At 37.8% G+C, this 144179-nt stretch overlaps 3 protein-coding genes, 2 non-coding genes and 2 pseudogenes across 10 annotated transcripts; 4 read left to right on the plus strand and 3 right to left on the minus strand.

Moving 5' to 3' along the window:
• Positions 1-792: 792 nt before the first annotated feature.
• On the minus strand, positions 793-72597 carry FZD3 (frizzled class receptor 3). Of its 3 annotated transcripts, XM_090288322.1 has the most exons (8): positions 72475-72597; positions 68948-69008; positions 64732-65274; positions 39776-39972; positions 33249-34266; positions 9068-9216; positions 6468-6701; positions 793-1271 (listed from the first exon to the last, which is right to left on the minus strand). In XM_090288322.1, the coding sequence occupies exons 3-8, from the start codon at positions 64918-64920 to the stop codon at positions 1058-1060; spliced, it is 2001 nt and encodes a 666-aa protein (XP_090144448.1). In that variant the 5' UTR covers positions 64921-65274; positions 68948-69008; positions 72475-72597; the 3' UTR covers positions 793-1057. The 3 variants fall into 3 exon arrangements, with proteins under 3 accessions (XP_090144448.1, XP_090144449.1, XP_090144450.1); XM_090288323.1 differs by lacking the exon at positions 68948-69008; XM_090288324.1 differs by lacking the exons at positions 64732-65274; positions 68948-69008; positions 72475-72597 and having other exon boundaries at positions 39780-39834.
• On the plus strand, positions 41919-42897 carry LOC149999490 (large ribosomal subunit protein uL18 pseudogene; annotated as a pseudogene).
• Positions 72598-75881: 3284 nt separating the features above from the next.
• Positions 75882-121545, plus strand: FBXO16 (F-box protein 16). 4 transcript variants are annotated; one of them, XM_090288329.1, is made up of 8 exons: positions 75882-75966; positions 79723-79858; positions 87611-87646; positions 96779-96985; positions 101144-101308; positions 106505-106734; positions 111405-111507; positions 121119-121545. In XM_090288329.1, the coding sequence occupies exons 2-8, from the start codon at positions 79760-79762 to the stop codon at positions 121296-121298; spliced, it is 1020 nt and encodes a 339-aa protein (XP_090144455.1). In that variant the 5' UTR covers positions 75882-75966; positions 79723-79759; the 3' UTR covers positions 121299-121545. The 4 variants fall into 4 exon arrangements, with proteins under 4 accessions (XP_090144455.1, XP_090144458.1, XP_090144457.1 ...); XM_090288332.1 differs by lacking the exon at positions 121119-121545 and adding an exon at positions 111619-111806; XM_090288331.1 differs by lacking the exon at positions 101144-101308.
• On the minus strand, positions 91879-92317 carry LOC149999492 (large ribosomal subunit protein eL39). The gene has a single exon (XM_090288360.1). It carries the CDS (start codon positions 92270-92272, stop codon positions 92117-92119), a length of 156 nt encoding a protein of 51 aa, XP_090144486.1. The 5' UTR covers positions 92273-92317; the 3' UTR covers positions 91879-92116.
• Positions 95903-96019, minus strand: LOC149999493 (thymosin beta-10 pseudogene; annotated as a pseudogene).
• Positions 103772-103940, plus strand: LOC149999494 (U1 spliceosomal RNA). Its single transcript, XR_016513802.1, has one exon. It is a non-coding gene; the product is annotated as a U1 spliceosomal RNA (small nuclear RNA).
• LOC149999495 (U6 spliceosomal RNA) lies at positions 104255-104359 on the plus strand. The gene has a single exon (XR_016513777.1). It is a non-coding gene; the product is annotated as a U6 spliceosomal RNA (small nuclear RNA).
• Positions 121546-144179: the final 22634 nt, after the last annotated feature.

Consider the following 144179-nt stretch of genomic DNA (forward strand, 5'->3'; position numbering starts at 1 on the left):
AGAATGATCCAGAATCTGAAAATAAGGCTAAGGGGCAAAAGCTGTAGCCTATTTTGCTACTGAGCAATGAAGTACAAACAATCAACTCAGGAGGGGCCTGGATGCCAAGACTTGGTGGCTTTGGCAAGATCACATCTCACTGTAGAAAAATACAACAATAAATAAAGAGAAAACATTTTGTCATCTTGTAATTGTGGTTGCTACAAAAAAATCTTATAATGTGTGATGCTTATCTTACTACATGCCTCCACAGAACAGGTCTGAACATAAAATTCTCTATGAATCAATACTACTACATGGAAAAAGATGGCTACAAATTATTTTTCCATCGTGCATATGGATAAGTTACAAAAACATGGCCAGTAAAAGTAATATTTACAAAAGTAATAAAAATAGCTCAATTATAGAGAAAAAATGCCCATTGATACTCCTAATCCTGTATTTCTCTGGATGAAATTTACTTTGATAGAATTTTGAACGAGCTTCAAAAGACTAATCAGATTCTTCTGTTGATCTTATATGTATTCTATTAGCTAAAATACCCTTGCTCATTTATCAGATTCTCCTACAGTTGAAACACAGTTGTTTTTCACTTAGTGGAAATAAATCTACACAAGTCCTACCATTCATCTGAGAAATAAACTTTGCATAGTAAATTCTTTAATTCTGAAATTTTGTTTTATTAACAGAATGACCAGAATGTTATCTAACAACTATGATATTATATGAAAGTTCACTACAAAGCAGTCATATCACACATTTAGGATTTTTTCTAAATATAAAATAGTGAGTTTATAAAAATGCTTACAAGACAAATAATTCTCTCTTAATAACCTAGAAATAAGAATTATTTATGTCACAATATAATTCTTAGCATTTTAGACACCTTGATGTTCCAAGTTTGATGCAATATAAAAAGCAAAAATTTACTTTTCCAATGGACACAATCTGTACCTGACTGAACGCATGATAACAGTGAGTTACAGCAATCAGTCATGCAAAGGCAAAGAATAAAATCTGCTTTTTAAATGGCACAAATTTTCCACTTTAGGACAGCTTAAGCACTGGTTCCATCTTCTTCAATAACTCGATTCATGCTGGTGCCATGTGTGATGTGAGTCATAGGATTATTACTGAGATCTCGGATGCTGCTGTGTCGTGACTGTTCATTGAGCCGATGAGAACTACTGTGCCTGGAGTGATCCGTTAGTCGTGACATGCTGCCATGAGGTAGTCTCTCTTCCATTCCTCTGTAACTGCAGGGAGTGTACCTAACATAGGAGAATTTATTTTGAAGCAGGTAACAGAACACACTAGAAAAATAACACTAACATTTTTAATGAAAATGTTGCATGAAGTGAAAAACTAGGAAACCAATAAGTGAAAAAGTAACAAATCCTTTGATGATTTACAGTAATTTCATTAATGCTGTAGAATTTATTCACATAGCTAACAAAAAATGGGATGAAAATCTCATTAGATTCAGAATTAAGGTCCTATTCTTTGCAAAACGACAGATGCTAATGTTAACTTTTCTCATTCAGATATATTTTGGGTACAGTGTGAGTTGAGGAAGAGGAGGAACAACAATAGAGGAAATATGGCATTGACCTAGGGAATCCAGAAAATTGGTTATAATCAGAAGTATAGCAAGACATAGCTTTTGAGTATGCCAACTGGGCTGCCTTGCTCATTGCAGGCAGCCTTCTTCCCCATCCTTGTACTTGAAAGGCAGCAGTGGGAGATGTTAAGTTTTCTTTTGTTGCAGTCCTGACTCACTGAGCCCCACCAGAGATAAGAAAACTCACACTCATACATACACCATTTTGTAAAAAGTATTTAACTTAGGATAACAAACCTCAAAGAAAACTTAATAAAATTTATAACTTTAATTAATATACTAAATTTTAAGTTACGTTTCTAAAAATAAAAAGAACATAGGCCATTTCTTTTTAAAATAGTCATCATCAAAAGAACTAATCATAAGCAGCTGAAGGCCTACTATCAAAGCATTCATTTATCATGCCTTCATATTTATAACAAATTTCATCACTCAATATAAATCATTTATAAAATTTAAAGATTTTAAAGACTGAGTCATACACTACTGAGAACTAGTTTTACAGCAGTGCTTGTTAATGTTTTCATTAGATCACGGATTTTAAAAACTGAAAAGTCCTTTTAAAATAATAAAAGAAAGCCTGTCTTTTGTTTTCAGTTTTAAATTTGATTTTCATGTTTTGGTAAAATAATTACAATGTTAAATGAAAATATTATTTTGCATAATAATTACTGCCCTAAACTGAGTGAAAGATTTTTCCAAATATGATTTGCCAGCTAGTTTGAAGAGCTTTCCCCTCTCAATGACTTAATAAGTATCTATTTCAAATAAATACAGCAAATGAATAAAAATAAAATCTGATGCAGTTCTAGGATTGATATGAAAGTAATTTTTTTTTAAATTGCTATTTAAAAAATGAACTGGGTATTTTCTAAAGTGAAACCTAAGTCTTTGAGTTACAATTATGACTCAAAGAATATTTTTCATTGAAAAAATTACTATATTGAGTTCTTACGTCTCATTATTTAAGTGAAATATAGGGCTAGCCACAAAATTCTAGAATATAAACAACATGCTCATGAATAATTAGGAATCAACTACACAGAAAAATAAATTTAATTATAGTATTTAATCTCAATCGTATATGTGAGAATTACCAAGTTTATTTATCTTTTGACAATCATTTAAACTGCTCTGACCATTTAATATACAGTATGAATATGTACATTAATCTTAATATAAGCTTAGGCAAAACAATTAGGGTGGTTAATTTGCTGAAAAGATAGTAAGGTGTATTCCAAAGTCAAAATGAGAGAAACTCGACAATGACATTCTCTTTTTGATTCTCTACACTATTTGCTACCATTAACATATACAATTCATTGTAACTTCACTACTATCTCATTATGCATTCCCTAGCTTTCCCTCATTGTCACCTACTTTACCATCCTAATCACTCATACCCAAACTTCTACCTACCTACTCATCCACATGCTTCCTACCCATCTTCTCATCTAACTACCAGTTACTTTTTCTTTGAAGTTGGCACACATGTGTAAGAGTATTTATCTAAGTGTATTTTGTTTTATGAAGCACTGAGATCAATAATTATCCAAGGAGTCTGGAGCATAGTAGTGAGAAGCAGAGAAAGAGAAAGAGAAAGAGAGAGAGAGAGAGAGAGAGAGAGAATGTGTGTGTATGTCTGTGTGCGAGAGAGAGATCTCATAACCAAGAACCCATGAGATGATGAGAGAAAGATGGCCAAAAGATAGTGTTAACAAGTACACCTAAAAACTGTATATATATATATATATGCCTAGACTGTGCTAGATAATGTGGGAGAAACAGAGAAATGGCTGTCACTTAGTTCTCATTCTCCACAAGCTGCAAACTCAGCTGAGGAAAGACAACTGTATTGAAAATAGGTCATACCAAAAGAATAATTAAAAAGCAATTAATTAACTGTCATGGATATGGGAATTAAGTAAGTCTTACAGGATGAGGATGATTTTGATTAAACAGAGAGGTAGAAAAGGCCGTTAGAGGAATTTATTATCTATTCTCTGGTTTCCATGACAGTATGTTTTTATGGGTTCCCTCATATGTCTATATGTCATATGTCTATAGGCACTTTCTCTGAATCACATGCTGGCTATTCTTCCTATATTATTATTACTGTATTCACCAAGGTCTTGTTCTTGGTCCATTCTTTTTTAATTATAACTTAAAGGATTCTATCTCACAATTTTAATTACCAACTCCTTATATTAATGATTATAAAATTTCTTACCTAAACTCCAGTTCCACTCAGATTACAGAGGCTGAAATTCCCTATATTTAATTATCTTCAGAAATTTTCTACTCAACATGAACTTATCTTTTGTTACCATTCACCCTATTTATTTGCTCTATTTTCACAGGCCAACCTGATCTTTCCCCTTTCTGAAGTTCCATAACATCAATCAACTCTAGCACTCACTGTTTTAATTATATGCTGGCTTCCACTATTATTTCATTGATTCTTATGTATATGTCTTATCTTCCCTATAAGGTTATATGCTCCTAGAATGCAGAAATAACACTTTACCTTTCTTCTATCTCCTTATATACAGAATGCCACAAGCATATGCATAGGTATTGTACTAGAAAATACTGTTCAATCCTTGAAAGGATGAGATTAATAGCATGAAATGTCAAATAATGCTGATAGTTATTTTGTGGAGGGTGGGGTTGACAAAACACACTCTAAAAGACTCGCTGATTCCCTCCTTCCCTCTGAATGTCTTAAGATAGGACCCCTAAATTACTGCAGGAACTTCCCAACTGGGCTACTTAAAATCTCTCTCTCTTCTATGCTGAAGCCAAAGTGATCATTCTCAAATACAAACCCGATTTTATCGTGATTGTCCAAATGTACATACTATAAAATCCTTCTGTCCTCCTTGCCTCTGCATATACTATTTCCTTGTTCTTTAATTTCCAACTGTCTCATCTGAATTCTTCTCCAAGTAGAAGTGCAATGTTGTGTGAAGTTTCCTCTGACTTTCCACAATGAGTTAGATGGTTTTCTACTCTGGGATCCTAAAGCACTTTGCATATAATTTTATTATATCCATTAGAGTGTATTGTAACCATTGTTTACTCTTCTGTCTTCCCTCTCTGGGTCCCTGGCATTTAGAAATGTTTCTTACATAGGAATGCTGAATGGAAGAAAGAAAAGAGAAAAGATTTTTTAATGTGGTTAAAAAAACATGGTACAGTTTAGGGGGATACAAAGGAGTAAAGAAATAGATACACAAGAAATGAAGAATGGAACAGGTAGAAAGAAAATAGTCAAAATTTCATTTCAAAATCTGGCAAGGAAAGGAAAAAGAATGGATAAAAGATGGAGAATATCTCACAGTCAAAGGAAGACTGCTGCTTTTTAAAACAGAGTAGCAGACCCAGTTAGAAGGCAAAAGATCTTCTGAGATGATCTAAAAAGAAAGCAAGTATAGGAATTATATCCTACACTAGGATAAAGAAGACTGAACTGAGAGAAACACTGGGATTAGATTGAAAAAATATCAGACTGTTGTAGAAACAGATGCTTTAAAGTTAACATAGAATGCTTCCCAATTTAGGCATAAGAATTTTCATTCTTTCAGTTTGCCAAATTAGAAATAATTTTAAAAAACTTTGACACAATCTTTTCTAGTTGCTATTAATCCATCACCAATTCCTATCTTTTCATTTCTTTCTAAATATTTTTCAGATCAGTTCTTTCTTCTCACTGCCACTACTTTCTCATTAACCTGCATCACCTCTCAACTGAATCATTGCAAAGCTCGTAAGAAGTTTCTAATCTAGTGTCCCCACTGTCAAATTTACAAGAAAATATATCCCCTTCTCTCATTTTCTCTGTGAAGCCTTTTCTCAACTCACACCCTTCTATTTTTGTAAGTAAAGTTTTATTGGAATATAGCCATTTCCATTTTGACTATATATTGCCTATGGCTGCTTTCATGCTACAACAGCATAAACAAATAGTTGCCACAAAGACCATCTGACCCACAAAGCCTAAAATATTTACTATGTGGCTCAATAAAATGTAAATACTATGTAAATAGTTGTTATACTGTACTGTTTAGGTAATAATGACAAAAGAAAAAGTCTGTACATCTATCTTTAGGGCAGACACACCACTGTAGGCCAATACTCATCAGCAACATAAGCAACAAAGTAACATTTTCCCCCCATTTTGGATCCACATTTGGTTGAATCCACGAGTGCAAAACCCACAGATAAGAAGGGCCAAGTGTACCATTATACTTACATTTTACTTTAATCGTTCACTTACAATAATAACAAAGTTAACATCAGGAATTTACTGAGACAGGCACTGTTCTTAGCAATTAGATAAATTATCTCATTTATTTTTTACAACATTCCTAAAGGGGCAGGTATTATTACTATTCCCATTTTACAGATGAGGAAACTGAAGCTTATTATTTCAGATCCCAAGTTTTTAACTACAACACTAATAGTGATACATTATCTTTCTTAATTGACTGTGAGCTTATTAAAAACAAAGATTATGCCTAAATCACCTTGTAGTTCCAAGAACACTGACTGATACAGTAGGTATTCCACAATTGTTTGCTAAATTAATCTCCTAAATAACCACTTCTCTGCCTTCTCCCTACTCAATACCCTTCAAAGTCTCCATATTGTTTACTGCATCAAGTCTAAATTCTAAACTCCTCTGACTGGCTTTAAGTTGGACCATAATCTAGGACAACTATTCCTAGCAAAGTTCAAAAAAATTAATAATGTTCAACTTCTATTTCAGAACTGGCAACTCTTCCTTAAGCTGTGTAACTCTAATTCAGCCTATGAGATAAACTAAGCTACCAGTGAAACTCACCTGCCATCTCGGGATCTGTGGAGGCTGCCATGGTAGCTGCTCACTTTGCTGTGGACACTCCCTGCTTTGCTTCTCTGATCATCCACCATAGCCAGCTGAGTTGAAGAAGCATGTGTGGATGTTCCTTGAGTGGAAGTTCCCCTTGATTTTCTTATAATAGGAGTATTTGGATCCCTCAGGAGGGACTGAGCAAAATCAGGTTCTTGGAGTACTTGTCGGCTCTCATTCACTATCCTAGGCAACAAAATACTAAGTTTAAGATACACATTAACATTCCTATAGACTAACAAACCGTGCTTTTGTGACACACTGATGTTATTCTTGAAATTTATTTTTAAATTAAATTAAAATAATTTATTTTAGAGAGTGGGAAAAGTAGGGAGAAAGAGAAGGATAGAAACATCAACTGGTTGCCTCCCGCATGTGCCCCAACTGGAAACAAGGTCCACAACTGCGGATGTGCTCTGACCAGGACTTGAACCAGCAACTTCTGGCTTTGTGGAACATGCTCAACCCACTGAACCACGTTGGCCAGGGCATTCTTGAAATTAATTGCTCTCCACATAATATGTTTAGGAGAGGCATAAGATAACATTGTTGTCCTGGTTGGTGTGGCTCAGTTGGTTGGAGCATGGTCCCATAAACCGAAAGGCCGTGGGTTTGATTCCTAGTCAGGGCACATGTCTAGGTTGTGGATTTAGTCCCAGGTCAGGGTGTGCATAAAGCACAACTGATTGATGCTTCTCTCCCTGTCTCCCTCCCTTCCTTCCCCTCTCTCTGAAATCAGTGAGCATGTCTTCAGGTGAGGATTAAATATATATATATATATATACATATATATGCACACACACACACACACACACACACACACACATATATATATATATATATATATTTTTTTTTAATTTCAATAAATACACAAATAAATCACAGTAAATTCTACAAGGAAGAAAACTCCATGAATGCAGGGACTTGGCCTGTTTCTTTGCAATTGAATCCCTAACATCCCAAAATAGTTCATGGCACAGAGTAAGCATTCAATAAAGACTTCTTAAAGGATGAATTAATGCCTAGAAAATATATTTTTGTAGTTGTTGAATGAATCTTTCCCTCACTGCTCTTTGAAACTGTATTTAAAGGATATATACATTTTCTGATATCACAAGTAGCAGTCTCAGATATGATAATAAGAAATATATTTTTTAATGTAATTATTTTATTTCAATCTAAACTGTTTAATAGAAACCACTAATTACTAATATTTTAGAAAATACAGATTTTTCTTACTGAAGCACTTACAGTTGTATAATAAAGATACATTAACCCATTCAAGGCACATTTTAAACATAATCTTAAGAGTTATAGGTTATCCCTCAAATTCCATATTCCATGGACCCTATATAGATTCAACTAACTTAAAATTTATATATAGTCTTCATATAAGATTTATACTGAGTAAAAAATTTGAAGTACTGAAGAGTGTTATTTTATGAATTAAGGTTTCAAAAAGTTGAAGATTCCTTAAATATGCCCTCAAAAGACTGCAGTATGGCCAATTATGAATTGAATTAAAATATTTTCTTAAACATATTTCATTATCTAATGATACCATTTTTTCTATTTTGGTTTTAATGTGTAATAACATGCTATCTCTTTAAATTATTTATGGTATACTTGGAAGAACAATGAATAACTGGAAATGGAAGCCTAATCTAATACCTATATGACTGGCCAAGGCACTTAACCTCTGTGTCTGTTTTCTCATCTGTAACAGAGATCATAAATACACACCAACCCTCATAGGAAAGTTAAGAGGATAAAATAAGAATATATAAAAGCATTAATTTATTTTTAATATTAAGAAAAATTATAATTGGATTTTCAAACTAAAGATTGGCCTCCCCTCAAATATTCTGAATTAGTAAGAGATCTGAAGCCCATTTCTACTAGGCTATCTTCTCAGAATAAGTTTTTAGTTTTTTTTAATTTTTAATTTTTAATTGATTTGAGAGAGAGAAAGGGAGAAGAGAGAAATTTCGATTTGCTGTCCCACTTTTTTATGCATTCATTGTTTGTTTCTTGTATGTGCCCTGACCACAGATCAAAACTCCAACAGTGGTGTATTGGGTTGACACTCTAACCAACTGAACTACCTGTCCAGGGCCAAGTTTTTAGCTTTTATTTTTATTATTATTTTATAATTTTTTAAAAAAATTATTTATTTTTAGAGAGAAGGGAAGGGAGGGAGAAAGAGAGGGAAAGAAACATCAATGTGAGAGAGAAACATCATTCAATTGTCTCTCATACACGCCCCAGCCCTGGAGACTGAATCTGCAACCCAGGCATGTGCCCTGACGGTGAATTGAACAAGAGACCTTTCACTTTGCAGGACAACGCCCAACCAACTGAGCCATACCAGTCAGGGCCCAAGTTTTTAGCTTTTAATTAAGACATGCTACTGTACCAATCTTAACTGATGGCAGCAGAAGTTACAATCTTGGAATACTTCCTCCAGATCCAAATTATTTTAATGTAAGCAACACAAAATATTTATATGAATATGAAGTTTGTGAACATTGTGATAATTTACTTCAACTTACTCTTTTTTCCTACGACCGTGAAAAAAACTGGCCCATTCAAAGCATGTCTTTTTGCTTCCAACCCAAAAAATGGAGGGAATTCCAACAATGAGAGCCATTAGGTATTTCATCAGAAAGAGAATCAGGTCTGGACGACTCATTTGAGTGACCTACAAGAAGGGAAAGAAAAATATCTTAAGCATATAAAAAGAACTATCTATTAAAGGCCATTATAAAATTTTTTAAATAAAAAACAATAGTAAAATAATTCTACAAATTTGATGTTTTCATTATATAATTCTATGGTTAATTTTCTGGTTATATGAAAAGATAAACTCCTGAAAATTTGACAATACATTTATTATCTGTATTTTGAGTCCTGCGTTTTTCTTATTAGCTCACATTGGCTATCTTCTAAAGAAAAACATTATTAACATCCAAATAAATCGTGAACAGGAATAGAGGCTCAAGTAATACCTATATTGGTCAATTCTGCTGGTCCTATCATTGGTCATCATAATATAAAAAAATTATCTTTAGTATGCTCTTTCTACCTACTTCATCTTTACTAGCTCTTTTCAAGCTTCCTGTTTAACCTATGAGTTATTTATAAGTGCATTTTCTAGTTTCTAGTGAGATAAATTTTTCAAAAATTTCTTTTTATTGCTGGTTTCAAGTTTAATTGTGGTCAGAGGATCTGGTCTATAGATTTTGGTTGCCTTAAATTTTGGAGACTTCTTTTGTGATTTAGGACACAATTTTTCTAAGTATTCCTTGTGTGCTCAAAATTCTCTATTTGTTGGGTACAAAATTTTCTATATGTATTAGATCAACTTCATTAGTTGTGTTGTTCAAATCTTTCCTATATTCTTGACTAATTTTCTGTTTACCTATCCATTTTAAGAGAGGTATGCTAAAATCTCTCACAGTTTTCTTTCTAATCCTGTCAGTTTTTAAACTTCTTTTTGTTTTTAAAGATTTTATTTATTTATTTTTAAAGAGAGAAGTAGGGAGGGAGAAAAAGGGAGCGAGAAACATCAATGTGTGGTTGCCTCTTGCACGCCCCCAGCTGGGGACCTGGCCTGCAACCCAGGCATGTGCCCTGACTGGGAATCAAACCTGCAACCCTTTGGTTTACAGGCCAGCGCTCAATCCACTGAACAGGCCAGTGCTCAATCCCCGGAACCACACCAGCCAGGGCTAATCATGTTGGTTTTTATTTTCAAGCCTATGTGAGGTGTTATATAAAGTCAGTAATGCTCTAGTTGCTTATTTTACTTTATTAATACTTCAATCGTATTTTACCTGACACTAATATTGTCACAACAACTTTTCTTCCATGTTCAAATAGCTCTAGCTGTTTTGCCCTTCTGTCCTAGTTCTGTCCTCTGGAGCCATAAAGAATACAGCTACCATTCTGGAAGTCCTAATTAATCCAATGAGACACCCTGCCAAAAGCAAAACTTAAAAACACAGCATAAGTACTGGGAACAAAGAGACAATAAAACTATCCAGAAAAATCTTAGAGAATCAGCTAAAAACAAAAACAAAACAAAACTAAACAGAAAGCATCAAAGAATTCAGTAACTAAGCTGGATAAGATTAATAAAAAAAATAATAATTTTTTTCTTATACATTATCATTATCAATAACCAGATAAGAAAAATGAAAAAAATTTAATTTATAATCTTAAAAACTATAAGATACCTAGGAATAAACCTAATAATGAAAAAGATGATAAAACCCTATTAAAGGACACAGAAAAACTGAAATAAATGAAAAAATTCCATATTTCTACATGTAAAGACTTTAATGTTTCAAAGACATCAATTAAATTATACTACAAAATAATCCTGTAAACTTGATATAATCCAAAAAGATCAATAGAGTTTTCCACAAAATGTGAAAAGTTAAGTATATAAGTATTTCAAATAAATGAGGAAAATATAGATTGTTTAATAAATGATGGTGGGATGCTAGGCAATCCACCAGGAAATAAAATAATTTAGACACCACCTCACAGAATAAGGAAAAATAAATTCTAGAAAGTTAAAGATAGATCATAAAATTATGTAAAGCATAAGGAACATTTTTATATGGGGGGTATAAAAGGCCTTTTTAGAAGATTAATATGAAACAAAGAAGCTCTAAAAAGAAAAAAAGACTTAAAACTTCTGCAGAACAAGAAACCATAAATCAAATTAAGGCTAACGACTAATTAGGAATATTAATTGTATTATCTATCAATAAAGCAAATCTAAGGAAAAGAGATTTAAGAAATTAATAAAGATAAAATTAATTAGAAGACAAAAATAACTAATTAAAAAATCCAAAGCTTGGTCATCTGAAAAATAATAAATAACTATTCTTTAGTCTGATCAAAACAACAAAGGGAAGAAAAGAGTCTGTCTGTGTGCATACACACGCAGAAACGATAAGTAAACTACAAAGACTCCAGAAGCAAGCATAAAATTGTGCGTAACTCAACACACGCAATAAAATAATAAAACTATATATGTCTCATTTATGAATTTTTATGTAAACAGAATACAACAGTAAATTCAAAGAATATGTAATAACCAAATATAGAAAAGGAAGGAGCTCAACCTCACTCAGTTTTTAAAAAGTTACAATTACATATTGATTTTATTTTTTAGCCTGGATCCAAAACACTGATAGCACATTGTATTATCAAATGTGTGAAGAAATATACTTGTACATTGCAGATAAAAAATTCGTACAACCTTTATGAAAGATAACATGGCAATATTTATCAGAAGTTTGCCCTTTGTAAAATTAATGCTACAGATATATTCAAATAAATGTGAAATGATGTATGTACAAAAGTTATTCACAACAGTAAGGTATTAGAAACAATGTGGTTTATCCAGTCAGTGGCATATTGTGTCATAAAAAATACTGAGGAAGCCTTTTCTCTTTAGATATTGATCACCAAGATATATTGTTAAATGACAAAAATGATGGGGAAGTGTGTATAGTAACTATCATTTAAGTAAAAAAGAGAGGGAAAAGGAATATACTTGCTTGTATGTATATGCACAAGCAATATTCTGGTTGTCTACTGCTGTGTAAGAAACCACACTTAATGGCTTAAAACAAGTATTTATAGCCTCTGACAACAGTAAGTTCCTATAAAAGTGGTGGGAAGAATGTGACTGTTGAAAAGTATGCTTCAAATACATCTGTTTATATTCAATGAAGAGTGAAAACAATGATTGAAGAAAATTATTTGTAAATGTAGACATGGCTTACATAAATTTATACAATGAGGCTTAATGAAGACGAAGAGGCCAAGAATGTAAAAGTTAAAACTAGTAAAACTGTAATCAAAGTAGTAGGAGATTTCATTAGAGTTGAGCAAAAAATTAGAAGTATTGTGTGATGTGAAAAGAGCACTGACCTACACAATGGGACCTTCGTAAAATCACTTACAAAAAGGAGGCCTGATTTTAATGACTTTGGGATTGCGTTCAACTGACTGACCATCTAGAGTCTAAAATACTCTTCTTCAGAGATATTATACAGTCTAATCCCTTTATTTACATATACAGAATAAAAAGTCTAAGATTGAATCAATTTGCTCAAGGTCATGTAGCTAATTAATTCAGTCACTTAAATACTTAGTGCCTACTATGTCCTGGTACAAGAGCTATAGTGGTAAATGAGTCAAAAAATTCCCTGCCCTTTTGAGCTTACATTCTAGGGAGGGGTAGGGAAAGGGTGAGTGTGGAGTGCTTCAATAAACAAGAAAATAAAGAAATCTAGTAATTTCAAGTAATAAACTCAGAACTAAAGCAGGTTAAGGAATAACATTTGGGATGTGGAGTATGGGGCATATATTTTAGATCAAAGTGATCAGAAAAGGCTTCTCCATAGTAACACAACATTTAAGCAGAAATTTGGAATATATTCTGCAGCAGAAGTATTTCAAGCAGAAGGAACAGCAACCACTGTTACCTCTGAAGAACAATAACAAGGAGACCAGCAAAGCTAGAGCTGAGCACAAAAGGAGAATTGTAGGAAATAAGTCAAAGACATAGACAGGGGCCAAATCATATATGGCCCCACAGGTGGTAAAAATGATGATTTTTATTCTAAGGATAATAGGGAGCCATTACAGGGTCTTCTTTAAAGGAGCAGCATAATCTCATTTTTTGAAAAGATCACCCTGGCTACTGTGTTAAAAATAAATTGTAAAGGAACACAAATAGAGGCAAGCAGATAAACTGGAAGGACACAATGGAAGTATCAGCTTGGACTAAGACAGAAATGGAGGTGGTGAGAAGTTGGTGGATTTCGTGTGATGAGCTACGTGAGAAACAGGGCTCAAAGGTGGCTCCAAATTTGGGTCTGAGAAATTTGTTAATGAAGATACTGTTTTCTGAATGAGGGAGAACTGGGAATAGGATATAAAAAAAGGTTTAAGGAGAAAAATGAAGAGTTCTATTTTAGATATGTTAAGTTGGACATGCCCTGTGGACTGCTAAATGAAAGTGTCATGTAAACAGATGTATGTCTGGAACTCGGAAACAAAGTTGGGCTATATAGTCTAAAACACAGAAATATATAAGATTATCCAGAAAAAGGGGAAGGGAAATAAAAGAGAGCTTAGGTGAGAAACCATATCTTGTCAATTCTAGAGTGTTTTAAACTCATTGCACTGTCTTTCATAAATTATAAATACCGTTTATATAACAGAAATGCTTGAATTAAAGAGAAGTACTCAAAATAAGATCAGCAATAACACCAACAACCAAAACCTTCAATTAGGCAAGAGAGTACAGAGAATTAGAGGACAGAGGGATGAACCATGTAACATTTTGTATGATAAAGTTCTGGTTAAAGCCAAAATTCCAGGGAAAACAAGTCAGCACCTGTCTATGATAGAGATACAGTGAGAAAGTAACACCAGCAACACAAGCAGTTGTGAACGTCCCATCAGGCAAGGAGTGTTGGAGCCAGAGGACCAAGAAACTGGGGAAGAATGGTCAAGCTATTGCTGTAAGGAAAGGAGGTTTCCCTTATAAAAGAGGAAAAGAAAGAGAAAGAAGAATGCATTATTATCTAATTGTAAGTCACTTAAGGAATCATCCCCAAATTCAGGCAGTTAGTATGTAGAACAGAATATGTACTAGCTAGAAAGGTAAAGCCCACTAAAGAAAAATATTTAAATAAAGGAATACAATGTTCAGTTTTTATTTTAAAATAACCTTACAATGAACTAAATGACTTTTTTGAGAAAAAACCCACTAAATACCTCAGTTCCTTGTATAATTAAAATGGATAAGTGAGAAACTTCAAAATATTCTCTATTATAATTGTCCTTTAAAAACACTATATTCCTATTAATGTTAAAATATATCACATTAACAACTGAAAAAACTCACCTGACATATTTCTTTGACCTATTTCCTGGAAACTATGGGGAACCCAGTCAGAGAAGGGAGCTATGAACAGCCTACATTCACTATCTTCTGAAAAACTGATCTCCATTCACATCACTCTCATTTTAATCAACAGAATTTTGCAATGACTTTATTCAACCACAACACAGAAAATATTTTTCCAGGTTTTGTTCTTCCAATTTAGATTCATAATACACCAAAGACCCTGGGGTTTAAATTCTTTTTAATTAAATTGAAAAAAATTATTCATGCCAAAGGGGAAAAACATTGCAAAAAAAGAAACCTACTAAGGGCATATTTATTGTTATCGTGTTGGCCTACACTTAATTATTGTTTCTGAAGCTTTGGCTTTAAATCAGGTTGGCAGAGTTCTTGGCTTCTTTCCCTAGTAAGTACAATCTATTCTTTACTAATGGAGACACATACTGCAGTAGGTTTACTTTCATTTAAAAAAAATAGATTCATTACAAAATGTTGGTTTATATTGAGCCTGTCATTATCAAAGCCCACATAAAAATAAATTAGTGATCAGGCTCATGCAGAGCCTGTCATGTCGATAAGTGACAGCAGTTCTAGAATGGAGGTCTTCTGAGTCCATCTTTCGTGCGCATATTACACTACATTGCTTTATCTGCCTTTACTTTTATTGTTTTGGAAGGTCCTACTTGCCCTATCAGATCTAAAGACCTATCATAATTCTGTAGTAATTAGGACAATGATAGGAGATAGACAACAGACCATGGAAAAGAACCGTAAAATAAGTTTCACATATGGAAACTTGAGATACGAGGCAACATTCCAAGGATGTACTAGTCATTAAATGATGCTAACCAGATAACTACATATTTAAAAAGCAGTTTTCTCCTCCTCACACCAGATATGTAAATAAATTCTATAGATTAAAAATCCACACCTGGCTCTGACCAGGTGGCTCGGTTGGTTAGAGCATCATCCCATACACCAAAGGTTGCAGGTTTGAGTCCCGGTCAGGGCATATTCCTAAATTTCGGGATCAGCCCAGGTCAGGTGTGTACTGGAGGCAACCAATCATGTTTCTCTCATTCTCCCTCCCTCCCACTCTCTGTAAAATCAATAAACATATTATCGGGCGAGTTTAAAAAAAATTTTTTTTAAATCCATACCTGAAAAGCAAACCTTTAAAACTGCAGAAGAAAAGAATATTTTTTATGACCTTGGGGTAGAGATTTCTTAAATAAAATACAACTTAGAAAAACACAAGAAAAAGATGGATAAGTAACATATATATTAAATTTTTAAACTTCTGCTCATCAAAGGACTTGATTTAAAATGTGAAAAGCCAAGCTAGATATCTCTAATGCATAAAATAGACCAAGAATCATAATAAAAAATATGTGTGTATATATCGGCAGCCGTCTGTCTCGAGAGACGATGGTGTAGCTTCTTAAGAGTCTATCTGCACCGCCGAGAATGGCTGTGCAGTCCGACTCGGGAGTGACACGGTACCTGTCTCCTCCCGTGTTGAATCGACATCTTGCGATGATGCTGGAGTGTCCTCTCCAGTGAAGCTGAAGCTACAGAGCCTGGGCAGGGTGATATGGAGGGTCTGCTGTTGCCCATGCAGCAGACCCCCCCTCTCTTTGCAGCTGAAGGATCCAAGGGAAAGACGGAGTCAATACAGCTTGGCTTCAGGTGCGCCGCAGGAGTTGCCGGTGTTGACTACAACGTCAAACCGCCTTAGGGACTCCGGCTCCGGATTTTCTGTTGGGGTTTACTCCCTTAGCCTTTCCCCTGAAGAGGTATGCCGCAAGGCAGCGGAGGTTTTTTGGAATCACAGTTTTCCTTCTCTGATGTACCCTGACTGGAAGATCGAACCAGCGACACTCAGCTCGCAGGCCGACGCTCAATCCACTGAGCCAAACCAGCAAACAAGCACTTTACAGAACTCTAAATAGCTAATAACCATAAGAAGTTCAATCTCACTAGTAATCGGAAAATACAAATTTAAATAGCAATGAGAATTGCCAATAAGACTGACAAAAAAGAAAAAGCCTGATGATACCAAGTAATGATGAGGATACAGAACAATGAGAACTCTGTACTTTCATATGGGTTCTAAATTGGTTCAACAACCTGCAATGTGGCAACACCTGGTAAAGCTGAAGATTCACACATTTTATGACCCAACATTTCCATTTTTAGATATATATTATAGAGAACATACGTGGACACACAAAAATATTCATAGCAGCATTATTTGTAATAGAGGAAAAACAAGGTACAACCTAAATATCCTTTAAGAGTAAAATGGATAAACAAATGTGATATATTCATACAATACAGTGCCGAACAGCAGAGAAAGCAAATAAACACATACATATTACCACAGACAAATCTCACAAACATAATGAATGACAAAAGCAAGCTGCAAAAAATATATACAGCTTTGACACTATAAAATTTTTAAATACTTAAACTAATACTATATCTTATTTAGGAAAAATATGTATCAACAAATAAATATATGATACAAAAATGCCAAATCCTGGGTGATAGTTTAGAAGGGAGATTAAAACACAAAGGGGAAACTGGTGTTTTGTCAGTGTTTTTTCTATTAAATAGACAGTAGATCTATTGGTGTTCAATGTACGGTATTATTCTTTATTCATATCTGTATGTCAGAAACATTTATAATGCCTTTCAAAAAAAGAAGGACAAAAAGTAAGTCAAAGATCCTACAATTACAATATAGTTTGTTCCTCTCAGGGAGGCAATTGTCTTGAAATTAAAGCAAAACTAGATAGGGTAAGTAACGTAATGAGCTACCAAGTAATTCACCTCTTTAACTAGGTATAATTCACTCCTAGTTCTATATCCGTTTATCTGCTCCCATTGTTGGCCCATCTATTTTTTTGCTATCCTATGAAAAACAAGTATAGTAAGTTGGGATTTCAATTCCCAAGCTTTCCTTTCATCATTAGAGGAAATCATAAAGTACAAACTCCACATTTCAAATACTTTGCAAATAATCTCATTTTCTTTTCCAAACACAGAGATTACCTTCTTAAAATAATTCTTTCTTCTAAATTCAAAAATGATGAGGAATTTAGATCTTAATTAACTTTACCAATGACTGCTGTAAAACCCTGGGTGATGTTAACTTTTAGGTATATATACATATAATCCCATTACATAAGGAACACACAACTTTCCAAGTGAGAGACTAGATAGGCGAAGAGATGAGAAAATGGCTTGATGAGTAAACTGACAGGAAACAAAGTAGAGTTTGCCTGGTTGAGAAGAAATTGACTGACACAGAGCATAAGGCTTATTCAAAGTAACCACAGACTATTATCACAAAGATTTATCATGACACCTGGATATATTTATTGTGCCTATTATTTAATTAACCTCACAGAAAACTCACAAATGAGGTAAGAAAAGGCTTAAAGCCAAAATTCACTCAAGAACTTAAAATGAAAACAAATAACACAATTATCCCAACTTTATTCTAATATTCCTTTGCTTTGATGGCATTATGAAATAGAAAATTTCACTTCTTCAGAAGTTACATTTGATTAAATAAAGAACAACACATTGAACTTTCATCCAAATTATACCTGAGGGAAAAATTATCATTACTCTGATATTACTTTAGTCTTATGAACTAGACATAATTAGGATATGGAACAGGATACTGAACACATATACTTTATAATAATAAATGCGACAATAATTGGGAAACAATTTTAAAATGTAGAATTTATGCTTAATCTTGATGCAGATGAACTCTAATCTTCTACCAATTTATCATGTGAAAAGCTTAATCCTCCTTTTTTTGGATTGAAAAAATAAATTATTGTTTTCTTTCCCCCAAAACAAATCAAATGAAATGTAGATCATTTTGAAAAGTTCCATTCTCTCTTCCAAATACAAACTGCAGAATAATCAGAAAAAATTTTTTAATTAGTTTATTAAGTGTAGAATAATGAAACAGAAAACATGCTTTAGACTTTGCCAAGCATTACTACAACAGATCAACTTCCTCAGCCCTTTAAAAACTATTTAGGGCACAAACCATGTTCAGAAAGTTCTTTCAAACTCCTCAAAATTGCTTTGCAAGCTCATGATTTATAACAAAAAATAAGACATTAATGAAGAAATGGAAGAAACAAATAAATGGAAAGACATTCCATGCTCATGAATTAGACTTTATATTGTTAAAATGTCCATACTACCCAAAGCAATCTTACAAATTCAATACAATCTTTATCAAAATTCCAATGGCATTTTTCACAGAAATAGAACAATTCTAAAATTTGTATGGAACCACAAAAAGACCTCATATAGCCAAAGCAATCTTGAGAAAGAACAAAGCTGGAGGTATCACACTCCCTGCTTTCAAACTATATTACAAATCTACAGTAATCAAAACAATACGTTATAGCATGAAAATAGACACATAAATCAATGGAACAGAACAGAAATTCCAGAAATAAACCCACACATATATGATCAATTAATTTAGGGGAAAAGGACAGTTCCTTCAATAAATGGCATTGTAATAACTGGGCAGCCACGTGCAAAAAAATAAAACTGGACTTCTTTCTTGTACTATAAACAAAAACTAACACAAAATGGATTAAAAATTTGAATGTAAGATCTGAATCCACCAAATTCCTATAAGGAAACATAGGCAATAAGCCCCTGGACATTGGTCTTGGAGACGATTTTTTTTTTTAATCTGATACCAAAAGCAAAGGCAACAAAAGCACTAATAAACAAGTGGGACTATCTCAAACTAAAAAGCTTCTGCACAGCACAGGAAACCATCAACAAAATGAAAAGACATCCCACTGAATGGGAGGAAATATTTGCAAATCATATATGTCATAAGGAGTTAATATCCAAAATAAATAACAAACTCATATAACACAATAACAAACAAAAAAACACAATCTGATTTAAAAAATGGGCAAAAGATCTAAATAGACATTTTCCCAAAGAAGAACAAGAGGTCTATGAGGGGCAAAAAAAAAATTAAAAAGGAGGGTGGGGAAGGGCATTTTGTCAGGATTTCTAGATAACCATTAATTGATATCTGAAGCAACTTCTTCATCCTAACATTAAACCAATTATGGTCTATGTTTACACTTTGCCCTTTTTTTCTACTGGATTTTCACTGTATTTTTTAAACCCACAAATTACACTGTTATTAGTATTTTATAGAAACAATATTTGTTTAGCTTTATATACGTTTAGAACTTTATTTCATTTCTTCTTCCATCTCCTACTTTCATCCAGAGATCATTTTCATTCCTCTTGAAATACAATCTTTAGAAGTTTCCTTAGTACAAGTCTCTTGGTGATAAACTGTTTTTTGTTTATATAGAAATGGATTTATTTCATCCATGTTCTATAAAACAGGCTGAGTCCTCCAGAAGGTACAGAGATGAAGTCTGGGGTGCAAGATGTTTATTGGGGGATAGTATCTGTGAAGGAAATGGAGTGGAAACAGGATTAGCAGAGGAGGAAGGTGACCTGCCCTGTCAGGCCACCTAATAATCACCCATTGCAGGCAGCCCCAGGAAGGACATGACCTCAGATAAGGCAGCTCTCTGTGGCTGCAGGGTGTCTGCTGACCGCGCCTGCCGCTGAGTAGGAAGTCTTTCTTTGAAGGAGAACTGGCAGTGCCTCTTCACGTCTACCACAAGTTTCACAAGGTACAAGTTTCACAAGGTACACATTTCTGGTTGAAAAGATTTTTTCTCTCTCATGATTTTAAAAATAATAATATACTGTCTCCTGGCTTCCATTGTTGTTGAGGACTCTGCTGTCATTTTAACTGTTGGTCTTCTTCAGATGATCTGTCCTTTCTTTGAGACCACTTTCAAGATTTCTGTCCTTGGCATTCTTCAGTCTCACCCAAGTGTGGGTTTTTCCAAATTTATCCTGCTAGGGGTATATAGTGCCTCCTTGATCTGCAGGTTCATGTGTTCAGCAGTTTTGGAAAATCTGCAGTGATTATCTCTTTAAATATTGTCTCTCCTACATTCTCTCAATTCTCTTCTCCTAAAACCCCATCCTGGGACTCTATACTCCTATTAGGGCTTCTCATTCTGGTCCCTATTATTCTTAACATCACCTTCTATTTTCTTAGTCTCTTTTGCTGCATTCTGGGTAACTATTTTCACCTACATATACTAATTCATTAAATTTCTCTTCGAACATCAGTCTAAACTGTTTTATATTTTAAAAGCCCATCAATTGAGTCTCTATTTCAAAAATTATGTTTCTGGATATGTAATTTTTAAAAAACCTTTTATTCCAAGTTATATCTTGTAGACTAGTAATCTTTGTAACTGTTACTTCCAAGTATTACATACTTATATATTATTCAGTAACTGAAAATTTCAGTGTCTGCAGTTCTGATCTAAGTTTGATGTTTTTATGTCCAATGACTCGCAGTCATAGTGGCTTGTTTTCTCATGTGTCTGGTGGCATTATGTTGTGGGTTCTTTGGTTAATCAATTAGTGGAAATCCTGCAGAAATAATTTGCTTCTGCTGATTGCCAAGAGCTCCAACTAACCTGTAAACACTTCAGCCTATGATCACGGCAATTCAGGCTCACAAGGGAGTTCCTGGCTCCCTTTCTCAACTTTCCAGCTGGCCCCAGTCTCAATTTCCACCAACAGCAACCCACTTGGGTGACCCTTCTCCTCCCATCTGCCTGACAGCCCCTCAGGACCAGCCCTAGATCCTTATTGCTGGCTCTAATTCATATTTATTTTTGAAATGGGGGCACTCTTTGGAGATCTCACCTAAGTCATGTAGGATCTGTGATGTCCCAAAGAGTGTTCTTTCCAGATTTATTGGTTCAGACTTTAATTGTTGATGCTGCTTTCAGACATTGTCAGAAGTCATATTGTCAGAATGGAAATAGAGTTTATTATTTTCCTAATATTCTACTTTGAGACAAACTTCTTAGCTCTTTCTCTGGAAAACTTACAAAATATTAGTGAACTAAGTGAGCTTAGCACAGTTTATGAAGTCACTGGTAGGATATTTGCATTCACCAAAAGAAATAAAATGGAAGGTTTCATATTTGACATGATCAGATAGGAGGTTAGCAGTAAAAAATAAATGGTCACTTAAAACAGGAAAATCACCAAAAAAAGTCTCCACATTTATTTTCACTTACAACAGTTAATCATCTATGTAAGGTCAAGACCTTTTTGATTGCTGGTATGCTGATTAATATTCCAATTTTTTCTTACATGCTACAATATTATTCATCATCCATGATTTCCAGTTTCTATTTATTTAAAGTGAACAGAGAATTCAAATGTTTATAAAGCAATCTAAGTACAAAATCTTAGATTTATATCTTTTCAACCAACTCTTTGACAATTCATCTTGTCCATACTAACTTCAATAAAAATTTATATATATATATAAAAAAAAGCTTGAGTCTTTCCAAAGTGATCAACTTAGTTTTGAGGATAACAATGCTCTATTTTCCAACCCATACTTCAGTGATTTATCTAAAATTTAATTCGACTCTATATTGAAGTAACACATACTACTAATATAAACAGGTTTTAGAATTAACATAATAAATTTAAAATAGACATAATAAACACCATTAACATAACTATTGGTAAAGAAGAGAACTATTCAGGTATTCCAGAAAAAGCCTTCTAACCCAAGTATTTAACATGTACTGGTCATCAGATTATTTATTTTATAGAGGTCCTGGGAAGTATCTTCTAACCTAGCAAGCCAGCTAATTTGAAAAGTCAGTTATTTTGAGCATAATTGTTACCTGTTTATGGCACTCTCCAACATCTGAAGGTGCTCAAGTCTTACCTCCTGGTTCTACCATTGACAGAAGGGTGTTCGAACTAGGCCCAAAATAAAATGAAGTCCTCAGAGAGGACAAATAAGTCACTGTACCAACAGAGGAGGAAAAGTACTATAAAGGATTGGGATAAACTCTAATAATCCTACTTCTCTTTTTTCTCTTGTCAATGTGTCCCTTCCATTGGAAGGACTACTAAATTAGGGAGGAGCTGGGGAGAAAGGGGCATGGAAAACGGTGGCTTGTGAAGGCTCAGCTTTAGGCCTTAGGGAGAAGTTATTTTCAGATCATCATGCATTTTCTCCAATTATGGCACACGTGGTAAGCCTCAGAAAGCCAAGACCAGAAGTAGACCTGGGACAAAAATTTATAGAGCAGGCAATCTGGCCTTTCTCTTGTTAAAAGGGGCAACAGCAACTCCTCTAGACAAACAGACACACACACACACACACACACACATCTTCTTTGAAATAAAAGCACTGTATGCAGCTAGTCAAGGATTTAGGGTTTCAAGATTGTAGCCATCATTCTCTTCCCATCACATATGCAAAACATACTATAACATTCACATAGGAACATCTATTTGCATGCAATGTTGTATTTGGTGGTAATTCTAAGACATTATTTATTTTTGTTTTCCATAGTTACCCTTTGGGATCAACGTGCTATATTTTATTTGACAGTAAAGATGGCAAAACATCTAAGAAATTGTGAAAGTGATTAATTATCTGGTCATTTTCAAACTTCAGGACCTCAGGGAAGTTTTTCTACCCAACTTATAAAAAGATATACTTTAACTTTGTTGGCTATGAAGAATACTTATTGAAAGTGCTGGAAAAATAAATGTACTCTCCTAAATTAATTTTTGTATACTTACTAAACAACTTTGTATTTTTAGCCATAATATAATCAATATCACATTCTTTAAGATATTTTCACTAGGGTTCTCCATATTTTTTAAAGAAAAAAGAGCAAAAACTCATAAAATAATTGCACTTTGGTCACACAATTATCTGATTATAAACTCCTTCATGATAGGAGCTATGTCTTATTTATTCACTCTTGCTTCATAAGCAACTGTCAATATGCCATAATGGTAGATATATAATAAACAGATGGTACATTAATGAGTTTTATAAAGGAAGGAAAAAACTGGTTTATGAGAGAAAAGTTTCTAGATTCATTTCATATTAGACCTGAGAAGAACCTTACAGATTATTTCATCCAATCCCCTAATTTTAGAGATAAAGAAATTATAGAATGACTAAAGACACAGAGCTAGTTAGAGATACAGTCAGGACTAGATTTTATCTCCCAAATACTCATCCTAGTGTGTTTTGTATAAGAGGAGGTGTAAAGGAATGGTAAGACTATAAGCTTTGGAATCAGAACGACATTCATATCCTAGCTATCACTTACTGTTTTAAGTTAGATAAGTTGTGTAATCATGAGACTCAGTTCCCTCATTTGTAAAATTGAGTACAATCTAATTTACTGGGCTACAGTGAAAATGAAATGAGGCGATGTATATAAATTTGCTGAGTACAGAACCTTGTGCATAGTAAATACTTAATAACTAGAAGCTTCTGCAATTCTTATATTATTTTGCTTCTGTTTTATATTCCCATAAATTACTGAAATTATTTCCTTAAGTTGGTGTGGTGATGACTTCAAAAATCAACGGAAAAAAATATTTATTGGCACTCCTTTTTTATAGTGATGCACTAGAATTTATTTTTATTTTACTTATTGTAGAACTATAATAGTACTAGACTGTACTGAATATTTTTAATACCATTATGCAAATAGCATAAAATGATAATTCTCAATAGTAATGAGAATGAAACTGACAATTTTCATGGGACAGAAAAATGGCATAGGCCACCAAGTGTTGTTATGAAAGAATTTTCCAAGGTGATATATTATAGAATAATGCTTGCTGTAGATCAGGGATTGGAAAACTATAGCCTGTAGACCAAATCTCCTGCAATTGTTTTTGTAATTAAGATTTACTGAAACAATTCCATTTGTTTACATACTGTCTATGGCTGTTTGTATTATACCAGCAGAGTTGAGTAGTTGCAACAAAAACCATATGGCAGGCAAAGCCTAAATTATTTACTATTTGACCATTTACACAAAGTGTTCTGTGCCCTGCTATAGATCGTGTCAGGTATATTGAATTGTTTCCTAAACTGTGCAAACCATTTGTATACCAGATATATCTGCAGTTAAGACTTAAATTGAACTTACAGCTTAGGCTATTCTGTTTAACAGAGTCCAGAATATTAGTAATTTGTATGCCTTAATATATCTATCCAAAAGTGCCATTTGACAGCATTTTATAACCTGTACATTATAACAGTATTAATAATTTTCTATAAATTTCTTCAATATTCTATATTTATATAACATAAATTTTTCCTATTAAGAAACTTCAAATATTTTTTCAGTGAATTCTTACTCCTTTCCTCTATTATGGACACTAAACAATTCTGAGGAAAAATTAATTTGGGACTAGGAAGTCACAGGCAGGATACTTAGCACTTTAAATATTAGTAGCAGGAAGAAAAAGATTAGTAGGACTATACATTTATACAGAAATATTCACTGTCCCTAATGTCTCATGATCCTTTCATAAACAATGATGATTTCTTTTGGAATTGCCTGGTAAAGAGAAGCACTCTTATCAGAAAATGAAGCTAAAATCATAAGTTAGATTTGACATTTTTCTGCTAGTTTTGTATTTTTCTGAATCAACTAGATAAACAACAGATGGGTTGCCTTATGCAGCTGAAAGAATACTAATAATATTTTGTTTTTGTATAAAAATAGTTTTTTTTTTTAGAATTCTACAAATGACTCTAATGCAAATTTGATACCGAAACACAGGTTCTAGTATCAAAATTCCTTGGGATATATATATATAGCATTGCATTAGATGGATGAAAGAGATGAGAAGAATGAACAGGCATTTTAGGAAAGAAAATGTGTTCTTTGGAAAATCAATGTTTAATAGAAAAAATTATGATTATGGTACAGAATATAGGAATAACCCTTTTTAAAGCCTCAAGAAGTATGTACCTGTAGCTACAGAATACTGAAATTTTCCTTTGGGAAAGGCACTCTAACAAGCAGTTTAAATTTATTATCTCCTTTAATCTTCATAGCCACCCATGAGGTAGATATTACTAAATGTAACATTATTTCCCACATTTTACATAGAAAAACCGAGGATCAGAATGTTAGACAGGACATAAACCCAGCCTGTCTACCTTTAAAGCCCATGTTTTTAACAATATGTTATATTGAAATGCTTTTTTAGAAATATCAACAACCTTTGAGACTTGTAACTCTTTAATAAAATGCTCTGAGCCTCCTAGAAGGCACTAAATAGAGGAAATTACTTTTAAAGAAAAAAAACCCAAGTACTTGGAAAATTACTAATTATGTTAAATAATACATCAGATGGAAATGCACTTTAGGAATAAACTTTACTGATTTGAAACTGTAAAACAGACATTATTCTGACAACTCAGACTATATATATTTCATAATTAATTCTGGATTCAGGCTTTAAATATTACTTTTTCAAGTATTATTTAATACACATTTTGAGAAAGTGTTCTTGCTAAAATCAGTTAGTAGAAAGTATTTTAAAATCTAGGCAGTAAATTTCCATTTACAGCAAGGCTATTATTTTAAATGTTCTTAAGTCCTTTATACAAGCCAATTTTTCTTCAAATTATGGACTTAAATATATGCCATTTGCATTAAATGCAACTGGTGTTTTAAAACAATGTGAGCAACTGCTTCACAAACTGACTTTTTCAAATATTTGAAGGGGGCCAAATATATGGTGACTGAAGATGGCCTATGTGATCTTATTAACCAATGTCACCCCAATAATTTAGTAAAAAAAAAATTTGAAAGCTTCAGTAATATAAGAAATGACTATAAAGCAACCTCACTGAGTTTTAAGCAAACATACTCAAATATTATTCTCTAAATCACCTAGCAGGCTACTCTAAGGATAACATTGTTGCTTGATACATTTAAAAAAACATCTCATTTAGAAATTATCATCAAATCCTGCTAAGTATTCTTTTGGGCAAGCTCAGGGATAGCAAATCTTCAATTATGTGTGGATATCACTTCAAACAGGAATTTAATATCTCTCATACTCAATTCACAAGTATGTATGAGTATTTTCTGAGTAAGACTGTGAATGAAAACTAATAGTAAAACATTAAAAAAATCAAAGTGGGACAAATATTGTATGATTCCACTTAAATGAGATGCCTAGAGAACGGGCATGCATACCTCATTTTATTGCGCTTTGCTTTATTCCACTGCACAGATAATGTGTAAGATCCTCCACCAGCCAAAGGATTATGACTATCTGAAGGCTCATATGATGGTTCACATTTTTAGCAATAAAATATTTTCTCATGAGACATAATGCTATTGCACATTTAATAGACTACAGTATAGTGTATGCATTAACTTTTACATGCACAGGGAAACAAAAAAATTCCTGTGATTTGCTTTACTGTGATACTTGCTTTAGTGCAGTGGTCTGTCTGGTCTGTAGATGAACCTGCAATATCTTTGAGGTATGCCTGTAATCAAATTCAGAGACATAAGGTAGAAAGAGATTGGAACACAGGTAGGAAAGGGGAGTTGTTGATTAATGGGTAATGTTTCAGTTTGGGAAGATGAAAATTTCCTGGAGAATGATGGTGCTGATAGTTGCACAAAAACAAATGTATGTAGTGCCACAGTACTGTACACTCAAAAATGGTTAAAATGGTAAATTTTATTACTATTTATTGGGGATATTTTACCACAGTTCAAAAAAAAGGCAAACACCCAGGTGACTAGCTCTATAGTTTGTCAGTGGGCTATACTTTGCTGATCCCGAGTTAATGTTACGCTGTGTGGGCCACATTATTTCTGCTTCAACTTCCTCCCTTTAGCGTGGAGGTAATGAAGGCACGCTATATCATAAGGTTGTTGTGGGTATCACATAAGATCACAGATTTTACCCACAGCGAAGTTTATATAAATAATGAATTCGTATTTATAACACTTTATCTTTTTTGAACAAGCCAATTTTAATTCAATATCTTTTACTTAAGATTGAAAAGCAGGAGTACAAGGGACTTCATGGCATTCACACAAAGAATAAAGCTTTAAGCGTATTTCCAACTAATCTTCCAGAACAGCCTCTGAAGCACTATGCTGAAGAAAAAAGTTAACACTAATTCCAGGAAAGAAAAATACTGCAGAGAATTAAAAAAATGCATGTATTTGAGTATTAACCTATGAGGTGTTAGTGTGAAAAACATCCCCTTACATGAGGATTAGGAAAACTTTTCTATGAAGGAAGAAAGGCGAGAAATTCCCAACCTGAATTAATAAAAAGGAAAGTTAGTTAGTTGTTCGGAGCCAGTATAGAAAAGTGAATGAGTGACAACACGGTTAATAACGGGGTTTTTTTTTGGTTAAACTTGAAATGAGTAATAAATGCATTTCAAAAATCAGGAAATATTCACAATGCATGAGATGAATTTTTAAGAATTCAGAAAAACAAAGTACAATTGACCACTGAACAACACAGGTTCGAACTGCATGAGTCCACTTATGTGCAGATTTTTTACAATAAATACAGTCAGTCTTCTGTATCCCCAGGTTTTGCAACTGTGGGATCGACCAGCTACTGACTGTATGTATGTATCGTTCTATGCCATTTTAAAAAAGGGACTTGAGTATCATGGATTTTGGTACCTATAGGCATCCTGCAAACAATTCCCTGTGGATGTCAAGAGACAACTATAATAAGTTTTGAGGAAGTCAAAAGTCATATGCAGATTTTCGACTGCATGGGGGTTGGCACTCCTAACATCCACATTGTTCAAGGGCCAACTGTAATTCTAAAGAAAAGCAGTAGAAATAAAAGTAAAAACAGAAATAACTGAATTAAAAAGATAATCCTATAGTAAGACTGATCAAGAGTGAAAAAGAAAAGAACATACATTAGGAACCAAAAAAGTGAATAGTAACAATTTTCAAAATTAAAAAAAATGTGAATAACTTTATACCAACTTATTTGAAAAGATGAAATCACTTTTTAGAAAAATATTAAGTCCCAAAAATGCCTCAAGAAGAAATAAAAGACCCAAATAAAACAATTACGATTAAAGAAACTGAAATGATAGTTTAAAAAACCTAGTGCTTTCTACAACTTTTCTCTCCTTACTTCAAAAATACTATGACACACAGTTTTTACAGGATATACCAACCTTTTCAAAGAGCAGAGAGCCCTATTTATTGTGAAAACTGTTTCAGAGAATGGGGGGAAAACTTTATGAAGCTATTATAACCTCAACACTCAAACTGGACAAGGACAGCACAGAAAAGTAACAATGATCACAATCTATCTCACTCATGACTACACAGTAGTCTCCCCTTACCCACAGTTTCACGTTTTGAGGTTTCGATTATCAGTGATCTGAAAATATTAAATAGAAAGTTCCAGAAATAAACAATTCATAAGTTTTAAATGGTACGCTGTTCTGAGTAGTGTGATAAAATCTTGCACTGCCCTGTCCCATCCTGCCCAGGACATGAATCATCCTTCTGTCCACCATCTCCACACTGTATACAATACCTGCCCATTAGTCACTTAGTAGCTATCTTGGTTATCAGATTGATTGTCTCAGTATCATAGTGCTGGTGTTCAAGTCACCCTTATTTTACTTAATAATGATCCCCAAAAGCAAGAGTAGTGATGCTGGCAATTTGGATATGCCAAAGAGAAGCTGTAAAGTGCTTCCTTTAAGTGAAAAGTTGAGTAATTGTTATAATTGCTCTGTTTCATTATTAGTTATTATCATTAATCTCTTCTGTTACCAACTCATAAATTAAACTTTATCATAGGTATGTATATTTTGAAAAAACAGTATACATAGGGTTCAGAACTATCTGTGGTTTCAAGCCTCCACTGGGAGTCTTGGAACGTTATCCCCTGAGGATAACTCTGGAATACTGTAGATGCAAAAATCTTAAGTAAAGCATAAGAACTGGAAAGCAAACAAGAGACAAAGCTGTCCTTATCTGCAGACAGCAGGATTTCTACAAAGAATATCTAAGAGAATCTAAACACAATTAGAACTCATAAAAGTTTAGCAGGGGTGCTCAATATAAGGTCAATACACAAAAATCAATCAATGGCATTCTTGTACACTAGCAATAACCAATTTAAAATATAATAGAGAAAAGATCTCACTTGCAATTGCAACAAAAACTTAAGGTACCTAGGAACAAATAAATGAATATAAAAATAAAAAGATATTAAAACTCAGTATTACAAAAATGACAATTTTCCCCAAATTCATTTAAAATAAAAAACAAGTTCAATGAAAGTCCCAATAGTGTTTTTCATGGATAAACTGATTCTAAAATTCATACAGAAAAGTGCCAAGAATGGTTAAAATAATTTTGAAGAACAAGAAGGTAAGGAAATGTGGAACTGACACAGGGTTATACAAATAGACCAATGAAATAAAAGAGAGCCTAAAAATGAAACTTATATGTATATAACAGAGGTTGCACAACAATTCAGAAGGACTATTTGATAAATGGTGTAGAAAGCATACTGCTTCTTCGTATGGAAAAATAAAATCATATTATTCATAACACAGACAATAATATATTTCAAGGGATTGGACAGAAATAAAAAATTCAAATTTTAAAAACTGCTAGAAAAAACATGGCAGGCTACATGTACAAGTTCAGAGACAGCGGAGGATTTTTTAAAGCACCGAAGGCAAAGAAAACACAAGTTAAAGAACAAGTTGCAGAGCAACAACAAAAGGCAGTAACTTAACAGAGCAACCCTAGTAACAAACAGTCAGATCCCAGAAGAAAAACTCAATAAACATATGAAAACATGTTCAATCTCACCAAAAACATACTCCATTGAGTGTGAAATTAAAATAATCACTAGAGTTGAAGATGTCTATTATCTTACAGTCCAACAATTGCACTTTTTGGTATATATCCCATGGAAATTCTTGGTCATGTGCAAAGAAGACAGGTATTATGAGAACACTCACTGCAAAATGGATTATAATAGCAAAAAACCTGGAAATTATATGCTCATCAACAGAATGAGTGAATAAGTTGCAATATATTTATACATTAGACTACTATACTAGAGTTAAAAACAATCAGTGGTACACATGTAAACATTTATATTCTTAAAAACATAAAAGTAAATGAAAAAAGCAAGCTACAGAATTACCTTATATGAATTTTAAAATATGCAAAACAGCAAGTTTTATAGATATTTAGCCACAGTATAAAGTATTAGGAAGAATGATAAATATCACATTTATGAGAAGGGTTACCTCTGGCAAGGGAGCAGGAAGAGGAATGGGAATATAAAAGAAAACAGAGGGGTTCATCAACTGCGATAGCCAGCCAGCCAGATAGATAAAATACAATGTTAAGATTTCACAATAGCTGGGTTGTGAGTACATGGGTGTTTGTTATTTTCTATACTTTTATGTATTTAAAATATTAATATAAACTTCCTTAAAAGGAAACATGTTAAGAAATGAACTACAGTATTGCTCTGGCCAGTGTGGCTCAGTTGGTTGAAGCACTGCCCCAGAACTTGAAAGGTAATGGTTCAATTCCCAATCAGGGAACATGCCTAGGTTGCAGGTTTGGTCCTCAGTTGGGAATATACAAAATACATCTGACTCTCAAATCAGTGTTTCTCTTCCTCCCTTCATCTCTCTCTATAAAATCAATAAGAATATCCTTGGGTGAATATTTTTTTTAAAAGGAACTACAGTATTAACATAAATACATCTCAAAAACTGAATATAAGTATATAGGTATGTGTGTGTAAATAGCAAGAGCAGCAACAACAAAAAAGAATAATAAAGCTAACATTTCAGCCTTATGTAGTAGGCACTCTTTTAAATGTCTGCATGTATGTTCCTAAAAACAACCCAAGGAGGTAGATTCTATTACTATTTATATCCAATACTATTCCTATTAAATTCTATTATTCATTTTACAGATGAGGAACTGAAGAGAGGGGTGAAGTTAGTTTTAGTTTACAAAGCCAGTAAATAATTAAAGTAACATAAGAAGCCAGGATTCCTGCTCCAGGCTTTACAGCTTAATAACTATGTATCTGTTATTATATCATTCTCTGTTCTTTTTAGTATTTTGGAAAAATACTTTTAACCCATGACTGTAACAGAATGCATGTGCACACACATGTACACATACACCCACTTCTGTGTAGCTTAAACTAGTTCTAAAGATACTAAAAGAATTCTAGGAATGTCTTGAAAATAGCAGCATCCCAACTACTTTAACTTACTAATTTACAGGTGTGAGGTTTGGTATCTTTCAGGTCATTATTTCATACTTAAACATCATTTCTTCGATAGCCCTGAGGTAATATATATTAGGAATCCTAGAAAATTTATATGGGGAAGCATATGATGTAATTCAAGCACCTCTTTCTCTTTCATTAAAGGCAAAATTTGATTACTTATCTTCAGTTTTGAAAGTTCATATTAAGAGTTTTTAATAAGTAATTCAGTTAAGAAATTTAATACAATTTCAATTATTCATTTTTTCAGGTCTCTTCGTTATCAGTTGGTTTATTTTTTAAAAGCCAGTACCTAATACTTATACAATAATAAAAATGTAATTTTGTATAGGACCATTTATACCACAAAGTAAAAGGGGAATTGGCATTTTTAGTAGTCAAATATTTATGAGCTTTGACTATGTGCTAATCAAACACTCCCTGTCCCCAGTACCACTGTTACCATTTCTTATGTCTCTTCTCAATCTATACACCAGCATTTTCAATGCTACCATCCACTAACCTACAGAATATGCATTCAAAGTATGGAAATATGAAAAAGAAGTTCTTGCTTTCAAAGAGTTCGTCATCTAGTAGGAGAAGTATACAAGTAAAAGTTACCTATAATACATAAGTACTCTAAGAAAGACATTTAAAAGGTATTAGAGAAACATAAGGGTTGGGGTGGATGAAAGGGTGGTTGGTGCATTTCTGAGAACAGGAAACCTGGAACATGATGAACAGGAGACAACTCTCTCAAGAACACTTGTCTTAAAAGGAAGAAGAGAGGGTAACAGCTAGTGGCATAGTTCCAGAGAAGGTTTTAAGATGAGAGAGGTACTTAGCATCAACTCCTCTGAATTACTTTCCTTGTTCCACTGCTTTCCTAGGACTAAATCCCAGATGAGTGTGAGCAGCCTCAAATGAGACAGATGTTTAAGAATTCTACAGAAGGAACCTAAACAAATGACCTCTAAAGTTCTTTATGGGTCTAAAATTCTACAATTCTATGATTATGATGATCTAATCTCTTTAAAACTAAAAGATAAACCATAAAATATTCAGTATGCAAAAAAGAAAAACCAAGAGCAATTAAGAGATGAACCAGTTTGTACAACTGCATCTATTACTTTGCAAAACTGTTAAAACTATTAATTCCTATTCTGAATATCAGTAAAGATTTCCACAAAAAGACAGTGCCTTTTTATTAGTTGGTAAAGTGCTCTTCCCCTCAAACCTGCAGACTTTTAAAGTGTCAACAAGCAACTGTTTTGTGATAACAGGAGTAAATTGCTTAAAAGCCCATAGCTACAACTTGTAAAAGTTGTATTTAAAAGGAAGATGTTTATAGAAACATACATATGACATTCTTACTCCAATATATTTTGTCCATTATCTTCACTTTAAAAATTTAATGTACAAGTTGCAGGTTGATGAAGAGTTTTTTAAAAACCCAGCCAAGATTAGCTCTTTATAGTAATATGCCCTCTTTTCACTATTACACATTCTGAAATTTAGAACAAGGTTTCCCTTACCTGATATGGGCATGGAATGTGATATTCTCTGCAGCGTTCTTGTATCCATGTTGTTTCCCAGATGCCACGGTAAGCTTGCTCATAAAAGTAGCATCCAATTACAACCAAGAGTGGTACGAGATAAAGAATGCTGAAAACACCAATCCGGATCATAAACTTCACCAATTTATCTTGGTTCTCCTTTTCTAATGGAATCTCAATTCGAACTCTGTTTAGTGATATAATGCCAGCTAAGAGGAGTGAAACCCCAACCACCACATACAGGCAGAGGGGTGCAAGAACAAAATATCTCAATGCATCAACATCGTAGAGGCCAACAAAACACACGCCACTGATATTGTCACCTTCAATTTTATTCATCGCTAAAAGGATGATAGTTAGAGTTCCAGGAATGCCCCATGCACTGGCGTGAAACAGCAATGCTTTCTTCTCAATAGCTTCACTACCCCACTTTGGTACCGCTGCCAAGAACCATGTGATGGTAAGAATTACCCACCAAACGCTGCCAGCCATAGTAAAAAAATAAAGTACCATAAAAAGCATGGTACAAGCTTTATTATGAGATCCTTGTGTTACTGTGGAAGCCTTATACTGTGCAGGGCTAGATGCATTGCAGGCTACTCGGTCCTCGAGCAAAAACCCAATGAAGAAAATTAATGATACCATCATGTAGCAGACTGCATAAAATATAATAGGTCTTTCAGGATAACGGAATCTTGTGACATCAATCAAAAAAGTTAAAAAAGTAAACAACGTGGCAGAGAGGCAAATGATTGAAATCAATCCTATGAAATATCGAGCAAATGAAAGTTCTTCTCTCCTAAAGTACATATTTGGACAAGGAGGTGAACAATCACGCACGTGCAAAAAAGAATAACCAAGGTCAGGATCAATTTTCAACTCTCGGGGACACCAAAAACCATAGTCCCTCTGCACTGCCACTGGGGCTCCTTCAGTAGGATCTCCAGCTAAATTCAGATCCACAAGTCGAGGGTATGGCTCGTCACAATCTGGGAACCTAAAAAATACAAAATGAGAACCATTTTACCTACTGGGAATCTACTGCCACCTAACAATTTGGATTTCCAAATTTAGCACCTGTGACTGTACTATTTATTCTTATGTCCTTACAGTATATTACAATAAGTAGAAATAAAGTATACGGTGATATCTTCTGTGTAGGTAATACAACTTGATTTTCCATAGTTGACCAAAAATGTTAACGTTTTATACTTGTTTGTTTTGGTTTTTAAAACAGTAATTTTTCTAAAACAGTCAAGCACAGCCATCAAAAAAGAATATATATAAACTATTTAGGACACACAATATAAATATATATATATATATGTTAAAGAAATAAATACAAATATATAGCTCCAACAGAAGCTAAAAGTTAGTTTTTTCTAACTATAGTACAATCTTCAATTTACTCTAGATCCAAATAGAACTTATTAAGCATGAGTTAAAAGTATTCCCTAAATGCATGGCCCAAGGTATTTTGAGTTAATTAGCATTAAAAATCCTTACAAATGGCTTAGTTTTTAGTTTTTTTCCTTCCCATTTTACAGTCACTCTCTGCTTATCATATTCGTTAATTAAAGGCCTTCTAAGGTCTCTAATGTCAACTAGTTCTTTCCTCCCATCCCTAATTTCTCTCCAATCCATTGCATTCTCTAATTCAGTTACTCTCAAACTTTAAAGTACATGAGAAAACTTAAGGTCCTTTTGAAGTGTAAATTCTTGGTCCCCACCATCACAAATCATATCTCAGTATACCTGTGTTAGGGCCCAAGAAATGTCCATTTTTAACAATTTTCCAGATCCACAGACTTGAGAAAGTATCAGAGCCTCATGACAAAGGAAACAGAGTTGTGTTGCAGACACACTTACATGACTAAGGGCACCATTCTCATAAATTTCCTACAGCTTCAAGTTTCTTTCCAGTAAGTTTCTAAGCCTTCAGATGCCCACTAGCTAAATGTTTACTAGTTTATGTGCATCAAATAGTTTCCAAGAAACTATCATTGATATTGTTTGCCACATGCATGCATAACCTTGTGTTATAGTGGATTAAACTTTTATTTTCCCATACAAACCATTTTCTTCACAGGGTTTGGAATTATAAAGCCAAAAGACAGAAACTTATTGCATTCAGGCATTTATTGGAATTCTGCAGTATGCCAGACGTTAAACATAGAGACAAACAAACAAACAAACCAGGATCTCTGTCCTTGAGTCTAAAAGGAGACACATACTTGTAAAGACAACATAAAATACAGCAGTGTGATACATGAAGCAATCAAAATGTATATAAAGTATAAACTGATATAGAGAAGGATTCATTATTTCAGGGGCAGAGGATATAAAAGACTTCATAGAGCAAGTCCCATAGAATTTTGAATCAGTATTTGCCAGTACTGAAGTACGCCAAACAGTACTCTTGCAAGAAATGCAAGCAAAGCATAGAGGTCTGAACAGGGTGCTTATTGCTGGAGCATGAGGTGTGCAAGACTTGTGACAAGAGATGAGGTTGAAGAAGTAAGCATGTTGCAGAAATATATGTTTATGTGTGTCTCTCTCTGTGTGTGCATGCATGTATATATAAATGACATAAGATTTTAAACCATGCAAAGGAATACTATATATTTTTACAGATGTATTTGTATATCCAAATGCCAATTCAACATACCCCTTCACTCTTGAACCCTTCCAAAACCAAACTCTTGATTTTCACTCCTTAGATTTCTCCATCTCCCAAGTGGTAATTCCATTCTTCTAGCTGCTCAGGCCAAAAACCTTGGGGTCATCTTTGAAATCCCTTCTCTCTCATTTACACCTCAGAATCTACCAGCACATCTTGTCATCCTACTTTGTGATATATCCAGAATCAGGGCACTTCTCTTTTTCTCCACTGCTGCCCCCCAATTTGAAACATCAGTACCTCTTTCCTGGACTTTTGGGAGTGGCTTCCAATTGTTGATCTCCACTTCCACACAGCAGCCTCTCCTGTGCTCATGATCATATCCCTTCTGCTCAAAATCCTGATGGCTTGCTTCCCTTCTCGCTCAGTCAAATACAAATTCCATACCAGAGCTACAAAACTCCCCCTGCCCACAGTACTTTTCTGATCTTATTTAATCTTTCTATTCTCCCTCACTCACTTGGCTCTAGCCCCTTTGGTCTTGTTGTACTTTGACTATACCAAGGATGCTTCCACATCAGAACCTTTGAACTTGCTGCTCTGTTTCCTCAGCCTGCACTTTCTTCACTAAATATCTGTATTATTTGTTCTCTCACTTTACTTAGGTTCATGTTTAATGCCTCCTTATCAAAAAGGCCTTCCCCCATGTCTCCACAGAAAACAGACTCCTTCTGCTTCCCTCTATTGTATCACTATCACCTAACTCCACTCTTTGTTAATAGCATTCATTACCATCTGACATTATCTATTTGTTATCTCCCACCAGTAGAACTTTAATTCCATAAGAATAGACATTTTGTTCACTGCTTGTCTTTAACATAGAATAGTGTCCAGCACATAGAACACATCCAATTAATATTTGTTGAATTAATGATTGTTGAATAAATATATTCATGTAGCCCTAACCCAAGTAATTAAAAGATGACTAGCAGCGTGGAAAACAGATTTGAGCTGGGCAAAAACAGGGGAAAAGATACCAGTTGAGCCAAAACTAAAAACCACATAAGGCAGTGAGAATGTGACAGCTATAGCCCTGGCCAGGTAGCTCAGCTGGTTAGAGTGTCATCCTGATACTTCTAAGATTGTGGGTTTGATCCTGCTCAGAGCATATACAACAACCAACCAATGAATGCATAAATAAATGGAATAGCAAATCATTGTTTCTCCCTTCCTCTCTCTCTAAAATCAATAAATAAGAATTTTAAAAAGAAAAGAGTGCAATAGCTATGAAATTAGTTAGATAAAAGCAACAGGATTTATAACTGATTGAATATGGAAGCTAATGACAATGAAGGAGGAAGATGACCTCCAAGGGAACAAAACAAAAATAATCAAGGAATAAAAAAAAATTTAGACATGTTGAAATTGAGGTATCTGAGACAAATTCAAGCTAGGATTTTCCAATGGCTTCTGGATATGGAGATTTGGAGCTTTGTAAGAAGATGTCAAGGCTACAGATTTAGATTCAGAAGTCACTGGTATATGAATAAGAGGCTAAAATCAGTAAGATGTTATTATCTGAGGAAAGCATGTAGAATCAAAGAGAATAGGAATAGAACTCTGAGAAGTACCAGTATTTAAATGTCAGAAAGAAGAAGAGGATCCAAGAAAGAAAACTGAGAAGGATTGGTTTGAGATATAGCAGACCATAATGGTTTACATATGATGGCCTGATTTTCAGGAAGGGACAGGCTGAGATTGAGGGGAATAAGGGTCAAATATAGAATAAAAGTGAAATATGGGTTTAACATTGAGTTAAATAGATTTGGCATAGGTGTTAAGGGGAATGAACATAAATTTCCCTGTTGTTCAAATTAAAAATTGACCAAAGACAAACAGCAAATAGAATTGCTATGGTTTGAATCATTATATAATAGTATAGGTAATTTATAAGAAATTGGTTGAATCAATCCAGTTGGGGATTTAAACAAGTACAGTGGAAGGAATAAACTGAAATTGCTAGCAAAAGTGTTATTTCAAGCGATGGACCACAAACCTTAAGCTAAGTAAGGAAATTAAGTTAGATCTGAAAAGGGTTCTATCGCAAGGGGGAAAAACCCCAAAAGTCTGGGGGTATGTCCATGAAGCAACGACACGGTAAGTAGAAACAAAAATATGGGAGATGTGAAAGAATAAAAAGTTGTTATGAAAGACCAGCTTGCCAGAATTTAAGATTTCAGAGTTAGGGAATCCCAGGCAATAGTGAGGACATAAAATAGATGTAATCCTACAAAACAAATAAAGAAATAAAGGTCATAATGAGATTTCTATACTTGTATATAAACTATTAACATAAAAAGACCACTAGAACAATGAGAGTTAGATACAAGAAACATAAAATAGGATTCTGGTCCACTCAATTCATAACTGTTCTCATAAACACCAAGAAATTTACAGACTTCTAAAGAGGGACTATAAACACTACTAGGTGTTTGAGGAGAGAATGGATAAGAAATCAAAATGTCAGTAAGCTGACTACAAGATATTAATGTTTTATTCTTAAATTTTTCCATTTTTCAAATGAGAGTAACATCTGCTTTTTACCTACCTCCAAAGGCTAAACAAAATTAATTTTAAACACAAAGGAGAAAAGAATGTTCACCTCAGCATTGCTTATAACAGCAAAAACCTGAAAATAACCCAAACAACCATCCCTAGGAGATGGCTAAATAACTAGAGGATATTAATACAATTGGCCATTACATAGCAATTAAAGGGAATCAACCAGAACTAAAGATATAAACATAGGTACATGTAAAAAAATTTTAATGTTATTTACGGATATGTATATAGGTAGTAGGGTATTAAAAACAAACAGGAATGATTAACAACAAATTTAACATAATGATTACTTCATCTCTGGGGAGGAAAGAAAAGAATGAATTCAAGGCAGGTACCAAGAAAGGAACTTTCAACTCCATCTGTATTGTTTTATTTTATTTTTTTTAGGGGTTTTATTTCTTAAAAAGAAAAACTCAGAAGCAAATATTGCAAAATGTTATGATTGGACAAAGCAGGATAGTAATAGGGCCATACATATTCTTCTTATTTTGTATTTGGAAATATTTCAGAATACAAAAAGGCACAATGCTATATAAAAAATACAGCATTGCTCTGGCCAAGTAGCTCAGTTGGTTAGAGCCTTGTCCTGATACACCAAGGCTGTGGGTTTGATCCCCGGTCAGGGCACATACAAGAAGCAACAAATGAACGGTTAAATAACATGAATGACAAGTTCATTTCTCCCTCTCCCTCTCTCTCTCTCTCTCTCTCTCTCCAAGATCAATTTTAAAATGCTTACAATCTATATATTGTAAATAATTAGAAAAACATCTGACATTTTCTGGGTCTGGTCTATTAATACATGACAGAAAAACAGGACTACTTAAATCATTAACACAGTTAAATCATAATGATATTTAAGTCCTATTAAATCATCATTAAATGTATTTAATGATGAGGCAACAAATGATTACTTTCTTCTCTGTATTTTCTAAGTTTCATAAATGGCATTACTTTCATAACCAGAAAAAAATTTTAAGGAAGAAAAAAAATCAGCTGTTCTGCTGATTCAGTATTCAGTCTTAGGTTCTCCTTAATTTAATTCTTTTAAAAACTTCATAGTAATGTTTCTCTTTTTCTATTTTTTTATTTAGTGCTTCCAAATTTCTAAGGAAATGAATAATTCTGAGGCCATAAAACAGATGTTCAAAATTGACTAATATATACACTTTTAAAAAGCTTTTAAAAATTGATGAACCAGAAGACAAGTAATTTTTAAATATACTGCAACATAAGTAATGATCCATAAAGAATGATTTCGCACCTACTGCATTCCATATCTTCAGGCCAAGGAACACCAAACATCTCCATAAGCTTTGAACACTCGCTGTAAGCACGCTGACACAGCCTACGACAGGGAAGTGTGACCCGTCCATATTCCATACAAATAGGAGCATAGAGTGCACAAAGAAATGGCCGGAAATCCCGAGAACAATCCAGATTCACCATAGGGTGGAATGGCTAGGAAAAAGTTAAAATTAAATCATTAGAGAAAGAGTTGTATGTAAATTAAAGTTTTCTATATATAATATTGCAATATTCATTTTTTTGTTTTCAAAAAACTCCTGAAGGTTATTAAAACTTTTTGAAGGTTTTTTGTTTTTTGTTTCTTTAAACAAACCTTCTTAGGCCTACCCCTGAAGATTCTGATTTGGTTAAGTCTGAGGTGTATCCCAGAATCTCTTTGTATAGTTTAATTGTTACAGGTGATATTAATGAAGGTATAAGGCTGCATATGACTAGTAATATGATTCATTTTACACAGAAAAAAATACAAAAGATATATGCCAAATGCTCAAAACAGTGATTACTACTTGTATGAGATTATAAGAAATTTTAATATTCTTCTTTTTATGTATTTCAACTTATAAAATTTCTTCAATTAACATGAATCAGCAGGAGAGAAGACAAGCAGTAAAAGGGAAGAGGAGGGGAGGAAGAGAAGTAATTATACTAGTAGTTATTTTGAGAATGAGAAGTAGGGAAGAGATCTCTCACCTTTTCTTATATTTTCTTGTTCTTTTTATGTTAAATTAAAAAAAAAGAAGTTCTTACTCTGACATCACATGATATAAACACTGTAAGCTGATGTTAAGAATACAAAAAGAAAAAAAATAGTGGCTCCAAACATAAAACCACATTTAAAGTCATTATCATAACCACAAGAATAGATCAAATATCTCAAGAAGTGTACATCTGGGCTTTTGACTATCAGATATTTTTTTCACTTGTTTATATAATAGTTTCAGAGTCATTGCTGATTTTGAATTGATAACAAATATTCTCACCACCAGGCCTACTGAGTAAGAACCAATTTATTTCTATACTGATATACAAGGTGGGACTGCCCCCCACCCAACCAAAAAATAGAATTATCTTCTGGAGGGCAGGCCCGTGTAGTACAGGCTTTCCTGGCTAGGTGAATGTTCTAGGAACTCCTCTGTATCAGTGTACTAGCTGGTGTTGTTGTGAGAGCCTGTGTTCAGCTTCACTGAATTTTTTTTTAAGACTCTATCAACACATTTGCCCATTTCATGATGGGTAACTTTCAAGTGCAATTTCCCACACCATGATGAGTGTTCAGCAGTTTTTGACCAAAAATGGCATGACCCCCATGCCCCACCCTCCCTATTCACCCAATCTCACCCTGCTCCTAAGCACCTTTATTTCCCTGATGAAAAAAAGTCTTCAAAGGGAAACGTTTTGCCTGATGCAGAAGAGGTGAAATAAAAAATGGCAGAAGTACTAAAGAGCATCAAAATTAATGAGTTCAAAAACCATTTTAGGGAGTGGAAAAAAACATCTTGATAGATTTACTGCATCAAATGGAGAGGACTTTGAAAGTGACCGAAGTTTAAACATGTAAGAATAAATACACAATTTTTAATAAGTAAATCCAGGGTTTTTTGGTCCCTCCTCATATATTTTCCAGACATCTCCTATACACAATGCAGTCAGAAAAGCAAGAGTTGCTTAAAGAAACTGATGTCAGAGAAGTTAACTGTATAATGGATGTGATAACCAATATATTAAATAACAATAAACTATTTGTGTTGATAAACTATATGTTACTGTCACTTCCAGGTATGAAGGGGTAGTCTGTGTTAAACCAATGTTTCCATCACGAACAATTTAAAAAAAATCTTTTTAAAGCTACTGGAGAACTATCAAAAGAAAATAACTAGAGACCAAGAATCCAGAGAGCAAGGAAGCATGGTGAGGTGGCCTGATTAGTGCAGCCACATTTCCAAGAAGGCATTTGTCGAGTCTGGGCATAAGGCAAGAGGCTAAGTAAGAATCAAGTTTTGCCTAGGCTGATGCTAAAAACCTGAGAGACCGTGAGAGCTTCAGTGGTCTTGGGAGGCTACAGACAAAAGTCACATGCAAAAGAATAAAGTTGGTCCCACCGGGGCTGTGCTGGGCCTGCAGGTCTGTGGCGAGCCGCGGCCGTGGGTCTCTTATCCGCAGGATGGGGTTTTTGAAAGTTGTTAAAAATAAGGCCTACTTCAAGAGATACCAAATGAAATTTAGAAGACGACGAGAGGGTAAAACTGATTACTATGCCCGGAAACGCTTGGTAATCCAGGATAAAAATAAGTACAATACACCCAAATACAGGATGATAGTTCGTGTAACCAACAGAGATATCATTTGTCAGATTGCTTATGCTCGTATAGAAGGAGATATGATAGTTTGTGCAGCTTATGCTCATGAACTCCCAAAGTATGGTGTGAAGGTTGGCCTGACAAATTACGCTGCAGCATATTGTACTGGCCTGCTGCTGGCCCGCAGGCTTTTCAATAGGTTTGGCATGGACAAGATCTATGAAGGCCAAGTGGAGGTGACTGGAGATGAATACAATGTGGAAAGCATTGATGGTCAACCTGGTGCCTTCACCTGCTATTTGGATGCAGGGCTTGCCAGAACTACTACTGGAAATAAAGTTTTTGGAGCCCTGAAAGGAGCTGTGGATGGAGGCTTGTCTATCCCTCACAGTACCAAACAATTCCCTGGTTATGATTCAGAAAGCAAAGAATTCAATGCAGAAGTACATCAGAAGCACATCATGGGTCAGAATGTCGCAGATTATATGCGTTACCTAATGGAAGAAGATGAAGATGCTTACAAGAAACAATTCTCTCAATACATAAACAACAGCTTAACTCCAGTCATGATGGAGGATATGTATAAGAAAGCTCATGCTGCTATACGAGAGAATCCAGTCTATGAGAAGAAGCCAAAGAGAGAGGTAAAAAAGAAGAGGTGGAATCGTCCCAAAATGCCCCTTGCCCAGAAGAAAGATCAGGTAGCTCAGAAGAAAGCAAGCTTCCTCCCGAGATCAGGAACGGGCTGCTGAGAGCTAATAAACCAAACCACAATTTTCTATGAAGATTTTTCAGATAGAGATAATAAACTTACTCAACAAGTAAAAAAAAAAAAAAAAAGAATAAAGTTGGACCCTCGCCTTACACCATACGAAAATTAACTCAAAATGCACCAAAGGCCTAAATATAAAAGCAAAATCTATGAAACTTATAGAAGAAAACACAGGAGTAAACCTTCATGACCCTGGATTTGGTGCTTAGATATGACACCAAAACAAAAAGAAAAAAATAGATAAACTGGACTTCATAAAAAATCAAATTCAAAATCAAAAGCTTTTCTGTATTAAAGGACACTATCAAGAAAGTGAAAAGACAAACCTCAGAATGATAGAATATATTTGTAAATCAGATCTCTGATAAGGATCTAATATCCGGAATACATAAAGAATTCCTAAGACTTCCGGCCAAGATCGAGGAGTAGATAGAGACACTGTGTCTCTCTCCACAACTAAGAAGGAATACAACTACCTCAAAACTAGAAACAACCAAAAGTTCCAGGAAATCAAACTGCATGAAAATTCAGCAAACAAAGATATAAAGAAGAAATACTCATCCAGACAGGGCCAGGGTTTGAAGGAAGCCATACTCATAAGATGCCAGTGCTAGTAAACTACTTTCTTCAGGAATAAGAAAGGGAAGAAAAATGAAAGAAGAAGAAAAAGGCAGGACCTGCAATAAATGACACAGAATCCAGTACTTGTACTTGGATGCAACATCTAGAACTTGCTTTCCTCCTTCCACAATCTGAGTTTCCTCCCAAGAAGTACTCACCACCTGACACCGACACTTTATTTTATTTTATTTTAAATTAAATTTAATGGGGCGATATTTGGCTAATTAAAAAGAAAAAAATTCCTATAAGTCAACAAAAAGGCAAATGACCCAGTATTTTTAAGTGGGCCAAGAACTTGAGCAGACATTTCTCCAAAGAACTTATGCAATGACTAATAAGCACATAAAAAGATGCTCAATGTCATAGTCATTAAGGAAATGTAAATCAAAACTACAATGAAATACCATATCACACCCACAAGGATAGCTGTAATCTAAATAAATAAGTAAATAAATAAATAAGAAGTGTTGATAAGTCTGTGGAGAAACTGAAATTCTTATACATTGTTTATGGGAACGTAAATGAGGCAAGTACTATGGAAAACAGTTTGGTGATTCCTCAAGAACTTAAACATAGAATTAACATATGATCCAGCAATTCCATTACTACATACATACTTAAAAGAATAAAAAATAAATTTCAAGTTAAAAAATTGTATATGAATGCTCACAGCAGAACACCATTATTTGTAATAGCCAAAAAGAGCAAAATAAACAAAAAGAAGCAAATAGGAAGAAAATAAAGAGGAAAATCAATGAAACTGAAAACAGACAAACAACAGGAAAAAAATATCACTCAAACCAAGGGCTGGTTCTTTGAAAATATCAATAAAATTGATAAGCTTTAAGTCCAGGTCAGGTAGCTCAGTTGGTTAGAGCGTCAACCCAATCCTCTAGGGTTGTGGGTTCAATCTTGAATCAGGACACATACAAGAAGCAACCAGTGGGTGCCTGGGTGTTTGGAGCAATATAAATGAATGTTTCTCTCTCTCTCTCCCCCACCTCTTCCGCTCTCTAAAATCAATAAATTTTTTAAAAAATTTTAACTGATAAGCTTTTATTTGTAGCAAGACTGATTTTTTAAAAATGAGAAAAACAAATTACCAATATCAAGAATGAAAGAAAGGATATCACTAGAGCTCTACAGACATTAAAAAGACAAAGGAATGCATATCAATATATGAAGAAAAAGCATCTGATAAAATCCGGCACCTATTTATGGTAAAACCTCTCAGCAAAGTGACAATAGAGGAATCATACCTCAAAATAATAAAGGCCATCTATGGAAAACTTACATCCAACGTCATACTCAGTGGACAAAAGCTAAGTGTTTCTTATAAGATCAGGAACAAGACAGGGACATCTACTCTCACCATTCTTATTCAACATAGTACTGGAAGTCCTAGCCACAGCAATCAGACAAGAACAGGAGATAAAAGGCATCCAAATTGGAAAGGAGGAAGAAAACTGTCATTTTTTGCAGACAACATGGTATTGTACATAGAAATCCCTCTAGATTCCACCAAAAAAACTACTAGACCTAGTAAATGAATTTGGCCAAGAAGCAGGATACAAAATCAATACTCAGAAATCCATGGCATGTCTATACACCAATAATGAACTATCAGGAAGAGAAATTAAGGAAACAATCCCATTTACTATCGCAACAACAACAACTAAAAATGCAGTATCTAGGAACAAATATAACCAAGAAGGTTAAAGACCTGTATTCGGAAAACTATAGGACACTGAAGAAAGAAATTGAGGAAGATGCAAATAAGCAGAAGAATATGCTGTGTTCATAGACTGGAAGAATTAACATCATTAAAATGTCCATATCACCCAAAACAATCTACAGATTCAACACAATTTCTATTAAAATACCAATGGAATATTTCACAGATCTAGAACAACTATTCCAAAAATGTATATGGAACCAAAATAGACCCTGAATAGCCTCAGCAATCTTGAGAAAGAAAAACAAAGTTGGAGGGATCACAATACCTGATAGCAAGCTATACTATAAGGCCACTGTAATCAAAACAGTCTGGTACTGGCATAAGAACAAACACATAGATCAATGGAACAGAATAGAGAGCTGGGAAATAAAAATATTTCTTTGTGGTCAATTAATATTTGACAAAGGAGGCAAAAGCATACAATGGAGTAAAGACAGTGTCTTCAATAAATGTTGGGAGAACCGGACTAGTACGTGCAAAATGAAACTAGACCACTAACTTACACCATATGCTAGAATAAAGTCAAAATGGATAAAAGACTTAAATATAAGTCACGACACCTTATTAATTCTAGAGGAAAACCTAGGCAGTAGATTTCAGATACCTTGTGCAGCAATATTTTTGCCAATATATTTCCTAGGGCAAAGGAAACAAGGAAAAAATAAACAAATGGGACTACATCAAATTAAAAAGCTTCTTCACAGTTAAAGAAACCATCAGCAAAATAAAAAGGGAACCCACTGTAAGGGAAAACGTATTTCCCAATGATATATCAGACAAGGGTTTAATCTCCAAAATATATAAAGAACTCATATGATTCAATACCAGGAAGACAAACAATCCAATTAAAAAATGGGCAAAGGACTTGAACAGATACTTATCCAAGAAAACATAGAGAAGGCCCAAAGACATATGAAAAGATGTTTAACACCACTAGCCATCAGAGATATAAATTAAAACCACAATGAAATACCACCTCACACCTGTCAGAATGCCTATTATCAATAAATCAACAAACAGGTCTTCCAGCCAAGATGGAGGCCTAGACAGACATGCTTTGTCTCCTTCCACAACTAAGAAGGACTACAAGTACCTCAAAACTAGAGAAAACCAGAAGTTCCAGAAAATCGAGCTGCATGAAAATCCAACAAAGATATAAAGAATACTCATCCAGACAGGTAGGAGGGGCGGAGAGGATACAATGTGGTGGTGGCAGCAGCTGCGGCAGAGGCAAGCCAGTGGAAAGCACAGTCACACATTTTAAAAAGTTGGGAGGGACACCTGGGGAGTGCTCCCAGCACTAGACGAGACCACTCAGCTCACGGTTCCATCACTGAGGAAAATAAAGCCTCATTTCTCTGACTATGCAAACCAGTGGGAGTTGGGTGGAGGAAGAAGCTGCTGGTCTCTCAGCAGAGTCCACTTGCCTAAAGGGTCCCCATGGCCCTAGAACATCTGCAGACCCACCCACTCTGGGAACGAAGACCAGGGCAACAGCTAGAGAGGTTCCAGTCCCATACGGAAGTGGTAGAAGTGCCTGGAAAAGAGGCGAGTGATGAGCAAGTGTCATTGTACCCCCTCAGACCCCTCCCTCACATAAAACTCCACAACGTGGTGAAATGGGTTGCCCTGTACTGACGAATACCTAAGGTTCCACCCCTTACAATATAACAGGTGAGACACCTCTACCTAAGACACAGAGGCAAACAAACACTGGAGTCTGTCAAGATGAAGAGACAGAGAAGTATGGCCCAAAAGAGGGAATGGATCAAAGTTCTAGTGGGACAACTAAGCGATGAGGAGATAGCCCACCTAACAGATGAAGAGTTCAAGACACTGGTGATAAAGATGCTCACAGGCTTGACAGATATGTTTAAGTATGGCAAACACATAAGGGAAGAAGTGAAGGTTATCCTAAATGAAACGAAGGATAATCCACACAAAACCAATGGTGAAGGAAAGGAAACCAGGGTTCAAATCAATGATTTGGAACATAAGGAAGAAAAAAACAGTCAACCAGTACAGAATGAGGAAACAAGAATTGAAGAAAATGAGGAGAGGCTCAGGAACCTCTGGGACAACTTTAAATGGGCCAAGAGCCAAATCATAGCAGTGCCAGAAGGAGAAGAGGAAGAACAAGAAAGCTTATGTGAAAAAACAATGAAGGAAAACTTCCCAAATTTGGTGAAGGAGATAGATATACAAGTTCAGGAAGCACAGAGTCCCAAACAAGCTAGACCCAAAGAGGACCACACCAAGACACATTTTAATTAAAATGCCAAAGGTTCAAGGTAAAGAGAGAATCTTAAAAGCAGCAAGAGAAAAGCAGAGAGTTACCTACAAAGGGGTGCCTATAAGAAGACTATCAGCTGATTTCTCCAAAGAAACTGCAGGCAAGAAGGGACTGGCAAGAAGTATTCAATGTGATGAAAAGCAAGGACTACTCTATCCAGCAAAGCTATCATTTAGAATGCAAGGGCAGATAAAATGCTTCCCAGACAAGGTAAAGTTAAAAGAGTTTGTCACCACCAAGCCATTATTATATGAAATGTTAAAGGGACTTATTTAAGAAGAGGAACATCAAAACTATGAACATTAAAATGACAACAAACTCACAACTATCAACAAATGAATCTAAAAAAATACAAACAAAATCCAAGTAAGCAAACCAGAATAGGAACAGAAACATAGGTATGGGGATCATTTGGAGGGTTACCAGCTGGGAGAGGGAAGGGAGAAAAATGGGGAAATGGTGCAGGGGTTAAAAAGCATAATTGGTTGGTACAAAACAGACAGGGAGAAGTTAAGAATAATATAGGAAAGGGTTGAAGCCAAAGAACTTATATGCACGACCCATGGACATGAACTAAGGGGTTGTGGAATTGCTGGAGGGAAGGGGCGTACTGGGGAGAGGGGAGCAAAGGGAAAAAAATTTGGGACTACTGTAACAACATAATCAATAAAATATATTTAAAAAAGAACAAATCCACAAACAAGTGTTGGCAAAGATATGGAGAAAAGGGAACCCTAGTGCACCAATGGTGGGAATGTAGACTGGTACAACCACTTTGGAAAACAGTACAAAGTTTTCTCACAAAATTCAAAATGTAACTGCCTTTTGACCCAGCGATTCCACTTCTGGGAATATGTCCAAAGAATCCCAAAACACAAATTCAAAAGAATATATATACCCCTATGTTCACAGCAGCATTATTTACAATACTAAGATCAGGAAATAACCTAAGTTGAGAAAAAAGCTGTGGTAAATTTACACAATGGATTATGCAGCAGTAAAAAAAGAAGGAATCCTTACCTTTTGCGACAGCATGGATGGAACTGGAGACTATTAGGCTAAGTGAAATAAGCCAGGCAATAAAAGACAACTACCATATGATCTCACTTATAACTAGAATCTAAGGGACAAAATAAATTAACAAGCAAAATAGAAACAAGAGGCACAGAAACAAGAAATAGATTGACAGCTGTAAGAGTGGAGGGGGAGACAGATTGAAAGAAGGTGAAGGGACTAAACAAATATATATGCGTCACCCATGGACATGAACAATGGTGTAGGAATTGACTGTGAAAAGGAGGGACTAGGAGGAGGAAGCAAAGGGGGAGAAATTGAGACAACTATAACAGCATAAACAATAAAAAAACCTTTTTATAAAAGGGAATATTACAAACAACTCTATAAACCTAAACTAGACAACTAAGATGAAGTGGACCAATTCCTCAAAAGCCACAAACTATCAAAACTCACCCAAGATGAAACTGATAATCTGAATAATCCTATAACTATTAAAGAAATTGAATTTGTAGTTTAAAACCTCCTGAAAATGATATGCACAGGCCAGATTATTTCACTGGTAAAATCTAATGAAGACTCAAAGAATTAACACCAATTCTACACAATCTCTTCTAGACTATAGCAGAGAATTAGCCTCAACTAATTCTATGAAGGATTACTAAGAAAACTATACCAATATCCCACATGAACATAAATGAAAAAGTTCTTAACAAAACCGTAGCAAATCAAATCCAAAAATATATTAAAAGCATAATATACCATAAACTAGTCAGGTTTGTTCCACAAAAATCAATCAATGTGAGATCCACCAAATTAACGTGATCTAACCAAATGATGCAGAAACAGCATTCAAGATATTAAAAGTTTTCAGCAAACTAGAATTAGAGAGTAACTTCCTCAACTTGATGAAGTGCATCTACTAAAACCCTAGAGTTAACAACATACTTAATAGTGAAACACTGGATTCTTACCTCTAAGATTGGAAACAAGGGACAGAGATGCCTGGTCTCACCAATCTTATTCGACATAGTCCTGGAAGTCCTACCAGCATAATAAAGCAAGAAAAGGAAATAACAGGTGTAGAGAATGGAAAAAGAAAATGGTCTCTACTTGCAGATGGTATTATTATGTATGTAAAACATTCCAAGGACTATAAACAAAAAACAAAAAACACCACACCCAAAACTAACAAGTGAGTTCAGCAAGGTTGCAGGATATAAGAAAAACATTTTAAAACATTGTATTTTTCTATATAATAAGCATGCAGGAACTAAATTAAAACAATACATTTATAATCACTAAAAAACCCCAAACAAAAACTATGTGTAGAATTTATATAAAATGCTGATGACAGAAATTAAAGAAGACAGAATAAATGAACAAGTTATACACTTTATTAGTTTGCTAAGGCTGCTATAACAAAGTATCATACAAACTGAGTGGCTTAAACAACAGAAATTCATTGTCTCACATTTCTGGAAGCTAGAAGTCTTAGATCAAGGTGTTGGCAAAAAAGTTACATCTGCACACAAAAAAAAGCAGTATATGACTTTTCATAGCAGCTTTATTTGTAATTGCAAAGAGCTGGAAACAACACAATGTCTTTCAGTGGGTGATTGGTTAAGCAAATTATAGTGCATCTCTATAACGGAATACTACTCAGCAATTAAAAACAATGACTATTCATACATATAACAACTTGCATGGATCTCAAGGGCATTATGCTAAATGAAAAAAAAGCTAATCTCAAAAGATTACATAGTGTATGACTTTATTTATATAACATTCTTGAAATGACAAAATTATAGAGATGGAGAACAAATTAGTGGTTGCTTGATATCCTTGGTAGTGATAAAACAGTCCTGTGTCTTAACTGTAGCTGTGGCTACATGTGATAAAACTGCAAAGACTACACACACACACACACACACACATATATAGATAGATAAAAATGAGTACATATCAAAACTGATGAAATATGATAAGGTCTGTAGATTGTACCAATGTTAATTTCCAGGTTTTGATACTGTGAAATAATTATACAAGATGGTAAGATGGGGGGAAACTAGGTAGAATACACAGAATCTCCTGTACTAATTTTGGCAATCCCAGGAATCTAAAATTATTTTAAAATTAGAAGTTAAAAAATACAGTCACACACTGATAAATTCACATACATCATATATATGCATATGTATGTCTCAAGGAAGTCTCAAACTTGCTTGGTACTAAGCAAAACACAAAATACCAACTAATCCAATATTATTATGTTACTATGCTAGTAAAACCTCTGTCTGTGAGTCCCATCATGAATTATAAAATTGATGTGACATTTTGCACTGCTTGCACTGAGCTGAAAGCTACAAGTTTATGCTTCTGTCACTTATTAGCTGTAAGTACCTTGTGCTATAACTCAGCTAGCACTTACTCACAGCTGCTATAAGCCAGGCAGCGTTCTAAGTGCTTTACACACATTAGTCCATTAGCCCTCTCAACAATCCCATAAAGTAGGTACTATCATTATTAATCCCATTTTATAACACACATGAAGGAAATGAGGCATAGAAAGTTACGTAATTTGCCCAAGATCACACAGTTATACAGAGCCAAGAGTCAAACCATGGTATTCTTATCCAAAGCCTTTGAACTTAACCAATTTGTTCTACATAACCTCTCTCTAAACTGTATTTTCCTCCTGTGTAAAATAGCCTTAATAACAGGTAAATAGTAATATATAAAATAGCATACGGAACCCAGTAAACAAAAGCTTTAAAAGGGGATTAGAGAAGAGCTGCAAATTAATAGAGCTGCAGAAGGCCTATCTGATGGGCATAAGGAAACCTGCTAAATTCCCTGTTCTCAAATGCCAAGTGAGAAAGTCAATGGAAAGGATGTTTTAAAAAGCAAAGCAAAACAAAACATAGATGAATCTCAAAATCATTATGCTGGGTGAGAGAAACCAGACATAAAAAAGTGAATACTGCATGACTACATTTATATAAAACTGCAGGAAATGAAACTAACGCATAGTGACAGAAAACAGATCAGTTGTTGCTTCTTGGAGCAGGGAGTCAACAGGGCGAGGCTTCTGAGGTGATGGAAATGCTCTATCTCAAGACTGAGTGATGGTTTCACAGGTACATACATCTCTCAAAACTCAACGAATTGAACACTTTAAATGGGTACAGTTTATTGTACACAAATTATACCTTAGTAAAACTGTTATATAAAAACAAATAAGAATATTAATATTTTTCAAATAAGCAAATAGCCTTGACTTTTACCCTAACAATTTTTAACCTCAGCAAAATAAAAATTAAATGAAGTAGCCCTAATACTGTGAAGTTGAGAATATATAAAATAAGTAATACTTTCAAAACACTATGAAGTAGAAAAAGGATCTTCAGTTGATTAAATTTTCATTTTCTTACTGAGTACTTCCTTAAACAGTAATACTTTTGTTAACTAAATTAAGACAGGTGTAGGAAGTTTACAAACTTAAAAGTAACTTTCTAAAATTAAATTTCTGGTTTCTACAACAAAAATACAACATGGAACCTTCTAGTCTTTGTTCAAATTCAAATCAACCAAGCCTTTGTGCTCCCAATCTCTTTCTTCCTTCAAATTTCCACTCCTGTTACCATAGGAACCTGCTAGCTGACAGGCCTTCAAGCATAGCAACAGCCGAAGCTTAGCAAGGGGTATGAAAAGGGGACAGAGTCAAAGGCCAAAATTTGACTCAGGAGAATCAGAATTCCAATCTTAGTTACTCTACAAAGGGTCTGGTAACCATAGAAATAGTATCCTACTGGATTTGGTAATATTATGACTAAATTCACTAAATGTGAAGCTAAATGTGGAATGGCCTTGAAAATTCAAAAATGGTATTCACTCTATTTCAGATCAAAATTAGAAAAAGAAATGTAAAAACAACTGTTTAGAATAATTTTAAATGATTAAATGTACTTTATAAAACTCCTCTATTGTAACAATAAAATTCCTAATGGGAAAAGATCCAAAACTTTAATAATTATTTTGTATTAAAAAAAAAATCTAGGTTTACAAAATACCTTTACTCCCAATATATTTCCTTTTCTTTTACAAATCTTAGCATTTTTAAATGTCTCATAACAGCATATTAAGTGCTTTCCAATAGTCTTTTAGTGAGTTGGTCTGCAGAAATATGCCATTATCACAGAAGCATATTTATATTCATAAGTCAAAGGGGAGTTCCCAAAACAGTTCATAAAATTTGACTTCCCTTTAGGGAGTAAACTTTAATATTCAAGTATTATGAACAGTAGTTAATTATAGCCTATCTCAAAAGATGCAACTTAACAAATCAAATTCCACCACACTTAGTAGGTTAATTGAAAACAAGTTTTTGAAGATATTCCTTTAAAGTGACTTGCAACACAAGAGAATCAATTAAAATTTTTAAAAGCTGCTTTTCCCCCTAAAAGTGAAAAATAACTAAATGCAATTAATTAACTCTCCAACTTGTATATACATTTTTCAATTTAGAAGCTTCTTAATTTCTGGCTGGTTTCCCTGTCACACAATAGGCTTCTCAAGCCAATTCACTAAACTGTTGTTTGCTTAGGAAAAAAACACCTTATTATTAATAACCTAAGCAAAAGATAGTAAGAGAAGTAAATCTGCTGGATAATGTATGTATTCTTAAGATGTAATCATAAGTTTTGAAAATATAATCAGAAATTTCATTTCCTAAAAAGACTATCCACAAAATGTTAATAATTATTGTTACGTAGGTATATATTATGCTATTCCCTTAAAGACACACACACATACACACCTTTCAAAGCCCACTCAAATATCATCTGCAACTGATGCCTTCCAGATATGAGCCTTCTCTTTTGAACCCCCTGAGCACTTTATGATTTTATGGCATTTACCAAGTTCTTCCTTAAGTTTCAATCAATCAATCAAAATATATGTAATAAATAGTAAGTCTTAGGCACTGCAACTGGGAGCTAGGCCAAAAAGAACCATTGGGTTTTTCTTAATAAAGTTTTTGTACTATTTTATTATTTTAGAAGTGCAATGTGTTTCTTACAGAAAATCAGAAAGGAAAAAAAAACATTATATGAAGAACATAGGAAACACGAATAAATTGTACTTATTCAGAAATAACCACCACTAGCCTTCAGAAAAGCTTTTCAGATCACTTGATCTACATGAACATACATATTTTTTTCTTCACCCAAAGTAGCAGGATACCACACATAATGTTTTGTTATCTACTCCTATTTTTTCCTACTTATTAATGTATTCAATACAACTGTTAGAATTTTGACAGGCAAAGATACAGAAGAGTATTAAGGCAGAAGGACCATGAGAGGTCTAGATGTGAAAATTGGGTTGTTTTATTCTTTAGCTTAATTACACCACTTGTAGGTGCAAACAGGTATGTTGAAAGCTTGAAGTAAAGACCAGAAAGGGGCGGGGAGCAAAGTAAAACACCAAATTCACAGTAAGTGGTAAGCGGTATCCTTGGTGTTGGCGTTATTATTTCTACAATTCTCACCAAGTGCCCTACTATTTAGTACCCCAGGAGATTAGGTGGTTAGGTACAGCACCATAACCGTAACTAGGAATACTACCACCCCTTATGGAATTCACAGTTTATCAAGTTCATTAATTCATTCACACATATATATAGCAGAGGTGCTGTTAGGTGCAGGGCATACAGATGAGTAAGGGTAGGCTCTGCTTTCAACAGCAAAAAAACATCAAGCCACCCTTCAGTAGGAATTGAATTTTAAAAACGAGAAATGACAACCTCACACCAATTAGGATAACAACTATCCAGGAAAAAACAACAACAAATAAAACAAGTGTTGGTGAGGATGTGGAGAAACTGAAACCCTTGTTCACTGCTGGTAGGTAAGTAAAATAGAGCAGCTGCTATGGAAAACAGTATGGTGGTTCCTCAAAAAATTAAACAGAATTATCATATGATCCAGGAGTATCACTTTTGATATATATACCCCTCCCCAAAGTAACAGCAGAGACTGGAACAGATATTTGTACACTCATGTTCATAGTGGCATTACTTACAATAGCTAAAAGGTACAAGCAACCCAAATGTCTGATAGATGAATAGAAAAACTAAATGTGTGGTATGTACATACAATGGAGTATTATTCAGCCTTAAAAAGAAAGAAAATTCTGACACGTTACATGGGTGACCCTTGAACACATTATGCTAAGTGAAATAAGCCAGTCACAAAAAGGCAATTAATTTGATTTATGTGGTACCTAGTAGTCAAATTCAGAAAGAAAGTAAGTAGAATGGTGGTTACCAGGAACTCCAGGGACAAGAGAATGAAGTGTTATTGTTTAATAGGTACAGACTTTCAATTTTGGAAGATGAAAAAGTACTGGAGAAAGACAGCGGTGATGATTTTATAACAGGTGAATGTACTTAATGACACTGAACTATATACTTAAAAATGGTTGAAATGGTAAATTTTATTTCATATATATTTTGCCATGATTATAAAATAATTTTTTGAGTAATACCTGTAAGTACTACTATGAAATATCCAGGTTATATTGTAAGTGAAAAAAGGTAATGAAAACAAACAGTATGACACTATATAAAAGAAAAGTGAAACAATATATAAATATAATTATAAAACATTTATAAAATATATTTACAATTTTTTAAAGTATATTTTATTGATTCTGTTGTTACAGCAGTCCCAATTTCTTTACCCTTTGCTCCCTTCTTACCAGTACCACCCTTCCCTCCAGCAATTCCGCAACCCCTTAGTTCATGTCCATGGGTTGTGCATGTAAGTTCTTTGGCTTCACCCTTTCCTATATTATTCTAAACTTCCCCCTGTCTATTTTGTACCAACCAATTATGCTTCTTAATCCCTGCATCATTTCCCCATTTTACTCCCTTCCCCCTCCCAGCTGGTAACCCTCCAAATAATCCCCACACCTATGCTTCAGTTCCTATTCTGGTTTGCTTACTTGGATTTTGTTTGTATTTTTTTAGATTCATTTGTTGATAGTTGTGAGTTTGTTGTCATTTTAATGTTCATAGTTTTGATGTTCCTCTTCTTAAATAAGTCCCTTTAACATTTCATATAATAATGGCTTGGTGGTGACAAACTCTTTTAACTTTACCTTGTCTGGGAAGCATTTTATCTACCCTTGCATTCTAAATGATAGCTTTGCTGGATAGAGTAGTCCTTGCTTTTCATCACATTGAATACTTCTTGCCAGTCCCTTCTTGCCTGCAGTTTCTTTGGAGAAATCAGCTGATAGTCTTCTTATAGGCACCCCTTTGTAGGTAACTCTCTGCTTTTCTCTTGCTGCTTTTAAGATTCTCTCTTTATCTTGAACTTTTGGTATTTTAATTAAAATGTGTCTTGGTGTGGTCCTCTTTGGGTCTAGCTTGTTTGGGACTCTGTGCTTCCTGAACTTGTATATCTATCTCCTTCACCAAATTTGGGAAGTTTTCCTTCATTGTTTTTTCACATAAGCTTTCTTGTTCTTCCTCTTCTCCTTCTGGCACTGCTATGATTTGGCTCTTGGCCCATTTAAAGTTGTCCCAGAGGTTCCTGAGCCTCTCTCCTCATTTTCTTCAATTCTTGTTTCCTCATTCTGTACTGGTTGACTGTTTTTTTCTTCCTTATGTTCCAAATCATTGATTTGAACCCTGGTTTCCTTTCCTTCACCATTGGTTTTGTGTGGATTATCCTTCGTTTCATTTAGGATAACCTTCACTTCTTCCCTTATGTGTTTGCCATACTTAAGCATATCTGTCAAGCCTGTGAGCATCTTTATCACCAGTGTCTTGAACTCTTCATCTGTTAGGTGGGCTATCTCCTCATCGCTTAGTTCTCCCACTAAAATTTTGATCCGTTCCCTCTTTTGAGTCATACTTCTCTGTCTCCTCATCTTGACAGGCTCCAGTGTTTGTTTGCCTCTGTGTCTTAGGTAGAGCTGTCGTTCCTGTTACATTGTAAGGGGTGGAACCTTAGGTATTTGTCAGTACAGGGCGACCCATTTCACCACACTATGGTGCTTTGTTGGGGAGGGATCCAAGAGGGAACAATGCGGCCCGCTCATCACTTGCCCATCTTCCAGGCACCTCTCCCACCTCCTTACGGGACTGGTGCCTCTAGCTGTTGCCCTGGCCATTGTTCCCAGAGTGGGTGGGTCTGCGGATTTTCTAGGACCATGGGGGCCCTTTAAACAAGCAGACTCTGCTGAGAGACCAGCACTTTCTTCCTCCATCCCAACCCCCAGTGGTTTGCACAGTCAGAAGCAATAAGGCTGTATTTTCCCCAGCACTGGGACTGTGAGCTGAATGGTCTGATCTGGGGCTGGGAATGCTCCCCAGGTGTCCCTCCTCACTTTTTAAAATGTGTAACTGCATTTTCCGCCAGCCTGCCACTGCCGCCGCTGCCGCATCTGCTGCCACCACACCGCGTCCTCTCTGCCCCAGCTCCGCCCCTCCTACCTGTCTGAATGAGTATTTCTTCTTTATATCTTTGTTTCTTGGACTTCCATGCAGCTCAATTTTCTGAAACTTCTGGTTGTCTCTAGTTCTGAGGAAGTTTTATTCCTTCTTAATTGCGAAGGGAGATGCAGCGAGTCTGTCTACGCCTCCATCTTGGCTGGAAGTCTATATTTGCAATTTTTAATGGAAGTATAAACAAAAACATTTTTCACTGACTACCTTTAGGTTGAAACAAGAACACGACAGAGGTGAGAAAGCCAGAAACTGGGTATCTTGAAATGTACCTTGTTCTACATATAAAGTTTTAAAACATGATTATACAATAAAATAAATTAAAACCAAAAGAATTTGTCATTCCTCAAAACCAAAATGAAACATATGAACCTAACTGTGAATTGAGTTTAACCACAGATAAGAAGTATTTAACTTGAAAACACAGTATTTGATTGTATATCCTTGGTAAAAGACACCCTTAGGAACAAAAAGTACCAAAAAAATCTTAAGCTGCTTTTAGTAACCATATTGTTTGTAATAATATTGCAATTATTCTGAAATTATACAATGTGTATAATAAAGCTTCACTATAAAAAAGAAACAAAAATAACACTTAAATAAAAACTGCAATATTATTTGAATTGAAAGTATCAGTAAAAACTTATGATGTACTTTTTTTTCTATTACAGTTGTTCCACTTTTTCCCCCATTGCTCAACCCCATCCCTTCCTCCACATCCATCTCTACCCCGTTACCCCATAGTCCATGTCTATGGGTATGATATACTTCCTGAAAAAAAAAAAGTAGTTCTAGCTCTGTCCATGAAAAGGCCTAAAAATGATTAACCTAGTATCAATAGGCTTAGCACCCAGATAGTGGTCTTTAAATATCCTTTCCAACTAAAAAGAACCAATGCTCCCTAGATAAACTAATGATTCAAGGTGTGAAAATTAATAAAGGAAACCTCAATTAAAATTAGAGCTCAATAAAATTAGAGCTAAGAAGGCCTATTAGAGGGAGCTCTCAAGTATTATCAGTCATAGCCAATTATGCCAAATAGGAAGACATCAATTAATCAATTAATCCAGTTACAGACCCCAACCAATTGGAAAAATGTGCTTGCACAGTAAGTACATCTACTTTACTACTCCAGCAAGAGGAAGGTTTTCTTCTTGCCCAGCAATTACACCAGCCAATGGAAACAGTGCAGCTCAACCGATGAGAAGTCATAATCACCTATAAACTCTTACTTTCCTCCAATGAACTTTCATTGCTCCTTGCTGGTAACTTCCTTGCCCTGCCCTCCTTACTAAAGCCTTCCATCTTGTATAATCCCTGCTTGCTAGATAAGATGTTGCCCTGTTTGTAAATTGTTTAATAAAACCAACTAAGTCATTAAACTTAGTTCAAATTTGTTTATAAACAAATATTTGAGGCAGAATTTTATGAAATGGACTTAGATCATACCAGAAAGCAAAGAAGCTATTAGAAACCACTAGAGTACTGTAAAAAACTCAGGAGCTACCTTGAAGAGGCTCCCACTAACAAAGATGGAATAGATTGAGCCCCAATAAGAATAATAATTGTAATGAACTGAAACACATCAAATACGTTAAAAATCCATGCGTTTATAATGATACTTAAAAAAAAAAAAGATTTCACTGGCCACCTTTGAAGATCAACTTATCCTAAAAACTAATAAAGGAGTATGATCAGGTATTGAATATTTATCCTGTCTTTCACATGTAAACTGTACATAAAAGTAACTCACGAGTCTAGTAGTCAAAGAGAGGAAGTTCCTATTTATTTTTTTAAAAATTTTATTTACTTACTTTTAGAGAGAGGGGAAAGGAAGGAGAAGGAAAGGGAGAGAAACATCAATGTGAGAGAGATACATTAATCAGTTGCCTCTCCCACACACCCAACTGTGAACCTGGCTAGCAACCCTTTCTGGGAATTGTACCAGCGACCTTTTGGTTTGCAGGCCAGCGCTCAATCCACTGAGCTACACCAGCCAGGGCGGTTCCTATTTATAAAGTATTCCAGCTGAGAAATGAAGATGATAAATTAGAATATCACCATTTTGCAAACCCTAAATAAAATTATTGATCTAGGAAATCATCAATGACTGCTAAAATTATAGAATGACAACTCGATATTATGTGCCTATGAAGTGTCCCCCCCCCCCACTCCATCCCCCAAAAAAGAAATCAAAGGACACAGAGGAGCATGGTAAATAACACCACAGGGATGCAATTAGCAAACTAAAGACTATGGGAAACTCTACAGGGCAAAGATCTTTATTACAAGGAAAAAGGGAAAGGGGGGAAGGGAAGGAGAAACTATATATTAAAAGAGACTTTTCAATTGATTTGGAAAGTCAACTACAGAAAAATGTGAAGCACTATGAGAACTTTGTACATAATTGTGTATTTGAAAATATTAAGGAAGTAATAAATATATGGTGTTTATATATTTTCAGAGTCCTTACTGTACAGAGTTATTAGATTGGCCAAAAAGTTCCTTTAGTTTTTTTCCATAAAATAAAAGACATTTTTTGATTTTCACCAATAACTTTATTGATTTGGATATTTTGAATACGTCGGCTATCTACCACATGGTATAACGCTGATTGTTCTCAATTAATGTCTTGATTTGATTGCTATCAACTTCAACTGGTCTACCCGACAGTGGGGCACTGTCCAGCAAGAAATCTCCAGCATGAAACTTTGCATACCACTTTTGACACATTCCATCAGCACCTTCTTCATACACTGGACAAATTTTTGTCTGCATTTCAATTGCATTTTTACCATTCTTGAAATAAGAAAGTATAACATGCTGAAAATGTGTATTTTCTTCTATCTTCAATATTAAAACAGCTACACAAAAATTCACCAATTTTGATTAGGTTTTTTTTTTGTAATGCACACTGATATGACAGCTGTCGCAATATAATCTAACAAAATTGTTTCAAATGAAGTTAAAGACAACTAAGTGCTACTAGAGCCATCTTACAGGGGGGAAAAAAAATGAACTTTTTGACCAACCCAAAACATATATGGAAATATTTATGGATGAAATTATGGTGCTTGAGATTTGCTTCAAAGTAACCAGTTGGGTGTGAGGTCATAAATGAAACAAGACTAGCTATAATTTGATAATTTTTAAAGCTGGATGCTGAGTATACGACATTTATTATACTGTTCTGTGTTTATATAACTGAAATTTTCCATAACAAAAAATTAGAGAAAAAAAGCGCTAAAATTTGGGTTTGGATAACTGGAAGACTGGTTCAAACATCCTTTATTTTTAAAGAACCATAAAGGATACCAAGGATGTTCAGACAGGCTTTTAGCTCTGTGTTCCCACTAGTCTGTCCCATTGCCAACTTCCCATGTTATAGAAAATCTTTAATGAGAATGACAAAAGAAAACAAGAAATGGAAGCAAACACAAACCATCCCAGGAGTTTTTCCTCTAATTTTCCCACAGAGATTTAGTTTCTCTTAAAAAAAAAAAAAAAAGAGTAGACAAGCACTCAACCTCCCAAAGAGATTAGGGTGACAGGCAACAAAGAATGCTTTGCATTCACAGAGCACTTTAACTTTTTAAAGCTCTTTAACATACACATGACTATATCATTTGATCTTAACAATAACCTTGTAAAATGGACAGGGAAAACTTCACTTCCTAGAGGAAACCAACACAAAGAAGCCACAGAACTAGTTAGCAGAAAACAAGTCTTTTCATCCCATTCTAGTACTTTTTTTTCACTAAACTCTTCCTCTACTATTCAATTTAGTTATTCAGGATGGGAGTAAAGGCTCCTCAGATCTCTTTTATTACCACTAAAGCCACAAATACCTGATAACGTGTGGGCTGGTAAAGGTAGTTACTGTACTGACAACTTGTTGTCCATGCTGTACAGCTCCCAAAAATTTACTTAGAAGTACGAAGAGCTCAAAATGGTTTGAGAAACTCAAGAATAAGAATTTTTTTCCTATCAAAAGCCAATGATACTCAAGGGGAAAAGAAAGTCATCAAGTTAAGAAGTTATAAATATTAAAAAAAAAAAAAAAAAAAGAAGTTATAAAAATTTAGCCCTGGCTGGTTTGGCTCAGTGGACTGGGTGCTGGCCTGGGAATCAAAAAGTCATGAGTTTGATTCCCAGTCAGGGCACATGCCTGGGTTTCAGGTCCCCAGTTGGGGGTGTGTGAGAGGCAACCGCACATTGATGTTTCTCTCCCTCCTTTCCCCTCTCTCTAAAAATAAACAAATAAAGTCCTTTTTTTTTAGTTATAAAAATTTAGTGCGTGTGTGCTTGTGTATAGATGTGCATGTTCTGGAAGGTAGGGTAGAGAAATAAATACATTAACAATATCTTCTTTTCCAACTTAATAAATTGATACTTATCCTATTATTTAAAAATGTCCCAATTTCAATGGAAGTACAGACTGAGTCTCTATATACAATAAAAGAACACCTAACTTGCTGATTGCAAGTAATCAAATTTGAGATAACCAGATCCTGCACTTTCTCTCATCTGTGCATCCTAGCTCACTCCCATTTACTATCCTGTTGCATGCATTTATTTTGACTCACCAAACATCAGAAGAGGAATAAACCAGGCAGGCTTGAAGCCTGGGCCTGCTAAAAGATGCTACACCTAGGAAATCGCCCTTCAATTCAAGTTCCACTGTGAACACTCAAGTGTGTTTTGGGATTACCTGCTCCAATTACTTGCTCCTGGCAGAAATGTATCCAAATTCCTGGATGAAGGGTGTCATCAATAGATATAAGTCCTTCTAAGGACCCAAGAATTCTTCCCTCTGGAAGTGTGTTGACTTCTGAGTAGCTAAGTCTTTTACTATTACAGAAACTTCACATTCTTAAACTGTCAGATGAGTCTTTCTGTCAGTGTAGCATCACTGTCCTAATATGACAACCATGATACAAGCAACTTCCCCAATATTAATTACTTCAAATCACTAGAGCCTTCTCGTACAAAATATTACCCACTTAGGTGCTCTCCCTAGGATGTGTGAAATTCAAACTGAGGTAACCTCATTTCCAATAAAATATCTAGACTACATGTGCTTATTTGAGAAGAAAATAGAGATAGCTTAACACAAGTATCATCTTTCTAGTACTTTCTCTGTAGGATCACTTAGAAATGGAATTTGGAATAGAATCAACATTTGCAGATCCCCTATTGTGTGCCATGAACTGTGGTAGTTACTTTATAAATCTCTCATTTAATCCTAACAACCCTCTGAGATATTTTTGTTATTGATGTTTTTTCACAAATGAAGGAACCAAGACTCTGGAATGTTAAGTGACTTCAGTCCAAAGTCTTAAATTTACTACATGGCACAGCCAAAAGGTGAGTCCAAATCAGTACAAATATCTTTATGAGTCGCTTACCACTTTGCTTTCCAAAGGAGCTGTACTAACTTGTAATGATATTAAAAACAAGAGTACTCCAACTTCAATTTTTGTGTGTGAGAAAACTGATGGCTTTAATACACAACAGGGCTACAGTGCCTGGAACCACATTACTGCATTAACCTTTTGAATGCCAACATCGCTGTGACCAATGCTGACAAATTTTCCCAAAAGTGACAGCCTCGCTCCCAACGACTTTTTGATAGCTATAAATGTAAATAACAATGGAATAATTCATATTTTATGTTTTGTTCTCTTTTTTGTACCTCAGGTTATATATTGATATAATTTTTCTCATGTTGATCCAAATATCGAATTACAGATGGCATTCAAAGGGTTAAACCAATACCCATATTCATATTCATATATCCTAATCTGACAATCTTTATCAAATCTCCCTTTACTAGTTAGACCTTGTGTGCTCAGAGGAGGAGCAGACAATGTTTTGTTCAACCTCCATAAAAGCTTCAAATATTTGGAATATATAAGAGGCCCTTTACATTTCTAAATCTATGAATAATAATCTTTCTACAAGTTTTCCCAGACAGATTTACGTTAGTCTACTTAGAAGTACTGAACCTTTGAGTTATATTATAAAAGGAAGAATTTCAAAACATGTAGGCTTCAATTTGCTGAAAGCATTGTAACAATGGATTAAAGACTAAAGTACAAAACATTCTCTGTAAATTATGTGTATCATATAACTACATTAATATGAGAAAATGGGTAAATGGTAAAGTCTATCACTTTTTAGAGTACTTACTATCTTCCAAGTACCTTATACAAGTATTTTCATTTTCTACCTTACAAAAGCTTATATGATTATTAACTCCATTTTACAAGCAAAGAAACTATGGTAAGGGAAGTTCACATAACATGCCAGCTAGAAAGTGATAGAACTAGAATTCAGGTCTGTCCAAATCCAAAAACTATGCTCCCTTACTGCCACCATTTACCGTGTCCTTGTTCTTATCTGGTAAACATAGCCTTGTCCATAATTCTTAAACCAGTATGGAACCACATATATACTTACTAAAACCTATTATTAACTATATCCATTACTTTGTCATAGTTTCTAAAATAAAATCATTAAAAGTGCCTAAAAAATTACTATTAAAAAACTTTACATAAATTTTCATGAAGTCCTGAGATGTCAAGAACAGATAATTCACACACCAAAAATTTTTTGTTGCTTCAGAGTTATTGTTCTTAAAAAACAAAAACAAAAACTGATGTAAACATGGTAAGGCCAGGAAATCATTTTAAGCATTTAAGAAAATTCAAATATTGTAAACCACCATCCTAAAGGCTGAACAAAAAACACACTTTTCAAAATCACATTACCATCAATACTTAATGACTCCGTCGTCGTCGGCAGCCGTCCGTCTCGAGAGACGATGGTGTAGCTTCTTAAGAGTCTATCTGCACCGCCGAGAATGGTTGTGCAGTCCGACTCGGGAGTGACACCGTATCTGTCTCCTCCCGTGTTGAATCAACATCTTGCGATGACGCTGAAGCTACAGAGCCTGGGCAGGGTAATATGGAGGGTCTGCTGTTGCCCATGCAGTAGACCCCCGCTCTCTTCGCAGCTGAAGGGTCCAAGGGAAAGACGGAGTCAATACAGCTTGGCTTCAGGTGCGCCGCAGGAGTTGCCGGTGTTGACTACAACGTCAAACCGCCTTAGGGACTCCGGCTCCGGATTTTCTGTCGGGGTTTACTCCCTTAGCCTTTCCCCTGAAGAGGTATGCCGCAAGGCAGCGGAGGTTTTTTGGAGTCAGAGTTTTCCTTCTCTGATGTACCCTGACTGGAAGATCGAACCAGCGACACTTAGCTCGCAGGCCGACGCTCAATCCACTGAGCTAAACCAGCCAGGGCGAAATACTTAATGACTAAATTATGAATATTATACCTAAAGTTTTATTACCAGCCAAATAACAGAAAAGATGTGATCAAAACTTGGACAATCTTAAACTTTTAAATGGATATTACCTACCACGTTCTAGTTGTTTCAAGCTTCTTTATAAAAGTATGACTAAAAAACAAGCCAGATAACGTTCCCCAAACATCAATTCTTCAAACTCTTACGAGTCTGAACCTAAATACAGAACTTTTTAATGTACAAGATGTAGTTTAAAATAACATATTCTTTCCATTAATTATCAGACACATTTGTTAACAGGACAACATAAGAATCATTTTCTAAGATATGTCAAAGAATAGATTATCTTACCTCCATTGCTAGAGCTGCTGTCTGTTGGTCATAATGATTCAGAAGATTAGGCATGAAGGTAGTATTATAAGGCAAATCTTGGCACATCCTCAACGTAATAGGTTCACAAGAAAACAAACTGTGCCCACCTATATGCCCCACAAACATAGTCAAAGGCCAAAGATAGGAGACGATCCAATTCATAGCCATCCTTCTTGGATCTGAATGAGATTTGGATGATCAGGCCTATTCAATATGTATTTTAGATATCTGTACACCTGCAGGTCTCAGCTTGAAGAAGTACTTCTTCTATATCTTACTATTAAGTTCTCCAAACAGGTAAATACTCTGCACCGTCAGAGGTTTGTTAGCTTGGTCTCACAAAAGGCATTTGTTTTTGGTTTCACAATACGGGAAAATGACATCATCTTGTCTCTTCTTTTCATTTTATTACATAGGGCACAATTGGCCAACATATCGAGTTGATCAACCGCATTCCCAAACGATAGATTCCATCTTAGGAGAAGAGCTATTTCTTCCTTTTTCTTCCTTTGACTGAAATATCTGAAAAGTAGTTTTTTAAAAATGAGAGAAATTAGTCATTTCCTCTCAAAATATTGTAGACTTGATATAAAATCTTTGATGTGCTCAATGTTGTAGGATACAAAATCAATATACAAAAAGTTACATTTTTATACACTGACAATTAACTATCAGAAAGAAAAATAAACAACCTTTGATGAGAGAAAGCATACTGACCTAACAGATAAGATACATAGGTATCTCATAAAGATATAGTATAGTTTTTCTACCTTATCATTTGTTATAGATATATTTTAAAAAGCATTTAAAATATAAAATAATATTAAATGTCAATTGTAACTGACAAGTTTTTTAAAAACCAGCATTTAAAGGCAAATTTTCTTCCCTCGGTTGTTTATATAACATATGGTTTAATTTGTCTTATTGATAGCAATTTTTAATTTCCCACAAGCTGTTATTGACCCATTTTGGAAAATATTCATGCTGTTGTCCTAAATGTTATTTAAATAGCTGCCATACTTATAATCTAAGTTATTGAATTTTAAATTTATTTTATGTATTTTAATCATTAATAGTGCATTTTTACATTAGTTGATTTGGCAGAAGGTATCTGAAAGAGAGAAAATATAAATAAAACAAAAAAATATGGATTCAAGCCTCTTAGCAGCTGTGTGAATGAAAACATGCCACTTCTCTGAACTCAGAATTTTCTTCCTGAAAATATCACCTCTCTTAACAAGAATGATACAGAAGTAAATTATGAGGGAAAGTATATAAAAGTATAAATGATAAAGCAGCAACAAACACTGGGAATTTTTTAAACTGAATTAGTTTATATAAAGGCTACCTTTATCAACCAATATTAGTCTGGCAAAAAGAATGCTCTAAAAGTAATATCAGGAAATTTTTCCAACATTGCATCATCTTTTTAGATAGCACAAAAATTTAGTGCCACGCACAGACGCTGAAATATTTGACCAACAAATATTCCAATACACACAGCCAGGCTGCAAAGAATAGAAATAATCACTAGAAAGTCAAAGCAGGACTAGGAATGATTCCCAGTTCGTTTCCACTAAGCATTAGAATCTCTGACTTTCCACTACTCTTCTAGGGGCAAAATACTTATATTGTTTGGGGATTGGGAGGATGTGGGTGGATTTGAAGGCAGGTCTGGTAGGAAAAAAGCATACTCTCAGTTACAATACTTTATTTGGTTTAGAGATGATGTTAAATTTGCTCATATTTCATTTTATTTTTGTTTCATATGCACTGGCTATTTCTGTGTTTGTTGTAGAGAGCCTTGTTTGGGAAAACATGAGAAATTCAGGTTGAGAAATTCTCAGAGACCAAGGTTAATTAGACAACTTAAATATTAGGGCTCATACCAGCTTAGACCTTACTGGTTCGGCTTAAGCAGGGCAAGAAACTGTCCTGCATTGCACTGATTATCAATGACTGGAACCTCTTCATCCCAAGCTTGAATTACTAGGCATAAAAAACTATTTGGAGAAAGTAAAGGAATAACCAAATCGTCCCAAATTTTCTTGAGAAGTGGAAGAAGAGGGAAGTCTATGACCTCTAGAATTAGTAACACTAAAGTTATGACCATTCCCTGCCCCAAATGCCTCTCTATACCAAAATCTCTAAATCAAAAATCTTTTTAAGAGTTTCTTGGCATGCCTTTCTTTCCTCCTTCAAGTTGGCCCCAGAAATATGAAATCTGGTTATAGAAAACTGATATTAGTCATTTATATTTAAGCTTAATGGCCATGCAGCACCATAACAATTACGCATATCATTAAACATGTGTCAAATAACTCCTGAAAGCTTTATTAGGTCACAGCATTAAAGCATCCATGTAAGTTCAGTCTTTGTAGTTTGTTGCTTATACAGCATGTTCATCTGCTTGCAACTAAAAAAAATTAAAGGGAACATTGCTCCCTATTAAATGTGTATATAATAATAAGAATTTCAAATATTTCACTGGACAAATGTTTTTTCAAGAAGTGATGGGTTTCAAATTTATGGTTCAAAGAATACTACCATATAAAACTTGAGGAAGAAACTGAGCAATACCCATTGGGTCTTTAAAACTAGATGAGACTTCCCCTTAACACTTTTTCCTACTCCATCTATTTTACCTGATTTATTCTCAATTACTCCTTTTGTCTGATTTGGAAGTAAAACTTCCCCACCATATTATAAGCTTCCTTTATGTCCTAAGACACACATATTACCATATCAAAACTTTTGTAAACTCTATTATGTTAGGGTGGGTTAGGAAAATAATCTTAATATATCAAGATTATATTTATGATTATTAAAATAAATAAGTCAAATGAAGTGAGACAAAAAATAAGAAGAGTAGAAATAGTAAAGAATTTATATGTCCCCCAAATTAGAAGGTCTCTAATTTTAATGTGTAGTAGATTCATGGATTCCTCCAGAGGTCTAAGATTTCTGAATCTCTATAGAATAAAATGCATTCTAACCATTATCTCAGGTACTCTTTCAAGTGCTCCATAAGTTATGTTTTGAGAAATGCTATCCTGAAAGAGAATAACTTAAGAGAGCATAAGTATATTTGAATATAATTATATGCTTAGCAAAAATAATACATGAAATGAATTTTTAAAATAAAAGCAGCTAAAGAATACTGTAATAGAAAGATGGGAAAAGGACATGGATTTACAAAAGAAATGCAATAACCAACACATAAAAAGATATTCAACTTGACTAACAACAAAAAATGCAAATATGAGATTTTCAATACTGAAAAAACTATTACCAATTAGCTGATTCAAATGGTATACACATTAAAAAAATTTTTTTAAGCCCTGGCTGGTGTGGCTTAGTGGGTTGAACGTTGGCCTGGGAACCAGAGTCGCCAGTTCAATTCCCAGCCAGGGCACATGCCTGGGTTGCGGGCCAGGTCCCCAGTTGGGGGAATGTGAGAGGCAACCACACATTGATGTTTCTCTCCCTCTCCTTCCCTTCCCCTCTCTCTAAATATAAATAAAATATGTTTAAAAAAAAATTTTTTTAATGTGTATTTCAAATTACTCTTTGATAATATAATGAAATATTTGCTTCTAATCAGAATCATGTGAGTGTGGGTAGCAATAGTCATTTTTCAAAAGGTAGGGTCATCCATGGAAAAGCTGTAAGTTGAGGTTCTAGACATGCAGACCATAGAGAAGATTCCGGACCCAAACAGATCCTACCAAAATACAGCAACTTGTTAAATAAAGGTTAACAGTTGTTTTATCATTCTTATTGATAGTATATTTTACTAAAAAAGGTCTGCAGAATTTCAACTAAGTAAAGGGACCAGCTGGGTTAACATAAGTGAAGTGAACAGCTTTAGGAGCCAGGGGCCAGCAAAAAGTGAGTGATACAGCAACGATTTATTCATGCCATTCCTGTGGGAAAACAGGCACATTCATTTCTTCCTAAAGCAACGTAAGATATTTAAAAAACTAATTTCAGATAAAGTTACTTATCATTCCATCGGAAAACAAAAAGGACTAGATACAGTTAAACCTACATTTTAATTTTTATGAATGTGTAACATCTGGAATCTGATATTCTCCTATTAGCAGTTTTCTTTAGATAATTAAAAAGTAAAAGCCCTTAAAACAAGTTTAGTATTTGTCCTGAAGGACGGCAATAAAGGAGACCGGGATACAACCTTGGAATGCTGTCTTCCCAGGCTGGTTGCAAAGCCAGACCCAATGAACAGGAGGTGGCAACTGTGAAGAGAAAAGCAGCTGAATCCCAGTAGAAACAATGACAAAAGTGGGCCCTGAGGGCTTGTCAAGAGGGTCCTGAAACAAAAGATTATGTTCAGCAATTCTATTCCAATTTACACTCTCTGTACAGAAAGTGATCCCTTTCATCATTCTCAGTTTAGATTTAATTTTCTTGACACCCTATATATGTAGACAACATTTTGCAATTCCAGTTCAGAAATAACCACCTAAAGGTTGCCTCACACACAGTGGCTCTAGTGTGAAAACAGGAGGAATATTCTTTGTCTTTTCTCAGTTTTCTAAGAATGCATCACAAGAATTAGCAATGACTACCTCTAACAGAGCTTTTTCTCTCAAGGACATTGTCTTGTGAGACAAAATATTTTCTCAGAGCATTCTCACTGCTCTAAGTGTTACATTCCTTTTCCTAAAACCCATGTGGTCGTTGGCCTTTTGTTCTGCACATCTTATTCTTTAAAAAATAAATTCATTCTCAAAATTCGCCTCCTTGTTGCTAAAGGAAGGTTTATATAACTTTATATTTAATTTATAGGATCTAGATTCCTATTAATCTCAGAGTATCTATTTTCTGATTTTTCTTACTTTGTCTAATTTTTAAAGTCCATCTTGTCATCTGCTGATTACAACTAACAGACTAATCTTCCAATGTGCTGAGTGATGGGGATTTAAAAAACATGAAAAACAACTAAATCTAACTTCAAAATTAAAATGAATGGTGGGCATCAAAATCCAGTCCATTTTACAAATTACAAATTATTTCTAAGACTAAGAAAAGCAAATCTTTTTAATACTAACCTGAAAACAAAAGTGCAAAGTTAAAAGATGGCCAGATTCTTAAAAAAAAAGGGGGGGGGGGCTGAAACTCTGACCCAGCTTCCTTGTATGGTTTGTATGCTTTAACTATAAAATTATTTCAGTAAGATAAAATGTAGAGAACAGTATTTGCTTTTTTTTAAGCCCACTAGCCAAGTTATATCCATGTCAAACTTTATTGGCAATGCGCTCCTTGGATCCACCCAAACTGTCGATACTTTTCAGCATAATGAATTGGAAAGCAAAGAGAGAGAAGTCATTTTTGACACACGATCAGTTAAAACTCCTCTCTAGCCAGTGAAGGGTTCTTACTCTTCAAACATTTATTCCTAGGCGTAAGGAAATGTCACTATTAAAAGTCTTCCTTTCCTCAAACCCTGCCGCACATTTTTTAAAAAATCTATACTAAATAATTTCTCCAGTACATGTTTTCCAAACCATGCTTTCTATTTGTGTTATTGCTCTTTTTGTGGGCAGCTTCAGCTTTAAGTGCTATAATCCTGGAGTTTTAGGGATAAACCAGTTTTGAGGCCAACACCCCTTTTCCCTGTACAAGAGGATCAAGATAAGGTAGGAGCTGTTTCTGGTCTCCTAACAAAAATAAAATCAATACCAATCTAACATCAACAAACTACTGTGCTCGTAAGTTTTGAGGATAAAATCTTATGGTTTTACTAACACACTAATATGACATTTATGTTGGGTAGAGACATTTTTTCCTTCAAGAGGGAAACAGAGCTCTTACTGTGAGTTAAAAATTCATCTCTCCTTCCCCCATGATAAAGCTTCCACATGATACTATGCAAAGAAGGAATGTGAACTTTACTATTCAATTCCCTCAACCCTCCCTGCCTCAAGAATCTCAATCATGGAACTTCCCCCAAACATCCACCTAGATGTTCAAAGCACAAAATAAAGCTCCGGAGAACACAGTAGCCATCAATGGGGCAGTGTTACAAATTTCGGAAAGACGTGGAGGCAGAGAATATTAGCAGCCGATGGGGGGGTGGGGGGAGAAGGTAGGATGATAGGCTCCAGGAATGACTGGTTTTCCTGCTTGTTGAAAGCATTGGGTGGGGGGAGGAGGCACATGTTCTTTCAGTTAATAAAAGACAACACGGTAAGAGCAGGGCTGCATCTTATTCATATTTTATCTTCAGCTCTGTCCTTCCACGCCCGGCCAGTTAAGCTTTTACACCTCTTTCCTCCTCGCCTAACCGCGAATCTTTTCATCTGTATGTTGTGGTTTGGTAGTTCAAGTAAATGCCCCCCCCCCTTTTTCTTTCTGGAGGTAAAAGACAGTATTGATTCGCTGAAAAGTACGGATGGAAAGCATTGTCTTGAGGAGGAACTGCTTCTTCCTAACAGTAGTAAGGATGCCTTCCTTAGACTGTCACTAGGGCTGAACGAAGGCTGAGGAGGGAGGTGACACCCTCAGGATCAGGTCTTTGTTTCCTTGCTCTTTGGATTTGCAAAGTGGCCCGTTTCCCAAACATGAACATCACAGGTCTACCCAAACTACTTCTACAAAAATGAGATTGTTTGGATACTTCTATGGGGCACTCACTCAGTCCTGTATAGAGCGGCCAGTCAGCTCCGCCGCTGCCGCACCTCCCTGAATTCAGCAGGGACCAGGAATTCAAGTGCCCACTTAGACTGGGCAGGACACTGGACCTCTCTTCCAGGGCAGGTATTTTTCAACTTCAAGTCTACGCCTGTGCATAAGTTAATGGCATGTGCTTTTCTTCGGGGGGATGGGGGGGCGGCTCTTTCTCCTAGAGGTGCCTAACTCTGAGACCGCTGAGATTTACAAAGCCTCTAGGAAGATGTGAAAATGCCCTGAAATACGGGAACAGCACCTTTATTTCAGAGGCCATCTGCTTATGACCCAGCAGCACCCAGCCGTGGGAAACACTGAGCATAAAAGGGCACAGCTGGGGGAGACATTCAGGAAGGAAGGGCGACTTCGCAAACTGATGGGATGGAGGGGACAACTTTTAGGGTATGGGAATACGAGCTCAGGCAAAGGCGGAAACGAAGTCCGGGCAGGGGGAATTCTAGCGTGGGTCGTCGGCCCACCCCCAGGGCCCGGGGCGCCGAAGCCCTCCGCGCATTGTCCTCCCCCAGCGGGCCGCCGCGTCCTCCACCCACGCTCCCGGCGGGCGGGGAGTGCCACACGCCGCCGCGGCGCCGACCAAGGCAGCGGGCTCTGCTGGGGGCTCCGGGCACCGTTCCCAGCGGACAGTCTGGGTCGGGGGAGTCGGAGAGGGAGCCTCGCTCTACACTCGCACAGGTTGTCCAGCGCGGGCAGAGGACACAGAGGGTTAATAATGTCCGCGGGCATCTGCCCATCTCAGCCCTCAGCCCCCAACTCGGTTTCTCCGTATCCCCTTGGCCCGCCATCGATCCTGAGAAGCCCCTTTGACCCCCGCCAAAGCCCGGCGTCGAAATCTTTTGTTTTGGCCGCGACGAAAAGAACGATCCCAGAGGAGGAGGTGCCCGGGCTGCTGGTGGCTCTTCAGCACAGGGTTAGAGAGAAGCGGGCAGCCGCGGCGGCACCTCCTCGTTCCCCACACTCCCAGGGCCCTCTGCCCGCTAACCCGGCCGGGAGACCGCACGCCTCGGTGCTCACCTCACACCGCGGAGCCCAAGCTCCAAAGGGCGCGGGGGGCTGCAGCGCCAGCCGCAGACGGCCGCCGGTCCCTCAGGTACACGGAGCGAGCAAGGACCGCCGGCGCGCACCCCGCAGCGACCGCGAGCTTTCACGAGCGTCTGGGCGCGCGGCCCGGGAAGCGCGCGCATGCACGCGCACGCATGGCGCAGGCGCGCTGCACAGGCTCGGCCGAGCGCTCCCATTTTGAGCCGCGCTGCGGGAGGCAGACTCTTCCCGCTTCGTTGTTCTCTGTTTCGCCTCCGGAGTGATGCCCTGTACTGTGGTAACCCTGCGCAGTCGTCCCCAGCTCTGCAAGCTTTTTTATTAAATGTGCACAGTACTCTTTGCAAAACCGACCCTCCCCTGCTGAGACAGCGCGGGGACTCTCATCGTTATAATAGTATTATTGCAAAACCACCAAAACCTGGTCTGAGAACAAGAATGCCGACCGCGGGACCCGGGCATTGGAGGTGGTCAAGAGGCGGGTCACCGAGTGCTGAGAGTGGCACTGAATGCAGGTAGAGGTGGGCAACTGGCCTTTACAGAGCTCCGCGCTAACACAACAGAGCAGGCAGGGGGTTCCTGTCCTGGAACAGTACATAATCCTCTTTGCCAAGGCCTTAGTGAACAGGTGGAGACTGTGGTTATTGATGGCATTACCCATCTTTTCGCTCCTTAGGAAACGTTTTCCTTCTCTTTTTCTACGTCAACTATTTTAGGGCTGAAAATGTTCTTAGAGATCATCTAAAAGCAGTCTCTCAATTTTCTGAGGAGGGAAAGGATGCCCAGAAAGAATTAAATGACTTGCCCAAAGGCATGCAGCATTTTCATGACTAGAGTAAGTCAAGGCCAAAGCTATTCTTTTACACTATTTTACCTACCTTTCTTGCTCTTCCATTTTGTCCCCTTTCAACCTAAACTTCAGAGGCATCATTTTGTTCTGTTGATATGTGAATGTACTTAATGCTACTCAACTGTACACTTTGGTTAAAATGGTAAATTGTATATTATTTATATTTTGCCACAGTTTTTAAAAGGTGCTCAATAAAAGTTAAATAAATATTGAGTATTAAGCTTAGACAGCCATAAGTATAGTGTAACATCAAAAAAGTGACCTATGGGAAAAAGCATAATAATGAGATCTCAAGTGACATTTTCAATTTGATTAATAAATATATACTTGTGCAGTATCGGGTTTTTTTTTTTTAAGTAATGTTGATCCTTAAGCTGATTCTAAGCAAGCCAACGTGTGTTGTGGAGCCAACACTGCCTTTACTGAGGGCGAGTGGAGAGGCAAATATGTGAAAAAACATGTGTTCCTGCTTTATGTATTTCCAGATACCATTTATCTGCGGAGCCTGGAGAGATGTGCAGCTGTATGCATTTTTATGCAATTTACACGGTGTCCTTTGAAAATGTCAGGCATAGGACATATGATAGCTCACATGGGGAGGTGGAAAAGACAAAGCAATTATCACTGAATGTATCAACATGATTAAATCTCAGAAATATAACACTGAGTGAAAAAAGGCGAATTACAAGATAAGTAAATTATTACACTTGTTTAAGAACACCTAGCCATACTGTTTATGAGGACAAACATATATGCATGTGTGTGTATGTGTGTGTAAAATAAAAAATGGGCAAGTAGGTTACACATCAGTTACATGACAGTGGTTGCCTCTAGGCAGGCCAGGAAGGTAATGGGATCTGGAAAGTGTACAGAAAGGGTTTCAACTATTTATCACACACAAGAAACAAAAATGTTAATATGTTTTTAAAACTTGGGTGGGAATACAAGGGTTCTTCTTATGCAAGTCTCTAAACTTTTCTTTCTGTTTGAAACAGTTCGTTTAAAAGTAATGTCGAAGGATTGCAGACATTGAGCTGATGTGCTCACTATGAGCACAACATGAATGGTGTCATTCAAACCTGGGGGGAGAGGGGTGGGATCAGCAGTCAGACTGATGAGGTTCTGGACAAGAGGAGGCCCCGAGGGTGCTGGTGGAGATGATAGACAAAAGGCACCATATTTTAAGGGATAAAAATATTAAAATCCAACAGGGACAAAGTGTGATGCTCTCTTGTATCCCATCTCTATCATTCCATGTTGCAACTGCCAATAGAAAGGCTTTAATGAATGGGAACTTCACAGAGAGACAGCCCTCTTACAGCATGTTGTTAAAACTGCTCTCTTTCTGGATGAACCCGTTTTGAAACCATAAATGTTAACTGATGATGCATGTTAACTTAATATGGCATCTACATACCTCCCAAGGCCACCGGCCACCACTAAAGGCTTTGTTTCTTCATTTACATACAGTCTGGTTATGTGAAAAAGCCACTATGGAGTTCAAACAACCTAGGTTCTAATTTCAGTTTGGCCACTTACAGATCCTTTGTTAACTCAAGGAAATCAACCATCTCTATGAGTTTCACATTTATTTTTCTTTTTAAATTGGAGAGATACAAATCCTGCCTATTTTAAAACTATGAAACAATATAAACATAGGGTTTACATTTGTTTAAGTTGAAGGAGAGAATATTCTTATCTATTTTAGTGAGGAAAGTTTTTTATTGGGAGGTGGGAGGGTTGTTTTGTTTTGTTAGCTGCTACCTGTAAGAATGGCATTACATTTACTAAAGAAGCTCTGTCTGAAATTTTGAATTTTGGGTTATTCTCCAGCACTTTATAGTTCTATCACAGCAGCTATCACTGTGGGCCTTACGTTATTTACACGTATTTTCCAGCCTTCCGCATTAGATTCCTTTTTTTATCCTTATAATTCTCACTCTGCCCCTTATTACACAGTGGGTGCTCAATAAATTTAATTAGACTGGATTATAAAATTTCCCACGTTTGCGGTTATCATTAAGGCATGCCATCTGCTGGTTCCACAATGTATCTGTCAGTGAGCCGGAATTCCTTAATAGTCTATTTCCCACCTCCTTCCACTTCCTGTTGCAGGTGCTATTCTTTCACTGAGCCAGTCCCGAATTCTTTTTCCTCTACCCCTCTTTTACCTGTTGGCCACTCTTAAAACCTGGAAAAATGGAGTTTATACTTCGGAGGCTCGGAGTGACCAGAGCAATATCATTTTGGGCATGCTCAGGAGGTTGGCCTGATGTGGAAAACAATTATGTCTTGAATGGGGGTTTTCAATGCTGCTTGTTTCAGAATCGGATGCATCTTCGACTTAGCCTTATATTGGGAGATCGCAGTCCCTCCCACCCTCTAGCACTCTTTGTTTATATCCCTGTGCCCAATTTTGGAGCCAGCCACCTTGGATCTCCTGGCCAATCAAGAGACCACACATTGTTGCCTAAGAGACCCCGGATACCAGCGAGAGGATTTATAGACGGTGATTGGACTGCAGGCAGCTAGGGCATGGGGGCTGGGCAAAGTCAAAGAAAAAGCAACTATGGCAACACCAGCGCTTGAGGCGTGAGGAGGGAGTCGAGCTGAAAGAGGTGAGGCGGTGGGTAATGCATGAAAGCGCTGAAGGCTCTTTTGAGAGCTCCGCTCTCAGATCCTCCTGGGCCGCTCACAAGCCTTGCCAGTGCTCCTGGGGAGCAGCAGTTCAAGCGCCAGATGCTTCATACTCATGAATTCACAACTAGCAAATAATCATTTATGTGCCCATCAAGCACTAATTTTTTTTATTGTATTGTAGTTTTTGCTTTCTAACTAGTTGAGTATAAGATGAATTTGTATTTAAATTTACCCATACCCTAATGCCTGATACTTTCCTGATAAGATCTGAGGTTCCCTTCTCTAATGATACTACTGCAGGGTAGCATGAGTTGTGGGTTAGCGGAGAAACTCAATCCTATTCTGCTCTGTAAACTCCAGATGAAAACCTGATAATCCTAAATATAATCCCAGGGCTCAATTTATAATGTTCTGGGTTTCACCCTACATTTCCACTAGTTTTAATCCTTAAACTGTCCTTCCCACTGTTTCCTTCATTCATTCCATTGATTTAGCAAATATTTATCAAGCATCTGTTATGTACTATGAGATTAAGATTCAGGTGAGCAGTCTCAGAAAACCACATAAGCAGAGAAGCATCAGAGTTTTGTATCGTTTTCTCTGAGGGATCTGAAGTTCAGTGGGTCTGGGCAGATAGTGCATGAAGAGAGAGAGAAAAAAAATGAGGCTAGAAAGGTGGACTGAGATAAATTCATAGTGGACCTAGACTTGCATGCTAAGAAGTCTGGATCTTCTGTAGCCATTAGCAAGCCTCTGAGGGTTTTTGAGCTGAATAGAGACATTATCAACTAACTGGTCTTTAAAAAAATATGTCCCTAAGTGGAATGGTGGTTACCAGAGGTGAGAGGGAAGGGAATATATTGATCAAAGGTACAAACTTCCAGTTAGGAGTAATTTCTGGAAACCTAATGTACAGCATGGTGGCTTTGGTTAATAATAATATAATGTATACTTGAAATTTGCTAAGGGAGTAGACCTCAAGTGTTCACACACACACACACACACACAAATGGTAACTATAGGAGGTGATGGATGTTAAATAGTTTGATTGTTCATTTCACAACGTAAACATATATCAAAGCAGCACCTTGTACACTTTAAATATATATAATTGTTATTTATCAAAAGACGAAACTCTAGCAGTGGACTGTAAGCTTCATTAAAGCAGAAACTCTTACCTTTATACCCCTAACAGAGGCCTAACAGGTCCTAAACAAAGTTGAACAACGGTGACAATGTGAAGAAAGGCTTGGAAGATGGAATTAGAGATGTGTGACCACAGGAACTTTACTAGAAGACCAATCCTTGCTGTCAAACATGGAAATAGAACCATACATTTTGGGCTAAGGCTATAAGCCCTCTTTCTTCCTTTCTGTCCAAAGAAAAATTAAAATTAAAGATAAACATTCAGGAATAGCCACTAGGAGGGGAAAGGTCACAGAAAAAGCAGCAGCAAGTTTTCTATGTGAAAGGAAGGGAAGACATCTTGCTTTGTCTTGTTGATGGAGTGGGGGCAATTATTTTTGTGTATGTTATATAAAAATGTCTGTCTTTATAGTAGTCCTGTGGCCTATACCATGAACATGTGTGTGCATGCAGATACACACACTGCTTATCTTCTGGTACGAAGGGAGGAAGAAAAAATTGTTAAAGGATAACAACAAAAGACAGGGTAGGGCACCCCCATTTTCATGCCTCAGCAGTACTATATTACCAAGAAGGCTGTTTTTCCTGGCCAGAACCATCTCCTGAATACCAGTTTTCCTCAAGCTGATTTAAAGAAAGCCTAGTTCAAATGATTTCTAGCTCTGAGGACCCAGAAAAAATAATAATAAAACAACCAGTGCAGAGCCTTGGGGAGGCCCTAGGAAAATTCCTTTGTCCTAATTCAAAAATTGTGCTTGGCTTGTTTCCTACACAAAGTGGGAAGAGAGAGAGTTTCTGCACTTACAGCAAGAGCTTTTAACCTGGGGTAAGCAAAATTTTATGTTCATGTGCATTTTTCTAGGGAGAAGATTCATAGCTTTCATCACATTCTCAAAGAGTTATTTGGCCCTCAAAAAAATTAAAACAACTGGTTTAATATGAAGAAAGTTCAAACATAAATAAATAACAATAGAAAAAGAAATATGTAGGTTTTAACTGGGCAGATCTCGACGCAGTGACCATGCTTTGTAGCTATAATTTGCCTGCTCACATGTACTCTTATAGCTGCCAATTAATAATACTGCAATGGAATCATTTCTTATGCCTTTTGCAACCAAGCTAAATATGTGTGACTTGACTTAGATCATTAGCTATTAGGGGCTGAGAAGAATGTGAGGGCTGATATGAGCCCCCTTTATTCTAGCAGTATGATGGCAGCAGGTATTGTCTAATGCAAGAAGGTGTTGTCTAATGATGCCACTGAGGTTTTAAAACATTGGCTTTATCTTCAGCTATAACTTAAACCTGAGACATAATAGTGTATGTTAAGTGAGAGCCTAGAAGATTTCAGATCTAGCATTTGGGGGAATCCCATATCAGTCATGAACTAGTGATTTTTTTAAATTGTCCAATATTTGCTGCTGAAGAGTAATTTTTGGAACCCATAGATCAAGCAGGCAAGCCCTGGTCTTCTCAATCAATCATCACCACTGCCTTTCAATATGAAACCCACCTTCAGAGAAAAAGGAAGGCAGAAACACTGAGGCTATACATTGAAACCACCATCAATCTGCTTTAAGTGCTTCCCACCTTAAGATACCTGTTATGGCCCTCTCAAGGACAGGTATTGAAGTATCTGTGAATGATAGGATCAAAACTATGAGGTAAAACAGTTTGGTTGTAAACAACAGATTCTAGCTAAGGTGAGCAAAAGAGGAAATTTATTGCAAGGATATAAGGTGGCTCAGGAAATGGACAAGAAAACACAAGAAACTTCTGAGGAATGAGGCGACAGGAACAATTTAACAGAGCACCAGTGCTACTTTGAAAGAGCACCTCAGCTGTAAAGTAAGGATAAGCCAGCATCCATCCAACTGACCTAGCTCCATTTCGTGACCACCCCTTGGCCAGGGAAGGGGAGGCCAGCTTGATTAACCAGACCAGCAAACTCTATAAACAATGAGGGAAAAATAATTCCTCATGGAAATTACAGTGCTTTAGTAAAATGAAGGCAGACATATACTAGGCATTTAAAAACAGCACATTTCCCCCAATAAACCCCAATCTGTCTATTTCCTGAGGCTTAGTGTTTTATATTATTACATCATTCTACTTCTTACATATGTTATCAAGCTAGAACCCTTGTTACTTAGATGTCAGAAAGTTAAGAGGGGAAGAAGAAAGTTACAAGGCACAAGGATGGAATGTTTTATATTGCACTACAGTTTTATAAATTAAAATACCTCTTTCTAGCCAGTATGGTATGTTCTTAGCTAGAAGTGATTCTGGATTACCTTCCAAGTGCCAATGAAAATAGAGTTAAACAAACCTGGGTATGACTTCCAGTTCCACTTACTGTCTGTATAAGTTTGGGCCGAGCATATAGCTTAAATGAGCTTTATCTTCTCTATATAATGACCTAAAACCTACCACCTCACCAGATTGTCAGGAACTTTAATTGAGCACACAGATAAAGTACTTCCAGTAAATGTTCTTCCCCTCAATTCCTTCTCTCAACATCCTAAAATATTATATAGTATTAATGTTTTCAGTATTCTGAAGATTAGATGATTCGTTTCTTCTGATAGGTATAATTTTTCTTATGGAAGAATACCCAGTTATTTCATGATGGCATTTGCACCTCCCAAAAGCATGGATGGTCCCAAAATGCAGACAAAGATGAGTACCTGGACACCCTTAAACCATCAGCTTTTGAATGACCAGGTAAGTGACCAGAGCTATTTATCAGTTGTAGCCATGCCTTAAAGGGGGAAAAAAGAAAGTATTAAAAGTTTGGTTATCAAAAAATGAACAGCAATTATTTAGGATTGTGTAATGGATGAAAAAATGAAGGATATTTTTTCAAATTTTTTTATTAAGTCCTTGCTATGTGGGCAAGGCTGTCAATAAACCTAGTTCCTACCTGCGATGAAAATGTCTTAGATTTGTTCCTTCCTCCAGTCACTGCTCCTCTCTCTCACTCCAGGTGCTATTTCCTTCTATCACTGGTTCTCTGCTGGAACCACCAGGAATGAGAGGAGAGGGTGGCTTATGAGGAGTTCCCAAAAAAAACAGATTTTCTTGCTAGAATTGCAGTTACTAAAGCTGCACCCTTAACCAAATAAATAAAATGAATAAATCTCATCCCATTATACACATGACTCAGGTTCTCCTAGGAATTTATTTCCAACCTGCATTCTGGGGAGGCACTAGTAGAATACACTCAACAAAGGATTGCAAGGGTGGGAAGCTGACTATCATACTGGGGTATGAGATTGGCCAATCTCTGGAGATTTCTGTTCCTTCTTCGGGTAGGAGTGGAATTTACCAACTGGCCTGTGAGCTCCTATTATCAATACAGTTGACTCTTGACCAACAGATGTTTGAACTGCGCGGGTCCACTTATACATGGATTTTTGACTGTATGGGGGATCAGCCTCCTTAACCACTTCATTGTTCAAGGGTCAACTGTGCCTATTACAAGGACCACACCTAGTTGGCTGTGAAATCAACATCAATAAAACTGACCTCTGCCCTGGCCAGAGTATCGTCCTGTACACCAAAACGTTGAAGGTTTGATCCCCAGTCAGGGCATATATGAGTACCTAGGTTGCAGGTCTGATTCCCTCGTCAGGGCACATACAGGGGGCAGCCAATTGATATTTCTCTCTCACATCAATATTTCTCTCTCTCTCTCTCTCTTCCTCTATCCTACGCCTTCCTCTCTCTAAAATCAATAAACATCCACGAGTGAGGATTTAAGAAAAAAGCTGACTTCATTATCTTGCTCCTACACACCCCCTCCTCTAGTGAAACACCAAGTTCCACTTCACACTAAGTCACTTAAGCCTGGGAACTTCCTTCTCTCTGTTGGGTCTGGAATTTGATTTCCCCCAAATTACAAGTTAATAACAGCTTGTTACTTATGGCATAGACGGTACTACAGTTTCACAGTACAAGACTCAAGATTCTTAGGTCAGTGACAAAGAACTTTATTGTTCACAGTTTAGGAAACAGCAGGAGCATCATGTTTGTGTTGCTTCTCCTTACCCATCTGTCCGACAGGCGTGATGCAAAGGGCCCAGATAAATAATACACACACCGTGGGTTTGTGCCATAGCTGAGCAATATGAGCCCAGAAAACCCACTGCTTTTATAGTAAATAGTAAACAAGCCTGCTCTTGGTCCCAACGGGAAGTAGTACCTTATTGCTTAAGGTTGCCTTGCTGCAAACAAACTTGAACTAGCGGTCAGGCTCTTGCATTGCTGGTATTCCAAGACCTTTTGGAGTGTGAGACGCCCAGGGAGGAGTGTCAACCAGCACCCCCTCTCCTCCATATCCAATTCATTTTCTAATTCTAAGAGCCTTCATCTGGGTTCCTTTTCGCCATTCACCTCTATTTCTCCAGCTCTGAATTCTCAGTCCACACCCTCATAACCCTTTGCCTGGTGCATTATAGTAACTCCCTAGCAGGTTTCACTGCCTTTATCCTTACCAATCCATCCTCTGCTTTGGTTCAGAATGATATCTCTAAAATACTAATCTAATTCTATTATGTAAAACCAATAGCAGGCCTGCCCTACTCCAAAGTGTAAATTCCAAACTCCCATGCATAGCATTGAGGACCCTCCCAGTTCCAACCCCTGCTACTGCTTCCTCTCACCCTACATCCAGGCCAACTGAGTGGCCCACAGATGAGCCATCTCTCTCACACCTCCACACCTTTGCACACGCTCTTCTCATTGCCTCCTCAAAGAGTCAATTCAAATATTACTTTCTCTGGGAAGCCTCCTCCTGCTTGCTTTTCTTTGCTCTCATCACTTCTTACTGACCTTCCCACTCAACTCTAATGTGTTGAGTTGAGATTCTGTCATTTTCCTCTCTTTCCCGTGCCTGATGTGGTTCCTGAAACACAAGACATGGAATCACCCTGGGACCTTCTTCCATTGACCCTCACCTTCTTGCCCCTACATCCCTCTTTCCTTAGCCTGGATTTGGCCCTTTGCCCCTCTGAACCTAACATATGCTCATCAGTCAGGCAAAGCCAGAGCACCAATCCTGACCCCTCCTGCTTAGTACTTTCCTATTTCTATTCTTCTGATGTGTGACATGAGCAATTTGGGGAGTGAGACAGAGAAGGCAGCATAGTGACCAGAATAATGAGAAATAAAAGAAAGAGAAAGATTGAAAAGAAAAATGATAAAGGAAAGAAAAGTAAGAAATAGAAAAGAAGGGACCAGGAAGGAAAAGAAAAAAAAAAAAGGAAAGGCAGAGAAAGAGAGAGAAATCAGCCTTCATCTAGCCATGAACAACGAAGGTCTATTGAAAGTCTTTTTTATTCAGCTCGATAATTATTTGTTCACCACCTGTTTGCAATGTTCTTAGCTCTCCAACAGTTCATATAATAACTTCTCTGCTCCCCTCCACAAACCAGGAATTTAGTGTTTAGTTTTGAAATCTGTTTTCCTATAGAATGAAGGTTTTACACACATGTGAAAAAGTGACTCGAATTGAAATACATATTCATTGGACGCCTTGATTTTTTCAGAAATTTTCTTTGAAAGATTAGAAGTCTTAAGCAATTTAGGAGCTGTGGAGAATAATATGTCACTGGCCTGAGGGCTTGTTGCAGATTGGGTTGCTAGAGAAGCAGCCTCTGAGATGGGTGTGTAGGCTGTTCTCTCAGGAGGCTCTGGGGATCAGCACTGGGGAGGGGTGGGGAGCAGAGGAGCGGGCAGGAGAGGGAAGCAGAAGGGAGGGCAGGAGGTTTGGGGCAGAGGAAGAAACTGGGCTGTGATGCACTCTGCGTAAGGCCTCCACCGACCCTGTAGCCACCCCAAAGGTCCTGGATGAGGCCCATCTCTCAAGCGCACAGCTGTCAGCCAGCAGCACTCCCAGCAGGTGGGGGAATAAATGAGTCCTTTAGCCCCACCAGGGGCTCTGGGCAGTGTATTACAGCAAACATTGCATTGTCTTATCTTGATTCTTGACTAGCTTTTGTCAAATTGAATAATTTCTAGAGATAATATTTATTTTGTTCTTCAGACCTCCAATTTTATTCCAAAAAGTTAATTTTGTTGGTTTAGTTAAGTTCTAGTTGGGAGTAAAATTGTTTTTTAATATCTTTGCATGTGTATAAATGTAAATATGAATACACATAGAGCTTGTGTATGCAAATACCAAACTATTAATAGTGGTTTCACCCAAAGAGTTGAACAGCACTGGGGGAAGTGGTTCTGTTAGAAGAGAGCTTTCATTCTTTACTTTTTATAGTGCAATAAAATTTCAAATTCTAAAGTAATTTTTAAAATAAATATAAATACAAGTAAACAAAGAATAACGCTGGGAATTGGAACATCCTCGTTCCAGATCAGCTGTACCAATAATTTCCCATGTGACTAAGTCATTTACCTTCTCTAATCTGTACCATCTTCCTTTATGAAATGAGTAAGTTGGATCATATGACTTTGAAGGTTCCTTTCACATCTAACATTCTGACTGTGTGAAAGGGACTGAAAATAGATGCCAAGGATAGGGTTGGTCTGAAGGTGTCCATACAATAATTTCAAGGGGTTTTCTACACTTCTAAAACAGGGCAGGTGTCACCAGTGATTGGTGTAATTTTCAGATACTGCTTTTTTGTTTTTGTTTTAATTTTCTTCTGTTTTGTAGTAAAATGAAAACTATATAACTGTTCCAGACTAAAATAAGAGTCACAGGATTTTTTAACTCCATTGCAGGCAGAAAGATTGAATTCAAATTCAGATGCCTAAAAAATTTTTTTTAAAAAAAAGCATCATTAGCATTAGGCAAATGTAATGGACTTCAAAATAATTCAGGTATTGTGAATTTTGAGAGGAGGAATGCTTTAGCCATCCAGTGTTTGAATTGAAAGAAACCAACATTTCTTTTCGAGTATAGTTCACAGATGTAACACAGTATATGTTAAAAGGGTGTACTGAGAAAAAGCACTTCGTTACCATCAATCAATCATCACTTAGAAGCCTCTAGCTGTCTCATTCCTACACTGTAATAATGTCACTTAGCGAAATATGTAACTGCAGTGTCAATAGACTAAAATAACAATGTAGGATTTTGATTTAATAGCAGACTCTGAATAAAATGTGTTATAAACATTCTGCAAGGAAAGAAGATCCATTTTATTTCCATTTTGAATCAATATTCTGTTTTCCAGCTCTTTAAGACGAAGAACATGATGGCAAATCTTTGAAATGAAGACTTGCTCCAAACCAGAGAATATAAGACCCTGCTGAGGACCTGACAATTAAATAACTTGTTCAAAATTACATTTCTTGTCAAGGATAGAGTCAGAGCCAGATCTGAGCTCCTTTAGCGTTTTCCCTCCCCCTTCACTCGTGTCAGTTTTTAGTTGGGTCTAGATGCCTTTTGATAAAGAACCAGATTTGCTTGGACCCTGCTTAGAATTGATCATTGGTTCTTTAAAGAGTATTTTTTTAGCCTGAGTGACATTCCTGAACAAAAAGCATTTATTTGAGCAAAGGGATTGCAATCTGATGAACACAGATTCAGGTAGCAACCCAAACTGCACTCCGGAGAGAGCAAGAAAAGGCAGGGTTTATGAAGACAAAACCCACAAAATGTAGTTCTTTCCTGCAAATGAAGAGTTGCTGGCTCAGTTAACAAGGATTGGTTAGTTCCAATATGCAAAGACGAGGAAGGAAGTAAAGTCCATTGGTGTCCGTGTAGCAGTTACTCTACGATGTTTATGGCTCAGCCCTGAGGTGAGTTCAGCAACAGGTTTAGCAACTTAAATGCAGCTCTGAGAAGTGAGGCACATGATGTTCAGAGGCCCCACTTCCTTAATAACCTTCTGATTCTATTTTAAGGGACTCTCTTAACAATCTTTATTCCATTTTATTTTTTCCAATATCATTTGGACCCTGCTTAGACTTGGTGGTTGGCTCTCTAAAAACTATTGTTTTAGCCTGAATAACACTCCCCACCTCCCCCACTACTCCTTTCCTTCTATGTCTTGCTGATTATCCTCGCCCCTTCAAGTCAGCGCCCCTTTGTTTCCAATGCTCCATATTGTCATTGGCCTCCACAATGGTCATCCCATCCTCTTTTTAAAAGGAGATTGTGGTCTTGAGATCTAACCTTTTCTTCTCCCACTGTAAAGCCAAAGCATGTGGGGCTGGAAGTCAGGATAGGGAAGACCAAGGTTCTAGTGAGGAACCAAGTGAGTTGAACTGGACAGGCTGGAACCACTGATCTTTAAAATCTATAAATGTAACCCCTTTGGGCCTCTGGTTGACCTTTCTAAGACAAGGAAATGGAGCAAAAAGATCTTCAGGATTTCTCTGAGTGCCAAAATTCTATGACTTTTGAAGCTTTTTTGTTGTTTTTATTCAATCAGTAGGTGTTTTTTTTGTTTGTTTGTTTTTTGTGGGCCTTCACAGAACCTGTGGAGCATGTAGAGGAAGTGGTTGTAATCTACAGGGGAAGATAAAATGAACAGAAACAACTAGAGAGCCGTAGTGAACCCTAGAGACCAAGTGGAACATGGCTATGAGTGGAATATGAGTTGGGAGGGTCACAGTCACTGGGCATCAGGAAAGTGGGAGGTGCTGACGGTTTGGGTTGGGTGGTAGATGACTGAATGGATTTGCTTAGATAGAGAAGAAGAATTCAGAAAATATTTGAATCCAAGTTTTTGAATCTTCTATAGCTTCTCTTCTATTTTCATCTAGGCATTCTGAGTTTATCTGTTGCTGTTATTTGAGGATCCTAGTAGCTCAGGTGGCAGTTAATTAGGGTGAAGGAGAGAAGGGCATTCTTTTTCTTCTTAAGGTACAAAGAATGTCTACCTGTGATGTATGAGATGCTCTGGCCAAGAGCAAAACTGACATTTTGCTGGTTTTAAGGTTGTTGTTGAACCAATTATTTCAATCCCTGTTTCGTATGCCCTTTGAAACTAGAGTTTGAGAGTCTAAAAAAGGAAGGAAAGCATGATCTATTGGAAGCATAAAACCAGCTCCTCATCCTTCTCTGCAAAAAGGAGAAAAATAGGCCTGTGTTACCCTTCAAGTAGGAACATTCTTGCAGGCTAGAGATTTTAGGTAATGCTAAGAAAAAGGGAAAAATGTCTATTCCCATTTTTTTAAAGTTTAAATCATTTTTTCTTTTTATTTACAGTTGACATGTCATATTATATTAGTTTTAGGTGCACACCCCAGTGATTAGACATTGTATAACTTACTAAGTGATCATCCCAATAAATCTTGTGCCCACCTGGCCCCATGCATAGTTTTTAGAATGTTATCAACTATATTCCCTGTGCTGTACTTCACATCCCTGTGACTATTCTGTAACAACCAATTTGTACTTCGAAATCCCTTCACCCATCCCCCCAATTTCCCTCCCACCTGGCAACCGTCAAAATGATTCTAATTTTGAAAGCTGACAGGTTGTATGCGTGGGAATGAGACAGACATTTACATCTGTTCATTACTTTCTCTTGCTTCCTCTCTCTGCAGTTCCCTCCCCTGCCAAACATGCTCACAGTAGTTTTCCCTTCCTCACTCATGCAAGTACACCTATGTTCACCATGCTGCACCAATAGGTAAATAACTCATGTATTCCAATATATCCATAAAGGTATTCATTGTCACATTCATTGCCACATTCATTTTATCCAGCAAACATGAGTATCTGCAATATACTGTGTACAATACTCTATACTGGAGATAGGAAGATGAATAAGACATGATTTCTGTTCTAAATAGTACATAACAACAAACCTATACAGATAAACACTGAATTGTAAGTCCAAAGGTATACATATAACATTTCTGATCTTACAAACATATAAGTACATGTATACCCACTGATATGTGCATACATTGAAATGTAAAATCAGCTGCTCATTCATAAATTTCACAAGTTCTCAAACTACTAATACTGAAATTTTGGGGGGGAAGATCTCCATTTTCCTGTTTTTTCTTTGTCAGTTTTTTCATCTTTCAAATTCTAAAATTGATTTCCCTTTAGAGTTTCATTCTTTTCTTATTTCTTGCCTTTAAAAAATTATTAACTTCTGCCCTGGCAGGGTTGTTCAGTGGTTAGAACCTTGTCCTATATACCAAAAGGTTGCAGGTTCGATTCCAGTGCAGAGCATGTACAGGAGGGCACCAATCAATGTTTCTCTCTCACATTGATGTTTCTCTTTCTCTCAAATCAATAAACATATCCTAGGGTGAGGATTAAAAAAATATTACTTCTTTAAGATGAATTATTCCACATGCAGAAATGGAGAGAAAAGATACCTTGCCCAAGTTAAAAATAAGTAAAGTACCTTCTCAGGGATTAAATATTTTTATACTCAGTTGACACAATGAAGACTACTTGTTTATTGATACTTTAATGATGTCTTTCTTGTAATGGGTATTTTGAACCATGAATTATGATATTTTTTCTTTTTGAATTTATTTTAGATATTTGAAGAAAGAAGAGCTCTACTGGGAAAATGGGTAACCATTTAAAATATACTTACTTCTATATTTGAAATGGATAAAATATACTTACTGTTATGTTATGTTACCATAGAGCCCCAGGAATTCGGTTTGGATGTAATATAATCAATGATGATTGCTCTTAGCCTGAGAAGTTTGACTGGTACTCTCTTGTATCAGTTACAGTTGTCAGGAAAATAGAAAATATATCAGTTATGTTAACGGACACAATTAAATTTAATCAATAGCACTGGTTAAACAAATACTGGAAAACAGAAAAGACAAAAAGAGAGCAATGAGTTACCATGGAGATAGCACTGCAGGAAGTAGCTGCTTCCAGCTTTGCTGATACCTCAGGAGTTAAGAGAAAGGACCTCATGGAGCTGGAACCAGCCCTGTGGGGGACCCAGACTTCTGAGGAATAAAGTAGATAGCAGCCAGCTGATTCCTCCATATCTGAGGAAGGGTGGAAAAAATTAGACACTGGAATCAACAGTTACTGCCAGGAAGAAGAATTAGGGTGATGCCCCCAGGAACAGCAAGGAAACAGAGGAGTAAGGCTCTTCTGTTTCCCTCTAGTACCTCCCTCTCCATTGGCAACATTTAACAGGAAGTCAGCTGTCAAAGGAGAAACATGGTTTAAAGACCCAGCCCTCTATACTCACAAAGTAGAATGCAGAAAGGTGAACTTGGATATGAGAGACAATGGCTTAATAACCTGCAGAATTCATCCATTTGGCTACATGCTTATACATATGCTTCAAGTTGTTACAGTAACAACTTTATGCTAGTATAAAACAAGATACAACTATCCTTTATACAAATGAGGACTTTCTCTTTCCTCAAAGGAGACAGAGTACCAGTGGTCATTATCCATCCCTGTGTCATGATCAAAGTACAGTAGCCATCTCTGGCCAATGTTTATTACTTGTCAAATCACTCTATAATCCCATCAGTCTTTGTCACCCAGGAGAACTGAAAACATATGGTCAGGCAAAAACTTGTACACAAATGTTCACAGCATCATTATTCATAATAAGTAAGAAAGTGTAAATACCCAAATATTCATCAACTTATGAATGAATAAGAAAAAGGTGGTATATCCATAAAATCGAATATCATTCAGCTTTTAAAAAGAAGGAAATTCTGATACAAGCTACAACATGGAATTTGAAGGCATCATGCTAAGTGAAATAAGCCAGACACAAAAGGACAAGTATTGTTGTACGATTCCACTTATATGAAGTTCTTAGAGTAGTCAGATTCATAGAGACAGAAAGTAGAATAGAGGTTACCATTATTGTTTAATGTTTATAGAGTTTCACTTTGAGATGAAAAAGTTCTGCAGTTGGATAATGGTGATGGTTTCACAACAATGTGAATATACTTAACGCCATGAAACTTTATACTTAACAATGGTTAAAATGGTAAATTTTATCTTATGTATATTTTACCAAAATTTTAAAAAACAAGGGAAAGAAATAGCAATAAAGTACTAATACATGGTACAACATGGATGAACCTTGAAAATGGTATGCTAAGTGAAAGAAACCAGATACATAAGTCACATGGTATATGATTCTATTTATAGAAAGTGTCCAGATTTAGGCAAATCCATACTGACAGAAAATAGATAAGTGGTTTATAGGGGCTGGAGGACAAGGGGAAGAGGAATTGACTGTAACTGGTACAAGATTTATTTTTGGAGCAATGGAGATGTTTGTAATTAGATAGTGATGGCTACACAACCTTGTGAATATACTAAAAACTACCGAATTGTACACTCAAAATGCTGAATTTTACAGCATGTGAATTATATCTCAATTTTAAAAATAAATCAGGACTCCTTTTAAAAAACTATACTTGGATTTCTTTAACTCTTGATATATGCAATAAACTTGAAATATACCATCTTTAAAGCATACAAAGCCTTCTTCCTTAAGGGGCCATCTTTGACCCAGGATATAACTCCTTTCCTATGAGTTATTGAAACTCATTTTCCTAAGTCTCTTAATATGTTCAGGCTGCTATAACAAAATACATAGGCTTATAAACAACAGAAATTTATTTCTCATAGTTCTAAAAGTTAGGAAGTCAAAGATCAAGGCACTGGCAAATTTAGTGTCTTGTGAAATCCCACTTCCTGGTTCTATAACCTTACATGGCTGAAGGGGTGAGGGAGCTCTTAAAAGGACACTTAATTACACTCATGAGGGCTCTACCCTCATGATCTAATCACCTCCTAAAGTCCTCACTTCCTAATACTTTCACCTTGGAGGTTAGGTTTCAGCATATGAATTTGGGGGAGTGGGGGTGGCGCATAAACATTCAGTCCATTGCACTAAAACTAACATAAAATACTATTTCTTAATGTTCTTGTTTATCTTAATTGGTCACCGGTTCTTTTCTATGTTGGTCTACAAGCTTAAATCTAAAGATATTTACTAACCTAAGCAATAAATAAATAAGTAAATAAATAAATAAATCATAGAATGTCTCTGGAAGGATTCACAAGAAAAGGGGCAACATTTGTTTCCTCCAGGGTGGAGAACTGTGAGTCTGTCACAGGGTGGAAGAGACTTTTTTTTTTCTGAATGGCTTTTTATATCTTGATATTTTTAATCATGCAAATATGTTACCTATTCAAAATAATAATAAACTTTATAAAATAAATTTACTGAAAGTTAAGAAATTAAAAATACCAAAAATTTAAAATCTAGCCAAGTTTTTCTCATATTCTATATATTTTCAAAAAATTATTTAGACACCAGAAGGAAGAGAGAGAGAGAAAAATAGTGGGGTGGAGGAGAGAGAGAAAGAGAGCGATTGATTTGTTGTTCCTCTTATTTATGCGTTCATTTGTTGATTCTTGTATGTTCCCTGACCGGGGATTAAACCTACAACCTTGGCATATCAGGACAATGCTCTAACCAACTGAGCTATGTGGCCAGGGCTATATATGTTTTTAAACTAACTTTGCATTCACTACCAGCAACTTAAAAAGAAACTATGTAGAATGACTATGTTTGCATCAGCTATCATTCCACTTACTATTAGTGGAAATTCCTAAATTAATATAACCAGGGCTAATGTTCAACCAGTATTTGGTGTGACTGATCAGCTTTTGTTTTGATTGATTAATGGCATTGCCAGTTATTAAGTATTTTAAATATTGCCCTGGATAAGGTCTTAAAACATTTTAAAATATCTTATTTATTCTTTTTCTTACTGTACCTATAGAAATATACATTTTCAAAGTTCACTAATTATCTTTTTCAATAGACTTATCTACAGTGGGCAGACATGGTTCTATCATGCTCTTTGTTGTACATTTCTTGATACTACCAGGCATTTAATAAATATTATGTAAATGAATAAATGATACTCACTGCTTTTTCTCTTTTGCCCAAGAACAAACTTATTCTTTAAATTCACTAGATCATGTAGATTTTTTGTGTATATTTTATGAATACCTAAGAGATTGATAACATAAGAAATACATTCTCCATCTCCCTAATTTTCAACATTTCCCTCTCTACTGAATCTCTCCCATCAGCACCTACATGTGCTCTAATCTAACCTCCTCTCATGTTTAAAAAAAAAAAAAAGACAAAGAAGGAGGAGAAAAGAAGCAGAAACAAGTTTCATTCCCCACTCATAACCCACCCTTGTTTCTTTTCTCTCACACAAAACCTTTGGAGTGAATCACACACCTGTACTGATCCCACCTCCCGTCTCCTCACCAACACCCTTGCCCTTCCATTCAAACCTCAGTGCCCAAAGCACCCCACGAAAAAATACATTTTCATAAAAAGAAAGGAAAAATAAGGATACCAATTTTTCTTTTTTTACTTAGCATTAGTTAAGATTTTCATTGTAAGGATCAAGTATTGGTTTTAAAGCTCAATCTAGTATTAGAAGTAAAGTCATTTAAAAAAACAATTTGGACATTGTGAGGTAAGGTGTAATACAAAACCTAATTAATGACAGACAGCCCAAAAGTATTTTCTATTTGGCCATAGAATGTCATTTTTGTTTGTACATTTGCACGTGGTCCTGTTTGATGTTCTGTACAGTAACAAACAAAATAATTGAGAGGAACTGAAAGACTCTTGTACTTTTACAGTTCCATGCTACTACTTGATCCCTTATCTCAAATTTCTGCCCTTCACTCTGTTAGAAAAGACAGTCAGTCATCTCCCAAACAACAGAAAATAACAGCAGTAGTATTTTTTTTTTTTTCAGATGGCCTCACATTTATTAATGAAGCAACCCACCACTGCAGAAAAAAAAATCAAGAGAAAAATCACGTTTCCAATAATTTCCCAATTAAGACACCAAACTGTTCAGACAGTAGTGATGTTTTCATTGATTTCAAGAGGCAGAGAACATGGATAGAGCATAAATATATGAGCTATATGAGCCATCTTTGATGTGCCCTTCCTTATAGAACCAGTTTGGTTCTTCTCCAATGTCATGTGCAATTCCTTATAGACCCAGTTTGGTTCTTCTCCAATGTCTCCTCTTGGAGTTGTACCGGATTTTATTACCAGTTTTCATCCGAATCCATTGGGGAATGGGACGGTTCTGCTTTTGTTTCTTGGCCAGGAACCTCTTGATCCTGAAAGTCTTGTGAGAAGACATGGCGAAGAACAATCGACCTCACGGACCACTATGGCGGAGAAAGAGCAGTAGTATTTTAGTTGAAAGGAAAGCATCTCACATTTTCCCCAGCTTCTATGTTGTTAACAGAAATAACAGTAATATTAGAAAGAATTTGAAAAAAGTAGATGGCATTACTTTTAACTTGCTGGAAACAAACATAATAACAATTAAAATTCAAAAGAAAGACCGGGGAAAATATTTTTCAAGTTGCATGCTAGCTAAAAATTAATATCTAGGAGACATAAAGAGTTCCTAAAAATCAATAAGAAAAATGCAAATTTCCATACAGAATAATGGGCCAATAGAAGAGTGAAAAATGTATATAAATACACAAATGGCCAATAAACATATGAAAGGTGCCTATTTCACTAAAATTAGAGAAATACAAATTAAACCACGAGATTCCCAATTCCTCCCTTTGTCCATGTGGCAGAAATTAAAGAGGCAGATAATATCCAGAGTAAGATTCAGTGGTGAATAGGAGGGTATGCTTAAACACAACTGGAGGGAATATAAAAATGGTAAAGACATTTAAAAGACAGTTTGACAGGCTCTATTAAATTTTTAAATGCAAACATCCTTTGAACCTGTAATTCCACTTCCATTTTTCTGTACTAGAGAAATGTTCACATGAGACATGAGACCTGAAAAGGCATGTTCTAGGATATTGCAGGGTTTTTGTTTTGTTTTGTTCTGTTTTTGTAACGGAAATAGCCTAAACTGTATTAGCAGTAAAATGAGCAAATAGATCATCACATATCCATCCTACCATACATGAATGAGAAAACAATATGATCTGGAGTTCATTCGATATCAGTATATATATGGCTATATTTTGTTTGTTTTTAAAACTTCTGTGTATTATTGCACAGAATGGGTATACTCAACCTATCTTACTGCTTCCCTATTGCTGGATATACGTGTTTGTAAATGCATGGAAATGTGCAAACATCGAACTGTGAACAGTGGTTATTTTGGGGGAATAGAGTGATATTTGATGAGGAGGAGTGGTTAAAGAGGATTTTCATGTTTGATTATATTCATACGTATCTGAAACTTTTCAAACAAGAATGTATTCATGCTTTCATTGTGAAATTAGGACTCTAACTCAATCAGAGTAAGATTAAAATAATAAGCAAACAATAACAAGCCTCCTTCTTTATCTTGTCCCTCATGCCCCGTGAACTTGGCCTTGCCATTCATTCAGTGTGAGATAAATGGACCCTCATCTCTAGCAACTGTCCTCACTGAAACTGCAGCAAGAATCCTTGTACTACTCCAACCACTCCAAAAATAGTATTTTCACAATTCTATTGAGTCAAGAAAACCCTTTAAATAGGCATTACAATAGTGATAAAATAAAATTATAAATATGATTTAACATAACATAATATAATGTAAAAAATGAACTGTGAAGCGAGGTACCATAACTGATACCAGGATAGGAAAATGGCCCTAGCTGATCCCCAATCTCACACACTGGATCAATGGCTACTATGTTAGAGGTATTTTTACTTGAGAGGTGATGCAAGAGATGTGAGAGATTATTGAATTACTGGACAGTTAACTCCTCCATAGATTATTTGCTTTTTGGATTATCCCTCGTACCTTTTGAATGCCAAAAGGGATTTTCCCCAAATGTTGAGCTTTATTATGAACCATCACTTTCAATTGGTAGGAGTTCAAGGAATGCAAATTAATTTTCTATCTAAACAAACACAGTTAGAAAGGAAAAGTCCTTGAGGCAAAGAACATCTATCAAAGCCAAATTTAAATTACCTTTGACCATTGTAATCAGGGAAAAAAAGAAACCAAAGTAATTGTTTTTTTAGCTTCTAAAGAAAAATGTTTTAATGTTTTATTTTACAGATTTCTTCAGCATTTCCTAGTCCTAATGTTCTTTAATATTCATTTAAAATCAGTCCTTCAGTTTGAGCCCATTCTCTTCAGTGGCATCAATGAAAGTAGATTTAATTTAATTGTTTACATATATTTTCTTTTTACATTGTTTAATGTACATACTATTTTTAAATTCACTATGGTAGCTTATTATAATAGCTGCCGTGTCTACAATGAGTCAAGAACTCTATCAGAAATTTTATACATATGTGATTTTATTTACTCCTCACAACAACCCTGCAATGAGATATAATTATTCTTAATGTATAAATGAGGAAATTGAGGCTCAGAGAGGTTGTTAATGATTAAACTGGGATTTAGTAATTTATTTCTAATGAGTATTAGAAATAATGGTCTCATTCCCAAATCCACCATCAACATAATGCCACACTTTCTTTTCTTCTGTTGATATGTTACAGTTTGCTTAGCTAATCCTCTGATGTTAGGCGTTTGGGGTTATTTCTGATTTCTTGCAATGATACCAATATCTCAGGAAAATTGTTTTGTAACCATAATTATCCTGTGTCCCTGTGAAGCTCAGTTTCTACAGGACCATATAACATTGCCTAAAAATAATTTTAAAAATACATTCCAATTTTCATTTTGTTTCTCAAAAAAAATATCATAGAGGATCCAGTTCAAAACTCTTAATACTTCTCAGATCTCCTTCCTTAATTCCTCAGTTCTCTCACACGTTGTTACTGCTGTCGAGGCAATGGCAGTCTGAACCCCCAAACTCCCAACAAGCCAAACCTCCAAAGCTCTTCTGTTGCCTCCCCTGGGCTCTTCATTTTATAGATCAATGTATCCCGGTCCTTCTCCTGACCCAAGCCATTCTATTCTAGCTTCACTCTAGTCATTCCAATAATCCACCCCAAAGGGGAGACACAGATGGTGCAGAAACAGGGACAGGACAAATCAGGAAACACTTACCCATGAACACATCTTATTCACTTATTTGCAAGTTATAGTTTTTGGTATTTTTAGTCACGTTAGAGTTTTTTCCCTCTTGAATTATAGACTCCCAAGTGAGATTTGTGGAGCATCAAATAGATCTATAATAGTAAAGTCTTAATTACGAAGTGTTCCTACTAATTAAAAAAATACATTATATAAATATAATGAAGTTGACTCTCAGGCTTGTACAAAATACATTTTTTGCTTTATATGCTTCTTTAGATGATCAGTGTATAACTAAATTTAATTTAAAAATCCTGATTATTTTATAATAACTTTATTAAATATCTGTATGAAATGCAACCATATACAAAATACAAGTAGCCTCAAACTTCCCTATTTTCTGTAATGGGCAAAAGAAGATAGAGAGATTTAGACTCCAGTAAAGTGGCTTATTCAGCTGGATATAGAGCCTTTCTTTGGGATTTGGCCAGCCCTCAAGTTCTTTTCTTTTCTTTTTTCTTTTTTTTTTTTTTTGCCACGAGATATGTTTTATATTTATTAATCATATAAATAGTTTTCTTCAGTATCCCAGGGCAAACCGGAGAATTTGGCAGTTAAATTGGTGGTGGGGGTCGGGGTGGGGTCCCCTGGGGGGGGTCCCCTCAGAGACCCACAGGCCAATGGCATGGGCGCAGAGTGTCCGGGTTCACAGTGCAGTTTGTTGCTTGTGTCCAACTTGCTGGTAGCTTTGTCTCCACATCAAATGACTGCGATCCCAAAGATGACGGGGATGAGGAATCCTCCAGGTTCTTAGGAAATTTCACTCCGCTTCTCCCGCTCAATGGTCTCTTTGGTTGGCAGGGTGTTCTTCTCCTGCATCTCCATCTTCTTCAGCTTGGCCTTATTGAAGCTGGCGACTTCCCCCATGTCCGGCTGTCTGTCATTTTATTAAAACAATCCTTGGCCTTGGCTCTCAAATCGGGGTCCCGAGTCCCATTCGCGTTGCTGCAGCAAGAAACCAACCCTCAAGTTCTTATCTTTGATCAATCACTGATCTTTGGACTGACTGAGGTTATCTCTGGGGGAAATTGTGAAGTAACCAAAGTTTGGTGTGCTCAAGATTACTTTGACATCCACTTTTTGTCTCTGGAACTCTTTTTACCCCCTATTGATATTTCCTCTCCAATCACATCAATCATTTACATCGTAGTGGGACTTGGACCCAATATAATCCACTTCTCAGGGATATTTGTATGTAATACCGCATTTCCAACTTTGAATGCAAAGGTTCATTTCTGGTCTTTGAGCTAATAACACATCTCTTTAGGAGGAGAGGGGCTGCCCAGGCACCTTCTTTTGACATTGTATTTTATAAATATATGTTTTCTCAGTTTATGAATATGGCCAGCTCCCAACTTACTGTTCTAATTAACTGTAAGTTCTTAAGTCAAGTGCACTGTGCACATACTCAGATATTGTTCAGGTTCACACATACAAATGTGAGAAAGAGCATGCCGGTGGTAAAATGTGGAATTCACTAATGAGGGAAAGAAATACGTGCCATTCATTAGTAATAAATTATGAAACTTGTTTTCTATGCCATTTTTATCTTTTCTTTGTAATGAATCTCTGGTATCAGATTAAACCTGCAGGTTTTTATTTTCTTTTGTCTTCTTTTTTTTCCAGTTTGACAAATGGACAGACTCTCAAAGGAGAAGAATCCTGACAGGCCTGTTAGAACGCTGCTCCCTGTCACAGCAAAAGTTCTGCTGTCGAAAGCTTCAAGAAAAAATTCCAGCAGAAGCTCTGGATTTTACTACCAAACTTCCAAGGGTGTTATCTTTATACATCTTTTCTTTCCTGGACCCCCGAAGCCTTTGTCGTTGTGCGCAGGTAAAGGCAAAGAAGCAGTGTGGGGCATTTTGTAAGGACAGCCTAGAAACTCTGGAACCTGGGGGCGGGGGTGTGTGGGAATAGCACATATAGCAGGTCCTCAAATAGCATCGCTTTGTTTAGTTTTATTTCAATATAATGTTGATGAGATGCCGTAGGAACTTAACTCTTATTTATATCAATTAGCCTATAGTAAAACGGGTTTCGTTATTTGTCATTCCATTTAAAGTTGCAGACCCTATCAACAACACTCGGTGAGGACTTACTGTGCACAAAACCAAGAAATAGATGAGATGGTCAGTATGTTTAGTCCATAGAGTTTGGATTCACCATTGTCTCCTTTGTGTCCAACTTTGTATTTAGTGCTCAAAGGGGGAAAAAAAGTACAAGACATCATTAATGTTCACACACACACAAAAAAAAATTAGCTAGTCGGTAAGACAAACACCCATAGAAGAAATGATTCATCAGCAGGATAGTCCTATATTGCACAGTGTGCAACTACCATAAAATCCTAAATTGTACAGTGCAGGCCATTCATAAATAGAAAAGCTCAAAATAAAGTGTTAATGAGATGTACGAAAGAATTCAGAGTGAGCAAATGTGCTCACAGATTTGAAAAAGGATCTGAACATTATTTTCTTACAAGTTAGTCCGTGGTGTATTAAGATAGTTAAGTTATTTAAGATATAAAACTCGTAGTCATTTTGTTGGATCTTTTTATAGTCTCGTAACACCAGAATTTACCTGTTAAGCATGCATTCATGTACGTGCAAAATGTTAACTTTCATTTTTAAAACTAAGAAAATGAATTCAGTAAAAAGGATGAATTATTTAATAAATGGTGTTGGGAAAATTAGGTAGCTATCTGAAAAAATATCTAGTAGGATAGAAGTTTTTATGAAATCAAAGGACACCATTTAATTACTCAAAGAAAACATAGGAATGGAGGGCTTTGTATTTTATAATACCCAAAAACCATAAAATACATACAATTTAAATTCTTGCTTTATTCATTGTATATATAATACTTATATGTATTTTATAAGCAAGAATAAAGAAAGCTAGATTTTAAAATATGACTATAAAAATTAAAATTTTCTCTATAAAAAAAGAATGCCATAAATATATCCAAACAGTAAACAGGGAAAACACATATTGCCAATGAAGGACTAATTTCCTTATTTTTTAAAAACCTCCTATAAATCTATATTATGAAAAGAAAAGGAAAAAAAGACCAAAAAGCCAGCAGAAAAAAGAGCAAAGGAAATGAACGAGAAGTTTACAGAAAGAAATGTAGATGTTTCTAAAATATGTAAGATGCTTAGTCTCACTATGTCCTGCTATCTTTCATGGCTCAGATTGACTGATAAATTTTTAAATAATGGTCTATATTAGTGAGAGTGTAAAGAAACAAGCACTTTCACATATTGTTGATAAGTAAATTGGTACAACCACCATGGGAAACAATTTGGAAGTATTACATTTTTAAATAAATATTCCCTTTGACCTAGTAATTTCACTCCTTGGAATTTGTCTGATGAGTATACTTCCAACTATGCAAAGTTACATCTGTGTAAGAATATTACAGCATTTTTTGTGATCGCAAAAGTTTGGAAACAATGGAAATGTCCACCATTAGGAGACTAATTAAATAAATTGCAGCAGTCTCTGAGATATATAATCAGTGAAAAAAGCAAAGGTGCAGGATTGTCCTACCCCTTTGGAAAGATGAAAATATATATATTTGTTAATATAGGCCTAGCATATTTCTGGAATGACATACAAGAAGCTGATAGCAATGGCTATATCCAGGGAGGAAAGTGAGTGACTAAAGGACAGGGATGAGGGAGACTTCCTTTTTACTCTGTGCCCCTTTGTAGCTTTGAATTTAGTATTAATGTATATGTATTACTTATTCTAGAAATGAAACAGTTTTTTTTTAAAATATAGCAGGCCCTGGCTGGGTCACTCAGTTGCTTAGAGTGTCCTCCCCATACACCAAGGTTGCAGGTTTGATCCCTGGTTAGGGCACATACAAGAATCAACCAATGAATGGATCAATAAGTGGAACAACAAGTTGATGGTTCTCTCTCTCTCTCTCTCTCTCTCTCTCTCTCTCTCTCTCTCTCATTTTCTTTCTCTGTAAAATTAAAAATAGCAGTCAATAGGGGGGAGGGGAGAGGGAGAGAAGGGGGATAAGTAAGGGAAGGGATTAGTCGAAGAACCCGTATAAAAGACTCATGGACATGGACAACGGGGAGGGATATGATTGCGGGAGAGGGGGTGGGTTGGGTGGGGGAGAGAAATTAGGGGAAAAGGGGACAACTGTAATTGAAAAACCAAAATTAAAAATAAATAAATAAATAAAATAAAAAGAGCATAGCATTTTTAATGTCCAGTAATAAAACAGTAATATATAGCCATGTGATTATTTATTATGTAGCTATTAGAAAACATGATTTGGAAGAAAAAATATACTCAGAATATGTAAAATGAAGAAAGCATGATTTTAAATTGTATGTAGAATTTCCCAATTTTGTTTCATGCATGCCAGAAGAAAGGAAGGAAGGAAGGAAGGAAAAATGGAAAGAGAAGAGCTCTACCAGGTTGTTAATAGTGGTCATCTTTGATTGTTGAGGTTATGTGTATTGTTTTTCTTTAAACTTCTCAGAAGTTTCCAAGTTTTCCACATGAGAATGGTATCATTCAGGGAAAACATTTGAAATGGCTGTTACTATAATTTTATGGACACCATATGTCAATCTCGCAAGATTTTGGCATTATATTTATTCCCAGTACTGACTGTGAGAAAGACACAGATGGTTATTCTTCATTTAGGTTTAAAGTAAAGAATAAATTCATTGCACTAAAATGAGCTTAGAGCTGTTTCGGATATGGGGTGGGAGGCATTTATAGATTTGAAAGCTCCTATCTACCCTTCAATTCTCCTCATTCCTCTACTGTAAACAAACAAAAAACTTATCTATCCTGGGAGAAAAAGCCCAATTTAATTAAATACCCAGGTCTAAATAATATCAGAAGAAGGATGAGAATGAGAATTCAGAAATTTTTCTTTCCGCCCCCTCCCTCCAAAACCTCAACTCTCCATTGGATTCTGAGTTAATTGACATGTAGGGATTAAGACTGGTGTTCATTCTGGGTTAAACAAAGTACACATAGTTTCTGTTCCTGCCTGGGGGCTCTATCAAATTCTCTAAACTTTTTTCTCCTTTCAGCCCTGAACCTCTTATTTCTTCTTATTGTGCCCTTCTCTCGCCTGCATGTATCATGTTCAGCACACAAAACAGTGCTAAACATTGTAGGAACTCAATACATGGTATATGGAAGGAGGGAGGAAGAGCAGTGATAGATAAATGAATGTATGGATAGCAAGGCCCATTATAGAGTGTTCTGTTTATATAACTTTTTTTGGTGTCCAAAATTATTAATAGTTAATCTTGAAAAAGAGGCTAGTTTTCCAAGGATGAAATGTGGGTTTGAAGATTACCAGTTATCTTCGCAAATTCTTACAGCTGAGACATAATATATAAACTTGACCCTAGTTTCCAGCAAGACATACTCAAAACCTGAAATAAATTATTGTAAATACTGCTACACACAATAGAGTCATTTCCACTATATGCTGGATGTGATTCTATGGAAAATGAATGTAAAGGACAAATACTTTGTGCTTTATGGAATCGTAAGGCTATGTAGCACACACTATATAATACCAGTATTTGCATTCTGTTTATAAAATTTATATTTAGTTTAATCACAAGAATGGAGGGAAAACAGATGCATAGCATGAAAAAAGTAAACAATGTGCAAACCCAAGTTTCTATAAGCCTCATATAACTTCACATGAAATTCAGGAAACTTTAGAAAATTTCAAAGTCTATCAGAGCCTCAGTTTCCTCATTTGAAATATGAGAAAATTATATTTACTTCCTTCATTGCTATGACGATGGTTAATAGGTGCTCCATAAATATATGTTGCCTTGGATTCTAATACTGAATTAGAATTTAAAGAAAATTGTTCTGCATGAGTAGGAAGGAAAAGTTATCTAGGTTTCAGGGTGGCAGCTTAAAACCTAGAGAAAGTGGACATGTCAACTGAGTAGCTTCTTTCCCCCCCAACTATTGTTTTCCCAGGTGAGCTGGCACTGGAAGACCTTAACTGAGCTGGATCAACTCTGGATGCTCAAATGTTTACGGTTTAACTGGTACATCAATTTCTCTCCAACTCCCTTTGAGCAGGGTATATGGAAGAAGCATTACATTCAAATGGTGAAAGAACTTCGTGTTACTAAGCCTAAGGTAAATTTGGGGCAAAGAACAGCGAACTTACAAACATCTGCTATTTAGGAATTCTAGAACTAAGGCTAAGTGAACACACTTGAACTTGGAGAAGGGAGTTGGTTCAAAGGAAATAGACCATGGCTTCAAAAGTCTCCTTTTCTGAGAACTTAACAGCCCTTTTCAAGATATCCATTTCCATTGAGAGCCCTCATGTCACAATCCCAAACCCCAGTTCCACCCAGGAGGGAGGTCTGGACTATGAAGCTCCTCACTCTGGCCAGGTCCTGGATTTCCATATCCCTGACTCACACCCCTGACATTTCTGACTGTGGGACTCTGTGGGGAATGTCAGTATTTGTTAAGTATGGATCATCAGGTTCTACTTTACTAATTCAAATTTTCTATGATTCTTCTAGGTGAGCTGAAGTTTATTTTTATATCACTTATAAGGAAAGGTTTTCCAATACATTCATAATTAGGGAAGAGCACAGGGGCATACTAAAGTTCTTTTTAAGCTAGACGCTACCAATGTAATGCAGTTACATATAATCATTAAAAAGTAAATAATACAGGAATATTTTTTCTAGTGGCTTTCTATACATTATAACCAATGTTTATATTTATTCTTATAGTCACAAGTTAATTAGGTAGTTTATGGGAAATTTTTATGAGCCATTTATTTATGGCATGGTCTATACACATGCAGAGTTGTACCTCATTTTGTACAATAAATGATTTCCTAAAAAATTATATGGAAATTAAATTTTTTAATGATTTTTAAAACCACAGGGGTATCATATTCTATGAAAAAGCTGCAGTGAATCCTTTTAAAATTGAAGCATCCTCTTGAAATAAGAATAGTCAACTTCTCAACTGCTCATTTAGGTTAGTTTTATTGTGTTTTCTGAAAGTAGAATCCAGTTACATTTAATATAGTAATAAACTATGCATAATTAATATTGTCACAATTGCAATAATAAAACTAATCTCTCTGATTTCAGTAATTGGTATGCGCCATGAGGATTTCTTTAAAAAAAATTTAAACTGCAGTGATAGAAAAGTTACTTTCAAAATTACCACAGCTATGACATCTTTTCTCATAAGGCTCTTGCGTTTCATTCTCAGTTGTGGGCAGGGAATGGCATTCAGTAGCTGAAGCCTGGGCTGTTCTGGGGCAGAGGGGACAAAAGTGATTAGCCAACTTGTAGAATGAAAAGAGGTTCTGATATTTTATATAAAATTGATTTCAATGTTTTGTCTTCAACAATATCTTTTTTCCAAAAACCATTTCTGCATAACTATATTTAAAATAATGACTAGTTCTGATGCAAGAAAATGTCCACTTCTTTGATGAATATTAAATTTCTGAAGGGAATACTTTGTTGTATTAAACTTGAGTTTTCTGTTAAAGAAATAAACATAAATTAGAAAGACAAAGGTTAATAAAATCAACTAATAATTCTATTTCATAGTCAGAAAAACTGAAGTTATAAAGCCATCTGACTAACATTAATAAAGTTAACTATGGTTTTAAAGTCAACTGTCAGCACTGCCTTGAATAATTGTGTATTGATAATTCCCTGTGAGAGTGTTTAATGATGGTGCACACAGGCAAACACAAGAGTAGAGCGTAATTTACCTTCCCTTAAGCACCATCACCATCTCCTTTCCCCCAATACTTTGTATCTGGCATGAAAACATTTTTAAAGCAGTTGGCAGTTGGTTAATACTAGTTACCCCAACCTTAAAGTGAGAGAACTGGACTAGAATGATCTTTTTAACTGTCTGTAAGGCCACCTTGTCTGCTCCAAGAAACATAATTTCAAAAAGTCTTAATCTACCTGGCTGCTGTGGCTCAGTGGATTGAGCGTCGGCCTGCAAGCCAAGTGTTGCTGGTTCGATTCCCAGTCAGGGCACATGACTAGGTTGCAAGTCAGGTCCCCAGTTGGGGGCGCAAGTGAGAGGCAACCACACAGTGATGTTTCTCTACCTCTCTTTCTCCTTTCCCCTCTCTCTAAAAATAAATAAATAAACAAACAAATAAATAAATTATTTTTTAAAAAAAGTCTTAATCTAGAAAAAGAAGAGTGAGTTAAACCCAAATTAGATAGAAGGAAGAAATAATAAAGAGCTGAGATTAATGAAATTGAAAACAGATAAACAATAGAGAAAAATCAATGAAACCACAGCTGCTTCTTTGAAAACATAAATAAGATTGATAAATTTCCAGCTAGACTAATCCAGGAAAAAAGTGACAACACATCATAAATGACTAGTAGCAGGGATGCAAGAGACAGGCATCACTACAGATCCTGCAGACATTAGAAGGATAATGAGAGAATATTATGAACAATTCCACGTCCCTAAATTCAACAGCCTAGATGAAATGGACAATCATTGGAAACTGCAAATTACCAAAACAATCTCAATAAGAAATAGAAAACATGAACAAATCTTTATCAATTTAAAAATTGAATTCCTATACTTACCTGGCAGGGGAGATACCATGATCATGAAGGTGGTTTTCCCAGGGCGAGGTTTATCCATTGCACTTCGGATGTGCTGACCAGTGCGATTTCCCCAGATGTGAGAAACTCTGCTGCATAATTTGTTGTAGTAGGGGACTGGACTGCGTTTGTTCTCTCTCCTGAAAAAATAAATTAAGTTTCTAATTTTAAAACTTTTCACAAAACTTCAGACTCTGATAGCTTCGTTAGTGAAATTTATCACACATTTAGGGAAGAGATACCAACTTTACTATACATAAACTCTTTCAGAAAATAGAGGAAGATAAAGATTTTACAAGAAAACAAAATAAGACCATAGATCAATATCCCTCATGAACACAGATATAAAATTAAAAAATATATATTAGTCAATTAAATCCAGAAATATATGATATATTATAATCAAATGGGATATATCCAAAGCGAGTAAGGCTGTCATAATAATAAAAAATCAGTTGTGCCCATTTTGGCAACACATGTACTAAACGGAATGATACAGAGAAGATCAACACAGCCCTTGTGCAAGGATGACATGCAAATTTGTGGAATGTTAAAAAAAAATAACAATGTAAATCACAGAATAAAAGAGAAAAGATTTGTGATCATTTCAATATAGGCAAACAAGAGTATTTAACAAAAAAATCAGCTTACATTCATTGTTTTAAAAATTCTCAAAAAGACTAGGTGAACAAAAGTTTTGTTTACTTAACACAGAAGAGTCATCACAGTTTTCATTATTACCTAGTATGTTAAAGTGTCAAGCATTTTATATTTTTCAGAATTAGCGAAGTTTATTTTTATGTAATTACTATCATTTATGCCTGAAGTTTTCCGCCTGAAATTGATTTTTATTATTATGTATTATTTGTTCCCAGTAGTATTTTTAAATACTTAAAAAAAAACCCTCACCTGAGGATATGTTTATGGATTTGAGAGAGAGAGGAAGGGGAAGAAGGGAAGGGGGTGAGAGAGAGAAAGAGAGAGACGTGGATGTGAGAGAAACATTAATTGGTTGCCTCCCATGTGCACCCTGACTGGAGATGAAACCAGCAACCTAGGTATGTACACCGACCAGGGATCACACCCACAACCTTTTGGTGCATGGCACGATGTTCCAAAGTGATTGAACCACCTGGCCGAACCACCCAGCCAGAACCCCAGTAGTATTAAACTAGACTTCCACCAGCAAAAGCAGACAGATTTCGTGCAGTATCAGCTCAGAAAAATTAAATGAATGTCTATTCTAAATGAGACCCGCACAAATTATTGAGTAGTAAACCAATAATGAGCTATCAGTTATGTAAATATAAAATGTCTTCTTAACCTACCAGATTACAATCATCCATTAAATGAATAAATATTTTTTTAAACTGTTATGTGCTGCGTGCTGTGAGTGGAATGATCCTAATCATGCTTTCAAGGAGCCCAGTCTAGTGGCCTAGGACACAGACAAATAAATGAGCACTAATAGCAATATACACAGAGAGCCCTTGAAACAAGAATAAGAAACTAACTGATTCTGCTTGGAGGGCCTGGGGAATTTCTTAATTTTCACAAGCAATTCAAGCAAACCAATTCACCAAGCAAAGCTTCCCTAATCTCTTAAAGAACAGAAAGTAAGCCTTTAATGGCTTCTCAACATACCAATACCATTTCCCTTAGGCTACAACCACATTAAAACCTTATGAATTTCATGCACACAAAAATAGACTTTCAATTTGGGAAATTAAAGCAAAAGTATTTTAGGGGAGCAGATGAGGTTTCGATAACTGATATAATCTATAGACTACCCCTACATAACTTAAAATTGTATGAGATGTAGGTAATTAGGACTGGAGTACTTTTTTTAATGTATACTTTTTATGAATAAATTATTAGCAATTGTGGAAAAACTATATAATGATGTGGTAGAGGAGATGGCAGCACAGGGCAGAGAGATTCAGTACGTGGACTTGAAGCAAGACAGTCCTGGATTCAAATTCTGACCTGTATCTTAATAGTTATGTATGTTGGGCCAATTAATTGGTTTTTCCTGTGTTCAGTTTCCTCCTCCTTTTTTTTTTACAATATTTTAATCCTCACCTGAGGATATGTTTATTGATTTGAGAGAGAGAAGAAGGGACAGGGAGAGAGAGAGAAACATCAGTTGGTTGTCTCCTGCATGGGGATCAAACTCACAACCTTTTGGTGTATGGGATGGCACTCCAATCAACTGAGCCACCCGGCAAGGGTCAGTTTTCTCTTCTTTAAAATGGGAGTAGTAATTACCTTTTAGAGTTATTGTGAAGGTTAAATAAAATAATGCATGAAAGCTTCCCAAGACAGTGACTGGCACAAACATAGCAAGGTACCCCAGGGTTGACGGCTGGTGTAATTATTGTCACCATTATCATTACTAATGTGGTGCTGATGACAATATTCTTTGTTATTTTTTTAAAGATTTTATTTATTTGTTTTTAGAGAGGGGAAAAGGAAGAGAGAAAGAGTGAAACATCAATGTGTGGTTGCCTCTCGCACGCCCCCAGCTGGACACGAGGCCCTGCAACCCAGGCATGTGCCCTGACTGGGGGATCTAACCAGGATCCTTTGGTTCGTAGGCCAGCACTCAATGTATTGAGCCACACCAGCCAGGGCAATGACATTCTTTGTTTTATTATTGTTGTTATTAGTGTGTCAAGAACAGAAATAATTAATTTTCTTCCTCTAGACACCTCCAAAAGATGGGTTTGTGATTGCTGATGTTCAACCAGTCACAGGCAGTTCTCCAGAGGAAAAGTCTCCTTCATCAACCTTCCGACCTTCTTCCTCTTTAAGAAAGAAGAATCACCCAGGGGAGAAAGAACTCCCACCCTGGCGATCCTCTGACAAGCATCCAACTGATATCATTCGCTTCAATTACCTGGATAACTGTGAGCCTATCAAGCAGATTTGGCAAGGGTGAGAAGCTCCATGCATTTCTTCATTTGTATGCTTTTAGAAAAAATTTGCTGGCACTTCAACATATGAAAAGATGAAAATAGAACTTACTGTGAAAATACAAGTGCTTTTCCATACATAGAAGTAAAGAGTAATTGAAAAGTAAAGAAACTGCCTGTTATTGGTAAATTAGCCCTGTTCCTTAGGATTTTGTTTGTATTTTTTAGTTGTAATGGCTTCCCATTACAGCTTCTTTTAATATTAAAAAAACTTGTTTTACTTATTGATTTGAGAGAGAGGAAGGAGCAGAGAGAGGGAGAGAGAGAAACATCGATTTGTTTTTCCATGAATTTATGCATTCATTGGTTGATTCTTATATGTGCCCTGACCAGGGATCGAACACACAACCTTGTTGTATGGGGAGGATGTTCTAACCAACTGAGCTACCTGGCCAGGGCTTTAAAAAATATTTCAGTACCTCAGATTTTAATCCAGGACCTTAGGGTTTATTCTAGTCTTTTCCTTTTTCCATATTTGTCCCTCCCTGCTCTAACTGAGAAACCTGGCTCTCATTTTATTTATTGTTTACTGTGTAGATTATATTTCTTATATAGTATAGATTATACAGTTCAGCCTTGAACAACTCCAGCTTTAGGGGCGCCAACCTCCATACTGTTCAAATCCACATACTATATAAGTTTTGACTCTCCAAAAACTTAACTACAGTTGGCCCTCTGCATCGATGGATTCAATTAACCGTGGATCAAAAACAGTGCTTTCCATCTGTGGTTGGGAATGTGAAAATACTCTTCTCAATGTGTGGTTGGTTGAATCCTTGGATGAGAAACCTATGAATATGAAGGGCTGACTGTATTTATTGAAAAAAAAAAATCCGTCTATAAGTAGACCCACGCAGTTCAAACCCTTCTTGTTCAAGGGTCAACTGTATATACATATATAATTTTGATATGTATTATATGTACATATAAAAATTTATATAAAAATTGTGTTATGATTACATAATACATAAATATACAGAGTATATATTTACTTACAAATTCCAAAAGCAATATACCATGCCGTTATTAAAACAAATTTCCAACCAAAATTCAATATTTGTGTATGGTTCTGTTTGCCTTCAGTCTGAGCATATGTACGCATAATACTGTGTTCAGAAGTTATGTGGTTAGGTTAATACCTCTGTCACTGGAGGTAGGTTACATGGTTCTAAAGTTAAAGCTATATGAAAGTATACAAAAAATGTATAAAAGATATGCTCAGCCCTGGCTGGTGTGGCTCAGTGGATTGAGTGCCTCCTCATGAACTGAAAGGTCGCCAGTTTGATTCCCAGACACATGCCTGGGTTGTGGGCCAGGTCCCCAGTTGGGGGTGCGCGAGAGGCAACTGATCTATGTTTCTCTCTCGCACATCAATGTTTCTCTCCCCCTCTTTCTCCCTTCCTTCCCTCTCTCTAAAAATAAATAAAATATATATTTTTTAAAGTATGCTCAGAGAAATACCAACACCTATCTCTTCCACGCTATTCCTACCCTGTTATCTTTTCCAGTCTATTCCCACTAACAAATCTCATTAGTTTCTGGTTTATCCTTACAGGGTTGCTTTTTACACAGAGTTACAAGATATATCACTTTTCAACTATCTGATTGGCAAAACTTTAAAGTGTGACGGTATGTTCTGTTAGTGATGCTGTGAGAAAACGCTGATAGGATTTACTCATTGCTGGTGAGAATATAAATTGGCACAAACCTTATTGAGGGAAGTTGACAATATCCAATACAAATACATATGCATTTACATTTTGACCCAGCAACCCCACATCTGAAAATCAATGTTTAAAATACCAGAAATACATCTGCACAAGGATATTTATTGCAGCATTGCTTATGATTTTAAAATATTGGAAATAACTTAAGTGCTTATACAGAGGAGAGTGTTTGTTGAATAAATTGTGTATGGTGCATTCACACAATGGAGCAGTAGGCAACTGTAAAAGGGAATGAGGAAGATCTCTATGAACAGATAAGGAATGATGTCCAGGGTACCTTGTTAAATGAGTAAAGCAAATTGCAAGAGTATCTATAATATGCGACCCATAGTATAAAAAGAAAAGAAAGTAAGAAAGTAGAGATCTGTATTGATGTATACATATGCATCTGTTCATTTGTTAACACATGCATGCAAACACAACAGATAAACAAGAAATTAAGGAAACAGATTTTGAAATATTTGAGAATGTTTTAATACATCTGCCACATTTTTAGAATATATTTCAACAGATAAATATCAAGGCACCGTAGGATAGTGATAGGCTCTGGAGCCATACTGCTTGGGTTCAAATCTAGGCTCCTACACTTCTAGCTTGTGACCCCGAGGACTCCCTTAACCTCTCTGTGCCTCGGTTTAAAGTGGCAATAATAGTAATACCTAAGTCATAGGCTTCCTTCATCAAAATAGGCCAGATTCTTGATTCAGTCAATGTCATGGAGTGGGGAGGAAGTGTGAAAAATATTCTCTAGTATAAGAGACATATACTCAGTCTGAATCTAGATGGAATTTTGGTTCAAAAAAAGAAAGACTTTAATAAGCATTCTTAGGACAATTTGATATAGACTGAGTAGTAAATGATTTTAAATAATTATTGTTCATTTTCTAAAGTATGATGATACTAGTATGGTTAGGTAAGCAAATGTTTTATCTTAGGAGATGAGTGTTGAAGTATTTAGGGGTGAAGCATCTACAATTTACTTTCTTATGGTGTCACACACACAGACACACACACATAAATATAGTATTGTGTGTATGTATTGCATACATATATGTATCTATGCATATGGAGAGGAAGCAAAAGTAACAAAATATTATCAATTGTTGAATCTAGTTGGAGGATATATGAGTAATCACTGTACTATTCTTACAACTATTCTGTATGTTTGAAACTCTCCATTTGTCCTGTAGAGCTTCTCATCATCTGGGGAAATTTTTGAAAATTAAGCAGCAAGAAATATTCAGTAGAACTGATCTTTCAGAATAAAACCTTATAATGGAAGTTCAAGTATATACAAAAGTAGAGAGAATAGAACACCTGTGACCATCATCCAGCATTAACAGGGTTCAACTCATGACCAATCTGATTTCATTTATTCCTTTCATTTATTCCTTTCATTTATTCCTTATTCATTTATTCCTGCCCTTCCCTCGGGTTATTTCTGAGACAAATCCAAATGTCATATTTTTTTCATTTATACATATTTTAATGCATATCCTTAAAAATAGGCTCTATCTAAAAATCATAGCTTGATACCATATCAAATTTAAATCAATAAATGATTTCTTAATAGAATCAATCAAATATCAAGTCAGTTATCTGACTTCCTTGAATGTCTTATAAGTGATTTTTTTTCAAAGATTTTATTTACATACTTTTAGAGAGAGGGGAAGGGAGGGAGAAAAAGGTGGAAAGAAACATCAGTGTGCGACAGATGCATTGATTGGTTGCTTCTCACACACCTGCAGCTGGGGACCTGTCCCACAACCCAGGCATGTGCCTTGACTGGGAATTGAACTGGTGACCTTTTGGTTCTCAGGCTGGCACTCAATCCACTGAGCCACTCCAGCCAGGGCTGGTCACTCTTTTTTTGTGTGTGGTATTAGTGGCCATTGATTATCATTGCCTACATCATTATTTTAAATGAACTTTTTCTGGAAAGGGCCAGACAGCAAATACTTTGGGCTTTGTAGGACATATGTCACAACTGCTCCACTCTTCCTCTGAAGCCTGAAAAAAGCCATAGACAATATGCAAAAAATAAGCATGACTATATTCCAATAAAACTTTATTTACAAAAATAGGCATCAGGCTGCAGTTGACCTCAGGGCTGTGGTTTGCTCATTGCTGCCTTTTCCTAATATATATGATAGTTTTAGAAAATAAATACTAATATTAATATAAACAGTAGAATTACTGAAAACAACTTAAGATTCCTTTGCCTATGTTTTTGTCCTTAGAATATATTCTACTAAGAATATTTGGACAAGTTACGGTGTTAAAGTTCCATGAAGTAATTGTTCCATGTGGGCTAATGCCACCAACTGAATAGATAAGATCATTTGTTTCATTTTGTTTTTAGGTTTTGGGGATTCTCGGCCTTTGTTTAATTTTATAATTTTGAGAAAAATTGAGATGGTTCCAAAGTCAAATAAACAAAACAAAGTACATGTGGAGAAGTCTAGCTTCCATTCCTACCCTTCCATACTATTGCTTATGCCTTATTGGGTCACATGGGAATCCTGTTTTTCAAAATGTTATGGTATAATCCTTCCACTTGAAAAAAACATAAATACACACACACACACACACACACACACTTTTTTGAAATAAATAGTAGCATACAATATATACCACTTTATCCACTTTTCTTTCTTTCATGTAACAATATATCCTGGAGATCACTCCATAGTTGTATATAGAAATATTCTGCCGCCCCTCTTACAGCTTATAACACCCCATTGTGTGGGAGTGCCAGAGTTTATTCAACCAGTTCGTTATTGATAAACATTTGGTTTATTTCCAGTTGAGTGAAGAAAATCTTTTAAATCATAGGAGTAAAAAAATCAAATGGACAAAGTTAAAATGATTATTTGTAATTTTTCCAATGCTTTCCAACTTACAGAAGAAAGAAAAGACATGAAATGACCCCAGATTCCAGCCAACAGTTACATGATAAGAAAAATAAATTGCAGGACAGATCTAAGCTAAGAAAAGCGCAGTCACTGGTGAGTATTGCTTTCAAAAGATGCCCCACCATAATGCTAATGAAAATTGCTGGGGTCTAATCCTATTTGCAAAACTGAATTTGTTGTTGTTGCTTTTTTTCTTTTAATCAGAGTCATTAAGTGGTTTAAATCCTGGTCTCTGAAACTGACTGACAAGCTGTGTAACCTTGAAGATGCCCTTTGTTTAATCTCTGAGCCCCTGTTCTCTCATCTGTGTTTTAAAAAATGACTACATGAACTGATGTGTATGAATCTGCTTTGAGAACTATGCAATATAAAAGGAGCATTATTATCATTTTGTTCTTTCTTCTGCTATGAGTCTTCTGTGGGGTTTGGGAAGAGGGAGTTCTAGAAATTTCTCTACAGAAGTACCCTATCTATAGAGTGAAGGTTCCACTGACCTAAGAAAAAGGAACTCTGTTGATAGCTTCCCAGATACCAGTGGAATATGATTATAAAAGTGCATTTCAAGTAACTTCAGAAAAAGCGAGTTCAGAACTTTTCTTTCCCTAATGAAAAAAATAGTTAATTGACTACCTAAGAAAGCCAGTAATTGTGTCTAGGGACCATTATCGTCTCAGTTTTCCAAATTGGGGTTCTGTACCCCCAATGGATCCCTTTTAGCACATATGAGTCTTTGGTGCAAAATAGAAGGGAATAAAGGTAGAATTAAAAAAAAATATGTTATTAGTAAAGATTTAGGAAAAAAAGCTGAGGATACACACTCAAGGAAAATTAATATAAAATGGATGTCAAGTGGGAGAAGAAAAAGTGTGTACTCATGAATAAATCACTGTGATAGCTTTGCTTTTAAGCCCGATTACTTTCTGTTTAAATTTATTTTCAAGGGTTATTATGTTCAAAAAGAGAGAGAGAGAGAGAGAGAGAGATGAGCTTTTCAAAAAGGTCAGTTTGTATTCTGAGGGACCAATTTTCTGGGACTGGATGAGGCTTATCCAGGCAAATATACAAATGCCCAAGGGAATGGGGAGGCTTAAAGCAGAGCAGTAAAATTGTCCATGAAAACCATTAAGTGAAAAAAATAATTTTATGAGGCTTACCACACAGGCCATTCAGGCATGCTTTTGGTCTCCTGGCCCCTCCTAAGCCAGTAGAGGAGAAATCCGGGGGAGATCAGGGAACTGAAGGACAATAAAAGTTGATGGTGATGTCTGCTTACAAATTATCAGCACAGGCAAACCTTTCTCCAGCTTAAAAAATAAAACAACAACAGTGAAAATCAAAGGCTAAACAGAAGCCTTCCCCATGGGCTAGTGACATTAACCATCTGTCACATACTAGCAAGGCTTGCTTAAGTTAAAATATTTGTTATAAACTAAAAAATTTAAAAGTTGCTGCTAATGAAAGCTGAAGGGAAAACCAGGGCAAATTAACCAATGATAAAGAACAGTTAAGCTTTTAATAAATGAAGTGAATGACTGTATTGGTCTACTTGTATCGTTGATACAAACATACTAATTGCAATCACTATTTATGCCTAGTAGTTTTGCTAAGAAGCATAAGGCATTATTAAACTCTCCAAAGGATGCAATGATCTTTGATTGGGTAGGGGACCACGGGGTGAGTGTGGCTAAGGCCACCCCTCCAGGAGGTGGCAGTTTGCCCTCACTGTAGGCCACGTACCTCCTAGGAAAGAAGCAGCCTCCTAAGTGATGCAAAATGATTGAGACAAGGAAGAAACCGCTGGCCTGAGAGAAGAGGAAATGAGTATTGAGGAAACCCAGGGGAGCTAAGGAGAGTCAGTAGAGAATAGAACTCTGACAACTGCAGCTGTAGAGTTTGGCAGACACAGCCGAGGTGCAATTGCAATGGAAAAAATTACATGTTCGTTTGTTAGATAGTCCTCATATCATTCAGACAGGTTTCCCTAGGAAGATTTCAGGAGGAACTAGAGAAAAGGAAGCAGGCGAGGACGAGAGGGACAGACCCCTAAAGTCTGCCCAAGAGGGTCCTGACATCTGAACATGAGTATTCCTTGCCCCTCGGAAATAAAAAAATGGAGCATGTGATACTTGAAGAAGTTAAAGCTTTGTGAATGGAAGGACTGGAAGAGAGAAAAAGCACAGGAGTGTAACAGCACAGAGAAGATTCCTCAGGCTGTCTCTTCAGGGCTGTCGCCTTAGGCCACTGGGACCATCTTCACTTCGTGAGGGTCATGACTTAGAGCCTTCCACTAGCATTCTTAGAGAAACAGTTTCAAATCTATGCCTATTGCTGTGAGCTTATATGGTGTTTTCTGTTTTCTAATAGGTTTGAGTTTCCAGAGCCCGTCCCTGAAAAGGTACCTGATATCCGCTTAGTTTTCAGTTCTTGTGCTGCCTCGTTACAGCTGCTCCATTTAACCGCCTTTTGGTGTCAGTCACTGATGGAGGACGGGAATCAAGCCTAGATTTTCTCACTAATGCGTTACAAGTTTGCACATTGTTTATTGAAATTCTATGAATCTCAAGAAATGCCCCACTGTTAGTTATTATAAAATTCTGTACAGAACAAAGTAGTTTAAAAATATAAACACCACAGTAGAACCAGGTACCATTTTAATTAAGCTCCAGAGATCTTCCTATGTCATGTAAAGGTGTGAAAAAAAAAAACCCCACGTTTTTTAAATCATAACAGTTGGCCCCACAGTTCCTCTTTGGGAAGGGTGAGGAGGGAGCTGTCTCCTCGGGGAAAAGCAGAGCTGAAGCCGTTGATGAGCTTGTAGAGAAAGCTGACACCCTGAGGGCTCCAGTGCTGTGGGGCTCCTCCACGGAGGAGGGGAAACCTGCTCGGCTGGAGATTAGAGGATTTTGTTGTTTCTGCTCCAGCAGGGGAATAGGCTGGGGAGCAGAGGAACAGGGGCGGAAAGAGGAGAGAGAAGCTGAGATGAGGTAGGGGAGAGAGACAGGGAAGGTGTCAGGTAGTAATACTTCCCATTCCGATCAGACTTATTTGCTATTGCTGGGAAGTAAACCAAACCCTGCCTTCCGTCTCTATAGTAAATTCGACTCACTTGACACATGATAGCAAGATCTCAGAAGTCCAAAGGGCCGAGAAAACAAAAGCCCCTTGGGACAATTCACAGAAACCCAGGGTTTGGGCTTTAGACTTCCCAGGCCCTGGAATTGGACTCAGAGGACCCCGGCTGACATTGTGTTTCACATTCTATTTTTCTTTCTCCTACAAAGTAGAAAAACAAATACCTTTTGCCTCCCACCAGACTTTTGCTTTGGAGGTTAGGTGTCCTCACTTCTAGATTCTGATTTGGGCACGGATTTCAAAAAGCTTGCTAATTCAGAGCATTCATTGTACTACAAGTAACAAAAGCCTTTAATTGCCTGCTTGCTCTAATTGCTTTAGATAAGACCTTATCTTTTCCTGTGCTCTGCTAATTCCAGCCTCTGCAGTTACCTTCTTCACCTCTTTCCAGGGATCACTTGATTCTGATTATTCAAACTGCTTCTTTAAGCTTTCTCATTTTTTTCCCCCTCTCTGGGTCGAAGGGGAAGAAAAAAGGAATATACTCAAAAGTGATTCCTGGTTCCTGCCATGGAAAGAACGACAGTTTAAGAATCAGAAGACTCAGGTTTCTAGCCTTAGCTCTGCCATGCACGTCACACTCACACAGCCTCTTTGAGTTTTCATTTTTCCACGTGTAAAATGAGTTTGGATTCCAGCCTCTTCCTGGTCCATTCCAGGCTAACACCTGATCTCTGGACCCCACATTCACTCACCTCCCTCCTGACACCTGAGGGACAAGCTCTGACTAGGGTGACTTTACACAGAATAACCAATTGATCCATTAGTTTGTGAATCCTACTTATGAAGCATAAAAACAGGTTTCTGTCTGCCATCTTCTTCTTTGAACCTTAGAAAATATCATGAATTGAAACAGAAGAATTTGCAAACCAAAGCTATGCAGTGGTTTCCTTGCAGGCGGTCTTGAATCGACTTCCAGTTTTGCTGACCTCCCCAGGTGTTTGTTTTATCATGTTTGTGTGGTTTGGATGTGCAGAACTAAAAATATCTATAGGAGAGATCTTTCATTATTCAGTTCAATCAGTGAAATTCTTGAGAATCCCATGGGGAAGGAAGAATAAGGAAGAATATGGGCTTTGCAGTCAGAGGCACCTGAGTTCTTTTACTAAACTGTGCAATTAGGATTCGTTACTTAACTTCTCTGAGCCTCTGTTTCATCACCTGTTAAATGGGAGTAATGATTGTTGTCAGAACTAAATGCCAGGTATATATTAAGTACAATACATATTTGTGTTCTCCCACATTAAATACTGTACCATCTTATTTTTCACTTTGCTGACCAAGAGCAACAGGTTTGGGACTTTACCACAATTTTAGTAGCTCAGTGAGTCTGGCCAAGGTATTAACCTCTCAGAGACTTTGCTTCTTGTCTGTGAAATGGAATTAGTACAACACTGACCTCACAGGGTTTGGGGGGTGGGTGTGAAAAGCCGTTAGTTAACACAGTGCCTAGCTAAAAGCAAGCGTTCGGTAAATAGTAGCTATAGTGGTGATAGCGGTGGCAGCAACAATCAAAATCGCACCGAATCAGCAGCCTGAGACAGCCAGGGAAGAGGAGAACTAGCTGATGCTGAGCAGCTGCCGAGAGGCCTGAACGAGCTCTCCCACCTGTGGAACAAGCTGCTCTTTCTCACTTTGGCCTTCACTTCTCCCCAGCTTTCTTTATCTTTTCCCTTTGTCTTTTCTTCCTCTCACAGTTCTCTCTGTGTGAAACATGGTTGCATTCATAGCTGCACAAAATGGAAGCCAGATGTTTTCTTAGCCTGCCTGGCCTCTGTACGGTCCTGTGCACTCACCCTTCACCGAGAGGGAACAGTGAGTGTGCATTGCACTTAGTGCCACGAGTTCTGTGTCATGTGCAGTCCACTGCTTACTAACTACAGTGTTGGTTCTTAATTTTTGATACCTCGGAGGAGAAAAGGCTTTATTGCTAAGAATCCTGAGGGCAAAGGAAACTCTCAGGAAGGACCCCACTCAGAGTCTCTGCATTTCTCCTTTGTCTGTAAAAGAGCATAGTTAGCTTGTTCCGTCTTGTTGCCTCTTCTTTTATCAAGTTCTGATCATAAATTACCCTGGTGTTTCCAACAGGAGTGACTCTACCTGCTTCTCTTTCACTGAACATTTAGACTGGGGCCAAATAGCTACTTGTTTTTATTCAAGAGTTAAACAGCAACTATTTGACACAATTGCCTTCTTTTCAGGATCTACCAGAAGAGAACCTTGTTTATAAGTTATATATTATTAGTTATATGCATACTATTTATGCCATGTTTTAATCACTGTTACTACTGGGCTTGAAAATATCTATATGTATGTAGGATATGTATGTATAGCACTTAGTATTGTAATATAATATTTCATCACAAACTACAGTAGAAACCAATTTTCTGAGACATGGATGTTTTGAAATATGAGCTGGCAATCGATACTAACAACAACCATTCGAACTTTATGGCCTATGAATATTTTGCAACGCACTCCTACCTCACTTCACCTACTTGGGAGACTAAGTGGTGCCATCACATAACCTTGTATTTAAATTTCAAAACCCTGCCTAGAGTTGCTTAGCCTTCCTCTGCAGCTGACAGTTTTACCCCAAGCTTACTTAAAACAGGAACCAAGAACAGAGGCCTGTGGCTTCTTTAAGACTGTGTTGTTGATTATTTCTCCCTAATACCTTTCCTCTACTTCTCAGAGAAGCAGAGTGAACTAGGAAGAAAAGGGGGTACCCTCTCCATAGGTGCTGACCTACGCAGGGGCCCCCTAGGAGGGGGCCAAGCAGGTCTGAGCCTCGTTAGGGGCTCCTAGGAAGACAGGAGGATGGTTGGGGCCCTCCTCATAGAACTTTCCGATGGAAAAGTCCACGAAGCAGCTCCACCCTGGGGATTAAGCATCCGCTCAGCTGAGGCCAGAATGAGTGGTTGCCCCTCTTAACTCTCCTCTCAGAAGGACACCCCTTGTGGTGGACCCTCCCCAGCCATCTGTATCCCCAACGGTGGCCCTTACTTATTCCTCAGCCCCCAGCCGAAGCTTAGGCAAGTTACAGGGGGGAGTCAAAGCTGTATTTCTATGAGTAAAACAAACCAACAACAATAAAAAAATTCTGATTCATGATTTGCAAGCACAATAACCCATATTTACATACAGTTTTACCACATCACCCCTGATCTGAGAGTCATAATAAAGTGTTGAAGGTAGATTTTTTTTTTCAAGGGAGACATGGGTGGAGTCCCCTACAAAGTGTAGATTGTCACCTTCCTTACCTTTCTTTCCCATATCACAGGCTTGGGCAGATTAAGTGAAATAATGAATAGATGACTCAGCGCCATGCCCAGCAGTCAGGTATCTGTGATTATTATTGGCGGTGGCAGTGGTGTTTCTGGAAGCGTGACAGGCGCGTGGCAGGGCTCTAGTTGTTGATGCTGTTTTTTTCATATCCACATACTCCTTTACCTGATCTGTTTGTATCAATGACCATTTGCAAGTTTCTGCAAATAACATGAATGGAAAACAACAGAAAATCCAGCTGGGAGGGGCAGACACAGGGGTCGGTAGAAGCTGGCATATACAAGTTGTGCCCTATTGATAGCCCGTCTTAGGCCTGAGCCCTCTCTTTCCTGGGTGGGTCAGCCCTAGGAGCCTCTCTCCCCATTCTCACCCACTTCCTTCTGCCCAAGAAAAATGACATCCAGCCTGCGGATAGGAATTTTCTATTCCTGTTTCAAAGCCCACCTGCACAGTGGTTTCAGCCATTCCTCTGAAGTGGGGGAAAAAGGAAGCATCATTCGTATGTCTATTTATTCAACAAGTTTACAGGCACTGAACTAGGAACTAGGGGTACAACCATAACAAGACACAGACTCTGCCCTCCAGATACTTCCAGCCGGGGGGTGAGGGAGGAAGCTTTCAGTCAAGCAAGTGATAACTCCTAGGTACCTGGGTTGAGCAGTCATATTAATGTTCCTGCCACCAATACTGAGACTATAAACACAACAGGACATGCTAGGTGTGAGGTACCTGCTGGACGGCACTTATACACAGTCAAGAGAGTTGAACATATCAGGAGGGAAAATAGGCGAGAGAGATATATATCCAGCAATTGAACATTTAGGCACTGATTGCCCAGGAAGTGAACCAGGAACAGAACCCTGGAGAATTCTTCATGTATAAAGCATGGCCTTACATTTCTCCTCTCCTGTGTCCTTCCATTTAAAGACGTGATAACAACATGTAGAGATGTTATTGGGTAACTGTCTCTAGAAGAATAAGGGCAAGTTCAACTAATGAGAGAAATCTACCTAAACCACCTCATTCCTTCCCTCTTCACGGGAGCTGACTGAAGAAAGGAACTCTCTGGCGATGCTCCAGTCCTAGGGTTCCTGGTGGACAGCGCAGCTGTGGCCACCCTTAGCCCATTGGACAGATGGCAATAGCAGACAATCCTGCGTGAAGGTTATTCATATCAGCATTGTTTGTACAAGTGAAGGGTTGGGAACAGTCAAATATGTATCAATATGGTTCACCCCTAAATGGACTGTAGCACAGCCATTGGAAGACTGAGGAAGTTCTTTAGGTACTGACCTGTATCACTTAGGAATGTACATGGGTTTTCAGGGCTCTGTGTCAGGAACCAGGAACTCGCACCCAACATTGGCAAAAGAAGTTTCCAGTTATTTCTAGATTGCCAGATGCTCTAGACCAAGATCGAGGACTGTCAGATCTGTACATTTTCACATAACTGCCTCATGTTTTCCTCTTAAATCTTGTCTTTTCTCTTGTAACGGTGAACATGAAAGTCTTAACAATGAAGAGGGTCTATGAACCTGCTTTCAGGGACAGCAAGGAAGTGTGGAAGTAAGGAGACCATCTTCCCAGAGCCCATCTCAAAGGGAAGAGAAACTACACCACCTGGAGAGGCCGTGACCATTCATGAGAGGAAGGGAGGTCAGGTGGTCCCTGGGACCTGGGGCTGAGGGAAAGGCGAGCTTGAAAGGAGCCTGCCTGGGCCTGTGAATCTCCCTGAGGACTTAGGAGAAGGAGGCCCTCAAATGCAGCGATACATAAGTTTTGCACTATAATAGGATTAAATTTGAATTTGTTACAGGTGGGGTGTGACTAGCCCATTCTTGAATCACAGAGCTAGATTTTACCTCATTTTAATTATTCCTAATGTAGCACAAAGGAACACTTCCATTTGTTGTCTCACCTTGTGCTGATCTTAGATTAATACTGAAAATGCTTACTCTGTGCTGATCTTAAAACAACACTGAGAATGGGGGAAGATTATTCCTCCCGTTTTGTCCCCCTTTCCTCTTCAAGTCTAACAACTTGCTGTGTTTAACTTAACCCCACTTTTGCCTACTCTTTCCCAGAAAAATTAGTAAACATATATGGATCTATCTACTAGAGGCAGGCAGCTGTAGTTTCAGTGAAGTGTGAGGTTCCAGCTTTGCTCTTAGGGAGCTTGCATTTTCATCAGAAGACAAATAATTGCATTCAGAAATAAATACTAAATGCCAAGAGCATCATTCAGTGCTAAGTCAGAGGTCTCACTAGGAATCCAGCTGAGGCAGAAACTCCTGAGCATCAAGACACTCAAGCTTCTTGGGGAATGTGGGCCTTGAAGGACGGGCTGGATTAATATTTAGAGAAGGAGTAGAGAGAGCACATGAGGTAAGACCAGTCAGTGTGGAGCATCTCTGTGGAATAAGAGGGACTTGGTTCGCCGGAGAAGAGGGCAGGAGACAGCAGCCATTGGCTGAAGCAATTTCCGATTTTCCCCAGATTCATAGAAACCCTGTGTGTTGCAAACATACCTATCGGAACATTAGAGGGATGTAACAAATGATCTGACTGCTGAGACTTTCCAGCTGAATATGGAGTAATAGGAGGGGGATTGTGTTCAGGGAGGGCTACAGTATCTGTATATCTACCTGCTCAGTCTCCTTATGTCTCTGCACACAGTAGGAGCCAACATAAGGGTGAATTTACAAGTTCCCTGTAAGCTCAGCTCGTATTATTTCTCTCCTTTCTTGCCTCTTCCTTTTCCTGCTCATGGCCAGATGTCAAGGAGACATCCTTTCTCACTGTGAGTTTTGGCTGGAAGGTCATCCTTCCAGAGAGATTTGTCTTTTTAGAGAGAATGTGTGCATGCACAGAGTAGTAGGGAGTAAATCTGGGCACTCACTGATACTCACCTGGTCTAAGAATCACAAGTCCCCAGACCTGGCCCTCACACCTTTTCGTTTCGTGAACTTGGGCCGGCACTAAACCTGCCTGCTCTTTGGTTTCACTGATTTGTGAAATGGAGAGGTTACTGGCTCCCTACCTGCCTCACAGAATTTTCCCGAGATTCCAATGAAAGTATAGTTGTGAAAGCACACTGGAGATGAAAGAAGTTATTATTAGTAGCTCAAGGTGAAGACTGCATGGGGATAAGGGGTGGTGAAATGGGCAAGTCCAGTCCCATGATTTTATACAATTGTTTTACATCGTTCAAATAAGGTTAATTATATAGCTTCTTCTTGATGTTTTAATGACTCTCACTCTGATGACATCTTTTTCCTCCCTAGTTATCCCTTGCAGAACCCAGCTCCCCTCTGCAAGTTCCAACTCCTCCCGCCTGGCCTCCCTACTGGTGGGTGGGGCTCCCAGCCACCGAGTCAACATTGAAAGCTCTCCCGCAGCATCTTCAGAGACACTCTGGCTTTCCATCATTACCCATTCAAGCTCCAGAGCTGAAGCTGATTTAAAAATGTGAACCTATTTTTATAGAAATGACAAGATGCTCCCCACCTTGGAGCGTTGGCTGTTACTCAGCTCCTCTATTAGAAACTGTTGGTTTAGGTATCTTATTGTGAAAGTGGGTTCTACAGTATTTAGCAAAAGGTATCATGGCATAAATGTTGACATGTACAAATGTAGATAGAAATGTGGTGATGGTGACCACAGGGTTGATAGCGCCATTGGTTATATTGGGCGTATGAGACAGGGTCACAGAAGAATACATGCAACACACTTCCCAGGTTGCTTGAGCAGTTTAATGATGGGGCTGTTCCCATGGTGTCTTAACTTGCCAGGCCTTCCATAGCAAAAAGGACTCCTGTCTTTGTCCATTCTGGCTGCTATCACAAAATACCAGAGGTAGGTGGCTTATAAACAGCAGACATTCATGTTCTCACAGCTCTGGAGGCAGAAAGTCTGGCATCAATGTGCCGTCAGGGCTGATCTCTTGCGAGGCCTCTCTCCTTGGCCTGCAGATGGCCATCTTCTCACTGTGTCCTCACATGTGTCCTCTGCGTCCCCATCTCCTTTATTGTAAGGACACAAGTCAGATTGGATTTGGGCCCACCTCTATGACCTAGTTAGCCATCCTTACCTCTTTGAAGACCCAATCTCCAAAGACAATCACATGGTGAAATCCTAGGGGTTAGGGCTTCAACACAGAACCTTTGTGGGGGAAGGGGATGGCAGTTCAGCCCATAACACACACTGGGCAGGATTAAGAGAATCAAGATGAAATGGCGAAGCACCCAGGAACTAGCAGCTGCAGAAGCCTGTATCACCCTTTGGCCTGAAGAGGCAAAAGGGAAAGGACCCTGTGAGACCTGCGGCCCTGGGAGAGAGGCTGCCCAGTAGGACGTATGCCGTAGGGGAGAGCACAGCCTCGGGGGAGGGGAGAGGGGCAGCACTGAACCCTTCCCCGCTACACACACACCCTTTGACACTCCAACAGCACTTCCCTTTGGTCAGTCTCCCCTGAAAGCCAACAAGAGATGTCAGCCTCTTAGTTGTCAGCCTCCAGGCAGGGAGCAGGGCTGAGAAGCATGGCCAGGAGTGATTGGGGAGGGGAGGATATGAGTGGGACCATGAAGAAGACCCAGCGCAGTGGGTAAATGTGCACATTTCCAAAGGCAGAATTATGATGGATAGTCCAGCTATGGATGGGTTCTAAAGAGTTACTAGAAACAAAAAATGCTATTTAGCTGCAAAAATATTAGTCATAAATCCTAAACTAAACCATTTAAGATCATGTCACCATTTCAAGGTCCCAGAAGTTACCATTTTAGGATACTTATTCACCTAAGTAAAGCAGAATGATAGAAAAACAAATATGTATCACGCGATGTTAAACACACTTATGTTTATATACTTCATACTATATATATGTGTATATCAGTATATATATAGTTGAATGGTTTAAAGTGGTGACCTGGCACGACAGTGGTGGACAGTGGTTGGATGCCCAGGTGATCGGTGGAGGGCAGAACATGACAAACTGACAATTGACTAGTTGGTACCACCCACGGTGAAGCTCACTTGTGCCTCGGAGGCAGAGGAGGCAGAAAACACACCTAGATGAGGCGTAGGGATCGTCCCGTGGGCAAAGCAGGTGCTGCCATTTAGGGTTTCCTCTCCCTGGAGTCTGAACCCTCGTGGTGGCTCCCGGGAACCAGGGGCAGCGATGTGATCTGGGGTGGCCTGTAGCTCCAGGATTCTGCACACTTTTGTCCCAGTAAACCGGTGTGATTATTACAGGAGCCAGTTATGGTGTGGGCGGATGTTTGGATAGGCCAGTCTGGAGAATGACCCCAGCATTTTCTGGAACAGACCAGGATCTTCCCGGAGCAAGGACATACCCAGAAAAAGGCAGTCCCGTCAGTGTGAGTGGCTACTTCTTGTCTTAAGCTATATTTGGGTTATCTATTTCTATGAAGTTACTCCCAAACTTGGTTGCTTTTCATGGCAGTCTGTCATTCTGTTCCTGAATCCAATTTGAGGGGCTCTGGGGGAGAGCCTGACTCTCATCCACACAGCATCCTCTGGGTCCTCCTGACAGAGGGCTGGAAGATCCACTTCGAAGATGGGGTAGGGACAGGGCTGGAAAGTTGGTGCTGACCGTCACGGGGGTACTCAGCCAGTCTGAGGGCGGGGGCCTCTGCTTCTTTCCATGTGGGCTAGACTTCTACCAGCATGGGCTGGATTCTAAGGACGAGCACCCCAAGAGAGAATCAGCTGGAATCTGAATCACCTGTTCTGTCCTTGCCTTGGATGTCTCATTGTGCGACTCTGTCATCCCCTGGTGGTCACAGGGGCTTGTCCAATGTCAAGCTCAGAGGGCATAGTCTTAGGGGAGTTACAAAATTCTGGAAGAACATGTAAGATGGGATATATAATTGTGACCATTGTGGAATAGACCTAGGATGGTTCTTTGTGTTACTTTTACTTACCCATCATTGGTCACAGCACAGCTATACAGACTGAGTACATCCCCTGTATTAGTCTGCTCAGGGTGCCATAACAAAACACCACAGACTGGGGGGCTTAAACAACATGAGGGCTGGCTGGTGTCTAGTGAGAGCTCTCTCCTTGGGTTGCCTTTTGACTATGTGGTCACATGGTCTTTCCTTGGTTCCTGTGCAGAGACAGAGAAGAATCTCTCTCTGGTGTGTCTTCTTATAAGGACACTAAGCCTGTCAGTTCAGGGTTCCACCCTTATGACCTCCTTTAACCTTAATTACTCCCTGAGACGCTCCAAATACAGCCATTCTGAGAGTTAAGACTTCAACACATGAATTTGGGGTGGGGGTGGGAGACACATAAACATTCAGTCCATAACATCCCCCATAATGACATGAGTTAAACAACAATTGATTAAGATACATTTATATTGATATCAATTCAAGAAAATTTATTGAACACCGACAGTGTGTTAGACTCTCTGCTAGGATCTGGGGGTACAGGCAGGAGAAAAAACTTCCTGCCTTTAATGAGTTTACAGTTATGAGGGAGACAGAGCAGACATTATGATTCAGTGATAGCTGCAAGGAGAGCGTGCTGTCCCAGCTCCTAGAAGGGGCACATCAGCCTCTGCATGGGGAGCTGCAGAAGTGGTGTCCAAGCAGAAGCCAGGGCTGTTGTATTGAGTAGTAAATACAAGGTGGGAGAGACAAGGGGAAACATTGGAGAGAAGAATAAGACATGCAAAAGACCCAAGGCAGACCTAGGGTGACCACCATCCTGGCTCCCCAGGACACTCCTGGTTTTAACATTCAAAGCCCCATATTGGAAATGCTTTGGTCCCTGTGCCTGACCCGTGGAATGGTAAATACCAGTAGAGCAAGAGCATGAAGGAGTTGGCTTGTTGCAGGGTTGGTGAGAGAAAAATCTGGAAAAGTAAGCAGGAGCCCCAGGAAGAACAAAGGCACGTGAAAAGGTGAAGACAATCAGTAGATGATGTTAAATAGGTGAGTGACGTGCTAAGAATTGCATTTACAAAGATCTGTATCTGTTGTATAATCAAGAGGAGGGATAGTATACTGTAAGCCAGTTAGGAGGCCGCTGCAGTTTTCCAGGGAAGAGGTGATGGTGATTTAAGTAAAAGCATGGAGGGCGATGGAGAGAACCAGAGGATTTGGGATATCTTAAGGAGAAGTAACAGAACTTAGAAATAGAGATAGGGGTGGGGGTGAGAAAGAAGGAAAACTCAAGGATGACTCCCAGATTTCTGGTTTGGGCAATGGGAGAAAAGTCTTGGGAAGAAAGCAGGCATCTATTATCCTAGATAATTCCCAAATGAGTCCTGCACTTTATCCTACTGAACCTTCACAGGAATCTTGTGAGGCAGGTAGGTGGATATCGTTATCCCGCTTCACAGCTGCAGAATGGGGCATGAAGTGTTGTGCCACAGGTGGCAATGGCTACAAAGCAGCAGACCCGGGTGTGCTTGACCCTAAAGAACTGCTCTTTCCACTGTGGTGCTTCCCTAGTGAGCACTGGTTTCCACCTGATTGGCTACTTTGCCACATTCATTGCCCCGCCTTGATTTCATCTTTATTTTGTATTCGTGAAGGATGCAGACCAAGGGAAGGACTCCGCCCCCTGCAGGGCTCCAAGTGGGCATCTGAAGGCTGCTTCCAGGAGCAAGGATCACATGAGAGCTTCTTAATCCCTCGTAACTAGTCCCCACACTGATTATACTTGCAGAAACCCTAAAGGCAGGGGACCTATGTAATTATCTTTGTGAGCTTCAGGGCCAGGGAAAGCTCTGGGATACTGTCCCAGTCAACAGCCAGTTTAGGGACAGGAGGGGGTGCTGGGAAATGAAACTCAAGAGATGGGTGGCTATGGGAAGGACACTGCAGGGGAGGAAGGGACACAGGATGAGTGCCCAGGGCCTCCCTCCAAAAGAGAGGGAATGCAGCCCTGGCTGGTGTGGCTCAGTGGGTTGAGTGCTGGCCTGTGAACCAAAAGGTCACCGGTTGGATTCCCAGTCAGAGCACATGCCTGGGTTGCAGGCCAGGTCCCAAGTTAGGGACATGCGAGAGGCAACCAATCGATGTTGCTCTCCCTCTCTTTCTCCCTCCCTTACCCTCTCTCTAAGAAATCAATAAAATCTTTAAGAGAGAGAGAGAACACAGGTGAGCACGTCTAAAGCTTAGAAGGAGCGATGGAAACCTGACACCTAGACTTGTGCGGCCCAGTACCAACTGGAGCTTCGTTTTAACCACCCAGCTTCACATTTTAACGTGAATCTTGACTTACCTCCTGTGAAGTCTTAATCCTCTATATTCACACAGTAATCTATCCATTTTACTTATCATCTTTCACAATTGTTATTTCCGCATCTATTTTATTACCCTATCCATCTAGATTTGGAATTCTTCAAAGGATTCCAGTTTCACTTTCTCCGTAGTTTCACGTTTTTCTTTATGCCGCGGGCACATGACTAGAGTTTGTTGTCACTGGCTTCTTTATTCACTGACACTGGCAGAGAAAGGACACAAGAGGGCGCTCCTTTTCTTCTAAACTGAGCCCATTTTAGGTCACTTGAAAACAGACATGACTGATGTTGGTGAAAACATTTTTCACTTTTAGGGAGAGATTTTTGGAAAAACTTTGAATATTTAAAGTGTCACAATTATGGAAATTTCAGCTTATTTGAATCAATAAAACAAATATTCATATAGTCAGCTTTTGAAGAATTGACAGTCTAATGAAAGAACATACAAGGGGAGACCCACCCCCCCAAAACTGGAATTATCTTCTGGAGGGCGAGCCTCTGTAGTAAGGCTCCCACTAGATGAGTATTCTAGGAACCCATCTGTATCAGTGCCAGCTGCAGTTATTGTGAGAGTCTTCATTCAACTTCAGTGAATTTTTTTTGAAGATTCTCAGTGCATCTGCCCATTTATGAGTGTACCTGCCCACACCACGCTGAGTGTTCAGCAGTTTTTGACCAAAAATATCGTGACCCCCGTGGCCCACCCATCCTCCCTATTCACCTGAACTCACCCCCAAATAACTTTTTCTGTTTCCCTGGATGAAAAAAAGTCCTCAAAAAGAAATGTTTTGCTGATATGGAAGAGGTGAAACAAAAGACGGCAGAAGCACTAAAGGGCATCAAAACTGACAAGTTTAAAAGCTGTTCTGAGCAGTAAAAAAAAGTCTCGATAGGTGTATTGCATCAAATGGAGAGTACTTTGAGGGTGACTGAAGATTAAACATGTAAGAATTAATACACTTTCTGCTCTGCTGGAACTTAAATAAATAAATAAGAATTAATACACAATTTTTTAAATAAATAAATTCTGTTTTTTGGGGGTAGTCCCATTCATATATTTTTTAAAAATAAACAATCTCTTTATATCCATTAGGACGACTCTTATGAAAAATACAAAACAACAAGTGTTGGCAAGGATGTGGAGAATAGGAACCTTTGTGTATTGCTGGTGGGAATGTGAAATAGCAGCTGCTATAGAAAACTATGATGGTTTCTCAAAAAAGTAAACAGAATTACCATATTCCAGAAATTCCACTTCTGAGTTTATACCCAAAAGAATTGAAAGCAAGAACTCAAGAGAGATTTGTGCAGCATTACTCCCAGTAGCCAAAAGGTGGCAACAACCCAAGCACCCATTGGCAGGTGATAAACAAATGGTGGTTTATACATACAGTGGAGTATTATTCAGCCTCAAAAAAGGAAGGGGTTTCTGACACATAGTACTATGTGGAAATGCAACCCAAAACCACAACAAGATTTCACCTGACACCTGTTAGAGCGGCTACCATTAAAAAGACAAAAAGAATCTGGAGAAAAGTGAACCCTTATACACTGTTGGTGGGATTGTAAATTGGTGCAACCAGTAAGGAAAAGAGTATGGAGGTCCCTCAAAAAGTTAAAAATAGACCAAGTGTCGCTGGTTCGATTTCCAGTCAGGGCACATGACTAGGTTGCACGTCAGGTCCCCAGTTGGGGGTGGGAGTGAGAGGCAACCACACAGTGATGTTTTTCTCCCTCTCTTTCTCCTTTTCCTCTCTCTAAAAATAAAATCAACAAATTATTTTTTAAAAAAGACAAAAAGTTAAAAATAGATCTACATAGGACCCAGCAATTCCACTTCTGGGTATATATCCAAAGGAAATAAAAAAGAATGCTGAAGAGATAATATACATGCCCATATTCATTGAAGTATTATTTATAGTAGCCAAGATATGGAAACAAACTAAGTGTCCATCAACAGATGAATGGATTAAGAAGATGTGGTCTATATTATATCCACAGAATATTAGCCATGAGAAAGAAGAAAATCCTTAGTTTTGACCACATGTATCTCCCTTGAGGGCATTATGCTAAGTGAAATAAGGCAAAGAAAGACAAATACTTTATGGTATCACATGTAAAATATTTATTATTTTTTAACATTTTATTTATTTTTAGAGAGAGGGGAAGGGAGGACAAAAGAGAGGGAAAGAAACATTGATGTGTGAGGAAAACATCAATCTGCCCACAACCCAGGCATGTGCCCTGACTGGGAATCAAACCGGCGCGGCGACCCTTTGGTTTGTAGGGCGATGCCCAATCCACTGGGCCACACCAGTCAGGGCTTGAATCTCTTTTAAAAAGTAAAACTCATAGAAACAGGGAGTAGAAAAGTTGTTGCCAAGGGCTGGAATTGGGGGAAATAGGGAGAAGTTGGAAAAAAGATACAAACTCCCAGCTATAAGATGAAAAAGGTCTGAGGATCTAATGTATAATAACATGGTGACTCCAGCTGATAACACTGTGTTGTTTAATTGATGTTTGCTAAGAGAGTAGAACTTAAATGTTCTCACAAGAAAGAAAGAAGAAAAAAAAAACCCCACACAAACAAACTCTGCATTTTTAAAGATTGCCCGGTGTTTCTGATGCCTTTTGATGTTTGAAGGATACTACTATGTGGCAATCTGTTGTCTCTCACACTCTCTCCTCTGCCAGGGGCAGATCATGGTTTTAGAGGTGTTCACTAAGTAGAGTTGATTTGTCCCTTTAAGGCTGGATGGGGTTTGTGTGGACAGGCATAAGCCAGGACAAAGTCCCAGGGAAATAGAATGGTGTGTGCAAAGCAGAAAGAAAGAAGAAGAAGAAAAAAACAGCAAAAGTGAACAGAGATTAGACAGCTTACTTTGAAGTCAAGGATTCATGAAGGGGAATGTAGTGATAAGGTTGGAAAAACCCTGAATAAGAGGTCAAAGTATTTACTCGGGAATGCAGTGTTTTCTCAACTTGTTCATGGTAAAATGTTGATATATTTCATTCCATCAACCAAAAGAAAGACAATCTTTTTTTTTTTTATCTTCACCTGAGGACATCCTTTTGATTTTAGAGAGTGGGAAAGAGAAGAGAGGAGGAAAACATAGATCAATTGCCTGTTGTATGCAACCCCCCTGGGGACCAAACCTGCAACCTAGGTATGTGTTCTGACTGGGAATCAAACCCACGACCTCCAACCAACTAAGCCACACAGGCAAGACACAATTTTTAAGAAAGAAGATGACTATACAACTATCATACATTATAAAAATCACAACTACCAGCACATGTGCCTGTGAGAAAACTAAGCTGTTGAAGTAAATGTGACCGGCCGTTGCCAAATCTTCATTATTATTAACTTGCTGCTTTTTCAGTCAGTTTGTCATCTGCTAATGCTAACAGATAAAAGTCTGGATCCGTACTACAATGGAGAAACAAGCGTGGAGGGGAAACCTCACAAGTTGAGGAAATTCTATCCATTAATTTTTCTCTTCTCTATGAATTGGGAAAAGGTCATGGTTATTTGATATGAGGACAGAACACCTTGGTTCAGCTCGTCGAACATCAGACTTCTCAGGGAATATGATTAAGGCCTGCTGTGGATCGTGGGAAGCGAGGCCAGAAAGGATAAATGTGTGCTTTTAGGCAGATTACTCTGGTAACTGTATATAGGATGGGTTGTGGAAGGCAGCAACCAAAAGACAGGAAGACCAATTAGTAGATGACAGCAATAAACAGCAATAATCCAGACTGGAGATGCAGTAATAGGACCTTAAGTTTACATAGTATTTTATGTTACAAAATTTTTTTCATAGACACTCCTTAAAAAGATTATGTGAGGTAGGAAGTATTTTTCTTTTTTCTTTTTTTTTCTTTTTTTTTTTAAGGTGGAAGTTTCATTTAAAAGGTGGCTATGTAAGAGATGTTTTTTAAAAAAAAAATTGACAGGACTTAGTGAACGAGAGGGTGGTGGGAGGGAGAAGAGAGAAATCAAAGATGATCCCAAAGTTTTTGAGCTTGGGTAATTGTGAGGATGTTGCTGCAATGAACACAAGCCTAGAGGAAAAGCTGACTTGAAGAGGGGTTGGTAATGGTAACTTTTTTATTTTGAAATGGTGTCAAACTTATTTTAAAAAAGACTTTATACTGAAAGAATAGTACAAAATTACTGCCATAGTCCCTTAGCCCAGAGACACGTTCGACTTACTCCTATCAGCTCAATAGCATCCTTTAAAGCAAAAGGATACAATAGGGGTCACGCCTGGCTCCCATCATCATGTCTGTCAAATCTTCTTCAATCCAGAGAAGCCCCTCCATTTTCCTTTCCTTTCACGGCCTTGACATTTCTTTTTTTTTTTTTTTTTAATACTACAGGCTATTTTGTAGGGTGTCCCTCAATTTGGGTTTGTCCAATGCTTCCTCCTGATTAGACTCAGGTTGTGCATCTTTAACTGAAATATCACAGAAGTGGCTATGTCCCCAGGTCATCCATCAGATGGCACACGTGGCAACTTTTCTCATTAGTTTGGTGTTAACTTTCAAGATTTTATTAAAATGGTATCTGGCCAGTTTTTTCCATGGTTAAGTTACTCCCAGCCCCCCAACCCCATCTAATCACTAAAATATTTTGTGAGGAGACCTCTGAAAGAGTGCTGGCAAGGCCGGCTTCGTGACAGTACCACCTGTGTAGTTGTACTGAGTCCTGCGCTCAGAAGGGTCCCAGGTTTGGTTACGCTTTGCTTAGTTCCCACAATGAAGGAAGGGAGAAAGGCAGGCAGGAAGGAAAGGGCAAGCAGACATATATTCAGTTTTTGACTCAGTACATTTGAGTTGCCAGGACACCTAAGAGTTAGAAAAACAAAACTAAGGCTTGGGAGGAAAATCTGGGATGGAGATAAGGCCAGGGTGTAACATGCGCAAAGGTGATGACTGAAGTGGGGAGGACAACTTCTCCAATAAAATTAGGAAGAAAATGAGAAACTGAGGGCCTAACCTTTGGAAAGACACAGAGATGTGGAGTAGGAAGAAAAAGGGAAGTCGAAGGACTTAAAGAGATGCATCAGACATCGAGGGAACTCCAATGGTGCAAAGCTACAGAAACCAAAGGAAACAGGATTTGACCAAAGAAGATAGAGGGGCTGGCTGGCTGGGTGGCTCAGTTAGCTGCAGCATCATCTTTGATACCCCTTCGTGCTGTAGGGGAGGCAACCAATCAATGTTTCTCTCTCTCCCCTCACCTCCCCCCTGCCTCTCCATCCCTTCCTCTCTGTCTCTCAAACCAATAAACATATTAACGGGTGGATTTAATTAATTAAACATTTTTAAAAAGGAAACTATCTCTGGGTCTAATAACCAGGCACAATGAACAGATTGTTTGCTCTTTTAGGCATTTAACAAACGTTGGTGGGTGGAGGCTAGGCCATAGGCTTGGGACTAGAAAGGGTGCTGGCAGGCGGGCCTCCTGGGTGTACCACCTGTGTAGGCACACAAGAGTCCTGAGCTTAGAAGAGTTCAGGGCTTGGTTTCATGCTCTGGAAGTCTTAATATCTGAGCATGTTCATCTTGCTCTGGGCCCTGCACATCACGCAGCTGGTCCTGGGTAATGGGACAAGTGTAAGCTGTTCTTTCCTTTGGGAATATTTATTAGTGACAGTGACAGAGGCCAGTATCTCGTCCCAGTGGCAAAGTAGAACTCAGATGTAACCGGGCATACGTGTTGGCAGACAGCAGAGGTGGGAGGAGATTACCGAAACTGGTGGAGATTTACAGAAGAGGGGAACGATGAGTTCAAGGCCTCTGGTGAGTCAGATTTAGCCTTGGGCTGGAGGAAAGTCGAGGCAGAAAGCCAGCTACCGAACAAGCGCCAACAGAAAATCTGGTCTGGTGCCTAGTACTGAGCGTGCCTTAACGATGGAAAGGGCTCTTGGAAAGCCCACGGGATCAGGGTCCAGGGCGCACGCGCGGAGAGGCCGGGCAGCCTCCCCGACGGTCCACACCGACACCAAAGCGCGCGCACAGCTCGACAACAGGACTGCGAGCCTCAGGCCCAGCACGAACTGGGGGACAAAGAGGCCAAGCGAGCGGCGGGAAGGCCGTGCGTCACGGCCAAGTGGGGGGGATCCGGTTCCCCTCACCTCCGTTCCGTCCCCTCCGCAGGGTAGGCAGCCAGGGGAGAAAGGGCCCTCAGTGATTGCCGCCCGCAGGCCGCATCAGGGGTGGCGCAGGGAGGCTTCCGTGGGCTGGTGCACGTCCGCGCCGCCCTCCCGGCCTCGGGCGCCTGAAGGCCGAGCTTGCGGGGAGGAGCCGCGCTTTCCCCCTCCGCTCCTGCGATTTTCCCGGCCGCAGCCAAGCTTTAGGCACGGGGCCGGGAGAGTGGATGGGGTCGGAGACGCCAGGCGGCGGTGGCGCGTGGCCTCCCGCCCCGGGACAGGGCCGGGCTGGACCGGACGGGCTGCACGCCAGGAGGCCGGGGAGCCCCAACGCGGCTGCGCTGCAAGGGGGCGTCCCAGGCACAGCTGCTCGTAGGACTGGCGAGTCTGAACTGCCTAGTCCACACGCGCGGTGGTGCGGGGGAAGGAAGGAGCAGAAACCAGTCGGAGCCAGATACCGCCCTCCCCCGTGCGCCTTGGCCTCTCAAACTTTTAAGAGGTAGCCTGGAGGAAATCAACCTGATTGAAAGCGTTGAGAAGGAAACTAAGAACATTGGAGGTCGGTGTCAACCTCTGCCTGCCACCATATAATCAAAGAGATAGGTGCTTACTGCATAAACTGTGGTGAATACAGAAAAGGGTAAATGTTTAGACAAAAAAAGCGCCCATAATTCCACTGCACACAAGCAAACACTTCATATACTGCATATTGCGATGTTGCTGTGCATATTTTTCTTTACATAAGTGTTAATTCTGTGCACTTTATTCAATATCTTGCTTTTTGTGCTTAGCGTCTTGTAAACATTTCCTATTTCCTTGAACATATCATAAATATTTTTAATGGTTCTATAATATTGTATAGCTGGGCCAAAATGTAAACATCTCCATTTTTAAAGGTCCAAAGGATACAAATATTTTTAAAGTTCTTGGTTATTCATATTAGATTGTTCTTCAGAAAGTCTGTACGTATTTATATTTTCCGTCACACTGAGTGAATGGCCAGTCTCACTATCCCTATGAACGTCGATCAGAGACTGACACCCGGCCTTATGTAGGTAACCCCATCTCTCCTAGGCACCAAACCTTGGCTCTGCCTTCCTCCTTTCATTAAAAATGTAAAGAAAGATTCTGAGTCTTTTAGACTTGAGCATTCAGACTATTGGAGACTTTGGCCAGTTCTTGTTTCTCGGTTTCCCCCATCATTTGCTATACCTGTAAAGCTTAAAAACAGTACTACCCAATTAGTATGTTAAAAATGGAAGAGGATTCAGCCAGATGCTTCTTTTCTAGAACGCTGCCCTCCCCTGCCACCAGGTGAGCCTCTGCTGGTCTGTTTCCTTAGGAGCCTCAGTCTGTAATGGATGCAGTGGATCCTATGGAGCTCAATCGGTAAGACATAAAACTTAGGTGGTAAATAGTTATTTCTATTAAGAATTCCCTGCAGTAACAATCTAAGTGCCTGGCAACAGATAAATGGGTAAAGAAGATCACACACACACACACACACACACACACACAGAGGAATATTATTCAACCATGGGAAAGAAGGACATCCTGCCATTTGTGAAAACATGAATGGACCTTGAGGACATTATGGAGAGATAAGTCATAGAAAGACAAATACTGTATAATGTCACTTATATGTGGAATCTTAAAAAAGCCAAACTTGTAAAAGCAAAGAGAAACATGGTGGTTACCAGTAGCTGGCAGGGGGTAAGGGAATACGAAGAGATGTTGTTTAAGGGTACAGACTTGCACCTAGTAGATAAAGAAGTCCTGGACTTGTGATGCTCAGTACTGTATAGTGATTATAGACAACAATAATGTATTATAGACATCAAACCTGTTATAAGACTAGATCTTAATTATTCCCACTTCACAAAAAAAAAAAAAGATAATTATATGTAGTAATAGAGATGCTAGCTAATGCTACAGTGGCAATCATATTGCAATATATAAATGCATCAAGTCAACATGTTGTACATCTTAAACTTACACAATATTATATGTCAAATATATTTCAGTTGAAGATCCCTTATAACTGTGACCGAAGAGAATAAGTGAATTAGAGAGAAAAGAAGCAACATTCTGCAAACAAATGACTTCACTCTCAGCTTCATCCCACCAAAAAAATGTAAATTCAAACAGACAAATGCTATAATAAAGGTAAATGCAAAATGCCAAGTGGGGCAGGGGTGGAGAAGTATCCTCCGGAAAACTAAGGCCCTCTCCACCCAGGATTCTTGGGCAAGTCACTGTCCTGGAAAAATTTAATCTCTGAATCTGAGTGGCTGAAAGGACTCTGAATGACTTTCTGGGAGCTTGGGCACTGCACTATAAGAACATAAAATAATGGGCGCTCTGTTGAGCACTAGCTTGCATGCGCTGAGTGTTTTAGGTCATAACTACCCTTTGAGGGAGGAAACTGAAGCTCAGAATGGTCTAATTCCTTGATACTCTGTAACTGGTAGCACCAGTGCTTTCTTTCTCTTTTTCGTCTTTGCAACTGTGGAGAGAGAGCAAGAAAGAATCTGATCTGCACTTTTTCTTATATTTTAAACCCTTGTGTACTGTGTCAACACAATCATAGCACAGCACTGACGGGATCAAAACATACAGCAGCAGCAACCACCTTTCATTTGTTTGCTTCTGTTTGGCTGCAAGTTTGTTATCACGTAGTTTCTTATCATATTCTATTTATTAAGCTGGCCTGCTTCTCCTAGCCCAGTAAATTCACCCCACTTCTGCTGCTGCACCTGGAGCCTCCTGTTTTGCCCTTATCTTTGAAGTCAGTTACAGTAGTCCCACCTTACCTGCAGGGAATATGTTCCAAGACCCCCAGTGGGTGCTTGAAACTATGGAAAATACCGAAAAATGATAGTACATACTATTTTTTCCCTGTACATACATAAAGTTTTACTTATGAATTAGGCACAGTAAGAGATTAACAACAATAACTAATAATAAAATAAAACCATTATGATTGCCTTTGGGACTATTATTAAGTAAAATAAAGGTTACTTAAACACAAGCACTGGGATACTTCAATGGTCAATCTGATAACTGGGACAGCTACTAAGTTACCATCAGGTGGGTAGCATATACAAGGTGATAACACAAACCTAACACAAAAGGATGATTCCTGTCCTGAGCAGAATGGAGCAAGATGGTGCAAGATTTCATCACGCTTCTCAGAACACTAGCTTGTGAATTGTTTATTTTTGGAATTTTCCATTTAATATTTACAGACATGGTCAGCTGTGAGTAACTGAAACCATAGAAAGCAAAAGTGCAGATAAGGGGGGATTACTGTATTATATTGATGTGTTTATCTTGTGTCTCGCATCTGGGCCACTGGCCTTGTGATGCCTTTGAAGACCACTTTAACTATTTTCCTGAGTTGGCTTGTTTAATTCTTCTTTCCAGTTTCCTCAGGACTATTATCCATCCTCTTCGTATCACTAAGTCATGAAATAATTGAATTTTAAAGCTATAAAGATCGTATCCATTGTGTAGTCATTTTGCAGAGGAGGTACTCGGGGCTCTCTTCTAGTTGACTCACCAAGGCTAGGATGCAGGTGTCCAGCGCTCTTTCCTGCAGCATCTGGTCACTGGCTCTTTTCTGGGCTCCAGGCTCTCCTGAGCTAGCATCACTAATAAGAACAGGTAACCCACCAATACCTGAGACTGAGTGGCAGCCTCCATCTCTTCACTGCTCAAGGTGGTTGTGCAGTGAATTCTTGGGCAATGTGGATTTTGTCTCTCTTAATTCTGCAAAATAATAAAATCTCTTTTTTGATGGGTCTGCTCTGGCTAGTGTCTCACCCTTGGTAATAGGGCAGGGAGAAGAGCAGATACAAAGGAGTATCTTTCAAAACTCCTACTATATCTGGCAGAAGACCCGAGCTTCCCTCCTTCTGGCCCAAGCCTTAAAGCTTCCTTAGAGCTGACAAGAGATTTCTTTCTTTCTCTTTTTAAAAAATGATTTAAAATTTATTTTGAAACATTATCACAAACATATACCATATTCACACCTTCACAATTAATTGTTGGGTTTTTTTTACATAGTATTGTTTGTGTTATATTTTTATGTAATTTATATATTGTTTTAATTCTGCAATTTGCTTCCCATCCTTTTAAAAATTATTAAATATAACAGGGAGATGCAGATATCAAAAGTGTATAGTCTGATGAATTTTCTCAAACTAAACACACCCAGTTACTTGTATTCAAATCAAGAAACATTTCCATCACTCCAGGAGCCCCTTTTTATAGAGCATTCTATTGTTATTCTTCCCTCTTTTCAGAGACTTGCCTAATGTGAAATGTGAAATGGATTTTATTTGCTATAAAGATGGCACTTTCCCCAGCTTCCTAGCATGCAGAATGCTTATAACAGAAGAAACATTTCTTTCCTTCTCACTCTTACAAGGCCAACTTAAAAGCAAGAGCATAAAAAACTTTGACTTCTTAGGAGAAAGCTTAAGGGTGGAGATGTGTGTGTGTGTGTGTGTGTATACACACACACACACATATATATATATATATAGAGAGAGAGAGAGAGAGAGTATTCCCTCACCATGGGCATTATGTTCCAGACACCCCCGCAAAGTAGGAACCTTACATTTATTCTACACTCTTAAACCTATGTAACTTTAACAACATACGTATACAGCACCACAAAATCCGGCAAAATAGCGAAAAATCTGTGATGAATAATTAAATATAATATTTTTTAAAATCCTGCAGTACAGTGAGGCCACGATAAGTGAACCGTGATATAGCGAGGGACTATTGATCCATCTTGAAGAGATTTTGGAAAGAGGAGATTATGGGCAAGGTGTTACACTTCACCAGTGGCAGATCTGAAACTGGAGCCCAGGCCTCCCAGTTAACCACCATTATTCATTGCTTTGTTAATGTTATGAAAATAGCCACAACTGAGAATGGACAGGTACCAGGAGAACTAAGGAATAAAACTGTTATCGAGGGTAAAAATATTTCCCTCTTTTCCATTCTACTGGGGAGAATTCTGCTGCTGTCTGGTTGCTTCCTGAATAGTCCCTTGACAGGTTTCTTAATCCTATGGTTCCCAAATTGTGTGCCGGGCACCACAGGGTGCTGCAGAAAATTCACAGAGGCACCTCAGCATATTTTAAAATTTTGAAGGAAACACAGTGATACTTGACATCTATCACACACTGCATGAGCTATTTATTAAAGAAAATCCACAGTTTCAACATCTGATTGCATTACATTCCTTTTGATTCCTTTTGGTGGATGCTATGTTAAAAAGAAAATTGATAGTCAAAAGGAAATGAGGGAGGTTGTGTGATTCCAGGGTTTATGAAGTTGAATAGTGCCCCACAAGTGCAAAAATTTCATTAGAAAGGGATTGTAGTTATTTAAGAATAAAACAAATACATAAGTCTTTCTCAATTTATGTGTATATTATTTTTGCAAACAACCACTAAATTGTTAGGATGTAAATACTAATTAAATTGTTCAGCTATGACTACTTCATAAATGAACTCATTACTTATTTGTTTTGGCCTACAGTCTCTGTGAACCTTTGCCTTAGGCTTAAGGTTAGAGGAGATCAAATTCTTCAAGTTAAATCAGCATCCTTGTACTATTTGTCAACTGGATACAGTAGTCCCTCTCTATATCGCGGTCCACTTACCGCGGCCTCACTGTATCATGGGATTTTTTAAAATATATTTAATTACTTATCGCGGATTTCTTGCTATATTGCGGGATTTTGCGGTACTGTATACATATGTTGCTAAAGTTACGTAGGTTTAAGAGTGTAGAATATGTTTAAGAACATAATAGTGTTTATAAAAATGTGAAAAAGGTTAATAAGGGAGTGGGAAAAGTTAGTAAGGGACTGGGAATGGTTTATAAGTGTGTAGGAAGGGTTTATAAAGCCTTAAAATATATATAAATATTAAAATAAATGTAAGGTTCCTAGTTCGCGGATTTTCACCCATCGCAAGGGGGTCTAAAACATAACACTGTACCCACGATAAGTGAGGGAATGCTGTATTTGCTGGTAGACCAGAGTCTAGAATGATTTTATTTAGATGAGGAAACTAAGTCTTAGAAAGTAACTTGGTGAATGTTATCCAGCCTGGGCAGATCCAAGTTTTACTGAGGCCTGAAGCGTATACAATTGTTGGAACTCTCTTTAAGAACAGTAATGCACAAATACAGATTCAAAACTGGATAAAGGGCTTGCCAGAGGCCTATGCAAATGAGGGGTTCCGAAGCTTAAGGTTCATTAGCTTCAGAGCAAATCCACCTCCAGCCACCAGCTCGTAAGCAGTGGAAATGGAATTCAAACCCAGCTTTGTCTGCTTCTAAAGACACAAATGGGAATTTCCTTTCCTAAAGACAAGAGCCCAGAACCCAGGATGTGAAACCTGAGCCTAGAGTGGGAACAGATACCTCTATCTTCTCAGTAGAGCTGTGACTGCAGACTGGCTGGAGGGTAAGGGTTTGGTGGCAAAGCTGAGTTTGAATTCTGGCTCCACCACTTCCCAGCTTTGTGATCTGGGGAAGTTACTACCATCCCTGGATGTTAGTGTAGCAACAATACCCACACCCCACAAAACAGTGAGAATTAAATCAGATATCACAGATCAATGTGCCTGGTCTATAGCAGGCACACAAACTGTCGATCTCTCTCCTTCCTCTGCTCCCGCACAGATATCATGGGTATTTGAAGACAAAATAAACATAGACAAGCTGGTTGGTAGAGGTTTCCTTCATGTGTGGGTAAGTAAATGCACATATATGGCAAGCAACTGTCTAAAAAAGATGCAAATCAGACCAAGCTGGCAGATATTTGCCTGGTATCTTGCTTAGTTCAGTGCTTAGCTCAGTGTCTGTTTTCAGGGGTTCCCCATTATCCACAGACTAAATTAAAAACTCCTTATCCTGGCATTTGAAATGTTCCCAGATCTGACCTCAACTTAACCTTCTAACATTTTCTTCCACTATGATCCAACCCAAACCTCTCTTCTGACCCAACTGGTTTCCTCACTGACCCTTTAATATCCATCACGGACGGCCTGGCAGGGAAAGCCACTTCCCCTCCTAGGAATTCTTTCTCCTTTCCACAGTCCTGAATCCTACCCATCCTTCGGGACCAGTTCAGTCCCCCTCTTAGCGGTGAGCATCCCAGCCCCTGAGGGCTCCCTTCCTCTCAACTTCTACCACTCGTCCCATTTGTACTCTGCATTCAGGTCTTAACTACACACTGCCTTATAGCTTTTAGGGAGTTTGTTTTCCCTTTCAATGGCATTGCACATTCAGTGTGGTGTCACGGAAATAATCAGACCAAAAGCAGAGACTTGGCTTCTGTTTCTAACTTGCTGTATAACCCCAGGCAAATAGCTTCCTTTAACTCAAAAGTGAGGGGGCTGGATATGGAAACTCTATGATTCCTTTTCTTAAAATTAGGACTCTCTTCACAAGGCCCAGCTCAGTGATCTACATACATAATTTCATTTAAAGAACATTCAAACATTTGTTGATCACTTATTCCCACAGCACTGAGCTAGGTGCCAGAGGATGAATAAAGGTAAACAAAAACACAGGGCTTATGCTGAAGCATCTTAGGAGGGGGGACCTGTGGGATTTATTGAATGGGATAAGGACCTAAAAGGTCAGGAACTGGTGGAGTTATCTGCCACTGTGTCTGGTGGATGCCTTTGTCACCCCACACTGCTGTTTGGCCCTGTGGCTGACTTCATTCTCTGAATCCCATCTCTCCCCCTTTCCCAGCACCCCACCTTGCACACCTTACAAGTGCTGACCCCAGGAACTCCCTGACTCTGTTCTCACTATGCCACAGATCCTGTTTCCCTTGGCTGAGATGTCAGCTATCCTACTCTCAACTTTGGGATGTCCCAGTCACGGCTCTCCTGCCCTCTGCCCTTGTGTTAACTATCTGGTGGCATCTGAAGTCAGTCCTCCAAAGCTGAGCCTGGCCTGGTAGATTAATCTAGCTACAATATATAATGGGAGGCATCAGGGAAGAGGAATACAACATTAAAAAAAACCAGCACAGTGGCCAGCTCAGAGCTATTTCTTTGATGGCTTCATTATAGGTCAAGTGCTGTCCTGAACACTACCTATATTAACTCATTTAATCCCCACAACATCTCTATGAAATAGTTACTATCATTATCCTCAATTTACAAATGCGGGCCAGGAGACAGAGATATCCAGTGACTTGCACAAGATAGCTGGTAGGTGGAGAAAGGACTGGAATTCACAGTCTGGCTCCACAGTCCTATCGCCCAGCCTCTAAAAGAAGATGTCTTTCCTTTTTGTACTCTTGTAAAGGTTTTCTGCCAGCTCCGATCTGTTCCCTGGAGCTACGTAGAGACAGAGGGAACGTACTGGGCAGATGCATTTTCCCTGGGGGGAAGATCTGGAAAGTGTTAACTGGATAGCGAAGACCGGAGCCGCCGGTTTTAGGGAAGTCCGCCTGGCCCTGAACTGCAGGAAGGGGTCTACAGCGAGAAGGCCCTGCCAACAAGAGGTCCGAGTTCCGCTCTGGACTCTGATGTAGGAAATCTTTCACCTTTCTGAACCTCAAGCTTCCCCACCATTAAAGGAAGAGAAAGGTGCAGGGAGTTGGCCTCAATGCGCTCCCTGGGAACCTCTCCCGTTCCAGTAACGGAGAGGTAGGGGAGAGGTGTGAGATGACCGTACAATACCGGTCTGTGTGTGCTGGGGGACGTCTCCGGGGGTGGAGGCAGGAAGGGGTGTGTTTATGCAGCAGGGGGCTTGGGACTAGGGAGGGTTCTGTGGAGCCGAGCAAGAAACAAGGAATGAGGCTCAGCCGAGTGGGACCTGAAGGAGTTGGGGGCGAGTCCCACGGCCCACTGCGCGGTGAGGCTGCGCAGCAACAGTGACCGAGTCATCTGCAGGCCTTGCGTAGAGCTCGCCGGGCAAGGGGCCAGAGCGGGGCCCCAGCCGGGCCGAAGGAGGCGGGGGCAAAAGCGGGGGCGGGGGAGCCTGGGCCAGCAAGCCGCGGCCCAGGCAGGCTCCGGGGAAAGAGGGAGGTGAGGCCTGGGCCCGCCCTCCCCGCAGCCGCCGCCCGCAGGGTTCGCGCATGTTCCGCCCACAACACGAGTCACGTGTGCGCCATGCACCCTCCCTTCTAGTGGGCTTCGGGAGCGCGGGCGGTGAGGGAACGGTGTCCCAAGGAAGAAGCCACGGGGGGCGGACTGGGGAGTGGGCACCCGGCCGGGGCACGGCCAGGGCAAGCGGATGCCTCTGGCGCTAAGCAAAAAGCCCGGGTGGTGTGGGGCGGGGCCTGTCGTGAGGGGCGGGGCCTGTTGCTGGGGCTGGTGCAGGAAACGGGGAGGAGGGGTGGGTCCTATAGGCTGCCTGTTTGGACTGCTTGTTTACTCCTGGCGGGGGAGCTTTAACCGGAGGGCGGGAGGGAGAGAGGGAAACCGCGGACTGGATCCCCGAGCTGCTGGAGCAGAAGCGGGGCGCAGGAGGAGTGAGGGAGGGGACTGCAGCGGAGATGCCTAGGCCGCAGCGTTCCTGGAAGATCCAGCTAAAGACGCCCTGGGTAGTTGTTTTTGTGTGTTTTAAATTTCCTAGCCTGTTGGGCGCTCCCGCTCCTCCCTCCTCCGCCCTGCGCGTGCGCGCACACACACACGTTGGTGAGGGGTGTGCTTGAACGTAACCCTCTGGGCCCTGAAATTCCTTAATCCTAGAGTGGTTTCTCCGGGGGAGAGTGCTGTGCATACGTGCTCACAGGGATCACTGCCTTAGGAAGTGGTTGTCTGTGCGTGTTGTCCCTCAGTGAGGCTCTGCCACTTTTCTTAATCCAGGAAATGATTCAATTGCAGTATCGTCACATTTTTTGTGTGCCTGCGTGTGGCCACAGTTACACAAGTAGGTTAATTTTAGTCAAAAGGCATTCCAGCTTCTTGAGCTTCATTTTCTAACTTCTATGGTAGAGGCTGAGCTCTTCCTAAAATGTAAAGTGTTTCCTACGGGTATTGGCATAAAAATAGAGAACGTGGGCACTGTTGCAATGCCTTCCTCAGCTAAGGCAATTTTTCATGATCTGAAAAATCCGGTATCTAAAGATACTGTAACATATAATTAAATATTGTAATAGTAACTACCATGTAACCATTTTACACAGGAAGAATTGAGTCTTAAAAAGGCACACTGACTTGTCAGAAGTCACACAGCTGGTCAAAGATCACAGGAACACAAGTGTTTTGAATCCTAAAGGGTGTCCTCCTGTCCCTCCCAGTGTGTAGTGGATATATGCAATTTTCTCAGTCCATTTGATGGGGGACTCAAATGTTGGAAAATTTTAGGTTCAGGTAACAGCTAATAAGTTTAGTAATCAATGTCTTAAAAAGCTATTGTTTTAGGAACTAGAGGTATGACCCACCTTGACTCCAGGAGACCATAAGCAGTCCCACCTTTGTCCCTCAGGAGGACTGCAGGCAATCAAGACAGTATCTGAGCCTTTGTACTCCAGAGTGAGGACACAGATGAAAGAATGCTGAAGCTTTTATCTGATTAACATTTTCCCTGAATTCCAAACCTCTTACCTATACTTTTGTTCTCCTTATTAAAAGAGTCTGTTTATAATGGAATTTAAGACACTATGTTAGGGTGCAAACCTGCTGTCTTCTCAGCTTGCTCACCATCTGAATAAAGCGCCCATAAAGATTCAATCCCTGTCTCTGCTCATTGGGTCTGGTAGTGACAGGCAGCACGAACACCACACCGAACACCAACTTTTCTGGTTTCACATTCATTCCTCTGGGACATTAGCCCTCTATTCCCTGTGGTTTTTATTTAGGGTCGAAGCCATAGAATCCCATCCCTCTGGCAACAGTGGTCCGAAAGGGTGGGCATTTTAACTGAAAAGACTCATAATAATTAGAGTCTTTCCCTGGAACTACTATATGAATACAAGAGAGAAAATTTTGTTTTCTGCTTGTGTTGCTCAATTTGGGATGTCATAGTTGGTAGCTGCCAGCAGTTTTCCCAAGTTTATGAAGAAAGCTCTCTTTTGGGGGTGATTTGTGGGGCACTCTTTTGAAGTAGGAAATAATGGGACTCATAAGAGGGGGCAAACAGAAATGAGAGTTTCAAAGCACAAACATTGACAACTTTGCTTAAACCTGGGCTCTGGCTGTGTCTGTGGCCAGTACAAACTCCTGGGTTTCCCGGTTAAGTGAGCCAACAAATTCATTTTTTGCTTAAGCTAGCATGAATTGAGTTCCTGTCGCTGCTCTCCAAAGAGAGGCCTGACTAATAAGTTTGGAACAGAGTTATTTATGTATAATGGAAGTTGGGTGCTGGCCACAACTATCACTTCTTAAGTGCTCTAGTTCCCATGAGTCATACCAAGTGTGAGTCCCACAGATATGGGTAGAACAAGAAAACATAATTATTCCTCAATATTATTGTGTGATAAACAGGACACACGTCAACAAACCCATGTGAGAAGTTGGATAGGTGACATTTCACCTTGGAATACTGTGACTGTCTGAATCATGAAGAGGATAAAGTTGAGGTATTTGAGATAAGATTATTAGGAAGTTTATAGTGAGATAGTAAAAAAAGAGGGACCAATTCCAGTTCTCTCAGGTGGTTCAAGCTGAAGAATGGGAAGCGGTCACTTTGAAAGAAGCAATTGGAAGGACAGGACATTGAACTGTAAGGAGCAGGGGCATTTGGAGTCACAGAATTTTAGAGACAGATGGAGTCCCTGACAGATCATTCTTCCTCTTGAACAATTCTGGTGATGGACAGCTAGGTAGGCCACCCAACAAAAGGTGGTCAGTGGTCCATGGAGAGCAGGGTGGACAATCCTTTACATCCTTTGTCCGCTATCTAAGAATCTGGAG

The sequence above is a fragment of the Furipterus horrens genome, unplaced genomic scaffold (assembly GCF_987537825.1).
Source record: "Furipterus horrens unplaced genomic scaffold, mFurHor1.1.pri manual_scaffold_10, whole genome shotgun sequence".
Lineage (NCBI taxonomy): Eukaryota > Metazoa > Chordata > Mammalia > Chiroptera > Furipteridae > Furipterus > Furipterus horrens.

Excerpts from the sequence above, each read along its gene's own strand:
- FZD3 (XM_090288323.1), bottom strand. The coding sequence starts at position 64,920 with ATGGCTATGAATTGGATCGTCTCCTATCTTTGGCCTTTGACTATGTTT. Across the intron at positions 6,702-9,067 it reads CACGGTCGTAGGAAAAAAGA|GATAGTGAATGAGAGCCGAC; the intron begins GTAAGTTGAAGT and ends TTTGTTGCCTAG. Across the intron at positions 1,272-6,467 it reads CACAGATCCCGAGATGGCAG|GTACACTCCCTGCAGTTACA; the intron begins GTGAGTTTCACT and ends CTCCTATGTTAG.
- FBXO16 (XM_090288329.1), top strand. The coding sequence starts at position 79,760 with ATGATGGCATTTGCACCTCCCAAAAGCATGGATGGTCCCAAAATGCAG. Across the intron at positions 79,859-87,610 it reads ATCAGCTTTTGAATGACCAG|ATATTTGAAGAAAGAAGAGC; the intron begins GTAAGTGACCAG and ends AATTTATTTTAG. Across the intron at positions 101,309-106,504 it reads TTCGTGTTACTAAGCCTAAG|ACACCTCCAAAAGATGGGTT; the intron begins GTAAATTTGGGG and ends TTCTTCCTCTAG.
- LOC149999492 (XM_090288360.1), bottom strand. The coding sequence starts at position 92,272 with ATGTCTTCTCACAAGACTTTCAGGATCAAGAGGTTCCTGGCCAAGAAA.